Consider the following 144,179-nt stretch of genomic DNA (forward strand, 5'->3'; position numbering starts at 1 on the left):
ATACCCATGACCCTTCCTACGTTATTCAACATGAGGACATTGACATCAGGGAGGACATGACTATGAAAGAAAGACCAGTAAACATCATATACCATCAGGAACAAGTGCTTAGATTAAAGGTCATCCCACTTGTTAAAGTGAGATGGCAACACCATGGGATAGACGATTGCACCTGAGAACCCAAATCCAATATACATGAGAAATATCTTGAGCTATCACGTAGTACTCGCAACAAAATTTTGAGGATGAAATTCTTTTAAAGGGGGTAATGATGTAAGATGTATAATTTTTTAGTACAAATTATAAATAAAAATAAGAGGTATTTTATGTAAATTTATCGTATTAACTCGGAATGTGAAATGAAAGAATTTTGCAAAGCCAATTATACATAGGATGTATATATCCTGAGGGATATACACTCAAATAGTCAAGGAACCATAACACACTCCCTAGACAAAATTAGAGAATTTCGCAGAGTCAATCTGCTTTATCTCGTCAAGACGAAGAGAATGGTATACTCACTTTTTTGCAAAAAATATCGGTGAAACTCCAAAAATATTGGGCGGGTCCTAAATAAATATCTCACAAAAATATGTTGTGGGTCTCACATAAATATCTCATGAAACTATCAAGTGGGCCCCACAGGGATATGGATGGCATTATGTTACTTTGGTCTTAAGTTTGGATCTTGAATCAGATAGACTAAATGAATCAGACCCCGTCCACACACAGATGCAAGCTCCATTTATTTTTCTATAAATAGGAGAAGTCTCCCTTAGAAAATTATCCCCCTCTCTCTCTCTACTCTCTCTCTCTACTTTCTCTCTCTAGTTCCTCTCTCTAGTCCCTATCTCCTCTCTCTTGGTTCTAGACTAGACCAAGCCCAGTTGAAGTGAGTTTGGACCTGCTTGGCTTAGCTTGAGTCCAACTAGATCAAGACCACTTGACCTACCAAGTTAGCCTTTCTCCATCTTCCTTTGTTTTGGTCTTAGCCTAGGTCAAGCCCACTTGACCTAGACTCAACCTACTTCAGATGAGCTTGGACCCACCAAACCTAGACTGAACCAAGTTGGCTCAAGACTCCTTGGCCCTAGCTGTTTGATGTCCTCTACCTTTTTCTTGATGTTTTCAGTGCAAAATTTTACTTTTGCAAGTCAAACTGACCTTTGAAAAAGTTTTTTGAAAATAACTCGCCTCTGTTTTAAAATGCAGGAAAATTCCGTAGAATGTGACTCGCCTGTCGGTACAAGGTTCAACCGTTCCTGACACCGTTACCAACAGTAATTGAACCAAAGATCAATCCAATGCTTTGCTTTGCTCAACTTGTCTAAATCATGGTCTATTTCTTAAATGCACAAAGAATCAGGCATGTGCTATGAATTTCTGAAAATGCATATTTGAAAACATGATGTATGCCTTAAATATTTGAAATATTTAAAAAAGAGAACACTTTGAAAATCGTGAACCACATTGAAAAAATGCTCTTTGAAGAAAGAGAAAGTCGATTTATGAAGAAAAGTAGATCTTTTGAGAAAGTTGAATCCTGGAAAAAGACTTAGAGATTTTTGAGAAAAAATGATTTCTGAGAAAGTTCAAAATGACTTATGGAAAGTTGATTTCTCTGAATTTGTTCTTTGGAATGGAGGATATAACTTAAAAATTCATGAATTGAGATTGAGAAATACTTGAAATATCCTTGGAAGACTGAAAGGGGTTTTGAGAAAATCGATTTTGAGGAAAGTTAGGGCAAATTTGAGAAAATTGATTTTTCTAAGATGGAATTGGAAAATACATCAAAAGGATGGGCGTGTGGCCCTGTGAAATATATTCATGATGCGATCTAAACCTAGATGATGCATGAATGCAATTCATCAAAGATATTTTCTGAAGAAATTTTGAGAAATCATTGATAAAAGAATTTTTTGTGCCTTATAGAACTTAGATGAAATAAATTATTTACATATCCCTGACTATGGCCACGAATACATATTAAATATATCTCATTTGATTCTAAAAGGAGAAAAACATTTATAAAGCTTTGAAATATTCAATGGTTTTTGAAGATAGCCTAAGAGTGTAGGTTGATTGTGGCTTAAAATAATATGGTAAATCTGGATTTTGTTCGTATTCTGACTATGGCCATAAATACAAACTCGATCGAGTTCACCAACTCCCTAGAAGCTAGTGCACATGCCATTTGTGTAGACCATGGTGGAATTAAAATATGTGCATGAATAACAAACATAACAGTTATATATCGAAGTTTAAATTATATGCAATACAAACCCTAATTCTAAGTAGGAATTTAAATTCTTATTTCAAATTTATTTACAATTTACATCACTAATTGAATTTAAATAAAAAAAAAATAAAAGAAAAAATATATCTTTGAATGTCCCTGCAAAACTAGAAAACTTATTAGTGAAGATATGTTGGCTTTTCTAGATTTATCTAGTAATATCTAGAAATTACTGAATTTATCTAGATATAAGCCTTTTTCCATGATTTTCCTGATATAAACATAATAAAATATGAAATAAAATTAAAGAAAGAATAAAGATAAATAACTTTGAAATTCAGAATTTGGGGAAAATTGACAAAAATACCTCTAAAAACAAGACTATGGCCTTGAAATGAGGGTTTTCAGAAAATATTTTGGTAAAACTTTGGATTTTGAAATCAAATAAAGTCAAATAACAACAAAATTGAGTGTGAAGCACTCCTATATTATTAAAAACATGCACAAATCCTAAAAACATGAACTTCTACGAAAAAATCAGAAATATGACAAAAATTGTGATTTTGCCAATGTTTCAGGATCCTACAAGTACCCTGTTTTGCAATATAATCAGTTTGAGCATCAAATGAATTCCAAAATTAATAAAAATCTATATCTACACTGCTGATAACCCTAAAATTAAACTGGAATCATAAAAATTTATTTTTGACATAATTAAAATATAAAAATTGCACAAAAACCCTAAAATATACTATTTTTACCCGCAGACATGTACCTATCATAGTGTTAGACCCAAATCAGGGGTCAAATCACCATAAAAATTTATAATATTTTACAAAAACATAATATACAAAAAAACAAAGATTCTCCTATTTACATATCATCGATCATATCTTTCGTTAGGGAGATACGATCAACACAAGTTGACTTAGGGTTTGAATAAAGCATAACAAGTTCTAAGAAGTTGGTCCTACTTTCTGACAAAGGAAAAATAGCAGACAGTGACATAAACTTTCAAGAAAATTACAGTAAATAATAGACTCTAATACAAAGCTACTGCAATTTACGGATTATGAATCGAATCCCATATGACAGAAATATCACATCTGCAACTTACACCTGAATATCAATAGCGATTTAAGTAACAGGAATCATGATTCGACTTTGTATTTTTATGACAGGGTTCTCGAACCCCAAAACCTTTGATTTTTTTACAGGGACTTACTGACAAAGTCGTGGACTAAACATAAAAAAAATAGAATTTTCCATCGAATATTTAAATATGAAATAACATGATTTCTACAGACCTAGAATCAAAACATACGAAAATCTAATAAAACACTAAAAAAACTGATTTAAACATGAAAACTAATAAAAAATACATGAACAGCATAACGAAACTTGATTTGATGCTAGAATATATATAATAAATACTAATATAATAAGAAAATAAAAAAAATATAGGGAATCCATGGCTGAAATTGATTTACCCCTTGAAAATATGGATTTAGCCCATTTAACGGGCAAATCTCATATTTCATTGGTTAAAAACACAAAAAATGTATTTTTAATTATTTCTAACGGATTAGAATCCTGGAAAACACCCTTAAACAGTGTTAGATCATCTTCTTGGCTTTGTTTTAGGGTTCTTGATGGTGAACCATGCATAAATCCAACAAGGGAGGGGCGACAATGGTAGAAACTAAGAAAAAGAGCATAAAATATTAATGAAAACAATAAAATAAAGAATAAGAGACCTACCTTTGAAGTTGCTGCAACAATAGAGAAGAGAGAGAGAGAGTCCAAGAAAAGGGAGAGAGAGAGCATAGGGGTCGACCCCCCTATGGGTCTCTATTTATAAAAAATTTTTAGCTTTCCTTAATTAAAAGAGTTTGGAAAAATCCAAACTCTTTTCTTAATTGGATAGGGGGGGGGGGGGCGATTTTTGTAGAGGATTACTATCCTACCCCTAACCTTAGCTACATAATTAACACCTAACTAGACCTCTAATTAACCTAAAAGACTCCAAAATGTGGCGCCACCTAGTGTAGGCCCACATTGGTTTTTAAAACTTTAATTTAAAGCTTTTAAAAACCACTTGTTAAAAACCTAAATAAAATGGATTTTTGAAATTGGTTTTGACTCTTCTAAACCTCTAACCTAACTAGAACACTGACTAACCCTGACTTCTTCAGATGTGGCACCACCCAGAGTGGGCCCCACTTGAATTTTCAAAAATAATTTTAAAACTTGAAAATGAGAGGTTTTTCAAAAGAGATTCAAAAGTAAACTTGAAATTGAAAGTTTTGAAATGGTACGGAGTCTTGATTGGGTTAGAACTCTTCTAGATGTGGCACCAACTGAGTGGGCCCTACATCAGAGTTTCGAAAAATTTGAAATAAAGACTAAAAATGACTTTGAAAAGAAGTTAAAATCAACAAATGAATTTCAAAGGTTTTAAAAATAGAGTCCTAAGCGAAGTGAAACTCTGGGACAGAGTCCTGATCGGATTGAAACTCTAGATTTTTTTTGGCATTTTCTGAAAAACAGATGAAAGAATTTTCGAAAACAGTGAAAATAGCAACAAGTATTAAAATCAAAACAGAGTTCTGATCCGACTGGTACTCTGGGAACAAAGTCCTAATTTGACTAGGACTCTTAAAATTTTGGATTTTCTGAGAAAACAAATGAGAGGATTTTGAAAAACAGGTGAAAACAAGGTAAAAATTGAAGTCAGGTTAGAGTCCTGATTCAATCAGGACTCTGAGAAAGAGTCCTAATTCGATTAGAACTCTGAGAAATTTTGGTTTTCTATAAAGCAAATGATGAGATTTTAAGAACTTTTGAAAACCAGTGAAAATGAAGTGAAAAAATGAACTCAGGATAGAGTCCTGATTCGATCAGGACTCTGGGATAGAATCTCAGAATTTGAAACTCCGCGATAAAGGTGTAACAATTTTGGTTCCTTAAGAGATAAATGAAGATTTTTGAAAGATTCTCTCAAAATTGAAATCAGGGTCAAAGTTTTGATCCAACTGGGACTCATTGAATAGAGCCCTTGTTTAACTAAAACTCTGAGTTTTTTATTTCTTTTGAAAGAATTTGGTTGAAAATAGGTAAAATAGCAATAAAAGATAGAGTCCTAATCCGACCGAGACTCTGAAGAGGAGTCCTAATCCCATTGAAACTCTGACATTTTAGGCCAAAATGAAAGATTTTGAAAGGTTTTCTCAAAATAGGTAAAAATGGTAGTAAAAGGCAGAGTTCTGATCCGATTGGGACTTTGGAAAAAGAGTCCTGATCTAACTAGGACTCTGGGATTTTGGCTAAAATGACAAAAATAGATAAGGAATGTAACCATAACTGATTTAAAATCAAAATGAAGTTTTGAAAAGGCTTAAAAAGTTGAAAAGACAGAGTCCTGATCCAACTAGGACTCTGAAATTTTGAAAATTTTGAAAATTTTGAAAATTTTGATAAATGAAGGAATTCAGAAGTGACACAACCTAAATGGGTCTCATCTGAGGATTGAAATCAGTTGAAATTGAATTTAAAATGAGTCCAGATTGTTTTTCTAAAAAAAATGTTTTTGAAATAAGAAATACTAAGCCCTGTGGGTTGGCAAATGGCAAAATGTAGATTTAAAACCCAGGTATTTGAAATCGCTTTTGAAAGAAAAGTTTTAAAACTCGAATCTGGATTCAATATTTTGAAAACAAGAGTGTTGGATCTCGAAAATGAGATGCAATGTTATGAAATGCAATGAGGTGATATGCCAAATGCATGCAATGATATGCAATGACATATGAAATATAAACACTGGATGAGGGTGAAAATTTGGGGTGTTTACAGATGCCCCTCTTTGTTACTAAGCCGGTTGAAAGTCGAGCTTAGTGGCAAAGAAAAATACACCAAATTTGGGCTATAAAAATACCTCAGTTAGAAGAATCTGACGGGGTATGAAAGAATTGTATCTGATGATAATGGTAGATATGGAATGGAGAATAAAGAAGAAAATTCACCTCATTAGAATGAGGCTTAGGCTTAGCCCTTAACCTAGATGGGACGAAAAATACCTCATGGAAGAACAAGATTTAGGCTTAACCCTTCACCTGAAGAGAAAAATGAAATCCTTGAAAGAAAAAACCATGATGGGACCTTCGAATTTTGCACAATAAATCCGAGAGGGGTTTGCAAAAGGAAGAAAGGGGGTTCCCTAAAGCTTGAAAAGGGATTGATCTTGGACATCTCATTGCAAAGACTGAATGTCTTTTAAAACAAATGACCTTTTGCAGAAAAATTCAGGTTTAACCCTTACCCTAAACGGAAACTGTCTATGGTGGGACAGTCGAGAACACAAGGAAGTGTGCGAATCTGAGAGCCCAGGTGCTTAGATCAAAACAAGGGAAGGATCTTTGTAAACACTCCAAATTTTCACCCTCATCCAGTGTTTACATTTCATGTGTCATTGTATATCACTGCACGCTTTTGGCATATCATTTCATTGCATTACACAACATTGCATGTCATTTCATCTCATTATCGAGATCTAGAACTCCTATTTTCAAAATATTAAATCTAGATTCGAGCTTTTAAAACTTTTCTTTCAAAGTCAAATTCAAAACCTGGGTTTTGAATCGACATTCTACCATTTGTCAACCTCCAGGATCTTATATTTTGAAGTGTTTTTCTCATAAAACAATCTGAATTCATTTTAAACTCAATTTCAATCAATTTCAATTCTCAGATGAGACCCAATTAGGTGGTGTCACTTCTGGATTCCTTTATTTATCAAAAATCTCAAAAATTTCAGAGTCCTAGTTGGATCAGGACTCTGTATTTTCATCTTTTTGAATCTTTTCAAAACTTCATTCTAATTTTAAACCAGATGTAGTCATATCCCTTGCCCATTCTCGTCATTTTGGCCAAAATTTCAGAATCTCAGTCCAATCAAGACTCTTTTTCCAGAATCCTAGTTGGATCAGGACTCTTTTTTCAGAGTTCTAATTGGATCAGAACTCTGCCTTTTACTACCCTTTTTATCTGTTTTTGAGAAAACTTATCAAAATTTTTTGTTTTTGGCTAAAATTCTAGAGTTCCAGTCGAATTAGGACTCTTTCTCAGAGTCCTAATTGAATCAGGACTCTATCCCGATTTTGTCTGTTACTCGTGTTCTTCACTTGTTTTCAAAACCTTCTCATCTGATTTTCAAAATCTTCTATTTTAGCCAAAATTCTAGAGTTCTAACCGGATTAGGACTCTTTCTCAGAGTTCTAATCGAATCGGGACCCTATCTTTCATTGGTATTCTGCCTATTTTTAATGAAATTTTTTAAAATCTTTCAAAATGAGTCTAAAACTAAGAGTTTTAATTGAACCTGGACTCTATTCAAAGAGTCCCAGTTGGATCAGGACTCTGGCCCTGATTTAAATTTTGAGAGAATCTTTCAAAAATTCTTCTATTTATCTCTTCAGGAATCAAATTTCTTGTACCTTTATCATGGAGTTTCAAAATTCTGAGATTTTATCCAAGAGTCCTGATCGAATCAGGACTCTATCAAAAGTCTATTTTCTCACTTCATTTTTATTGGTTTTCAAAAGTTCTTTTAAAATCTCTTCATTTGCTTTTTGGGAAACCAAAAATTCTCAGAGTCCTAGTCGGATCAGGACTCTGAACTAGACTTCAATTTTATCTTATTTTCACCTATTTTTCAAAAAAACTTTTATTTGTTTTCTCAGAAAATCAAAAATTCTGAGAGTCGTAGTCCAATTATGACTCTGTTCCTAGAGTCCCAGTTGGATCAGAAGTCTATTTGATTTCAATACTCGTCATCATTTTCACTGTTTTTGCAAGTTCTTTCATCTGTTTTTCAAAAAATACAAAAAAAAAATCTAGAGTTTTAGTCCGATCAGGACTCTGTCTCAGAGTCCTAATCCAGTTAAAAGTCTATTCTGGAGTTTGTTTTTACTTCCATTTTTACCTTTTCCACTTGTTTATCCAAAAGTAGTCTATTTTGTAGAGTCCTGGTTGATTCAGAACTCTATTTTCGAGTTTCGGTTGAGTTAGGACTCTAACACTGACTGCATTTTTCGACTTGTTTTTACCAGTTCTGATAAAATCTTTCAAAAACTCCTTCATTTGGATTTTAAAATCTAAAATCTCAGAGTTCTAATTGGTTTAGGACTCTGGTCTAGAATTTCACTTCGTTTAGAACTTTGTTTTCAAAACCTTTGAATTTCACCTGTTGATTTTAACCCCTTTTCAAAGCCATTTTCAAACTTTATTTCAAAATTTTCAAAACTTCAATGTGTGGCCCACCCAGTTGGTGACATATCTGAAAGAGTTTTTACTCAGTTAGAACTTTGTGTCATTTCAAAACTTTTAATTTCAAGTTTTACTTTGAATGTCTTTTGAGAAAACCTCTTATTTTTAAGTTTTAAAATCGCTTTTTGAAAAACCAAATGGGACCCACTCTGGGTGGCGCCACATTTGCAAAAGTCAGGGTTAGACTAGGGTTAGTCGGTGTCATACTTAGTTTAGAGGTTTAGAGGAGTCAAAACCCATTTTGAAAATCCCTACTTATTTAAGGTCTTTAACCATTTGTTTTTAAATGTTTTAAAACTAAAGTTTTAAAAACCAATGTGGAAAAATGCCAAGTGGCACCACATTTGGGAGTCTTTAGGTCTAGTTAGGAGTTCAATTAGAAGCTAATTAGGTTAGTTAGGGTTAGGGGTAGTGTTATCGTCGCAAAATCTTTCCCGTCTTCCCTTCCTTGCGGAAGAGAGAGGGAAATGCTTTCGCGATTCAAACTTGACCGGATTTTGGAAATTGTTTTGAAATACTCGCCTCCGTTTTTGAAAATTGCGGGAAAATCCATGGGATGGGGCTCGACCTGTCGGTACGAGGTTCGACCGTTCCTGCTGCCTTTAACAGGGGTAATCGAACCAAGGACCAAAATTATGCTTGACTTAGTAAAATCATTGAAATTATGTTCTATCCTAAATGCACAGAGAATTCAGGCATGTGCTATGAGATTTGGTAAAATATAAGTTGGAAAACTATGATGTATGCTTAGAAAACATTTGGAGTTGAAAAGCGTTTCTCAGGAAAAAGATGGAACTCAATCTCTCAGGAAAACTCAGACGAAGAAGGTTTGAAATCTCGAGAAAGTTTATAAAGAGTTAGAAAATCTTGGAGAAGTGAGAATCGTGAGAAAATCTTGAGAAAGTTTATAGAAACTTTAAAAATCCTGAGTTAATGAGAATCTTGAGAAAATCTTGAGAAAGTTTATAAAATCCAGAAAATCATGAAGAAATGAGAATCTTAGAAAAATCTTGAGAAAGCTTAGAAAGACTTAGAAAAATCATGAAGAAATGGGAATCTCAGGAAAATCTTGAGAAAGTTGAGAAAGATTGGGAAAACCATGAGGAAATAGGAATCTCAGGAAAATTTTAAGAGAGTTTAGAAAGACTTGGAATATCATGAAGAAATGAGAATCTCAGGAAAAGATAAGGAATTCTTGAGAAAAGATGAATATTTGAAAAGGGAAGCATTTGTCAGAAAAACTTGGATTTTTGAGAATTTTCTTAAGAAAACGATAGAAAATTTTGTAGGAAAAATTCATTGGAGAAGGAAATTCAAAACTTAGGAAATTGAATTCCTGAGAATCTTGTCTTTTGAAATGTTGGAAAATCGATTTCTGATTCTTGAGAAATATGAAAATTCTTTTTGAAAATGGATCTTAATAAAATAACTTTTTAAGGAAGATCACAGGAGAACATTTGATTTGGGAAATCCAACTCCGAATATCATCATAGTTTCTTGAGAAAATCGATTCCATGAAGTGAAAATCTTTTGAGAAAATCATGAGAAAACAAATGATGCAGATGATATGAATGAATGAATGCACTTTTGAAAAGATTTCTGAAAATTTTATTGGAAAATGTGGATTAAGCCAAAGTAAATCCTTCATATATTCTGACTGTGGCCATGAATATATTCAGGGTTTATTTGAGTTAATTCACAATATTTTGAACACATTGGAAATATGAGGTGCATTTTCAAGATAGCCTAAGAGTGTAGGCTCAGTGTGACTGGTAGAAAGATGATGGATCTGGGTCTCGTCCATATTCCGACTAGGGCCGTAAATATGGACTCCACCGAGTTCATCAACTCTCTAAGAGTTGGTGCACGTGCCATTCGTGTTCATCCACGGTGAATTTAGAAAATTGAGATATATGCATCATATAATCAGGATATTACTGAAATTAAACTATATGAGATGCGGCTTAATCTAAGCAATAAAAGTAAATCTTATTCCAAGGTCTACATTGGATTGTTACATTGCTAACATAAAGTAAAAAAAAAAATTTGAAATAGAGCCAAGGAATCAGCATCTTCTAGATTTTCCTGCAAAATGAGAATTAGTACAAGATAACCAAGGAAATGGGTATATATATACTATATATACAACAAAGATATACAAGTAAATCTAGAAATACTTGAATTTATGATGAATGATATATGATAATGAAGATATATTTACAAAGAGTAAGAGAAAAGGAAAATATATGTAATGACAAGTATACATGAAGGAATGTATATATATATGTATCTAAGTATGTATACATGTATATATATATATAGACATATATATATATATATATGTATGCATACATATAGGTAGATATACAATAAATATACATATACATAGATATATATATATTTATAATGAGAAAATATATATGCTAATGGAAATTACATATAATGGGTAAAACCAGAAATTACAGGTATATACAGTTTCTGTAGGCAATTTTACACAGCCGTAATTTCCAAACTATATCATATTTTTCGATAAAATTGGGTATAGAGCTTCTCTATATATCAATAATGAAACGTGCAAAAGATGGTCAAGAGATCTTGAACGGATATTAAAATATTCATCCATGGACGTGGCCAAATATCAAGACTGCGCTCCTGCAGAAAATTTAGTAGCTAAATGCATGATATCCGAAACGTGTATAACACATGATGCAAAGGTATTGTGGAATGATTTCAAAGGTGCAGGGGATGATTACAAGATGACTAACTACTAAATTTAAGTGAAAGAAGACAAAATATACCTAACTACTTATACTTACCTAAAGAAAATATGTTAGGCCCAATTGTCATTCTCTCATACTTCTTATATTCTCAAGTTATCCTTATAATCACAATCCTGCACTGATTTCAATACTCATACCCTATGTATGGCTATAATTACAGTCTACACAAGGGACTAATGTTGTCTTTTAGATATGTTGGGGATGCCTTGTCCAAAGAAATTATCGAGACATCCGGATCCCTTGAATGAAGGCAACTAAATACAAACATCTTTATAGCTACTCCAAACAGGAATTGTGGATGTTTCTTTATTGAGCATCCCGAATTCAAGGGAACCACGTGACATCAAATAGACAAAGGGAACAACAAATCAAATAGGCAATGGAATGATACAATATGAAGATGCAAGTGTAAGGAAATTATAGGTGCATTATCAAATCAAAACAGAACACAGCCAGTTTAGAGATCCTACAGGAATAGTGAACAACAAATTTACATCATATACCCTGACAGAATAAGCACCACAGTGTATAAAATGGATGAACTAATCTGGACTTTATCTTGTTCGGTCCAATGATACTTCTGACATTGAATATTCTACATAGCATAACATAAAGAGGGTGACATATGAATACCAATTTGTTAAGCCATGCTTTTGCCCTGAGTTCCTCTATGAGATAATACCTTTCAGAACTGAGAGCCAAACGGATGTTGTCCAGCCAAATCGATTGTTCATGCTCTCTTATGAAACAGTTTTCAACGTTGTTACTTAGAAAGAAACAAAAAATAAAAAAAAATAAAAACTGAAGGTATTTTCCCCACAAAATTACAAAAAACTAAGTTGCAATTTCTTTCCATTTCATCGTTTGAATTTCTTAATAAAAATTAAGCCATAAATGCCATATCTCTGATCATAGCTGTTGTGGGCAAATCTGAACAGACATGAGTCTATTCATGCTGCTATAATCTCAAAGAAACGACCTCCATATAAGAGATGTGAGATATAAAAATATAAGAGGCCGGAATCAAATGAAGCATCAGAACTTAAACAGACCCTCCTTACAGTCATCAGCCTCAGATCTATGCTAACATTCAGAAATGCACAATGAATCATAAAATGCTCAGCTCTTTGTCATTTTGAGACATACAAACAAAATTTTCTAAAAAAAAAAAATGTAAAACCATGAAACAGAAGGCTATATGAAAAAAAATGGCTGACGCAGGGGAATATAAGAAATAATATACGAAGTTTAAATGTAGTGCTCTGGTTAAGAGCACCCTTTTTCTATAGGATGAGCCTTATCGGCTATCACAGTGTCTTTCAATCTACAGATGTCTTCAGCAAAGGAAAATAAAAAGATATCACCTAACATGGAAAAGAGGTTTGTAACCAGATTTTAAGCTAGAAAAACCATAAGAAAAAAAAATGGTCATAAGTAACACCTAAAACTTCAAATATCACATTTTGCAACGGACTTAAGGTAGTAATTTCTGATAAAACGGCCCTTTTCAATGATAAAGTACAGGTGTATGAGAGTATGAATCAGATGAACATAAGAACATTATGACTTGAAGTAAAATTATTTGGAATTGTTCATAATGCTGGATCAAATCATATGAAAACTTTAGGGAAAGCACAAAAAAAAAAATGATGAAAGAATGCAGTCATCTGCTGAAAGTTAGGACTGAGTTGAGAACATCATGGAACGATATCCTCAACTCTTGCTACCTTAGACAACCAGAATGCAAAATACGTCAATTGCTGAAACGAATTTGCAGGAAAACGTGACATAAATAAGATTTCTACTTTACATAAAACGGGTGTATAAAGTCTTTACCTTGGATTTAGCCGAGTCCACAAGGTCCTTTCCTGTTGAAGGTTCTGCAGAGGATCAATTATCTCGACTAAAGCTTCTGAAGGCCAGCTGATGGGCTGGATTGAAAATAGGGAAAACAGCGGTGGCTCTCCTGCGGCTGGGCTGGAGTGGCTGAAGATCTGCAACTGTTGGTGATGATGGAAGACCCTCCGGCTAGGGCTGAAGAAGGTAAAAAACGACCCCTTTTCCAACTTGAGAGCCCCCTGCAAAGACCCAAAACGTCTCCAATTCTTCTTGGCTCCTCCTCCCTTGACAAAACCTTCTAAAACAATTTTCCCCTCTTCTCCATCGGCTACCTCCCCCCTTCTTAAAGAATTTTGAATCCCCCCTCCAAAAAGAAAACACAGCCCCTTTCATTTATGAGGTTCCGTTACCTCATCTTAAAAAAAAATTTGAAATGGCCGTTTCAAGAGAGGCGCATTCCTTTTCTTTTTCAAATTTTGGTTTTTAATTCCCTAAGTTTTAGACAAAATCAAATCTATTGCTTTAGGAAAATTCGGCTGTGCCATTTAAGGCTGCCTCTTTCTAAAAAAAAAAAAAATTATTTAAACAAATAAAAAGAAAAAAAAAATGAGAGGCTTTTATGGAAATGCCACCTAAACTCACTTTTAAAATCTTTTTGAAAATAAAGTTTTGTTTTGTTTTTTAAAGTCTTTTATTTTCAATTGGGGTGCCACATGTGTGTGGGTCTACTAACTAAAGAAAAATAAAAATAAATAAGAAATGAAAAAGACAATTTTGCAAATTGGTACGAACTCCAGGTGGGTCCCATTTGAGAATAAGATACTTACCTGAGAGTCTGAGTATGATGCTAGTTCAAAGGCGGGTCCCGCTCCATTTATTTGAAAATACGAGATAAAACATTATTTGTTTTTCAAGAATTTGGAAAAATTGGGTTTTCAGGGCGAAAATATGGATAAATGTAGAAACAAAATTTGTAAAGAGATTTAAAATCTTTTGCAAAAAGTTTTGAGATAAAATCTTTAAAATCAATATCCAAATATCCAGATTGTTTTCTTGAGAAAATTTTTGTAATTCAAAGTCCTGGGGGTAAAATGGGAAAGATTGGCAATTTTGAAATCTCAGGGTTTTTAAAAAAAATCAATTTTGAAAAGTTTAAAAATCAAATCTGGATGGACAATTTTGAAAATTAGGAGTTCTGGATCTCAAACTGATATGCTATGCAATGAAATGATGTAAAGTGTTCATGCAATGCGATGCAAAGACATGTTTCAGTGAAATGTCACTCTGAACCAGGAAGTGGAAATTCTACTTTCTTCTCCAGGAAAAGGATTTTGAAAAATTTCAATTTGAAGATGTCTCTGAACCTAAATATAGAAATTTTGAGGCTCAAGAATGAAATTTAGGACTTTCTGCAAGGTTCAATCTTGGAAAATGACTATTTTGCCCTTCATTGCTTCTGGAGAACTGAAATGTGCCGATTAAAGGCAATGTCAAGAATGTGAGTGAAAATTTGGGGTGTTTACAGATGCCCCTCTTTGCTACTAAGCCGGCTTATGGTCGAGCTTAGTGGCAAAGAAAACACACCAAATTTGGGCTATATAAAAAAAAATGCCTCAGTTAGAAGGATCTGCCTGGGTATGAAGAAAATTAGCCCGAGGAAGATGGTAGATATGAAATGGAGAAATGAAGAGGACAGACTCACTCTGTGAGAGTGAAATTCAGGTTTATGCCCTTAACCTGGATGGGACAGAAAATGCTCCGTATGGAACGAAGCTCAGGCTTTGACCCTTAACCTGATCGGGTAGAAAATGGAATACCTCATTGAAGGAGGCTCAGGTTTATACCCTTATCCTGATCGGGTAGAAAATGGAATGGTATGATGGAACCTTCGGATTTTGCACAATAAATCCTACAGGGTTTGCAAAAGGAAGGAAAATGGGGTCCCTAAAGCTTGAAAAGGGCTAATCTTGGACGTCTCATTGCTGAGACTAAAATCAGCTTTTGAAATTGCCTCTTGCGAGAAAATGATTGGTGGTTCGACCTCGAACCAAAATGGGACTGTCTATGGTGAGACAGTGGGGACACAGGGAAGTGTGCAATCTGAGAGTTCATGCTCTCAAAGAAGGGAAGGAATCAAGTCCTTAGGAGGGATTTAAAATTGGTGTCAGGATGTATCAAAAAGGGACATCAAGCTCTCACTTCACGTCAGGATAGTTGGAAAATATTGTCAAAATGTTGGAAATTCTGCTGTTGATTCAAAATTTTTGAAAATGTTGCACATTGTTGCAAAGACATTCCTTCCTTTCTACCTAAAGCATTACCTCCAAACAAGGTTCACTTCGTAGAATCGAGACTTGAAATCCAAATTGCTTGCAATTGACCTTCTTCAAAGAAGTTATCAATTTCCTTGATATGAGCAGGAAAGAGAATTTGATATTTATGAAAGCAATTGATGAAAGAGTATTGATAATAGAATTTCACAAGATTAAAGAGGATTCTTGATAGATCTGGCAGTTTGATATCCTGAGGGCTTCTCTCATGATAATCTTTCTGCGCTCTTTTGGCTCTTTGGGTTTTTGCTACATTCTCCTTTATTTTGGAGATGTTCTGACTTTTCTCTCTTTCTCTCTTTTGGGAAGGGTACGTCACAAACTCCTTCAACTTGGAGATGTTTCGATCCTTCTTGGATGATGGGTTTGGAGATCTTTGGGCGATAGCTGAAATTAAATATCTTTTAGGGATTGTCGAGAGGTCAATCGCATCTGCCTTCATCTTGACAGTGCTTTGGACTTTCCCTGGAAGGATCTGTCATCTTGGAGATGTTTCGAATCTTCTTTGGCCCCGGGGTCTATTCGCCTAATTCGCCTTCATCTTGACGACAGGTGAGAGATCCCTTTTGTGGATATTTAATTGCAGCTTAGGTGATTTGGAGGAGACAGGGTTAGGGCGAATTCTCTCTTTTCTAGAACTCAGGATATTTCCACTGCCTCGTCCTTACAAGAATAGCCTTTAAAGATGCGCCATTTACTGCGATCAATATCGATCATCTACGGCTTTTCGATAACATTGAATCTTCTTTTCTGGCCATATTGAGGATTTATCCTTCATCCTTTTGGTTGGCCAATAGAAAGAATTTGAGTTTTGAATCTCTTCTCGCAAAAGCTTCACTCTTTTGGAAGTAATGCTAAAGGCAAACTGAAATAAAGATTTGTGCCGTAAGATTTTGAAATCAACAAATAATTGATTTGATAAATTGACAAAATTTTCTTGAAATCCTTGGTGAAAATGAGTATTTGAAATCCGGCTCAACACATCCGTGACGAAAATTCTCCTCTCTTTTTCCCCAAAAAGAGAGACTCAGGCTCAGCCCTTACCTGAATGGGAAATGGGAAATACTCCTCTCTTCCCTAAAGAGGAGGTGTTTGCAAAATGAACTTTCGAAGAGAAATTGAGCTTTCGTCAAAGCTCCCTAATATTAGGTTTCTCTTATGGAAAGGGGGCCGATAATAGTGAGGTCTGAAAATTGGGTCATGAAAGGAACGAGTCCATCACACTCTCCCTGTAAAGAGAGTCCTTCATGACGAAAATGGCATAGTATGAAATTGGGGGGTCACAAGAAAAGCGAGTCTCCGTCGAGCCTCTCCCTTTGAAAGGGTTTCTCGTGTGAAATTGGAAATTGTTTTGCAAACGGTTCACAAAGACGCGAGTCCCTTCAAACTCTCCCTGAAAAGGGGCTAAGTGAACGAATTGGATAGCATGCGAAAAGAACGAGCTCCCTCGAACTCTCCCTAAAAGGGTCTCTCGCAAGAGAAAATGATTTGAAATTGGATGTTGATATTGATTGACCCAAAGGTCGAAATTGGAAATCGGAAAATTGGTTGTTGGAAATTGAATGACTCGAAGGTCGAAATTGGATGACCTGGCGGTCGAAATTGAGAATTGATTTGACCAAAAGGTCGAAATTGTGAATTGAGTGACCCGAAGGTCGAAATTTGGAAATTGGGTGATCCGAAGGTCGAAAATTGAGATTGGTAATTGAAATTGAGAATTGAAAATTGGGTGACCCAGAGGTCGAAATTGGAGAATTGCCTGATTTGAAGATTTAAATTGAAATTTGGAAGTCAAAATATCAAATTCGAGCAATTGACAGACTTTGATGATTGAAATGACTTGGATTAATCAAAGGAAAATGATGAGTTCAAGTCAGAGCTTGAATAAAATATAGAGATCACGAGTCGGAACCCGTATCAACAAAAGAAAGTGATGTGAAATAAAGCCCGAGTTGGAACTCGGTTTTTCGAAAGTTTGGTATTTTAAAAATGTACCAGTTTAAACATTGGATTTTGAAACAATACCAGTTCGAGCACTGGGTTTTAGTTCAGTATTGGTAATTACCTTCAAATTTTGAATCATTAGAAATTGTGATGGGACTGTTTATTGAAATCCTACTACTGACTGGGCTTGTTGTTAATGTAGTTGAATGCAAATGAATATGAATTGATGCACATGAATGCACAAGTGCGTGAAATGAGGAATTTGTTCATCCTGCCTGCATACAGAACAAAATTTTAAAATGCCCCAGTGTAACTAGGAAAGTTGAATCATTATTTGAAGGAAACAGGCAGATTACAAGAGGAGACTAAATGTTTCAAGTGTAAAACTTTTTCAAGTGTCGAGCATTAATGGGATCTGGTAATTCTACTCCATCGGCGTTGATGAGCCGATATGAGTTTCGGGATAATGCTTCTTTGACGACATATGGGCCTTCCCAATTTGGCGACCATTTCCCGCCGGTATGATGCTTGAGATAAGCCGTGGATCGAAGTACTAAATCATTGACTTTGAACCTTCTTTCGATGACAGACTTCGCGTACTGCCTGGCTACTCTCTGGCGATAGGATTGAGCATGTTCTGCTGCTTTCAGCCTTCTCTCGTCGAGTAAGTCTAACTGTACCAATCGCTACTGCTGATATCGATCAAGGAGTAATTCTAGCAGCGATGCAAATTTCAAAGCGGGCTTTTGAACATGTAGCGGCAATACTACTTCTGTTCCATATACCAATTTTGAGGGAGTAGCATTCGTTGGGGTGCGAATAGTGGTCCGGTAGGCCCATAGTGCATCGTGGATCTTCTCATGCCAGTCACGGCCTGTTTCCACAGTTCGCTCCAAGATACGAATTAAAATCTTGTTAGTGGCCTCTGCCTGACCATTCCCTTGAGGATAATATGGAGCGGAAAAATGATGATAGATCTTGAATTTTGAGCAGAATGTCTTCATTCTTTCATTCTTGAAATGACTACCATTATCTGATACAATGTAATGCTGGATGCCGAAACGACAAAGGATGCTCTTGTGAATAAAAGAGACCACATGTCGGCCTTCTACTATGCGAAGAGTGATAGCTTCTACCCATTTGGTGAAATATTCTGTTGCAGCAAGGAAATATTTATGGCCATTTGAAGCTGAAGGAGTGATGGGACCTACGACATCGAAGGCCCACATGGAGAACGGCCATGGAGAAACAACCGACTGTAAATAAGTTGCTGGAGCATGGATGGAAGGTGCATGTATCTGACATTGTACACACTTCTTCACATAATGATAACAGTCTTGTTGCATAGTCTTCCAATAGTACCCTGCTCTTATGATTTGTTTGACAAGGGTTTGGTATCCGACGTGGCCACCACAAATGCCTTCGTGTGCTTCTCGCACGACTTCTTTGGCTTCGTTTTCATCTAAACATCTGGAATACTCTGAACTGAATCCACGGCGATAGAGGACATTGGCCAAAATGAAGTATCGAGTAGACATACGCTGGATTGCTCGCTGCTCTTTCTTTGAGAGTTCCGGAGGAAATTCGCCGGTTTCTATGAAATTTTTGATGTTGTAATACCAAGGTTTCTTCCTTTGCTCAGCCTGGTTTACTTGTTCCGCCGGAAGGAAAGCAGGTTGGTCAAGTTGGCCAATTTCAAAAGAGCGACAAGATTCTCCATTTCTGAATGCCATAATAGAGCCTAAACTGGCTAGACTATCGGCCACTTGATTAAAATCTCTTTTAATGTGGAATAACTGAAATTCTTCAAACTTGCTGACAAGAGCTAAAACAATTTTCTGATAGGGGAATAACTTATGATCTTTCACTTGCCATTCGGCTCGAACTTGATTGACAACGAGTAATGAGTCACCGTAGGCATGTACTCTCTTGACATTGAAATCTAGTAGAGTCTTTAGACCTTGAATCAAGGCTTCATATTCAGCCATATTATGAGTGCATTGAAAATCTAACTTGAGGGAAAATGGAATCATCTCCTTCTCAGGAGTGATTAATAAAATTCCGATGCCTATTCCGGCCATATTCTTAGAACCATCGAAAAATAAATTCCATACTGGAAATTGCTGGATATTGCAAATCTGCTCATCAGGAAAATCATCTTCGGCTTTTACTTCTTCGGCCAGAGGAAAATCCGCCAATTGGTCTGCAATTGCTTGGCCTTTGATTGATTGCTGCGAGACATATTCTAAGTCATACTGCATCAATAAGACTTCCATTTTGCGACTCGTCCGCTGAGGAAAGGCTGCTCTAAAATATACTTGAGAGGATTGAGTTTAGACAAGATTTTGACTTCTGATGCTAGCAGGTAGTGTCTTAGCTTCTGACACATCCATACCAGAGCTAGGCAGGTCTTCTCTATTTGAGAGTATTTCTTTTCATAATCTATGAAAGTCTTACTCACATAATAGATGGCACGTTCTATCAGGCTGCCTTCTTTGTATTGGGCCAAGAATCCGCCACATGCGACTTGATTGACTGAAATGTATAACAGAAGAGGTTTTCCCAACTCTGGCGGCTTCAGGATTGAAGGATTGAGAAGATACTTCTTGATCCGATAGAACGATAGCTGACACTCTAGTCCCCATTCGAACTTTACTCCTTTTCTGAGCAGGTGGTTGAAAGGTTCACATCTCATCGCCAAGTTGGAAATAAATCGCCGAATTGATTGCATGCGTCCCTGAAGGCTACGCAACTCTTTGAGATTTTTCGGGGGTGGCATATCAATGATAGCCTTGGCTTTGGCTGGGTCAACTTCAATTCCTTTTTTACTGACCAGAAAACCCAACAGTTTGCCTGATTCGACTCCAAAGACACACTTTTGTGGGTTAAGCCTTAACTTGTAAAGAATAAGTCTTTTAAAGACTTGATCAAGTGCTTCGAGGTGATCCTCTCCCTCTTTAGATTTCACAAGAATATCGTCAACATACGCATCCATGATTTTGCGCATTTGATCATGAAAGATAACGGTCATCGCCCGTTGATATGTTGCTCCAGCATTCTTGAGCCCAAAAGGCATAACTGTATAGCAAAAAGTGCCCCAAGGCGTAGTAAAGGAAGTTTTTGATTGGTCGGGGGCGGCCAACTTAATCTGGTTGTAGCCGGAATATCCATCCATGAAGGAGAACATGGCATGTCCTGCTGTGCTGTCAATCAGCAGATCAATGCTTGGCAGTGGATAGTCATCCTTCGGAGTTGCCTTGTTGAGGTCTCTGAAGTCTATGCAAATCCTGACTTTGCCACTTTTCTTTGGGACAACGACGATATTGGCTAACCAGTCTGGGTAGTCAATAGTTTGAATAAATCCTGCTTTGAGCAGATCTTCAAGTCCTTCTTTGACTTGTTGCTCTATTCTAGGATCCATTTTTCTCAGCTTTTGCTTAACTGGCTTTACATCTGGCTTCAAAACGAGTCGGTGTTCGACCAATTTGGGATCTAAACCCGGCATATCTTCATATGTCCATGCGAACACTTCTTCATGTTGCTTGAGGAACTTTGTAAGCCTTTCTTTCTCTTTCGGACTTAGACTGGTACCGATCTTGAGAATCTTGGGATCTTCCTCTGAGCCGATATTGACATCTTCAGTAGGATCTTGTACTAGAGCGGATGGTTCATCTTGCTTCTGAACTGAGGCGAACTCTGGTAATTCCTGAAGAGACGGATCAAATTCTGCATAATCATCTAACTGCTTTGCAACCTTGCTATCTCCTGTGCTTGCCTTGACTCGGTGAATTGATGCCGATTTCTGGAAGGCCTTGGGATTGATAACGAGTTTCTTGATTGCTCGGGAAGACATTTCTGAAAATTTAGATAGGAAATGGGATTCAGGAAAAATCGTCCATCATACAACAAACCATCATTTTAAAAGAATTATGCATAAAATGACATTGAGTTATAAAATGAGGATGTCGAGACAAAAAAGGCAGATGGCATCCAGATAGACAAAGAAACTTGACATTTTATTGATTTCAATTGATAAAAGACATTGAGACATTTATTTTGGAAGGAATAGAAAGGAAATGCAACAACGATTCTCAATGTGCCCCTCTAACAAAAACAGTCTTCTTTGGTGAGCTCCCGCCGAAAAACCCTAATCCTGCCCTGTGGGGACGATGCTTTTGGATCATTGGCTCGACACGACCATCTTCATTTTTGCCCAGTCCTTTAAAGGGTTGATAACCATGCTTCAGAAGTAAATCGAATCCCTTTCTTACTTTCATGAATTGTGGAAACAATGGATGATCTTTGACAGTGTCGTAGCTGACACGACCTCCAATTTTGAAGAACTTGGGACCTTTCCATCGGGTCATAGCTACAGTGTGCAGGGATAATTCTGATGTTGCCTGGAGTATCTCCTGACTTTCTTTGAGACTGATTTCTTCATTCTCTCTGATGCTAGGAATATCTGCAGTAAATGATGGTCGAGGTATCATAGGCTGTGGGAGCCTTTCTTCCGGGTCCTCTCCGAGCACTGTTGTAATCATTCCACCTTTTGACCATTTTACGCATTGATGTAAGGTGGAAGGTACTGCATTTGCATTATGAATCCATGTCCTTCCGAGCAGCAAATTGTAGGTGGGTGGCACATTGACCACATGAAAAAGCACTGAATGTACCGAATAATTAATGAATACTTCCAGGAATATCTTGCCTTTTGCCGTCTGACCATGGTTGTCAAACCCATAGATGGTGATAGGATCTGGAATGTATTCTTCTTCCTTAATGCCTAGCGCCTTTGAGGTCATTTCGGGACATATGTTGAGGCTGCTGCCTCCATCAACTAGTACATGGGGTACTGTCATTCCCCTTACCCGAACGACGATGTAAAGAGCATTATTGTGAAAGGAATGAGGCTTTGGAAGGTCCTCATCCGAGAAAGTAATCGGCGCATTAGTCATAGCTGAATTCACAATTTGTGCCATGTCTTCAGGAGTGGTACTGGGCTTAACTTTGATTTTTCTGAGCAGATCGTCCAGTACTTGCTGATGCTTGCAGGAACTTTTGGCCAAGTCAAAAATGGAAACATTGGACAGAGCGGTCAAAGGTCTCTGACTTGAATTCCCCGGCTTGGGCTTGATGATTTGATTAAGAAAATCAGGAAGTCCCTTTGACTTGGGGACTGACTTTACCGATGCTTCGGAGACTTTCATCTTACCCAATGCTGAGATTAGATCCACCTTCTTAGAATCAGGAGTCGCTTGTCGAAGCACTGATACCTGATGTTGAACTTGTAGATCTTGGGTAGAACACGGCTTGATGTGTTCGTGAGGCAGGAATGGTTGGGCAGATACTACTGCTGTAGTGTGTGCAGGAAAAGGCTGCTTAAGAATGTCCATTTTTTCTTCTTCCTCTCCTTCTACCAATAGATTTTTATCGATAAGATCCTGCACAATGTTCTTGAGAACGAAACAGTTCTCGGTGCTATGTCCCACTGTTCTGTGGAACTTGCAAAATTGATCCTTCCATTTCCCCATAGGCACAGGTGGATCGACCAGTCTAGGCAACTTGACCATTTCTTTCGACAGCATATACTCGAGCACATCTTCGAGTGATTGGTCGAGAGGAGTGAATTTTCGGTCATAACTCCATCCTTCATGTTTAACTTTTTCGCGCAGTTTCGACCCTTGGTCTTGCTGAGAGGGCTTGCTGTATTGAGGAGCAGGCTTTGTTTTCTGATCTCCTTTATTGTTGGAATTGCCTGTACCGTAGCAGTAATCTTTCTTCTGCCCTTTGTACTGATTTCGGCTATTGTTGTTGTTATTGTTGGCAGAGAAGGTGAAGTGAGCTTTCTTCTTCTGCTCACCCTGAGAGTTGTTCTTGGAAAAGGTAAAGCCTTCATAGACTCCATTTTCCACACTCAGTTCGAGCCATTCGGCTCGTTCAGTCAGCTCAATGAAGGTCCTGGATGGCGCTGTGGAGATCAATCCTCTTAACGGCTGCAAAAAATTGTTGAGGATTAGGGACAATGCATGCCTTTCCGAGATAGGATCTCTTATCTTATTACAGGCTGACCTCCATCTGTGAATGAAGTCCCGTGCTTTTTCATTCTCATTCTGCCTCAGACTGCAGAGATGACTTAATGTTGGGAGCGCTTCTGTATTGAACAAAAAGCGTTCAATAAATAAATTTACCACTTTATCGAACTCCTTGAGCTCGATGGGATTGATGTGCTCAGCATACCATTTAGCTGCAACTCCTTCCAAGCTGCGAGGGAAACACAGGAACAGTGCTCTGTTATCTCTCTTGAATCTTGAACACTCTGCGAAGAAAGTGGCAAGATGGGCTTTCGGATCGCCAGAGCCATCGAACTTGATGAATTTTTGGGGAAGGTTTTCGAGATCATCATCCCCTTCGAGGCCGTCATAGAAGTCCTCACTGGTAAAGACTTTCTTGCCCTTGTCACGGGCTTGGAGATCCTTAACAACTCGGGCCATTTCCCTGAATTGCGACTGCAGGGGTTCCTCTGTAACTTGATTTTTTGCTTTGCGGCTCCTCCTTTTTTCTCGGCCACGTTTCTGAAATGCTGGAGGCACCTCATATTCTTCCTCAGTGTCTTCAGTTGATTCTGATTCATCTGAGATTTCTTCTGATTGAATCTGCTTTTTGGGAGCCTTCTTATTCTTGTGCCCGTGGGACTTTTCTCTGAATTGATTTTTTTCTGCACTAGTCCCAGCCTGTTCACTCATCATTTTATTCATCATCTTTTGAAACATGGCGTACATTTGAGGGTCTATGCCGTCATCCTCTTGTTGCTGCTCTTGACTCTTCTCGGATCGGGGAGAGCCCATCTCTTCTTCTGAGGCTGACGAGTACTGCGATACCGTTGTTCTTTTGCCTGATCTTGTCTCTACCATCAAATGATATGGATGCTCTCAGATTTTGCTGTGGATGCTCTCTGCAGGGCAAAGACCTGATTAGATTATGAAGGAATTGACTTTTGGAAGAAATATTTATTGAAAAATATGATAGACAATTCGAAGAAGATGTCCCATTACTAGGGACTGAGTCGTTGCGAGAATCACGACAATTCTTAGCACGGGAAACAAACAACGAAAATATGCCTTGTTACCTAGGCGAGGTCATCAAGCCATAATAGAAAAAGAGAGAATTTTATTAAAATGAGAAAACATGATTTTATTGATCTTGACAAAGAGGTGGAGGACAAACAATTTGCCACCATTCACGATAATCAGCAGACACTCTAGGACCTGGGAAAATTTTAAGAGAGACAAAGGAATCCCAGCCGTAGCGGGCAGAATGGTATGCCCCGGACCATTGCGCGGAAGTGAGATCAAACTCTGCCATAACACCTGATAACAATCGGGCTTCGACGTACTGCTGTCTCTGGGAGAACTGCCGGACACATCTCTCTGGTTGGTAGTAAGTGCAGAAGAATGGGCCCAGTAACTTGAACCTCTTGCCATAAGCATAGGTGTATCTGGGAGGAGATAATTGTCGATCAAAATAGTCCCAGACTACATCATCTTCTTGAATGTTGTTGATCATAGACCGGTACTGTGCCACTGGAAGAAGTTCTTGACCATTATATCTGAAAGAGCTTGCTCGGGCTGGAACATGCTGAAAGAACCAGGATTGAAGCGCGTAGATGCATCCTTCAACTAAGATGGATTCTCCAAGTGAGAATCGAGTCAGACCTCGATATAGGAAGGCGAGTGCTGCCATGGCTATAGAGAGGCGATTAGTCTGCCGACTTCCCCATCTTCTCATGAGCTGAATTATTCTGATGTCTATGTAGCTCTGTCCATCTGGGAAAAGGGACAGTCCTACAGTGCATAGAACCATTGTATTCTAAATCTTTTCTTTGGCTGTTCTTGATAGCGAGCTGACTTCGACGAAGGTCCCGTACTGACGGTACAACTCAAGTAGGTCAACATATTCATTTTCTTCTAACTGGATTAGGGGCCAAGACCGGCGGCCTGTCATGCGAGCTAAGGAGTCTCGGGGGTCCAAACCCTTGACATTGATAAGGAATTGATGCTCTAATGGGTCGCTTGGTCGACCAGTTGGTTCTGGCAACCCCATGATTTCTGAAAATTCATCCATTAAAACAGTCATCTCTCCCCACGGGAACCAGAAGATACACGTTCGAGGATTCCATCGCTCTGCCATTGCATGGATCAGGTTGCCATTGATGGTCTGTTTTCCGACTGCTGATGCCAGCTCCAATCCGCACTCGCTCAAATGGTCCGGGAACATTCGGGAAAAGCTCTTTAGCCAGGAATAATACCACCGGGGAATGAAAGTTCCGGTGCTAAGGGCTCGATGTTCAGGACGACCTTGTCGCACCTCGAAGGAGATGTGACCTTCAGGAAAGATAGGATCGACTTGACTGGATGCCATCAAACTGAAAACATAGAAAGACTCAGAATGAAACTTAGGAAAATGTGAGAAATTTTGAAAAATTTTGCAGGCAGGATGAAAATGCAGCTAGAAAATTCGAGATCCAGTAGAAGGGTAGAATGACAAATCGCCTGGAGTTTTTGAAAGAAATTGGATATTTGTGGAAATCATCCAGGTTTTGAGAAAACATCTTGTGGAAAATAAAGATGTTTTGAAAAAGGCCTTAAGAAGTTGGAAAACATTGGGGAAATATAAGAAATTAAGGAAATCATACACATACAATCACATCCTGCACAAACATTCATGCACATTCAGCACTCCCTAAAAGGCTGACTCTAGATGCATCCATTTGAAAACAGCTGTAGGACTTTACTCCTAACTCTAGGTTCAGATCATCTTTGTCCAATCCAGTTATGCCGATATACCCGAATCGAAATCCGAGGTACGTGGCATAGAATTTCAACTCCGGTTCTAAGGTAAGGTTTTCCAACATCCTTGAGCACCTACCGATATACTTCGGACTGTGGCCCGCGGTACGTGGTAGGGGGGTGTTAACCCAAATAGTTGGCCCAGTTGTGAGGCTCTGTCCCGAACTATGGTTCTGGAAGAGAGCCCCGCAACGTGAAGACCGGGTAATGATAGGTAATTGGGGTTTGAAAAAAAAAAGATCACATACAAGAAATAGATGGCTCTAAATCCTAGAGAGATAGAATTTTGAAAATCTTTGAAGAAGCATACATTGTTTGCATTCAGATCCTAAATTGAGGAGATTTGTATTTAGACCTAAGTCTATGTGAGCATGAAAATTTCTCCTCAATCTGGTCCTACCAAACCATGCCTAGTCTATATGCAGTCAATGTCAGCTAGGTCAGAATTTAGGCTCCTAGGTTCGCATGATAGCAAAAGTAAAAGGGCTGACATTTTGTGAACATAATTTTGATAATTAAACTAAGTCAAGCACAATTTAGGTCAGACAAGGACAGGTCCCATCACGGTCGCCAAACCTGTTATCGTCGCAAAATCTTTTCCGTCTTCCCTTCCTTGCGGAAGAGAGAGGGAAATGCTTTCGCGATTCAAACTTGACCGGATTTTGGAAATTGTTTTGAAATACTCGCCTCCGTTTTTGAAAATTGCGGGAAAATCCATGGGATGGGGCTCGACCTGTCGGTACGAGGTTCGACCGTTCCTGCCGCCTTTAACAGGGGTAATCGAACCAAGGACCAAAATTATGCTTGACTTAGTAAAATCATTGAAATTATGTTCTATCCTAAATGCACAGAGAATTCAGGCATGTGCTATGAGATTTGGTAAAATATAAGTTGGAAAACTATGATGTATGCTTAGAAAACATTTGGAGTTGAAAAGCGTTTCTCAGGAAAAAGATGGAACTCAATCTCTCAGGAAAACTCAGACGAAGAAGGTTTGAAATCTCGAGAAAGTTTATAAAGAGTTAGAAAATCTTGGAGAAGTGAGAATCGCGAGAAAATCTTGAGAAAGTTTATAGAAACTTTAAAAATCCTGAGGAAATGAGAATCTTGAGAAAATCTTGAGAAAGTTTATAAAATCCAGAAAATCATGAAGAAATGAGAATCTTAGAAAAATCTTGAGAAAGCTTAGAAAGACTTAGAAAAATCATGAAGAAATGGGAATCTCAGGAAAATCTTGAGAAAGTTGAGAAAGATTGGGAAAACCATGAGGAAATAGGAATCTCAGGAAAATTTTAAGAGAGTTTAGAAAGACTTGGAATATCATGAAGAAATGAGAATCTCAGGAAAAGATAAGGAATTCTTGAGAAAAGATGAATATTTGAAAAGGGAAGCATTTGTCAGAAAAACTTGGATTTTTGAGAATTTTCTTAAGAAAACGATAGAAAATTTTATAGGAAAAATTCATTGGAGAAGGAAATTCAAAACTTAGGAAATTGAATTCCTGAGAATCTTGTCTTTTGAAATGTTGGAAAATCGATTTCTGATTCTTGAGAAATATGAAAATTCCTTTTGAAAATGGATCTTAATAAAATAACTTTTTAAGGAAGATCACAGGAGAACATTTGATTTGGGAAATCCAACTCCGAATATCATCATAGTTTCTTGAGAAAATCGATTCCATGAAGTGAAAATCTTTTGAGAAAATCATGAGAAAACAAATGATGCAGATGATATGAATGAATGAATGCACTTTTGAAAAGATTTCTGAAAATTTTATTGGAAAATGTGGATTAAGCCAAAGTAAATCCTTCATATATTTTGACTGTGGCCATGAATATATTCAGGGTTTATTTGAGTTAATTCACAATATTTTGAACACATTGGAAATATGAGGTGCATTTTCAAGATAGCCTAAGAGTGTCGGCTCAGTGTGACTGGTAGAAAGATGATGGATCTGGGTCTCGTCCATATTCTGACTAGGGCCGTAAATATGGACTCTACCGAGTTCATCAACTCTCTAAGAGTTGGTGCACGTGCCATTCGTGTTCATCCACGGTGAATTTAGAAAATTGAGATATATGCATCATATAATCAGGATATTACTGAAATCAAACTATATGAGATGCGGCTTAATCTAAGCAATAAAAGTAAATCTTATTCCAAGGTTTACATTGGATTGTTACATTGCTAACATAAAGTAAAAAAAAAAAATTGAAATAGAGCCAAGGAATCAGCATCTTCTAGATTTTTCTGCAAAATGAGAATTAGTACAAGATAACCAAGGAAATGGGTATATATATACTATATATACAACAAAGATATACAAGTAAATGTAGAAATACTTGAATTTATGATGAATGATATATGATAATGAAGATATATTTACAAAGAGTAAGAGAAAAGGAAAATATATGTAATGACAAGTACACATGAAGGAATGTATATATATATGTATCTAAGTATGTATACATGTATATATATATAGACATATATATATATATATGTATGCATACATATAGGTAGATATACAATAAATATACATATACATAGATATATATATATATTTATAATGAGAAAATATATATGCTAATGGAAATTACATATAATGGGTAAAACCAGAAATTACAGGTATATACAGTTTCTGTAGGCAATTTTACACAGCCGTAATTTCCAAACTATATCATATTTTTCGATAAAATTGGGTATAGAGCTTCTCTATATATCAATAATGAAACGTGCAAAAGATGGTCAAGAGATCTTGAACGGATATTAAAATATTCATCTATGGACGTGGCCAAATATCAAGACTGCGCTCCTGCAGAAAATTTAGTAGCTAAATGCATGATATCCGAAACGTGTATAACACATGATGCAAAGGTATTGTGGAATGATTTCAAAGGTGCAGGGGATGATTACAAGATGACTAACTACTAAATTTAAGTGAAAGAAGACAAAATATACCTAACTACTTATACTTACCTAAAGAAAATATGTTAGGCCCAATTGTCATTCTCTCATACTTCTTATATTCTCAAGTTATCCTTATAATCACAATCCTGCACTGATTTCAATACTCATACCCTATGTATGGCTATAATTACAGTCTACACAAGGGACTAATGTTGTCTTTTAGATATGTTGGGGATGCCTTGTCCAAAGAAATTATCAAGACATCCGGATCCCTTGAATGAAGGCAACTAAATACAAACATCTTTATAGCTACTCCAAACAGGAATTGTGGATGTTTCTTTATTGAGCATCCCGAATTCAAGGGAACCACGTGACATCAAATAGACAAAGGGAACAACAAATCAAATAGGCAATGGAATGAGACAATATGAAGATGCAAGTGTAAGGAAATTATAGGTGCATTATCAAATCAAAACAGAACACAGCCAGTTTAGAGATCCTACAGGAATAGTGAACACCAAATTTACATCATATACCCTGACAGAATAAGCACCACAGTGTATAAAATGGATGAACTAATCTGGACTTTATCTTGTTCGGTCCAATGATACTTCTGACATTGAATATTCTACATAGCATAACATAAAGAGGGTGACATATGAATACCAACTTGTTAAGCCATGCTTTTGCCCTGAGTTCCTCTATGAGATAATACCTTTCAGAACTGAGAGCCAAACGGATGTTGTCCAGCCAAATCGATTGTTCATGCTCTCTTATGAAACAGTTTTCAACGTTGTTACTTAGAAAGAAACAAAAAATAAAAAAAAATAAAAACTGAAGTTATTTTCCCCACAAAATTACAAAAAACTAAGTTGCAATTTCTTTCCATTTCATCGTTTGAATTTCTTAATAAGAATTAAGCCATAAATGCCATATCTCTGATCATAGCTGTTGTGGGCAAATCTGAACAGACATGAGTCTATTCATGCTGCTATAATCTCAAAGAAACGACCTCCATATAAGAGATGTGAGATATAAAAATATAAGAGGCCGGAATCAAATGAAGCATCAGAACTTAAACAGACCCTCCTTACACTCATCAGCCTCAGATCTATGCTAACATTCAGAAATGCACAATGAATCATAAAATGCTCAGCTCTTTGTCATTTTGAGACATAAAAACAAAATTTTCTAAAAAAAAAAAATGTAAAACCATGAAACAGAAGGCTATATGAAAAAAAATGGCTGACGCAGGGGAATATAAGAAATAATATACGAAGTTTAAATGTAGTGCTCTGGTTAAGAGCACCCTTTTTCTGTAGGATGAGCCTTATCGGCTATCACAGTGTCTTTCAATCTACAGATGTCTTCAGCAAAGGAAAAGAAAAAGATATCACCTGACATGGAAAAGAGGTTTGTAACCAGATTTTAAGCTAGAAAAACCATAAGAAAAAAAAATGGTCATAAGTAACACCTAAAACTTCAAATATCACATTTTGCAACGGACTTAAGGTAGTAATTTCTGATAAAACGACCCTTTTCAATGATAAAGTACAGGTGTATGAGAGTATGAATCAGATGAACATAAGAACATTATGACTTGAAGTAAAATTATTTGGAATTGTTCATAATGCTGGATCAAATCATATGAAAACTTTAGGGAAAGCACAAAAAAAAAAAATGATGAAAGAATGCAGTCATCTGCTGAAAGTTAGGACTGAGTTGAGAACATCATGGAACGATATCCTCAACTCTTGCTACCTTAGACAACCAGAATGCAAAATTCGTCAATTGCTGAAACGAATTTGCAGGAAAACGTGACATAAATAAGATTTCTACTTTACATAAAACGGGTGTATAAAGTCTTTACCTTGGATTTAGCCGAGTCCACAAGGTCCTTTCCTGTTGAAGGTTCTGCAGAGGATCAATTATCTCGACTAAAGCTTCTGAAGGCCAGCTGATGGGCTGGATTGAAAATAGGGAAAACAGCGGTGGCTCTCCTACGGCTGGGCTGGAGTGGCTGAAGATCTGCAACTGTTGGTGATGATGGAAGACCCTCTGGCTAGGGCTGAAGAAGGTGAAAAACGACCCCTTTTCCAACTTGAGAGCCCCATGCAAAGACCCAAAACGTCTCCAATTCTTCTCGGCTCCTCCTCCCTTGCCAAAACCTTCTAAAACAATTTTCCCCTCTTCTCCATCGGCTACCTCCCCCCTTCTTAAAGAATTTTGAATCCCCCCTCCAAAAAGAAAACACAGCCCCTTTCATTTATGAGGTTCTGTTACCTCATCTTAAAAAAAATTTTGAAATGGCCGTTTCAAGAGAGGCGCATTCCTTTTCTTTTTCAAATTTTGGTTTTTAATTCCCTAAGTTTTAGACAAAATCAAATCTATTGCTTTAGGAAAATTCGGCTGTGCCATTTAAGGCTGCCTCTTTCTAAAAAAAAAAAAAAATATTTAAACAAATAAAAAGAAAAAAAAAATGAGAGGCTTTTATGGAAATGCCACCTCAACTCACTTTTAAAATCCTTTTGAAAATAAAGTTTTGTTTTGTTTTTTAAAGTCTTTTATTTTCAATTGGGGTGCCACATGTGTGTGGGTCTACTAACTAAAGAAAAATAAAAATAAATAAGAAATGAAAAAGACAATTTTGCAAATTGGTACAAACTCCAGGTGGGTCCCATTTGAGAATAAGATACTTACCTGAGAGTCTGAGTATGATGCTAGTTCAAAGGCGGGTCCCGCTCCATTTATTTGAAAATACGAGATAAAACATTATTTGTTTTTCAAGAATTTGGAAAAATTGGGTTTTCAGGGCGAAAATATGGATAAATGTAGAAACAAAATTTGTAAAGTGATTTAAAATCTTTTGCAAAAAGTTTTGAGATAAAATCCTTAAAATCAATATCCAAATATCCAGATTGTTTTCTTGAGAAAATTTTTGTAATTCAAAGTCCTTGGGGTAAAATGGGAAAGATTGGCAATTTTGAAATCTCAGGGTTTTTAAAAAAAATCAATTTTGAAAAGTTTAAAAATCAAATCTGGATGGACAATTTTGAAAATTAGGAGTTCTGGATCTCAAACTGATATGCTATGCAATGAAATGATGTAAAGTGTTCATGCAATGCGATGCAAAGACATGTTTCAGTGAAATGTCACTCTGAACCAGGAAGTGGAAATTCTACTTTCTTCTCCAGGAAAAGGATTTTGAAAATTTTCAATTTGAAGATGTCTCTGAACCTAAATATAGAAATTTTGAAGCTCAAGAATGAAATTTAGGACTTTCTGCAAGGTTCAATCTTGGAAAATGACTATTTTGCCCTTCATTGCTTCTGGAGAACTGAAATGTGCCGATTAAGGGCAATGTCAAGAATGTGAGTGAAAATTTGGGGTGTTTACAGGTAGTTAGGTAACTTCACATCAAAATCGCCCCCCTCCCCCTTTTAGAAGTCCATTTTCTTTTAGAACTCTTTTAGAAAAAAACCTAAAAAAAAAATCTATTTAAAGAGAGCCCAAGGGGGGTTGACCCCCACACTCTTACCCTTTGTGAATCTTGGAGCTTCTCTCTCCTTTCTCCAGCACCTCTCCTTCCTCCATTTCAGCTGCAACCTCAAGGTAAGATTTTTATAAAAATTTTACGCTTCATTTAATATTTTTCCATGTTTTAACATGGATTTAACCATTGGCGCCCTCTCTTTCATGGTTTTAACCATGGATTCTCATCCAAGAACCTCAAGTTCAGTCCAAGAAGATGATCTGACCTTGTTTAGTGCTATATTTCAAGATTCTTATCCATTAGAATCGTTTACATTATCGTTTTTTATGTTCTTAACCAATAAAATATGAGATTTATCCGTTGAATGGATTAAATCCATATTTTCAAAGGTAAAAGTAATTTCAGCCATGGATTCCCTATGTTTTATTTATTTATTTATCATATTAATGTTCATTTTATGTGTTTCAGCATTAAAATAAATTTTGTGTTGCTGTTTAGGTTTTTTTTTTTGTCTTCCATTATTAAACCATGTTTTTTTTAGTGTTTCTTAGATTTCCATGTGTTTTGATTCTAGAACTGTAGAAATCATGTTATTCTGTGTCTAAATCTTTGTTAAAAATTGCTAAAAATTTTATATGTGGTCCATGAATATGTTATTGAGTCTCTGTAAAAAAATAAGAGGTTTTGGGATTCGGGAACTCTGTCAAAAAAATAAAAGATCGAATCGTGATTTTCAGGTGTTAAAATCGCTATCGAAATTCATAGGTAACTTGCAAGTGTGCTATTTCTGTCATCCGAAGTCCGATTCATAATCCGTAAAGTGCAGTGGATTTGTGTTAATGCCTATTAGTTACTGTGATTTTACTGTATTTTTATATTACTGTTCATTATTTTTCCTCTGTCAAAAAGTCAGACCCATGCTTTAATACTCGTCATGATTTATTAAAACCTTGGTTCAAAACGTGGCAATCATAGATCTTTAACCGTAGATCAAATCAATGATCTGTAAAAACTGAAGTTCATTATTTATATGTCTATTATTTACTTCTGAAATCTCAGAAGTTTTTGATGAAGTCTTTTATTTTTCTCTATATTTGCAACCGGAAGTGCCTATTTTGATCAATTTTATATTCGTTAAATTCAAGTACAGATTATCGGAACGATATCTCCCCAACCGAAGATGATTTTTCTGATCTGTAAAAGGATTTTTTTTGTCTATTATGGCTCTATAAAATTTTATATATTTCCATGATGAATTGACCTCTGATTCGGGTCTGACACCATGACGAGCATGTGCCCGCGAGTAAAAATAACATATTTTAGAGTTTTAATGCAATTTTTGAATTAGAATAATGTCAAAAATACCTTTTTCTGATTCCAATCCAAATTTAGGGTTATAAGAAGTTCATATGTCAATTTTTACTGATTTTGAATCTCATTTGATGCTTGGATGAGTGCAATTGCAAAACATGTCCGCAGGATCGCGAAACATTGCCAAAATAATGATTTTTGTGATATTTTTAGTTTTTTATGTTTAAGTTCATGTTTTTAGATTTTGTTCATGTTTAGAATCATGCTAGGACACCTCATGTTCGATTTAACTATTATTTGATTTTATTTACACCCTAAATTCAAAGTTTTTACCAAAATATTTTCTAAAAACCCAGATTTCAAGGCCATAGTCTTGCTATCAGGGGTAATTTGGTCATTTGACCTCAATTTTGAAATCCAAACTTTGATTTGCATATTTTCAATCATATCATCTTATGTTTGATTTATTCTCATTTGAATTCCAAAATTTGTATTTTATAAAATATCTTTCTGAAAACCCTCATTTCAAGGCCATAGTCTTGCTATCAGGGGTAATTTGGTTATTTGGACTCCAATTTCGAATTTTCAAATCTCCTTTTTATATTTTTAATTTAATTTCATCATTTATGTTTATATCAGGGAAGTATGAATTAGGTTTACATTTGGATAATATCTGATAATTTCTCAATATTTTTGGATAAATCCAGCTAAACCTACATTTTTGTGCTAACATGTTTTCTAGTTTTGCAGGAGCATTCAAGAAGAAGATTTTTTTTTATTTTCCTTTATTCAATTCAATGTAAATATCAAATGTAATATTTGGAATAAGATTTACATTTTCTGCTTAGAATAGGGAGCATTGCATATAGTTTAATTTTGCAAATTTCAATATCTGATGAATGTATAATTCATGCATATTCTTTACAAATCCACTATAGTCTACACGAATGGCACGTGCGCAAGCTCTTAGAAAGTTGACAAACTTGGTAGAATTCATATTCATGGCCATAGTCAGAATACGAATGAGACTCAGATTTGTGATCTTCGTATTAGCCACATTCAACCTACACTCTTAGGATAACTTCAAAATGCACTGCATTTCTCAAAAATACAAAAGGATTTTCTCAATTCTTCAAAACATATCTTTTAAATCCATATTCATTCATTTCATTCAATTTGCAAATTCCAATTTTAATCCAGAGAAATCGATTTTCGTAAAATTTTATAAGTCTCACTCAAAAATTGACTTTCTCAAAACTCAGAGTTTTCAAGTGGTATTTCAAATATTCCTCAAGTTCAAATCATGATTTTCCAAATCATAATATCTTCAATTTCAAAGTTTGAATTCAGAGAAATTAGGTTTTTCCCAAAGTTATTTGAAATTCCTCAGAAATTGATTTCCACAAAACACTTATATTTCTTCAGAAATCGATTTTCATTTTCCTCAAAAATGTTCTCCCACAAAGCTCACGATTTTAAAAGTATCACCTTTTCCAAGATTCTTTCTAAGTACTTCAAATCTTTAAGGCAAACATCATATTTTCAAACCTGCATTTTCAGAAAATTCATAGCACATACCTGATTCTTTGTGTATCTAGAAAATAGAACACGACTTAGACAAGTTGAGCAAAGTTAAGAACACTTTTGATCCTTGGTTCAATTACCCCTGGTAAAGGCGCCAGAAACGGTTGAACCTCGTACCGACAAGTGAGTCCCATTCTTCAGAATTATCCCGCATTTTAAAAATGGAGGCGAGTTATTTTCAATTTTTTTTTCAAAGGTCAGTTTGACTTGCAAAAGTAAAATTTTGCAATGATAACAATCTTGAACAACTCTCGTCATCCGATCCTAAAAAGAGATAAAAACAATGCCTGGATATATCAGAATAGACATCAAGCTCTCACTTCATGTCAGGATAACTTGAAAAGATTGCCAATAAGATACAAATTGTAGTTGATTCAAGAATGATTGAAATGTAAGCACATTTATATGAAAAATATTCTCTCGTCCTACCTAGAGCATTACCTCCAACTGGGCTAACTCCGTAGAATCTGGAATCAAAATCAAATTATTGTTGTTGAGTTTCTTTAAGGAAGCTATCCATTTCCTTGGTATGAAAAGAAAGGAATTTGCTCCCAGTATCATAAAAACAATTAATGAAAGGATATTGATAAAATAATTTCACATAAATAAAGATAATTCTTGGTAGTTTTGGCAGTTTGATATCTGGGGTTCACCCACGATGATTTTTTTTGCACTCTTTTGAGACATAGAGAATGAGCTTTCCTGGGATTTGACGAGAATTTCATCACATCAGCCGTCACCTCGACTATGTTCTGATTTTCTCTGGAAGGACATGTCGCAAACTCCTTCAACTCGGAGATGATCCACGTCTTCTTTGGTCCCAGGAATTATATTAATGATGTTGTCTCTTTTAATTGAAGTATCTTGATGATCGTTTATGCTCTTTTTTTAGACATGAAAAGTGAGTTTCTTGGGATTGGGCGAGAATCTCATCACATCAACCTTCAACTTAGTTGTGTTTTGATTTTTTCTGGAAGGACGCATCACAAACTCCTTCAACTCGAAGATGTTCTATATCTTCTTTGATCCCAAGAATTATATTAATAAAATTGTCTCATTGGATGAAAATATCTTTATGATAACAGTGATTAAATATCTTTTAGGGATTGGCAGGAGGTTCATCGTATCCGCCTTCAACTTGACGATGATTTGAACTTTCCCTAGAAGGACACGTCACATACTCCTTTAACTTGGAGATGTATCAAATCTTCTTTGTCCTCGGGGATCTAACTCATCCATCAGTCTTCAACTTGACGATGATTGAGAGATCCCTTTTGCAGATAGTTGATTATAGCTTGATTGATTGGAGAAATATTGAAATTGAGATTGAGTGAATTCTTTTATAGCGCCCAGGATATTTTCACTGTCTTATTACCAGAAGAATGATCTTTAAAAATGTGTCATAGCTATGATCAATATTGATTCACTTACGACTTTTCAATATTATTGATTTTTTCTTTTGCCGGTCATATCGAGGATTTTTCTTCATCCTTTTGGTTGACCCACAGAAAAACTTTGAATTTTGAATCTTTCTTCGCAAAAGCCTTGTCCTTTTGGAGGGAATACTGAAGGTAATATGAGGTAAAATTTTGTGCAATAAAGATTTTGAAATCAACAACTATTTTTTATAGCAAATTGGCAAAATATTCTTGGAATCCTTGGTGAAAGAAATTGCTCGAGGTCTAAATGATATATTCGTGGCTAGATTCTCCTCTCCTTTTCCCAAAGGAGAGACTCAGGCTTGATTCTTACCTGAACGGGTAACAAAAGATACTCCTCTCTTCTCTGAAAAGGAGATATTTGCAAAATGAACTTTCGAAGAGAAATAAAGTTTTCATCAAAACTCCCTATCTCTAGGCTTCTCTTATGGAAAGGGGGCTGCTAACAAAGGTCGGAAAGGATATCATAAAGGAGCGAGTCCATCACACTCTCCCTGGAAAAAGGGTCCTCGATGACGGGATGGCCTAACAAAAGTCATTTAGGGTTACAAGGAGGACGAGCTTCCGTCGAAACTCTCCCTGGAAAAAGGGTTCCTTGTATGACAATAAAGATTGTTTTGCAAACTATTCATGAAGCACGAGTCCCTTCAAACTCTTCCTAAAAAGGAGTTTCAACGAACGAACAATAAAGACAAGCAAAAAGAACGAGCTCCCTTGAACTCTCCCTGGAAAAAGGGTCTCTCGCAAGAGAAATGATTGATAAGTGATTTTGAGCTAATTGGCAAACGAATTTGACATAAAGGTCGAATCTTGAAAGATCATGATTGCTGAATGTGACCCAAAGGTTGAAAAAATGTGATTGACTTTGATAACCAGAAGGTTTGCTTGATGAAAATTAATGAACGGAGGTCTGACTGACCAAATAGGTGACCCGAAGGTCTGGTTAACAAAATTGTTGACCCAAAGGCCGATTAAATTTGATTGACCCGAAGGTCTGATTAACAAAATTGGTATTGATCTTGATGTGGAATTAGCATAAAGATTGATTTTAAAAGAATGACCAATACAAATACGAGATTTGGTAAAAGAACCAAGGCAAAGTTGGATTTTGTAAAATGACCAGTTTGAAATTTGGATTTAACCGGACCGGTATAAAAGTGGGTTCGGTAGGAAGATTCGAATCGGAATTCAAATCTTCAAGGGAAAACTAGATGAATTGGATTTTGAAAGAAAATTTGAATCGAAACTCAGATTTTCTAGACCAATTACTAAATTTGTAGGAAAGTTCGAGTAAAAGTTTGAATCTTTAAAGGATAGCTAGACGAATTGGATTTGAGAGAAAATTCAAGTCAGAACTTTGATTTTTCTAGACCAATTCTGGCATTTGAATTGGATTTGGAAGAAAATTCGAGTCGAAACTCAGATCTTCTAGACCAATTCTAGAAAAAGCAAATTAGATGAATTGGATTTTGAAGAAAATTCGAGTCGAAACTCAGATCTTCTTGACCAATTCTGGCATTTGAATTGGATTTGGAAGAAAATTTGAGTCAAAACTCGAATCTTCTAGACCAATTCTGGAATTTGAATAAAGTAAAAGGAATTTTGAGTTAAGACTCGAATCTTCAAAGGAAGATTAGGCTAGTTAGGACTTAAAGGAAAGAAAATTTGAGTCACAACTCGAATCCTGAAGGAAGACTAAACCGATTAGGTTTTAGAGGAAAGAAAATCCGAGTCGAAACTCGAATTGGTTCAACTAAGAACATCATTGGTTTACTTAAGAACAACGTAGGTTCACTCAAGAACAATCACAGGTTTGTTTAAGAACAACATAGGTTCACTTGGAACAACATCGATTCGATTGGGGTAACATCGGTTCGCTTAAGAACAACATTGGTTCAATTAAGAACAACTATTAGTTCCACTAAGAACGACTATAATTTCACTGAGAACACTATCAGTTCGACTAAGAACAACTATCAGTTCACTGAGAACACTATCAATTCAACTAAGAACGACTACCAGTTCATTGAGAACACAAACAACTCAACTAAGAACAACTATCAGTTCACTAGGAACACTATCAGTTCAACTAAGAACAACTATAAGTTCGTTGGGAACACTATCAGTTCAACTAAGAACACTATCAGTTCAATGGGAACATGTTATCATCGCAAAAGTTTTCCCTCCCTCTGTGAGAGAGAGAGAAATGATTCTACGAGTCAAACTCGACCAACCTTTTGAAAATTACTCGCCTCTGTTTTAAAAATTTATGGGAGAATTTCGTAGAATGGGATCCGCCTGTCGGTACGAGGTTTAATTGTTCCTGGCGCCTTTACCAGAGGTAATTGAACCAAGGATCAATAGTGTGCTTAACTAGGTTCAAATATCTGAATCATGCTCTATTTTCCTAAAATGCACAGAGAATCAGGCATGTGCTATGAAAATTAAGAAAAATGCAAGTTTGAGAAATATGATGTTTGCTTGGAATATTGGAAATATACTTGAAAAAATGCTTGAAAAATACTTGGGAAAAGTGATGATTCTAGGAAAATCATGAATTTCATTGAAAAATAACTTTTGAATGAAAAATTGATTCTCAGGAAAAGTAGAACTTTGAAAAAATCAAATTTTGGAATTTGATCTGAATGCTCTTTCAGAGAAAATCGATTTTTGAAGAAGATTTGAGAATTCTAAGAAAAACCAATTTCAAAAATAATTCAAAGATTTTGAGAAAATCGATTTCTGAAAACTTAGGACTTTGAAATTTGAGAATGTTGAAACATTGGAAAATCATGATTTGAACTTGGAAAATATTTGAAATATCATTTGAAAACTCGGAATTTTTGAGAAAATCAATTCCTGAGAAAGACTTAGAAAATCTTGAGAAAATTGATTTCTCTGAAATAGAATTAGAATTTGAGTTAGAAAAAAAATGATCTGAATTGAATGAAATGAATGAATATGGATTTGAAAGATATTTTCTGAGGAATTGAGAAAATCCTTTTGAGCTTTTTGAGAAATGCAGTATATTTTTGAAGTTAGCCTAAGAGTATAGGCTGAATGTGGCTAATACGAAGATCACAAATCTAGGTTTCATTCATATTCTGATTATGACCATAAATACGAATTTCACTGAGTTTGTCAACTCCTTAAGAGCTTGTGCACGTGCCATTCGTGTCAACCATAGTGGATTGGGAACAATGTATGAATTATACATCAGATATTGAAATTGCAAAAGCAAACTATATGCAATGCAGTCCTATTCTAAGCAAAAAATGTAATTCTTATTCCAAATATTAAAACTTGATATTTACATTAAATTGAATAAAAGAAAATTAAATAAAAGAGATAAGTCCTCCACTTGAATAATCCTGCAAAACTAAAAAACATGTTAGCACAGAAATGTAGGTTTATTTGGATTTATTCAAAAATATTAGGAAATTATCGAATATTATCCAAATGTAAATCCAATTCATACCTCCCTGATATAAACATAAATGATGAAATTAGATTGGAAATACAAAAATGAGTTTTGGAAATTCGAAATTAGGATCAAAATGACCAAAATGCGCCTCATAGCAAGACTATGGCCTTGAAATTAGGGTTTTAGAAAGATATTTTGTAAAATGCAAATTTTGAAATTCAAATAAGAATAAATCAAACACAAGATGATATGGTGTGATGAAAATATGAAAATTAAAGTTTAGAAATTCAAAATTGAGGTCAAAATCACCAAAATACCCCTGATAACAAGATTATGGCCTTGAAATCAGGGTTTTCTGAAATAATTTTTGTAAAAATACAAATTTTGAAATTTGAATAAATGCAAATGATGTGGACATCAACTATAATATCATGTGAGATGATGATAAACATATTAAAACCCCAAAACTATAAAAATATCACAAAATATTGAATTTCGCTTGAGTTTTACTTTTGATTTTAAAAATCAACTAACAGAAAAAGCAAATGAGCTTGAAATTGGCTCAAATTTGGCATGGACACCTAGACTAACCCTAAGAACAGAATGAAATCCAAAAATTAATATTTTTGGTATTTTTCAGTATGGAAATTCAAATAAAAACCCTAAATTACATGATTTTTGCCTAAAACCCTAGATTTGCCCTAATGAAAACTAAATTTGATGTACTAACTGTGATCATGCAAAAAATTTCCATTCATTCCTCTTTTTCTTCTCTTTGCCTTTCTAGCCTCTATTCCCTTTTTGAAGGAGAATAAGAGAGAGAAAAGAAGAGAGAAAAGTAAAGGAAGAAGAGAGAGGAACTCTTTTGCAAGGTCTCATATGACCAAAATTTAAAAAAATGTTTTAAAATCACTCACCTCCGTTTTGAAAATCTGTGAGAAAATGGAGAGACGAGATTCACTCGTCGGTACGAGGTTTGACTGTTCCTGGCGCCTTTACCAGAGGTAATCGAACCAAGGATCAAATTTATGCCTTTTGCTTTGCTAAAATATCATCTAAGAATTTATTCTAAAAAAATGCATAAAGAATCATGCTTGTGTGAATGCAAAGATGTATGCTCCTTTTTGAAAAAAATGATTTGAAAATTTCCAAGTTTTATGAGATGAATTGATAATGGAGTAAAGAAATGATTCAAATGATTGAATTTGATTTTAGATTTTGAGTCCAACTCAGAATTTTGAAACAGATCTGGAAAAAGAGACTTGAATTTTAGAATGATCAGGATTTGGAGAGATGAGTCTATGGATGAAGAGAAAAGGAATTTAGAATTGGCATTTTGAAATAAGAGTGATTTTTCAAAGTCATAATGGACTTTGAATTGGGATCGACTTTGAATTCGATATCTAAACAAGAATTTGAATTGGAATTTAGATTTGACAAATAAATTTGAAATTGGCTTTAAAAATTGGAAATGAAATTAGTTTTGAAAATCTAGAATGAAATTTTGATCTGAAGTCTAGTATCCAAGATGGAACTGGATCTGAGATCCGAGATGGGATTGGATCCTGATTCTGGAATTCTAAAATGAAATTGGATTCAAAGTCTAAGATCCAAGATGAAGCTGAATTCTGGAGTTTTAAATGGAATTGGATCCGAAGTCTAAGATCCAAGATAAAGTTGAATTCTGGATCATAAATAGAATTGGATCCGAAGTCTAAGATCCAAGATAAAGTTGAATTCTAGATCCTAAATGGAATTGGATCCGAAGTCTGGGATCTGAGATGGGACTGGATCCGGAATCTGGAATTTCTAAATGGAATTTGGATCCGAAATCTGAGATCTAAGATTGAGTTGGACTTGAAATCTGGAATCCTAAATGGAATTTTGGATTCAAAATCTGAACTCCTAATTGAAATTGGATCTGAATTCTGGGATCCAAATATGAGATTGGTTTTTGAAGATTTGAATCCAATATGGAATCGGGTTCTAAATTTTTTAAAATCCAAGGTGGAATTTTGGATCTCTTGGAGATCCGAAATGGGACTTTCGAAGAGAGATCTGGTTTTTGAAAACCCAGATTAAATTTAAAACGTAGGAAAAACTGAAATTTTGAGATTTAAAATCAATCTCAAAACTTTGATTGGGAATCAAGACTCAGTCTTTAGGTATAACTTTGAAGAATAAGTTTTAATTTTGAAGTTTGATTTTTAGAAGATGAATCAGGATTTTCAAAGTTAAATTGAACTTTGAAATTTGATTTGAATTTGTGAATGGAGTAAAAAAATGAATTTGAAATTTCAAAGTCAAATTGGACTTTGAAATTGAATTTTGAATAGAAGGATGAATTGAAATTGAAGATTTGATATTCAAGATCACTTGGATTTTTGGAAAGGAATTTTGAAAATATGATGCAATTCTATCCTAAATGATGAATGAATTTAAAGAATTTGAAATTGGATTGAAAAAGCATATTTTATTCTTTAAGTGAATTAAAATAAGATTGAAGATATAATACATCCTTGACTATGGTCATTGAATGTATTATATAATAATCATATTTGAATTCAGGTGAAGAATAAAATATATTTTGGTGCTTTTATAGAGTTTAAAATGAAATTAACTCTCAATATATCCTGACCATGGCCATTGATATATATTTTGAATTAATTTTAAGTTAAGCTCTGATAAAAGGGGAAAATATTTAAAATATGATGATTTTTTAGAATGAGATCCAGTGTGGATCCTGATGTTATTCCATAAAAGATGAAAATCCTAAGCATTGTCCATATTTTGACTATGGCCATTAATATGGGTCATTTGCTTAGGATTAATCACCTCCTATTAGAATGGTGCACGTGCCATTTGTGTCCCCATTCGTGAAATTTTAAAATAGAAAATGATATGAAACAAGCAATTCTTGCTCATTCATTTTATTCTAATGTAGGGAATGTAAATATTCTTATTAATTTCTAACTATTACAATTCTGAATTTGAAATTAAAAATTACAACTCTTGAGTTTATAAAGAAAGCAGTCTTCCATTGCATGATTCTGGCAAAAATCAAGTTATCATAAGACAAAAGATGTATATAAGAGAAAATTTTCACAACATTACATCGAATCTTCAATGCTGCTGACAAGAGGCTCATGCATATGCCAAAGGTTTATATAGGGGCACAAATATACACTGATGAAAGAGGATATAGATATATAAATGGTTATACTAAAGAGGGGATATACCTTTTAGGATACATGTATGTCGCAATACACCTATCTAACAGATGCATAAAGACACATATATACACGACTAATGGAAAATGTATGATGAGATTATCGGTGCACCATATATTCTAAAAAAAAAAAGAGATACGATATCATGCAAGTGTATGGAATATAAGGGTGGTTGCTGCTGGAAAATATGAAATTGAAGATGGGTGGCAGTTGGATATGACCCCAAGATCCCTTGTTTAAAGATAGTATAACTCTACCACTCCAACTATCACATTCAATGCACAGCTAAGGAAAACATCATCTACTAGAAAAGATGTTACAGCCAAGTACTCTAGAATGTCACCAAGAATCTGCTCAAGCAAAAACGACGTCAGGGAACAAGCTAGCGACAACTTTTGTGGACCAAACAAACAACTATGACAATCTTGTTGACAGGAAAGAAACTTGAAACAATAACTTCTTATCAAACAGTCTAGAATGTATTTTCCAAGGCTGAGATTTGTTCCATCAGCAGATACAACTGAAGATAAAATTTCAGGAGAAATTTGCACCATTGCAGAGTAAGCAAACATGACTGCTAGAGTAACTAAATGACTGGATAGACCTTTAAACAAAAGAAACCAAAAACCTTTTTATGAACATTGTTTGCATCGCTTCAACAAATTGGTGGTCGAGATGATTTGGTATCTTACATGCAATGTGAATGGGAAGATGCAAAGCTAATTAGTCTGATAATCTATCAACAAAATGTGTCTTGTTTTCACAGACTTACCCTCAAATGGAAATTGAAAGGTTAGTTTTTCCCACTAATTTAGTGTCGAATTTACGAGTTCTAATAACACAATCAGAATTCAACAATAACATGTATTTGTTATAATTAACAATTTAAAAAAAAATGCATGCAGATTTCAGAAGCAATCAAATTCCGTTGTACACAGGCCAAAGGTTTCTGATAAGATGTTCATCTTGTTATCAATATTTACAGTAATAGGAAATCAAATATAAATGAAGATACTAGAGACTTTAAGAGGCAACACTTCCTAAAAAAAAGAAAAGAAACACTTGGCAGTAGTAGGTTTAGAAAGTAGCCATTGCTTTCAGTAGGAAAATTTACAAAGTACACATTGCTCTCAAACCAGATTAACATACAAGTAATTATTCGATTAAGAATTAGGGCGTTGAAACTAAGAGCTTGACAACTTCAAATATTCAATATGGTGGTGATCATTCATATAACAATGTTGGTGATGATGAAAGTTACAGGTATTGATACAGTAACTAATCCAGCATTTCCAGCAATTCAAGTAACATCCAAAGTTATTCACCAAATGAGAGTTATCTGCAGTAGTATTTTTAGAAGAAAACAAAATGTGCCAGGAAAAACACCAAACCTATCACAGCTAACAATGCTACAGGTATAGGACCACTGAAAAATGGACCCTAGGACCACAAAAGGACAGACTATAACAACTCTCATTGAATGACATTTATAAATATGAAGGAATGTTAAGAAACACTTCTTAATAGCAAAACAATTAGCTGTAAAGTAAACTATTTATTGCTAAAAAAAAGGAAAATAACTAAAAGGGAAAAGCCATATTCATTGTTATCAAAAGACGCAGCGCATAGAAACATGAGGATCACCATGCAGATACATACAACAACTGTGTGCAAAAAATGATTTAATCACAAACATACAATTAGCAGGTTGCAGGTTGCAACGAGCCAGCTAGGATAGCCACAATCATCTAATGATACCTAATTTAGACAATTATTTTACACATGTTCAAACTGAGTTTTCATGATCCAAATAGAGGACAGGAAATGAGCTACCATTAAAGCAAGACTACTAATAGGTAAATAAAGAAAAAAGAAAAAAAAAAAGAACAATTATTCAGTTTATCTTACAATTGGATGTGGAAAAGCTCTCCGAAGTTATAGATGTTATTGCCCAACAATGCAGCAAGGGGGAGATCAAAAGCCAAGTCCTATTAATGCTGCTTCTGCCCTTCTAGAAATAATGCACCATGAACTTCATCTAGTGATTGAGTTCCAATCTTTGCAGCGACACTACACCCAGAGCCAAGGAATGCTTCAGGTGTCAAACAATCAGGCACGTCACCAACTGAGCACCTCTGCCACCTACCCTTCCTTTACTGCTGCCTAAACCAAAGGCTTTCTGTAGCCTATTCACGGAGTCATAAGCTGTAGAAATAAGATCATACAAAACCATCGAGAACCCATGAATCTAGTTTCAAGTTTAGATGCTAAAGTTAATGCCTTCATCTGTGGGTTTTAAAGCCACATTATGAGAGCAATGAAGTGATATTGATCATTGAGAAGGAAAATTTTCATTCCCAGTTCAGGATCAGGTTACCGCTTATACAAGTTAAGCATGGACCCATCACTACAACACACTAGTTTCATCATTTGAGAACATTGATGGCTTGACATTGAATGAATATGGAATTCCAACATATCCCAGCAGTCTTGAATTGTCGAATTGCAGGTAGTAGTGTACATAGAGGTGCTTGTTTGCAGAAACAAACTTTCCTCTTATTCTCGTTAGGCAATGGCGCTAACAGGTTCTAGAATCGACATCATAAGGGGCGATGGGATTGTATCTTTACAAGAATATAACCCATACGTGGTAAAACACAAACAGATTCAAACTGATTCTGAATGTCTTTGTGACAAACAATCCAAACGAATGGAAAACAGACACAACAAGATGAAAGGATTGCACCCCAACGAGAAAACTATAATAAACAGAGTAAATAAGCAAAATCTATTGATGAAACATATTATAGTAATGGATCAAAAATAACTATAGGTAATGAAACTCAACAACGAAAAAGAATATATGGTGGGTGATTCATTCACCTGTATGACTTTTTAGTAATTCCCAAGTTGTATTAACCAAAACAGGAAGTTGATTGCTTACATGCTGTTGAGGATATGTTAACGATAAAACAAGACACAGAAACAACAAAATATTATTGATAAGATGTTGAAGATAAAATAACCTAAAGGAAGATACAGAATGTATGAACGATAGTAATACTTAATCAAAATGCAGGGTATATTGTATTGAGAAGATTCAAAACACAGAACACAAGCATGTCCAACAAGGGAAAGAAATCCAACGTTATGACAAAAACCTCATATGAAACCCAAACTTCAAAAAAAAAAAATGAAGGCAAAGTTTAGCATGACGGTTGGACTGGGATTCGAACGAATCCTATCGGATTATTAAATCTGATAGCCTGAGCCCAACAAGAGCAAAAATGTGATATAAACAAAACCAAAATGCGAAAAGAAAGGGAAAGAAAGAAGGAGAAAAAAAGAAAAGAAAAAAAATGAACTAAGATTGGAAGATTTTAATCTGAAACAACATGAATAGGAGTCTACTCTTGTGTAAATTAAAGAAAAACCCGATGAAATAAATCGTGAAAACTGAAAACGATTGTTGGGTTTTAACGGATCCCGTTGCTGTCGCACGAGAGGGGTTGAGATTGTTATGAACAATCCAACGCCACCCATAGTGCATGAATGGGGCCAAAACAGAAAAAAAAAAAAAAGAATCGAAAGGAAATAAAAGATCATAGAGGGAAGCAGGGGTGCCTACCGTGGATTGATCGAGATTTTTGAAGGGTGGTAATCTGAATGGAGTCTATGAGAGCACCAACGATGGATAGTTGATTCCTTCAGCAACTCGGATGTCAGGAGAGGAATCCAAAGGGGAGAGGGGGGGCAGATCGAGCTCGGTGATAAAGGAGAGATGAGAGGCGATGCAAGAACGATTGATGCCCCATCCCTTTGTTGTTGCCCTGCTTATGTAGAGTTGGAGGAAGAATCGAGAAGGGGGAGAGGTTGTTAAGGATCGACGGCTAGCGATGAGCGGAAGAAGGGGGTCAGGCAGGCGATGGAGATCGATCTTGAGAGGGAAAGGTCGTTGGTGATGGAGGGCTGAAGCTGAAGACGGAGGTGGATGGGCGATGGAGGGGTCGTGATGAGGGGTTTCCAGAGGGTAGTGCGGGCTTGCGAGAGGGAGAGAGAGAACCGAGACAGAGAGAGATCATTGCCACATTTTCCATTTTTCGAAAAAGAGGATTCCTAAAAATGTTTTTTTTTTCATAAAACAGTTTTTTTCAAGATGGGTTTTTAGCAAAGCAAGCTTCAAAGAGTTTTAAACTATATATATTTTTTGTTTTTGTGGATTTTGAAAATAAAACTCTAAAACCTAAGCAATACGAGGGACAAAACTATTTTTTTGTATTTTTGAGAAATATTTATGAAAAGAGGAATTTTCTTGAGGATTCAAGACTATTCTTTGAAAAATTCTTCAGAAAATGGGTTTGGATTCAAGATTTTAGAAGATTTTTGAGCTTTTAACCTCGAATCGAGAAACATAGAGCAATGAATCCAAACGGATGTCGGATGGACTGTTCGAGCCTGTCAAAATTTATTTTTGATATTTTCATAATTTTGATTAAAAACTGGATAGCGAGGCTCAAGTTTGGGTCTTTTACCCGGATCTAGACCAAAATTTAAGTCAGATATAAGAAGATTGATTTGATTCGAGAAAATTCAAGAATAAAGTAGAGTTTTGTTTTAGAATGACTCAATTTTGTCAGAAAATGAGGGTCAGGGGCAAAAGGAGAATATTTACCACATTTTGAAAAAATTGGGGTGTTCACACTAACCTACCATAGAAATTCACCAAACTTTATGAGGTGACAAAGGACAGTTAGGCAAATATTTTTTCCTTTTACAGATTTTGGATTTGACTTATGGTCGGAGCTTTACAACTCTGGCAAGTTCGGTCGAAATCTGGTGACTCTAGAATTGAGGGCAGACTGACAAGTTTTCACACAAAATACAGGAAAAATGGTAAACAGAGACCAAAACTTCTGAAATTTTAGGAGGGTGACCCTGATACACAGAGGAAAAGATAGAGGAGTTCAATAGGAACAACTCCACTGTTGATGGTTTTGGCATTGAACATATGGATTGAAGTACCACAGAGAATTGAGGTCGGTCTAGACCCTGACAAGGATATAACCAAATTCTCTCAGGGGTCTGGAATTTCTGATTTTTGACAAAGACTAAATCTGTTTAGAAAAATCTAGAAAAATATTGGAAAATACTAGGTTCTACCAGTGATTTACAAATTTTTTTTGGGATGAATCAGATCTCCCATGGGGAAGATCTCGGACCAACAACTCTGCTAAAGGAGAATCTGTAATCTCTATAGGGTTAAAAACTCGATCTGGAGTTCTATTTGTTTAATGGGGTTCCGAAACCCAAAGTAGTTCAAATTTTCGGCAGATAAACAACAACAGATAAACCTAATTATCCTAAAAAATTCGAGATTTATGAGTAAGGATTCACATATGCAATAACGATGGGACTGAACGTCTAAAATCAAGATCTACAAATTCAGAACATAACTTTAATGAAACTAACTAGGTAAATGAAATACATATAAGATGATAAAGTAAGATAAAAAAAATGATGTTTAAAATATGGAATTTATATGTCAAATAAAATATTAAACAAAAAAATCCAAGGAGGCATGATCCATTTTTTTTTTGCTTTTGACTCTCAAAGTGAGAGATTTGATCCATCAAACGGAATGACCTCACCACTCATTTAGTCCATACATATGTGTTGTTCTATCCCCTTTTTTTTGTATTTTGCGATCATGGAAGAGACCTTGGTATCCCCTTGGATCTTATTTTGATAGGGTCACACATCTTCTTTGTGAGAATGAAGCTTGGGAATAGCATATTAAGATATGGCAAAGAGAATTTTGCCTAAAAAAAAGAAAACAATATAGGACTTCAGTTGATGCCAAAGTGTCTCACCTTGTGTCCTAGCTGCAACAAAGGAAGATGCTGCCTTGATGGATATTGCTGGGGAGGAAATCGACCACTTGGAGGTGGTGAGGTAACAAAGAGGGAAGGAAGCTGAAAGGTGGGATTGCAATGGAGGGATTACACCAAGGAAAGATGCGACTGAAGTGGTGCTGGAACAATGAAGAAGGTGCCACCTTGTATATGTTGGGTGTTGACTGAAAAGGAAGGTGTTACACCTGGTTGAAGGAAGAGCTGCAACCCAGCAAAAGCATGGAGGTGACTTGTTGTGATGGAGTCGGTTGAAGGTTAAAGATGACTGCAGCTGGATCGATTGTTGTTGGAGATACCACCGAGGCAAGGGAATTGGAGAGTGCCTTGGAGATGATGGAGGTTGCCTTGGAGTTGATGGTCAAGGGAAGATGGAGGCTGAGCAAGAGAGAGGGAAAGATAGGCGTGAATGTGAGTTCTTGGGCTGAGAGGAGGAGATGTGTGTAGCCCCACCAAAATCGTGAATGAGAATGGGATTTAGAAAGGGGAATAGGTAATAAAGTATGGGCTGGACTAAGGAAGGAAATGAAGAAATGGAGGGAAAAGAAGAAGGAAATAAAGGGAAGAGAAGAAAGGAAAGGAGGGAAGAAAAGGGAAAAGAAAAGAAAGAAGGGAGAGAGGGAAGAAAGAAGAGGGGAAGGAGAAAAAGGTTGGTCGACCAAGGGGAGGAGGAAAGAAAGAAGGAAGAAAGAAGTAAAGGAAAGAAAGAAGAAGAAGAAAAAGAAGAAAGAAAGAAAAGAAGAAGGGAAGAAAATGGGGGACAAGAAAAGAAAAGAGAGTAGAGAGCTGGTTGACCCCCTTGTGGGTCCCACCTCTCCTACATGGAATAAATAAAAAATAAAATAAAAACAAAATAAAAAAATAAAAAGAAATGGAAAAAAGATAAGATTTTTTATTTATTTTCTTTTTTTTAAAAATTAGAAGTGTGGCACCACCTGGGAAGCGGGTCCACATTTGATTTTGAAATTCATTTTGAAAGCCAGAGGGGTAAACTGGTTTCTCAGAAAATTTTCGGACGAAATGAGCTATTTTTGGCAGTTTTTGAAATGAGCTCAGAATTTGAAGTTTTGTACCCCGTTACGGAGCAAATTCAGTTTCAAATTTGAAAAACTAAGTTCGAAAAGAATGCAGATTGTTTTCTCAGGAAAATATTTTCAAATTTAGAATCCTGGGGGGTAAAAATGTCAATTTTGGAAACCCAGGATCTGAAATTGATTTTTGAAAACTTTAAAACTCAAATCTGGATTGGAATTTTCAAAACTGTAGTTCTGGATCTCGAAAATGAAATGAAATGAAATGTGATAAAATGTTATGAAATGATAGAAAATGATGAGAAATGATATGAAATGCCATGCGAAATGCTAACCCTGAATGAAGAATTTTGGATATTAAACCTCGACTGACAGTTGTACCAGTTCAGAAAGTGATAAAATTGATAAAATTGGGCAAAATAGTTCAAGAAATGGTTTTCGAGCTCTACGAGGCTAGAGTGACATTGAAAATTTAGGTTTGAGCTAGATTGAACTGAAATAAACTGGATTGAGCTGAGTTATAGAGTTTCAGAACTCAACTGGACTAACAAGACACTGACTCAACTGAACTCCTAGACTGAATTGTCAAGAAAAGCTGTCATTTTTAGAGAAATGGTGAGAAATGGTCACTGGAGTGAAGTGAATTATTGACCAGAGCTGGGTTTCAGCTGAAACAGAGATAAGTAATACTGAGATAACTAAAATTGAAGCTCAAACACTAGCTTAACTGGCTAAACTCAGTTCAATTTTAGCTGAAAGAGCTGAAATGGGCTAAAATGGGTTCTTAGACACTTGGAAGTGGATTTGAACTGAAACTGGAGCACTTGAACTCTTGGTGAGCTCGAGATAGACTTAGGGAAATATGATTGACTGAGTATGACTGACTTGGAGACAATTGGCTTGGATTTGAGTGAGAAATGAGCTCATTTCTGAAAAAATGATCCCATTTTGGCAGGAATGGTCAGAAATGAACATGGCTTGCTCATTGTGAGCTCAGGTGAGCTTGAAATGACTGATATTCTAATTTTTCTGAGCTTACAGAATGCGCTTGGTTGACTCTGACTGACTTGGGTCTAGGGTGACCTAGGTGTAAAATAGTAATTTTCCTAATGAAAATGGGTAAAATGGTAATTTCTTAAGACAGACTCAGGGTTGGACTCCTATACTGACCTACCATGGATGGCATATACACGAGAGGTGTGTCTGAGAATGGATAAGGAAAATTTGGGGTGTTTACAGATGCCCTCTTTGCTACTAAGTCAGTTTATGGCCGAGCTTAGTGGCAAAAAAAAATATACCAAATTTGGGCTATAAAAATGCCCCAGTTAAAAGGATCTGACTGGGTATAAAAAAATTAGCCCTGATGAGAATGATAGATATGAAATGGAGAATGAAGATGAAAGATTTACTTCAAAGAAGTGAGATTCAGGTTTTTCCCTTAACCTAGATGGGACGAGAAATACCTCATGTAGAAACGAGGCTCAGGTTTAACCCTTAACCTAATCGGGAATGAAAATGATGGAATCTTCGACTAAAGAATCCATGATGGGACCTTCAGACTTCCGCACAATGAATCCGATAAGGGTTTTGCAAAAAGATGAAAATGGGGGTCCCTAAAGCTTAATAAGGGGTTTGATTTTCGGTGTCTCATTGCTGAGACTAAATAACTTTTGAAATTGATGACCTTTTGCGAGAAAATGATTGGTGGCTTAACCTCGAGCCAAAATTGGACTGTCTATGGTGGTACAGTGGGGACACAGGGAAGTGTGCAAATCTGAGAGCCCAGACACTCAGATTATACCAACAGAAGGGAAGGAATCTTGAAAACTCCCGTTATCAAGTCCTAAAGAGGGATGACAAATGATGCCAGGATGTATCAAAGATGAACCTCAAGCTCTCACTTCACGCCAGGATAAATAGAAAATATTGTCAAAATATTGAAAATCGTTGTTGATTCAAAATAATTGAAAATGATGCACATTGGTGTGAAAACATTCTCTCTTTTCTACCTGAAGTATTACCTCTAATCGGGCTCAACTCCGTAGAATCAAGATTCAAATTCAAATTGCTTGCAATTGATTTTCTTTCAAGGAAGCTATCAATTTCCTTGATATGAACGAAAAAGAGAGTATTCTTGATATTATGAAAGCAATTGGTGAAAGAATATTGATAAAAGAATTTCACAACATTTAAAGAAGATTCTTTGCAGATTTGGTCGTTTGATATCCTGGGATTCTTTTCTCATGATGATCTTTTTGCACTCTTTTTTTTTTGACAAAATTGGAACTCTCTTGGGTTTTTGAGGATTACATCATCCTTCATTTTGGAGATGTCTTGACTTTTCTCTCTTTTTTTTTGAAAGGGTACGTCACAAACTTCTTCAACTTGGAGATGTTCTGATCCTTCTTTGTCTCAGGAATTATACTGATGGTATTCTTTCATTGGTTGGAAATCTCTTAATGATAGCAAAAATTAAATATCTTTTAGGGTTTGTAGGGAGGTTCGTTGCATCCGCCTTCAACTTGGTGGTGATCTGAACTTTCCCTGGAAGGATCCATCACAAACTCCTTCATCTTGGAGATGATCCAAATCTTCTTTGGCCCCGGGGGTCTAACTCATCCACCAGCCTTCAACTTGACGATGATTGAGAGATCCCTTTTACAGATATTTGATTGCAGCTTAAATGATTAAGGAGATATGAGAATTGAGTGGATTTTTCTTTATCACCCACGATATTTCAATTGCTTTGTCTTTACAAGAATGGTCTTTAAAATGTACCATAGCTTCGATCAATATCAACCACTCATGGCTTTGCAACAACATTGAATTTTCTTTGTTGGCAATATCGAGGATTTATTCTTCATCTTTTTGGTTGGCCTATAGAAAGATTTTGAATTTTGAATCTTTCTTCGCGAAAGCTTTGCTCTTTCGGAAGTAATGCTGAAGGTATTCTGAGGTAATTCTTTTGTGCAATGAAGGTTTTGAAATCAACAAATATTTAATGACAAATTGACAAAATGTTCTTGAAATCCTGTGTGAAAGCAAGTATTTGGAGTTTGACTTAACGCATCCATGACAAAAATTCTCCTCTCCTTTTCCCAAAGAAGAAGATTCAGAATAGGAAATAGGAAATAGAAAATACTCCTCTCTTCCCTGAAGATGAGGTATTTGCAAAATGAACTTTCGAAGAGAAATTAAGCTTTCGTCAAAACTTCCTAACATTAGGCTTCTCTTATGGAAAAAGGGCCGGTAATGGTGAGGTCGGTGAATTGGTCCTAAAAGAACGAGTCCATCACACTCTCCTTGAAAAGAGGGTCCTTCATGATGAAATGGCCTAGTATAGAAATTGGGGTCCACAAGGAAAGCGAGCTTCCGTCGAAGCTCTCCCTGAAAAGAGGATTTCTTGTGTGAAATTGAAAATTGTTTTGCAAACGGTTTACAAAGACACGAGTCCCTTCAAACTCTCCCTGAAAAGGGGCTAAGTGGACAAAGAATAGCATGCGAAAAGAATGAACTCCCTCGAACTCTTACTGTAAAAAGGGTCCCTCGCAAGAGAAAATGATTGAGATTGATATTGGGTGACCAAAAGGTCGAAATTGAAAATTGGATGACCTGAAGGTCGAAATTGAGAATTGAATTACCCGAAATTGGAAATTGGAAATTGGAAATTGGAAATTGAAAATTGAAAATTGGAAATTGGAAATTGGAAATTGAAAATTGGAAATTGGAAATTGGAAATTGGAAATTGGAAATTGGAAATTGGAAATTGGAAATTGGAAATTGAAAATTGGAAATTGGAAATTGAAAATTGGAAATTGGAAATTGGAAATTGGAAATTGGAAATTGGAAATTGGATAACCTGAAGGTCAAAATTGAGAATTGGAAATTGGGTGTTCCGAAAGTCGAAATTGGAATTAATATAAAGATTGAATTTGAAAGAATGACCAATACACATATAAGAGGTGGTAAAATAACCAATGTGAGGTTAGGTTTTATAAAAGGACCAACGCAAAGCTGGATTTAGATGGAAGGACCAATGTAAAAACTGGGTTTGGTTAAAGGACCAGTGTTAAGTTGGGTTTTGAAGGACCAATTCAAAGATTGGACTTTGGGAAGGACCGATGCTAAACCGGATTTTGGAAGGACTAATTTGAAGATTGGTTTTTTGGAAGGATCAATTCGAAGATTGGTTTTTGGAAAGACTAATTTGAAGATTAGTTTATGGAAGGATCGACGCTAAACCGGGTTTTGGAAGGACCAATTCGAAGATTGATTTTTGGAAGGACCGATGCTAAACGGGGTTTTGGAAGGACCAATTTGAAGATTGGTTTTTTGGAAGGACCGATGTTAAACGGGGTTTTGGAAGGACCAATTCAAAGATTGATTTTTGGGAAGGACTGATGCTAAATCGGGTTTTGAAGGACCAGTGCTAAACTGGTTTTGGAAGGACCGATGCTAAACCGGATTTTGAAGGACTAGTGCTGAACTGGTTTTGGAAGGACCGATGCTAAACCAGATTTTGGAAGGACCAATGCTAAACTGATTTTGGAAGGACCGATGCTAAACTGGATTTGGAAGGACCAGTGCTAAGCTGGGTTTTAGAAGAACCGGTGCTAAGCTGGGTTTTAGAAGAACCAGTGTTAAACTGGTTTTGGAAGGACCAGTGCTAAGCTGAGTTTGGCGGGGAAATTCGAATCAGAATTCAAATCTTCAAGGGAAAGCTAAAAGAATTGGGTTTTGAAAGAAAATTTGAGTCAGAACTCTGATTTTCTAGACCGATTCTAGACATTTGAATTGGATTTGGAAGAAAATTTGAGTCAGAATCTAGACCAATTCTAGACATTTGAATTGGATTTGGAAGAAAATTTGAGTCAGAACTCTAATTTTTTATACCAATTCTAGACATTTGAATTGGATTTGGAAGAAAATTCAAGTCGGAACACTAATTTTCTAGACCAATTCTAGACATTTGAATTGGATTTGGAAGAAAAATCGAGTCGAAACTTTAATTTTCTAGACCAATTCTAGACATCCGAAGGAAAAATTAACTTGGAGGAAAATCCGGGTCGGAACCCGAATTTGAAAGACAATGGCTGAGTAGGAACTCAATTTTAAAGAAAGATCGAGTCGAAACTTGCTTTTAAAAGAAAAAGGCCTAGTCGAAACTCAGTTTTTAAAAGAAAATCCAAGTCAGAACTTAGTTTTTAAAAGAAAATCCGAGTCGGAACTCGGTTTTAAAAGAAAATCCGAGTCAGAACTCGTTTTTGAAAAGAAAATCTGAGTCAGAACTTGATTTTCAAAGAAAATCTGAGTCGAAACTCGGTTTTTAAAAGAAAATCTAAGTCAAAACTCGTTTTTTTTAGAAGGAAATCCGAGTCGGAACTCAGGTATTCATAAGAAAGCTTTAATCAGAAGATTGAATTTTGAATAATGCTAGTGCAAGGCCTGGATTCAGAAGATGGTTTGATCTAGGATCAAATTTTTTTAGAATGACCAGTTCGAGGACTGGATTGTTTGACTTGTAATAAAGAAGACCATCATAGTTAATTGTATGTGGTCTAATTTCAGGATTATCCCCTTATCCTGAATGAGGAATTTGAATTTGATGCAAATGAATGAAAATGCATGCAAATGCAAATGAATGCAAATGTATGCAAATGAATGCAAAATGATGTAAATGAGTGCACGTGTGCAAAATGAGAGATTTGTTTGATCTTGCCTGCATACAGGATGTTTTGAAAACCAGTTCTTAAAAAAACTGCCAGTGTAATGGGGAAGAAAATTTTGAACAGAAGGATAAATGATTGATGTTTGAAGATCACTATCTGAAGGTGATAAAGCAGCTGACTTTTGGTTGATTAAGGAGGGATTCTCGAGAGTATTATTTCTTGTAAGAAGACATATTGCAAGGAAGGAGAAAAAGCAATATGATGCCAAGTTATAAGGAAAATTGATAATTTTATTGATGCATTGGAGAAGAGAAATAATAAATTTGGTAAGAGAATTGAGACTTCATTGCCCTTCAAAATGACAAAAGCAAAATGATAGAAATGACATAGTCTTGACATTGTCAATTTCTTAGAAAACTTGCTCAGGAGGGTCGACTGGTGTCTTCCTCATCATCAATAAGGAGATTCTTGTTGATGCAATCTTGGATGATGTTCTTTAGGATAAAACAATGCTCGGTGTCATGTCCTACTGCTCGATGAAATTTGCAAAACTGCTCTTTGAATCTACCCATGATTGCTGAGGGATCAGCTGCTTTAGGCAAACAGATCATATCTCTTGTAAGCATGTATTCCAGAATACTCTCCAGTGTCTGGTCTAGAGGGGTGAACTCTCAATCCGTACTCCAATGCTTGCACTTTGATTTTTTTTATCTTTCTCTTTATGCTGAGGACTAGAATGAAGAGGCTTATCATTGTTGGAGACCTTTCCCTTTTGGCCCTTGGATCCCTCCGAATCGTTATCGCAATTTTTTTTGTTACCCTTGTTATTGTTGGCAGTAAGAATAAAGTGAGACTTCAGAGGTCTGACCATATCTTCTGCGAGCATGTATTTCAAAAAACTCTTGAGTATTTGATCTAATGGGGCCATCTGGTGGTACTGGTTCCAACCGTCACATTGTACCTTTTGCCGAGTGCTTGATTTATGCTGAGATTGGCTGAGACAGTCGGTTGGTCTTTTTTTTATTAAGGAGATCTTTATCAATGTAGTCCTGAATGATGTTTTTGAGAACAAAGCAGTGCTCGGTATCATGCCCGAATGCTTAATGAAAATCGCAGAATTGATCCTTAAACCTTCCCCTGACCACTATAGGATCAGCAACTCTTGAGAATTTAATCATTTCCTTGTCCAACATATATTCAAGGATTTCTTCGCATGGTTGGGCCAGGGAAGTAAAGTTGCGGTCGTATCCCCAACTGTCATGCTTTGGTTTTCCTTGTGGCTTTGATTCTTGTTGGACTCTTGAAAGGGTGGGATTGTCATTCTGCTTGTCCATCTCGTCCTTTTGACCTATGTGGTTATCTCTGCCGAGACTTTGGTTCCCTGAGTTGCCTTTATGATTCTTTTTACCGCCCCTCTTGCTGTTGCTATTGTTGTTTTCGGTGGTATTCACGGGGAAGGTGACGGGTATCTTTTCCTTGGCAGGCACCTTGAATTTTGTGTATTTCCCGAAACCATCGTAGAAATCCTCGCCTACGCACACCTTTTTTACCTTGTCTTTTGCTCGCAGGTCTTTGACTAAGCGACTCATCTTTCTCTGTTGTAGTTGTATATGATTGATATCTAGCGGATCCTTAGATCTTTTGACGGATTCAAGCTCTAGGATCTGCCTTTTGAATATTTGGTGGGTTGGTAAGCATGCTTCTTGTTCTTCATCAGAGCTTCCATTTACAGAGTCTGTCTCTTCCGAGATATCTTCATATTGGGCTATTCTGACAAGCTTGCTCTTAGATTTCTCCTTGGAAGGCCTCTTTCCTGAACTTATCCCAGCTTGCTCTGATTGTATTTTGATCATCATTCTTTTGAATAACCGATATACAGCGGGATCGATGTCATCCATGTTGGTCTGACTTTGTCCTCTAGAAGATCTTGAAGAATTCATCTCTTCTTGCTTGCTGCTGAAATCGCTGATGCACTGATATAGTGGCGTCTTCTTGCCTGATCTGATCTGAACCACTTGGGAATACTGATACTCTCTGCAGAATGAGATGGATGATTAGAATTTGATGATGTCGATTCAGGATAAGGATAAATAGAGGAAAAATATTTGATGAGAATTTGGTAGACAATTTGGAAGAATATCTCATTACTAGGGATTGAGTCATCGCTGAAATTCTGACAACAACGCTGCTATTCTTTGCAAAAAGAATGAACAACTGAAAATATGTCTTGTTACCTAGGCGAGGTCATCAAATCATGATAGAGTAAAAATTGAAGGAATTTTATTGAAGAAAAACATGATTTTATCAATAATAAACTTGATAGAGAGGAGGGGGACAAACAATTTTTCACCACTCCTGATAATCTTTAGACACCCGAGGACCCAGAAAAAGAATCAGAGTAACAAAAGAATCCCAGTCATATCTGGCAGAATGGTATGCTCTGGACCATTGATCTGATGTGAGATCAAACTCTGGCATGATCCCTGAAAGTAGACGAGCTTCTACGCGCTTCTGCCTCTGAGAAAACTACCTGACACAATGCTCTGGATGGTAGTAAGTGCAAAAGAATGAGCCAAGTAGTCCAAACCGCTTGCCATATGCATAGGTGTATCTGGGAGGTGACTCCTGACAATCAAAATAGTCCTATACAACCTCTTTCTCTTGAAGGATGTCGATCAAGAATCAGTATTCTGCAACTGAAAGAAGCTCTTTGCCGTTGCATCTGGATGAGTTGGCTCTGGTTGGTACATGTCGCAGGAACCAGGACTGTAATGCTTAGGTGCACCCTTCGACTAGAATTGATTCTTTGAGTGTGAAACGGGTCAACCATTGATATAAGAAAGCGAGTGTGGCCATGGCTATAGAGAGACAGTTGGTCTATCAACTTCCCCACCTTCGCAGAAGCTGAACTATTCTGACATCCACATAATTTTGTCCATCCGAGAAGAAAGCAAGTCCTATAATGCATAGGACCATCGCATGCTGAATTCTCTCTCTAGTTGTTCTGGATAACGAGCTGACTTCTGCGAATGCCCCATACTGTCGATAGATCTCGAGCAAATCTACGTATTCATTTCCATTTGATTCAATCAGTGGCCAAGATTTTCATCCTGTCATGCGAGCTAAAGCGTCTTGAGGATCCAAACCCTTGGCATTGATAAAAAACTGCTGCTCCAATGAATCTCCAGGTTGACCGACTGGCTTGGGCAATCCCATAATCTCTAAAAATTTATCCATCAATAGGGTCATCTCTCCCCATGGAAACGAGAAAGTACAAGTGCGCGGGTTCCACCGCTCTGCTAGTGCATGGATCAGAGTGTCATTGACTGTCTGCTTCCCCACTACGGATGTCAGTTCTAATCCACAATCGCTAAAATGGTCCGGAAACATACGAGAGAAGATTTTAAGCCAGGAATAGTACCACCGGAGAATGAAGGGTCTGGTGTTGAGAGTTCAATGCTCAGGAAGACTTTGTCGCACCTCGTAGGAGATTTGGCCCTCAGGAAAGACATAATTGAGCTAACTGGATGCCATCAGACTGGAAAACAGGGAAAATTGGAATGAGACTCGGGAAAATACATAAATTTTGAAAAATTGCAGGTAGGATAAAAATAAAACTGGAAATTCGAGATCTAGAAGAACGAAAGGATGGAAAATCACCTGGAGTTTTAAGAAAAAGTAGATAATTTAGAAAAATCATTCAGGGTTTTGAGAAAATAGCAAGAAATGCTTCATAAATTGGAAAATAAGGTATTTTGGAAAATCATCCAGTATTTTGGAAAAATTGGAGAAAATATGAGAAAATAAAAGGAAAATGATTACAACACATCCAATTACAAACAATTATGCACATACAACATTCCCTAAGAAGCTGACTCTAAATGCATCAATTTTGAAAGAGCTCTAAGACCCTAATCCTGACTCTAGGCTCAAATCAGTTGTGTCCAATCATGTTATGCCGATATACTCGAGCCGAAACGCGAAGTACGTGGCATAAAAGTTTATCTCTGGTTCTAGACTTGTGTTTTCCCAACATCCTTGAGCGCCTGCCGATATACATTGGACTATGTCCCTTGGTACGTGGCAAGGAGGCGTTAGCCCAAATAAGTAGCCCAGTTGTGAGGCTTTATCCCTAACTATGGTTCTGGAAGAAAGCCCAGCAACGTGAAGACTGGGTAGAAATAGGTGGGGTGGTTTTTTGAAAAATAAGCAAATGTAAGCAAACAAAGGGATCTAAAACCTAGAGAGATAGGGATTTTTGAAAATTTTGAAGAAGAAAACATTGTTCTCAAGCAAATCCTAGATTGAGGGGGGTTATATTAGACCTAAGTCTATGTGAGCATTAAAATTTCCTCCTTAATATGGTCCTACCAAACCATACCTAGTCTACATGCATCCATGTCAGCTGGGTTCGAATCTAGGCTCCTAGGTTCACATGATATTAGAAAATAAAGCTGACATTTTGTAGAACACGATTTTAATAATTTGAACTAAGTCAAGCACACAATTAATCAGGTGAAGACAGGTCCCATCATATTCGCCAAACCTGTTACCATCGCAAAATTTTTTCCTCCCTCTGTGAGAGAGAAACGATTCTGCGAGTCAAACTCGACCAAAGTTTTGAAATTTGGTTTTGAAAATTAATCACCTCTGTTTTGAAAATTTGTGGGAGAATTCTGTAGAATGGGATCCGCCTGTCGGTACGAGGTTTAACCGTTCTTGGTGCCTTTACCAGGGGTAATTGAACCAAGGATCAATAGTTTGCTTAACTAGGTTCAAATATCTTAATCATGCTCTATTTTCCTAAAATGCACAGAGAATCAGGCATGTGCTATGAAAATTTGGAAAAATGCAAGTTTGAGAAATATGATGTTTGCTTGGAATATTAAAAATGTACTTCAAAAAATGCTTGAAAAATACTTGGGAAAAGCGATGATTCCGAGAAAATCATGAATTTCATTAGAAAATAACTTTTGAATGGAAAATTGATTCTCAGGAAAAGTAGAACTTTGAGAAAATCGATTTTTGGAATTTGATCTAAATGCTCTTTCTGAGAAAATCAATTTCTGAAGAAGATTTGAGAATTCTGAGAAAAACCAGTTTCAGAAATAATTCAAAGATTTTGAGAAAATCGATTTCTGAAAACTTGGGACTTTGAAATTTGAGAATGTTGAAACATTGAAAAATCATGGTTTGAACTTGGAAAATATTTGAAATATCATTTGAAAACTCGGAATTTTTGAGAAAATCAAGTCCTGAGAAAGACTTAGAAAATCTTGAGAAAATCGATTTCTCTGAAATAGAATTGAAATTTGAGTTAGGAAAAAAATGATGTGAATTGAATGAAATGAATGAATATGGATTTGAAAGATATTTTCTGAGGAATTGAGAAAATCCTTTTGAGATTTTTGAGAAATGCAGTGTGTTTTTGAAGTTAGCCTAAGAGTGTAGGCTGAATGTGGTTAATACGAAGATCACAAATCTGGGTTTCATTTGTATTCTGACTATGACCATAAATACGAATTCCACCAATTTTTTCAACTCCCTAAGAGCTTGTGCATGTGTCATTCGTGTCAACCATAGTGGATTTGGAACAATGTATGAATTATACACCAGATATTGAAATTGCAAAAGCAAACTATATGCAATGCAGTCCTATTCTAAGCAGAAAATGTAACTCTTATTCCAAATATTACAACTTGATATTTACATTGAATTGAATAAAATAAAAATAAATAAAAGAGCTAAGTCCTCTACTTGAATAATCCTGCAAAACTAGAAAACATGTTAACACAGAAATGTAGGTTTATCTGGATTTATCCAAAAATATTGGGAAATTATCAGATATTATCCAAATGCAAACCCAATTCATACCTTCCTGATATAAACATAAATGATGAAATTAGATTTAAAATACAAAAATGAGCTTTGGAAATTCGAAATTGGGGTCAAATTGACCAAAATGCCCCTGATAGCAAGACTATGACCTTGAAATCAAGGTTTTTCAGAAAGATATTTTATAAAATGCAAATTTTGAAATTCAAATAAGAATAAATCAAACACAAGATGATATGGTATGATTAAAATATGAAAATCAAAGTTTAGAAATTCAAAATTGAGGTCAAAATGACCAAAATACCCCTGATAACAAGACTATGGCCTTGAAATTAGGGTTTTCTGAAATAATTTTTGTAAAAATACAAAATTTGAAATTTGAATGAATGCAAATGATGTGAAAATCAACTATAATATGATGTGAGATGATGATAAATATACTAAAACCCTAAAAATGTAAAAATATCACAAAATATTGAATTTCGCTTGAGTTTCGCTTTTGATTTTAAAAATCAACTAACACAAATAACAAATGAGCTTGGAATTGTCTCAAATTTTTCATGGATACCTAGACTAACTCTAAGAACAGAATGAAATCCTAAAATTAATATTTTTGGTAACTTTCAATATGGAAATTCAAATAAAAACCCTAAATTACATGATTTTTGCCTAAAACCCTAGATTTTCCCTAATTAAAACCAAATTTGAGGTACTAACCTACCATGTAAATTTCCCAAATTTTATGAAGTGACAGAGGACGGTTAAGCAAAGATTTTTTCTTTTTATAGATTTAGGATTTGACCTATGGTCGAAGCTTTATAGCTCCGGCAAGTTCGGTCAGAATCTGGCGACTCTAGAATTGAGGGCAGACTAACATGTTTTCACATAAAATACAGGAAAATGATAAACAGAGGCCAAAACCTCTGAAATTTTAGGAGGGTTACCCTAACACACAGAAGAATAGTTCCTATTTTGACAGTTTCTACATTGGACATATGGATTGGATGGACACAGAGGTTTATCAGACCTCTAATTCTAATAAAATCTAACTAATAGGGATTTAGCTAATGATTTTGTAAAATATGCAAAACTAGGAATCTGAACCCTAAAAATCCTGAAATTCAAAAAAAATGATAGAGGAGTTTATTAGAAACAACTCCATTATTGATGATTTTGGCATTGGACCTATGGATTGAAGTACCAAAGAGGATTGAGGTCAGCCTAGACCCTGACAAGGATATAACCAAATTCTCTTAAAGGTCTGGAATTTCTGATTTTTTGCAGAGACTAAATCTGATTAGAAAAATCCATAAAAATACTGGAAAATACTAGGTTTTACCAGGAATTTACAATATTTTTTTGAAAATGAATCGGATCTCCCATGGGAAAGATCTCAGACCAAAAACCTTGCTAAAGAGGAATCTGGAATCTCCATAGGGTTAAAAACCTAATCTGGAGTTCTATTTGTTTAATGGGGTTCCAAAACCCAAAGTAGTTTAAATTTTTGGCAGGTAAACAATAACAGATAAACCTAATTATCCTAAAAAAATCGAGATTTATGAGTAAGGATTCACACATGCAATAATGATGGGACTGAACGTCTAAAATCAAGATCTACAAATTCACACCATAACTTTAATGAAACTAACTAGAAAAATGAAATACATATAAGCTGATAAAGTAAGATAAAAAAAATGATGTTTAAAATATGGAATCTATATGTCAAATAAAATAATAAACAAAAAAAAATCTAGGGAGGCATAATCCATTTTTTTTTTTTTGCTTTTGACTCTCAAACTGAGGGATTCGATCCATCAAATGGAATGACCTCACCACTCATTTAGTCCATACATATGTGTTGTTCTACCCCCTTTTTTTTGTATTTTACGACCATGGAAGAGACCTTGGTATCCCCTTGGATCTGATTTTGATAGGGTCGCACATCTTCCTTGTGAGAATGAAGCTTGGGAATAGCATATTAAGATATGGCAAAGAGAAAATTGCCTAAAAAAAGAAAACAATTATAGGACTTCAGTTGATGCCAAAGAGTCTCACCTTGTGTCCTAGCTGAAACAAAGGAAGATGCTGCCTTGATGGATATTGCTGGGGAGGAAATCAACCACTTGGAGGTGGTGAGGTAACCAAGGGGGAAGGAAGCTGGAAGGTGGGATTGCAATAGAGGGATTACACCAAGGGAAGATGCGGTTGAAGTGGTGTTGGAACAATGAAGAAGTTGCCTCCTTGTATATGCTGGGCACCGACTAAAAAGGAGGGTGTTACACCTGGTTGAAGGAAGGGCTGCAACCCAGCAAAAGCATGGAGGTGACTTGCTGTGATGGAGCCGGTTGAAGGTTGAAGATGACTGCAGTTGGATCGATTGTTGTTGAAGATACCACCGAGGCAAGGGAATTGGAGAGTGCCTTGGAGATGCTGAAGGTTGCCTTGGAGTTGATGGTCAAGGGAAGATGGAGGCTGAGCAAGAGAGAGGGAAAGAGAGGCTAAGGGAGAGAGAGGCGTGAATGTGAGTTCTTGGGCTGAGAGGAGGAGATGTGTGTAGCCCCACCAAAATCGTGAATGAGAATGAGATTTAGAAAGGGGAACAAGCAATAAAGTATGGGCTGGACCAAGGAAGAAAATGAAGAAATGGAGGGAAAAGAAGAAAGGAAAGGGGGGAAGAAAAGGGAAAAGGAAAGAAAGAAGGGAGAGAGGGAAGAAAGAAGTGGGGAAGGAGAAAAAGGTTGGTCGACCAAGGGGAGGAGGAAAGAAAGAAGGAAGAAAGAAGAAAAAGAAAGAAAGAAAGGCAAGAAAGAAGAAAAAGAAAGAAAGAAAGGCAAGAAAGAAGAAGAAGAAAAGGAAGAAAGAAAGAAAAGAAGAAAGAAGAAGGGAAGAAAGGAAAGAAAAAAAGGAGGGAAAAAGGAGAAAGGAAAGAAAATGGGGGAAAAGAAAAGGAAAGAGCGGAGAGGGCTGGTCGACCCCCTTGTGGGTCCCACCTCTCCTAGGTGGAATAAATAAAAAAAATAAAAATAAAAATAAATAAAAAGAAACAGGAAAAAGATAAGATTTTTTATTTATTTTCTTTTTTTTGAAAATTCAAAGTGTGGCACCACCTAGGAAGCGGGTCCACATTCAATTTTGAAATTCATTTTGAAAGTTAGAGGGGTAAACTGGTCTCTTAGAAAATTTTCAGATGAAATGAGCTATTTTTGGCAGTTTTTGAAATGAGCTCAGAATTTAAAGTTTTGTACCCCGTTGCAGAGCAAATCTAGTTTAGAATTTGAAAAACCAAGTTTGAAAAGAATCTAGATTGTTTTCTCAAGAAAATATTTCCAAATTTAGAATTCTGGGGGTAAAACTGTCAATTTTGAAAACCCAGGGTCTGAAATTGATTTTTGAAAACTTTAAAACTCAAATCTGGATTGGAATTTTCAAAACTGGAGTTCTAGATCTCGAAAATGAAATGTGATGAAATGATGAAAATGATGAGAAATGATATGAAATTCCATGCAAAATTCTAACCCTAGATGAAGAATTTTGGATATTAAACCCCGACTCACAGTTGTACCAGTTCAGAAAGTGATAAAATTGATAAAATTGGGCAAAATGGTTCAAGAAATGGTCTTTAGGCTCTGTCGGGCCAGAGTGACACTAAAAATTTAGGTTTGAGCTGGATTGAGCTTGGTTTTAGAGATTCAAAACTCAACTAGACTGACAAGACACTGACTTAACTGAACTCCCAAACTGAATTGTCAAGAAAAGCTGTCATTTTTAGAGAAATGGTGAGAAACAGTCACTGGAGTGAAGTTAATTACAGACCAGAGTTGGGTTTGAGCTGTAGCAGAGATTAGTAATACTGAGATGAACTAAAATTGAAGCTCAAACACTAGCTCAACTGGATAAACTCAGCTTAATTTCAGCTGAAAGAGCTGAAATGGGCTAAAATGGGTTCTTAGACACTTGGAAGTGGATTTGAACTGAAACTGGAGCACTTGAACTCCTAGTGAGCTCAAACTAGACTCAGGAGAATATGACAGACTGAGAATGACCGAATCAGAGACAATTGGCTTGGATTTGAGTGAGAAATGAGCTCAGTTCTGAAGAAATGATCCTATTTTGGCAGGAATGGTCAGAAATCAACATGGCCTACTCATCGTGAGCTTAGGTGAGCTTGAAATGACTGATATTCTAACTGTTCTGAGATTACAGAATAAGTTTGGTCGACTCTAACTGACATGGGTCTAGGGTGACCTATGGGTAAAATGGTAATTTTCCTAATAAAAATGGGTAAAATAGTATTTTTCTTAATAAAAATGGGTAAAATGGTAATTTCCTAAGACAGACTCAGGGTTGGACTCCTATACTAACCTACCAGGGTTGGCATACACACGAGGGGTGTGTCTGAGAATGGATGAGGAAAATTTGGGGCATTTATAGAACACTATTAGTTCAACTAAGAACAACTATCAGTTCACTGAGAACACTATCAGTTCGACTAAGAACGACTATCAGTTCACTGAAAACACTATCAGTTTGTCTAAGAACGACTATCAGTTCAACTAAGAACGACTATCAGTTCATTGGAAATACTATCAGTTCAACTAAGAACGACTATCAGTTCACTGAGAACACTATCAGTTCAATGAAGAACAACTATTCAGGAAGGAAATTGGTTCAACATGTAGGTTGAATGGACCATCATAGTTAACTGTATGTGGTCTGATTTTTAAGATTAACCCCTTATCCTAAACGGGAGTAAAATTTGATGCAAATGCGAGATGGATGCGAGTAGATGCAAATGAATGCAAATAGATGCAAATGAATGCAAATGGATGCAATTGAATGCCAATGTATGCAAATGAGAGATTTGTTTATCCTGTCTGCGTATAGGATGTTTTGAAAACAAATTTTTAGAAAAAAAAATGCCCCAGTGTAATAGGGGAAGCAAATTTTGGATAAAAGGAAGATATTTAATGTTTGAAGAACGCTCTTCAAAGGTAACAAAGCAACTGACTTTTGATTGATTTAAGGACTCTGAAGAGGGTCATTCCTCATGAGAGATATCTTGCAAGAGAAACAAGGTAAATGGATGATTTATTGATATATTGGAAAAATAAACTGATAGAAGAATTACGGCTACATCTTCTTTTCAAAAAAAAAAAAGTGAGATGGAAAGGATGAGAGCATTAGTATCATCATTCTTCTTTGTGTTCAGGTAAGATAGCTAATTGATCTTCTGACTCAACTCTTATAAGCAATCCTTTGTCGTTGCAATTTTGCACGATGTTCTTGAAGTCAAAACAATGTTCTATGTCATGCCCCAATGCTCGGTGATGTTTACAGGATTTATTCTTCCATTTCCCCAAAGTGACAAAAGGATCGACAACCTTTGGAAGTCTGACCATATTTTTGGCCAACATATACCTGAGCATGCTCTCGAGTGTCTGATCTAATTTGGTAAATTGGCAATCATATCTCCAACCTTCTTGCTTTGACTTCTTTCGAGTGCTTTCTTTCTGCTGGGAGCATGGTCGAAGGGATTTGGCTAGGACAACTGGTTGGTCTGTTGTTTTGTTTTCCCCTAGAATATTCTTATCAATGTAATCCTCTACTATGTTCTTGAGAATGAAACAATTTTCTGTGTCGTGTCCTATTGTATGGTGAAACTTACAAATTTTTTCTTTGAATCTACCCATGATTGTTGGGGGATCGATGACTTTTGGTAAACGAACCATACCTTTTGCAAGCAAATATTCTAGAACAGTCTCGAGTTTCTGGTCCAGAGGGGTGAACTTTTGATCAGTGCTCCATTCTTTGTGTTTTGGTTTTTCCTGACTGTTCCTTTTTTGTTGAAGGCTAGACTGGAGAGGTCGATCATCATGCTTGAAGGTGCTTCCATTTTTGTCTTTATTGCTACTTTTGTCAAGCATGGATCCTCCTATGCTGCTGCTGTCATTGTTACCCTTGATGTTCACAGAGAAAGTGATTGGTGTCATCTCCTTGGCTGGCTCTTTTTTGATGCTTGACTCGGGTAGCTTTAATAACATTTTTGTCATCATCTTTTGCAACATCCTATACATGACTGAATCAATGTCATCTTCGCTTGTCTGGTTCTGCTTCTTGACTGGTCTCAAGGAGCTCATCCCTTTGATACTGCTTGGTGATGTTCTCTTTCTTAACCTTGTTTGAACCATGGTGAAATGTAAGTGCTTTCTGCAGAACAAAATGGGCAACTAGCTTTGGGATAAAACAAATAGAGAAGAAAACATTTGACGAGGGTTAGGTTGATAATTTGAAGGATATCCCATTACCAGAGATTGGGTCATCGCTGAAATCACAACAATTGCGTTGATATTCTTTGTAAAAGAGATGAACAACAAAAATATGCCTTGTTACCTAGGCGAGGTCGTCGAACCCTAATAGAATGAGAATTGTTGAAGGAGAATAATTTTATTAATAATAAGCTTGAGAAAGAGGGGGTGAACAAACAATTTGCCACCACTCATGATAATTAGAAGATATTTAGGGACCAGAAAAAACAACAAGAGTTACAAAAGAATCCCAACTATATTTGGCAGAATGGTATGTCCCAGACCACTGGGCAGACTTTAGATCGAATTATGGCACAATGCTTGACAACAATCGAGCTTCAATGCACTTTTGTCTCTGCAAGAACTGTCTGACACATCGCTCTTGCTGATAATAAACTGAGAAGAAAGGTCCGAGTAACTTGAATCGCTTGCCATATGCATAGGTGTACCCAGGGAGTGTCTCATGACGATCGAAGTAATCCCACACAATTTCTTCTTCATTGAGGTTCTCGATCACGAATCTGTACCGAGCGATGGGTAATGGCTTCTTGCTGTAATATATGAATGAGCTAGCTCGAGTCAGTACATGTCGGATGAACCAAGACTGTAATGCATAGATGCATCCTTCTACTAAGATAGAATCTTTAAGCACGAAGCGGGTCCATCCGCAGTATAAGAAGACGAGCGCGACCATGGCAATTGAGAGATGGTTGGTCTGTTGACTTCTCCATCTTCGCAAAAGCTACACTATTCTGATATCAACGTAATTTTGTCCATCCTAGAAGAAGGCTAGGCCTACTGTGCATAAGATCATTACATGTTGAATCCTTTCTCTCGCTGCTCGGGATAAGAAGCTGACTTCTTCAAAAGCTCCATATTGTTGGTATAACTCAAACAGATTGACATGTTGGCTCTCATATGCCTCTATCAATGGTCAAGATCTGCGTCCAGTCATACGTGCTAAAGCATCTCGGGGGTCCAATCCCTTGACGTTGATCAAGAACTGTTGCTCTATCAGGTCATTGGGCTTACCAGCTGGCTCAGGTAGACCCATAATATCTGAGAATTTGTCTAGTAGTAGAGTCATCTCTCCCTACGGGAACCAAACGGTGCAGGTACGCGGATTCGACCGCTCCGCTAATGCTTGAATCAAACTGCCGTTGATTTGTCCCCCCACTGCTGATGCCAGTTCCAATCCGCAGTCACTCAGATGGTCCGGGAACATAAGAGAGAAGTTCTTGAACCATGAATAGTACCACCAGGGGATGAAAGGTCCGGTGTTCAGAGTTTGATGATCAGGGAGACATTGCCACACCTCATAAGAGATGTGACTCTCAGGAATTACAGAATCAAGTTGATTGAATGCCATCCGAATAGGATGGAAAATACAGAAGAAGTAAGGATAAGACTTGAGAGAAAAACTACACGATTTTTGAAAAAATTGCAGGTAAGATAAAAACCAAGTTGAAAAATCGAGATCCAGAGGGAAGGAAGGATAGAAATCACCTAGAGTTTTGAAGAAAATAAAGTATTTTTTTGAAAAATCATCCAGGGTTTGAAAAATAAGAAGGGTATATTTGGTAATATATGAAACTAGATGGAGAATGGGGGATTTTGAAAATCGTACAGTATTTTATGAAAAATTAGGAAAAATATGAGAAAATAAAGGGAAACAAATAAAGTACATTCAATCACATCCTGCACAAACAAGTATGCACACACAACATTCCCTAAAAGCTGACTCTAGATGCACAAATTTTGAAATAGTTGTAGGACCTTAATCCTTACTCTAAGGTTCAGATCATCTGTGTCCAATCATGCTATGCCTATATACTCGAGCCAAGGTCCGATGTACGTGGCATAAAATCAATTTCTCTGGTTCTAAGTTTATGTTTTCCAACATCCTTGAGCACCTGCCGATATACTTTGGACTATGGACCTCGGTACATGGCAGGGAGATCAACCCAAATAGGTGGCTCAGTTGTGAGGCTTTGTTCTGAACTATGGTTCTGGAAGAAAGCCCAGCAACATGGTCGCCAGGTAAAAGTAGGTGGGGTTGTTTTTTGAAATATGAACAACATGCAAGAAAACAAATGGCTCTAATGACCTAAAGAAGTAGAATTTTGAAAAATTTATGAGAAGCAAACATTGTTTTCAATCAAACCTTAGATTGAGGAGGATAGTATTTGACCTAAGTCTAAGTGAGCATGAATAATGTCTCCTCAATCAGTCCTACCAAACCAAGCCTAAGTCTACATGAGATCCATGTCAGCTGGGTTTGAGTCTAGGCTCTTAGGTTCACATGATATCATGAAATAAAAGCTGACATTAGTAGAACACGATTTTAACAATTTGAACAAAGCAAAGCATTAGATTGATCGGGCGAAGACAGGTCCCATCACAGCCTCCAAACCTGTTTTCATCTCAAAATTTTACTTTTGCAAGTCAAACTGACATTTGAAAAAGTTTTTTGAAAATAACTCACCTCTGTTTTAAAATGCGGAAAAATTCCGTAGAATGGGACTCGTCTGTCGGTACGAGGTTCAACCGTTCCTGGTACCTTTACCAGGGGTAATTGAACTAAGGATCAATCCAATGCTTTGCTTTGCTCAACTTGTCTAAATCATGGTCTATTTCGTAAATGCACAAAGAATCAGGCATGTGCTATGAATTTCTGAAAATGCAGATTTGAAAACATGATGTATGCCTTAAAGATTTGAAATATTTGAAAAAGAGAACACTTTAAAAATCGTGAACCACATTGAAAAAATGCTCTTTGAAGAAAGAGAAAGTCGATTTCTAAAGAAAAGTAGATCTTTTGAGAAAGTTGAATCCTGGAAAAAGACTTAGAGATTTTTGAGAAAAAATGATTTTTGAGAAAGTTCAAAATGACTTAGAGAAAGTTGATTTCTCTGAATTTGGTCTTTAAAATTGAGGATATAACTTGGAAATTCATGAATTAAGATTGGGAAATACTTGAAATATCCTTGGAAGACTGAAAGGGGTTTTGAAAAAATCGATTTTGGGAAAAGTTAGGGCAAATTTGAGAAAATCAATTTTTCTAAAATAGAATTGGAAAATACATTAAAAGGATGAGCATGTGGCCCTGTGAAATATATTCATGATGCAATCTAAACCTAGATGATGCATGAATGCAATTCATCAAAGATATTTTCTAAAGAAATTTTGAGAAATCATTGATAAAAGAATTTTTGTGCCTTATAGAACTTAGATGAAATAAATTCTTTACATATCCCCGACTATGGATACGAATACGTATTAAATATATCTCACTTGATTCTAAAAGAAGAAAAACATTTATAAAGCTTTGAAATATGCAATGATTTTTGAAGATAGCCTAAGAGTGTAGGTTGATTGTGGCTTAAAAGAAGATGGTAAATCTAGATTCTGTTCGTATTCTGACTATGGCCATAAATACAAACTCGATCGAGTTCACCAACTCCCTAGAAGCTAGTGCATGTGCCATTTGTGTAGACCATGGTGGAATTGAAATATGCGCATGAATGACAAACATAACAATTATATATCAAAGTTTAAACTATATGCAATGCAAACCCTAATTCTAAGCAGGAATTTTAATTTTTATTCCAAATTTATTTACAATTTACATCACTAATTGAATTTATATAAAGAAAAATAAAAGAAGAAATATTGCTTTGAATGCCCCTGCAAAACTAGAAAACTTTTTAGTGAAGATATGCTGGCTTTTCTAGATTTATCTAGTAATATCTGGAAATTACTGGATTTATCTAGATATAAGCATGTTTCCATGATTTCCCTGATATAAACATAATAAAATATGAAATAAAATTGAAGAAAGAATAAATATAAATAACTTTGAAATTCAGAATTTGGAGACAATTGACAAAAATACCACTAAAAACAAGACTATGGCCTTGAAATCAGGGTTTTCAGAAAACATTTTGGTAAAACTTTGGATTTTGAAATCAAATAAAGTCAAATAACCACAAAATCGAGTGTAAAGCACTCTTATATGATTAAAAACATTCAAATACCCTAAAAACATGAACTTCTATGAAAAAAACTAGAAATATCACAAAAATTGTGATTTTACCAGTGTTTCGGGATCCTGCAGGCACCTTATTTTGCAATATAATTAGTTCAAGCATCAAATGAATTCCAAAATTAATAAAAATCTACACCTGCACTGCTGATAACCCTAAAAGTAATCTAGAATCATAAAAATTTATTTTTGACATAATTTAAATATGAAAATTGCATAAAAATCCAAAAATATGCTATTTTCACTAGCGGGCAAGTACCTGTCATAGTGTCAAACCTGAATTAGGGGTCAAATCACCATGGAAATTCAAAATATTTTACAAAAACATAATAGACAAAAAAATAGAGATTTTCCTTTTTACATATTATCGATTGGATTTCCGGTTAGGAAGATATGATCAACACAAGTTGACTTAGGGTTTGAATAAAGCATAACGAGTTTTAAGAAGTTGGTCCTATTTTCTGACAGAGGAAAAATAGCAGACAGTGACAGAAAATTATAGTAAATAATAGACTTTAATATGAAGCTAATGCAATTTACGGATTATAAATCGGATCATGTATAACAGAAATATTACATCTGCAACTTATACCTGAATATCAATAGTGATTTTAAGTAACAGAAATCATGATTCGACTTTGTATTTTTATGACAGGGTTCCTGAACCCCAAAACCTCTGATTTTTTTACAGGGACTTACTAACAAATTTGTGGACTAAAAATAAAAAAATCATAATTTTCCATCGAATATTTAAGCACGAAATAGCATGATTTCTACAGACCTAGAATCAAAACATACGAAAATCTAATAAAACACTAAAAAAACTGATTTAAGCATGGAAACTAATAAAAAAATACATAAACAGCATAACGAAACTTGATTTGATGCTAGAATATATAAAATAAGCACTAATATAATAAGAAAATAAAACAAAATATCGGGAATCTATGGCAGAAATTGATGTACCCTTTGAAAATATGGATTTAGCCCATTTAACGGGCAAATCTCATATTTCATTGGTTAAAAACTCAAAAAATGTATTTTTAATTATTTCTAACGGATTAGAATCTTGGAAAACACCCTTAAACAGTGTTAGATCATCTTCTTAGCACCGTTTTAGGGTTCTTGATGATGAACCATGCATAAATCCAACAAGGGAGGGGCGACAATGGTGGAAACTAAGAAAAAAAGCATAAAATATTAATGAAAACAATAAAAAAAAGCATAAGAGACCTACCTCAGAGGTTGCTGCAACAATGGAGGAGGGAAAGATGCTGGAGAAGAGAGAGAGAGAGAGAGTCTAAGAAAAGGGAGAGAGAGAGCATAGGGGTCGACCCCCTTATGGGTCTCTATTTATAAAAAAAAATTAGGTTTCCTTAATTAAAAGAGTTTAGAAAAATCCAAACTCTTTTCTTAATTGGATAGTGGGGGCAATTTTTATAGAGAATTAATATCCTACCCCTAACCCTAACTACCTAATTAACACCTAAATAGACCTCTAATTAACCTAAAAGACTTCCAAATGTGGCGCCACCTAGTGTAGGCCCACATTGGTTTTTAAAACTTTAATTTAAAGCTTTTAAAAACCACAAGTTAAAAACCTTAATAAAATGGATTTTTGAAATTGGTTTTGACTCTTCTAAACCCCTAACCTAACCAAAACATTGTCTAACCCTAGTCTAACTCTAACTTCTTCAGATGTGAAGCCACCCAGAGTGGGCACCACTTGAATTTTTAAAAATGATTTTAAAACTTGAAAATGAGAGGTTTTTCAAAAGAGATTCAAAAGTAAACTTGAAATTGAAAGTTTTGAAATGGCACGGAGTCCTGACTGGGTCAGAACTCCTCTAGATGTGGCGCCAACTGAGTGGGTCTCACATCAGGGTTTCAAAAAAATTGAAATAAAGACTGAAAATGGCTTTGAAAAGAAGTTAAAATCAACAGATGTAATTCAAAGGTTTTGAAAATAGAGTAATAAGCGAAGTGAAACTCTGGACTAGAGTCCTGAACCAACTAGGACTCTGAGGTTTTAGATTTTTGAAATCCAAATGAGAGAGTTTTTGAAAGGTTTTATCAAAATTGATGAAAATAAGACAGAAAATACAGTCAGGGTTAGAGTCCTAACTCAACTAAAACTCCGAAATAGAGTTCTGAATCAACCGGATCTCTGCAAAATGACCTAATTCTTTTGAAAACAAGTTAAGAAGATGAAAATGGAAGTAAAAACAGACTTCAAAATAGACTCCTGACTGGATTAGGACTCTAGGACAAAGTCTTGATCAGACTGAAACTCTAGATTTTTTTTTTTTTATTTTCTAAAAAATAGATGAAAGAATTTGCGAAAACAGTGAAAATAGCAACAAGTATTAAAATCAAAACTGATTTCTGATCTGACTGGGACTCTGGGAATAGAGTCCTAATTTGACTAGAACTCTTAAAATTTTGGATTTTTTGAGAAAACAAATGAGAGGATTTTGGAAAACATGTGAAGACAAGGTAAAAATTGAAGTCAAGTTAGAGTCCTAATTCGATCAGGACTCTAAGGAAGAGTCCTAATTTGATTAGAACTCTGAGAAATTTTGGTTTTTTATAAAGCAAATGATGAGATTTTAAGAACTTTTGAAAACCAGTGAAAATGAAGTAAAAAAATGAACTCAGGATAGAGTCCTGATTCGATCAGGATTCTGGGATAGAATGTCAGAATTTGAAACTCTGTGATAAAGGTGTAACAATTTTGGTTCCTTAAGAGATAAATGAAGATTTTTTAAAGATTCTCTCAAAATTAAAATCAGGGTCAGAGTCCTGATCCAACTAGGACTCCTTGAATAGAGTTCTGGTTCAACTAAAACTCTGAGTTTTTTTATTTTTTTTTTGAAAGATTTTGAAAGAATTTGGTTGAAAATAGGTAAAATAGCAATAAAATATAGAGTCCTAATCCGATCGAGACTCTGAAGAGGAGTCCTAATCCGACTGAAACTCTGACATTTTGGGTCAAAATAAAAGATTTTGAAAGGTTTTCTAAAAATAGTAGTAAAATGTAGAGTTCTGATCCGACTGGGACTCTGGAAAAAGAGTCCTGATTTAACTAGGACTCTAGGATTTTGGCTAAAATGACAAAAATGGATAAGGAATATGACCATAACTGATTTAAAATCAAAATAGAGTTTTGAAAAGGCTTAAAAAGCTGAAAAGACAGGGTCCTGATCCAACTAGGACTCTGAAATTTTGAAAAATTTGATAAATGATGGAATCCAGAAGCGACACCACCAAAATGGGTCTCATCTGATGATTGAAATCAGTTGAGTTTGAGTTTAAAATGTATCCAGATTATTTTTCTAAAAAAAATGTTTTTGAAATAAGAAATACTAAGCTCTGGGGGTTGGCAAATATCAAAATGTCGATTTAAAACCCAAGTATTTGAAATCGCTTTTGAATAAAAGTTTTAAAACTCGAATCTGGATTCAATATTTTGAAAACAGGAGTATTGGATCTTGAAAATGAGATGCAATGCTATGAAATGCAATAAGGTGATATGCCAAACGCATGCAATGATACACAATGACATATGAAATATAAACACTAGATGAGGGTGAAAATTTGGGGTGTTTACACTTGACTAGGTCCAACCCATCTGACCTAGCCTAACCCACTTGAGGTAGGTTCAAACCCAGTTGGACCTAAACTAGGTTCAATCCGTTTTTGACCTATACCTCATCATTTCATCGCGCTGACAAGTTCTGCACAAAAGGCTCTTAGTTGTGACCGTATTGGATGTAAGGACATGGCGGCCACGACCTAGGAGCACTTCAAATGTTGCGTTGAGCCACCATTGCCAAATTTTGGTAGGTTTGCATATTGTTCCCTCTCTTTCAAGTTATTTGGTCGATTAACTATCGTGTACGGTGGGTTTTTCCTTACTGTACACCTTTCTAAAATAATATTTGGTTCTAGTCCTTTGTTTGTGCCCTCTAGGGCATCACAAACTTGCTTTGATGTTCATACGTGTACCCTTACGATTATCGCTCGATATTTATAGTGAACTAAGTGTCACAGGATCTTAGTCCTTGCTTTACGCCCTCTAAGGTACCAAAAGCTTACTTCGGTGTCCATGCACGTATCCTTGTGACTACTTCTCTATTTACTATATATGTAAAAATATACATATACTTTGTTTTATGAAATTTACTTAGCCTAAGGCATGGTTTCATTCACCGGGCCCTACTTTACGCACTTTACTTTGTTATCACATTGTTATGTGCACAAGCTCCTGCTTTATACAATTTACTTAACTCAATGCATAGTTTTATTCACCACACCTTGCTTACGCACTTTACTTAGCCTGATGCATGGTTTTATTCACTGGGCCTTGCTCTATGCACTTTACTTTGTCATCGCGTTGTTATGTGCACAGGCTCTTGCTTTTACTAAATATAGTTGTACTATAATAAGTGTACAAATGGTGACTGATCCCTATCACCAAAGCGATTCTAAATGCCTTGCCTCGTTCAAAATATTATTTGGTGAAGAAACCCCTATTGAAAAGGTTTCGAATTTATGCAAACTGCATCTAAGTAACCAGCGCATGGCCTAACTAAGGCCTTGGTTTTTAATAAACCATGAAAAATGCAAAGTATACACAACGGTGTGCATCTTCCAAAAACAAACATAGTGATTTCTTCATTAAATAGGAGAGATGTTGCCAAAATTTCTGACAAGATGCTCTCCGATCTAAAAGGAACGTAGCAATTTTTCGTTAAAGAGGGGAGATGCTGCCAAAAATTTTGACAAGATGCCCTCCATGCAAAAAGGAACGTCGTGCATTCCTTGTTAAACAGGGGAGATGCTGCCAAATTTTTTGATAAAGTATCCACCTAAACTAGTATGAATGGCATGATGATGCCCTTATTGTTGGAACCCTGCCTATATGTCTCGTTCCATTTTTGCCTTCAAGGGCACCATATTCGTAAGGACCAATGTGCCAGAGTAGCTCTTGCGCCTTGTTAGGCCAATGCTCGATGCGGCAGTTGATCCAAATTCATCATTGATTATACATGCCTCTGTGAAACACCATATAATAATAACACTCGTAAGTGTACTTGTGTCAAACTTGGTTGTCCACCTACAAGGGGTGAAGCACTCGTGACGATCATAGATGCCAAGAGCGAGGTTCTACATACATATAAACAAACATAAAGGTAGTCATTGACTACACGAGAACTAACCCATACTTTAGAAAACTGAATGGGTTGGGTTCAATTCCATTCATGCAGAATGCACTGGATTGCCTATGTGGCACTCAGTGTCCTAATAAGAAAGATTTTGCCATCCAACCCCCTCAAGATTTTATGCTCATCGAGACAAACGATAATGGCACCACCTTGAGTGTCAAACATGATATTATGAACTAAAGAGTTCAGGTGGTTTTCCATCATTTAGAGGTTAGGAGGCCAGGTTATCCTTAAGATCTAGGGATTGAACCCTGTTACTACAATAGAAGGACACATCTGAACTGGCCTAGTGGGGTTTATCCTGGCATGAAAAATGCCACCCCACTATGGACAGGGTCATTTAGGCCTCTGGGGTATACAAAAAATACATAGCATAATAAACCCCAAGATGGCTTCATTAATGCTGAAGTCAAGCTTTTCTCACGTACCAAGGGGTGAATGGTTAATATCCAAATAATGCATTAGTTATAGGTACAATGATGAATGAATGAATGTGCATTAGTGTTACTCATGCGTCACCTTGTGTAAGGTATTGATCTTGGTACAATATTGGATAGATCAATCAAAGGATCCAAAATATATCTGCATGGCTAAGGTAGGCTCGAGGAGCTCCTGCTTCGATTCATGGGATATCGATACTCTAAGTCATGGAGACTTGAGCTACGTTGTTTTCAACTGCGATCCTAAAGTGGCTTCTCATGTTTTCAAAGTATTATACTTGTTAGAATTGGAATACTTTTCTACTAGACCAGAAATGGTTCTAACCCCGTTTTATGGGGATACACGTACTTGATCATGCATAATTTTTATGCATAATTTCATATATTTTCATGCATGATCACATGCGATAAACATTTAAAAATGCTTGTTTGCAAAGGTTTTTATAGTTTTTTCATCAAATTGTAATTTAAGAAAATTGAGTCTTTTTAGAGTAATTTAGGGAAAATAATTAAGTTTTTAGAAATTACTTTTTAAAAAAGAGGTCTTTTGGAAATATGAAAAATTCATCAGACTCTTTTTGAAATAATCTCTAAAAACCTAATTAACAATTATAAAAAGGAAGTTTTGAGAAAGAGGGGGCACTTTTTTCCCTCTGGAGTTCACGCCCCCTCCTCTGCTTCTCTCTCCTCTCTCTCTTCCCTCTCTCTCCACCAGTTTTCCTCCTCTTTTCATCTTTTCTTCTTCTTCTTACCCCTATCTTTGCCGGTATCTTCTTTCTTTTTCGTCGGGGAGGTGTGTACAACAAGTAGAAAATCCATCTTCTTCTCAACCCCTTCGTCAGAGGCGAGCCGCTCGGTGAGTCTCTTCTCCCCTGATTCTTTATTCTTTTATGCATGTAGTTTAGATGTTTAGTTATTTGTTATTGAATACATAAACTCGTATAGAGCATTGCATGTAGCGTAATTTAATTTCAGCGTGCATCTAGATTAGTTTTTTTATTTATGTTCATTACATATAGGTTAGACAACATATAGGTTAGTTTTATTAACTAAAATCGAGAAAAAAAATGTAGCGTGAAATTATAGGTTTTTGGGGCCTCTCAGCAACCTGGGGTATTGTGAGTTCTGGAATCACGCACTTTGTATTTTTTTTCTATCTTATTCAATCATATTCAAGAGCCACCTGATCGTCTTGTTGAAAAGTCAGTTCAATATAACACGCAATAATCTAATTGAGTGTAGTTGGTAAGATTAAAACTCGTTCATTGTGATTACTGAATTTTTTTTTATCAAATCAATGGTTTGCACATCATTACTGTACTCGAAACGCAGATCTAAACTGGCATTTTATCAGACTCGTCAATCACACACATCTGCGTGAATCACGTTGATCGTCCTCAAGCCTGCACCTTGATGGTAACTGCTACGTTTGTTAGTTAGTTATTTTTAAAAGTATTAAATTGTCTCATGTTTTACATAGTCACCGATTAATTTAATAGTTGTTGCATCCGTTAGTCAACTTGTGTTGGTTTTAAGTAATCTTAGTTAATTAGGTTAGATCAGACCTCATGTTTCAGCATTGGTTAGGTAACGTGTTCAATGTTTTTCCTTAGTGAACTTATTAAAGTTAGTATAGATTAATTTTCCTTTTGCAAGATTTAGCTTATTAGTTCTAACCCATGCTTTTGTGATTTGTAGTTAGTAAGTTATTATAAGTTTGTTGCATGTTATCTTAAAATTGTTTCATCTGTTAGTAGCATGTTTAGGTTCACGTTCTCTCAGAATTAAGATTAACATGTTTAATTTATTGCATACTTAGTTACATTTTATTGAGTCAACTTAGATGCACGATATAATTTTTTAGCATCGTTAGTTTCTTTATCATTTGAAGTAGTTAGTTGTTACATAGGGCTGCATAGTTTGTTAATTAGTTTTGCTATTTTGTCTTTTAGTATAGTGGTTTGTTACTTGTTAAGTTAGTTTGTTCTTCATAGTTATATTTTGGTTTTTGTGATTTTTCCTCAAACTAACATTGCATTTTTGTTTAGTTTTTCTGTTCTTTATTTTCGTTTTATATTTTTGTTTTGCAGGAAAGCGTTTGATTGTGCGGTGAGCCCTCAAAAGTACCCTAAAAGAGGCCTTTGAGGTCCCCAAAAGGTCCTCTCAAAAGACCCTTCAGGCTCCTCAAGGAGCCCTCAGAAAGTAGAAACAATCTCAAAAAGACTAAAAGAAAACCCAATGCAAGGAAGGGACAAGAAGTTCAAGCACTGAAGACTTTTCCTTATTTTTTTTAGCTTAGGCTTTTGTTTTATTTTATTTCAATTCAATTAATTTGGGTCTGTTATAAAATCAATTATTTATTTGTTTAAGCCCTCTGTAGAGGGCCGCACTCTTATTTATTTAATTAATTTTTTTTCAAGGCAATAAAGAGTAGCTTAGTTTTCTGTAGAATACAAAGTATTTTTCCTGTTCCCTGAGATCGACTCAGACTCCACCACTTGTGCGAGCCGGTTTTTATTATTTGGTATCTGGCTTGCATAAATCATTTTTATCAAAAATATTGTTTTAAAAATCTATTTCATAAAACCCACACCAGTACTAAACCTGCAGTGTGATATACAGAGTAGGGCAGCATCGAGATCCAAGGTTTCTCCAGACTATGTTGGACATTTTGTTTATAAACCTAGTTTTATTTAGTATTGTTTTACCAAGCAGTGCTTTTTATAATAAATAACTCATTTTCATTTGCTTAAATAAAGTATTTTGGTGGACAATGAGTGCTTGGCCACATACTTGTGACTTGCCCGACATCTTCTAAAATAGATGACTAACTATCGTCTAATTATGTTGCTAAAATCTTTTCTAAATTCTGTTGCAAAGAAAAAACAAAGAAATCTATTAAATAAGAAATCTATGAAATTTGGACAAAGTTTTGTTTTAAAAATCTAGGGCATTCACAAAACCCTTATTGAAAAAGTTTTGGATTTGCACAAAAGCATATTTACGTAAACATCAAAGTCACCAATATAAGGCCTAGGTTTTCAAAATTCCTAGGGAGATGCAACATATGCACAACGATATGCATCTATCTAAAAATGAACGTAGCAATTTCCCCATTAAATAGGAGAGATGCTGCCGAAAGTTCTGATAAGGTGCTCTTCGAGCTAAAAAGGAACATTGTGCTTTTCTCGTTAAATAGGAGAGATGCTGCCAAATTTTTTGGCAAAATGCTCACTTACGCTAGTATGGATGGCACGATGATGCCCTTGTTGTTGGAACCTCACCTAGATGTTTGTTATCATTGCAAAATTTTACTTTTGCAAGTCGAAAAAAAATTTGAAAATAACTCACCTCCGTTTTAAAATGCAGGATAATTCCGAAGAATGAGACTTGCCTGTCGGTACGAGGCTCAACCGTTCTTGACACCATAACCAGGGGTAATCAAACCAAGGATCAATCATGTGCTTTGATTTGCTCAACTTGTCTAAATCGATGTTTTAGTCCTAAATACATAAAGAATCAGGCATGTGCTATGAAATTCTAAAAAATGCATATTAAAAATATGATGTATGCTTCAAATATTGGAAAATACTTGGAGAAAGGACACTTTGAAAATCATGAATCACATTGGAAAATATTTCTAAAGAAAAAGAAAAATTGATTTCTGAAGAAATCCTCAGCTTTTGAGAAAATCGAGTTCTGAGGAAATGCAAATGACTTTGAGAAAAGTTGATTTCTTCAAATTCTGAAATTGAGAAGTTATTGGAACTTGGAAAATCAATTTTGGGACTTATAAAAGCATTTGTAAATCCCTTGAAAATCATTTTTAATGAAAAGGAAACCTTAATGTTTTGAAAAAAATCAATTTCTGAAGACATTTCAGGATAACTTTGAGAAATCAATTTTCTTAAAATTGGATTCTTGATTTGATCAAAAGAGGGGTGTGTAGCCTTGTGAAATCCTTTTCATGATGTATTCTAACCTAGATGATGCATGAATGCCATCTTGTGAAAATATTCTTTTTTAAGAAATTTTGAGAAAATTATTTGAAAAAGAGATTTTAGGTTCTTTATAAAACTTCAACGAAGTAAATTCGCCTCATATCCCTGACTATGGCCACAGATATGGATTGAATATAACCCATTTGATTCTAAAAGGAGAAAAATATTTAGAAATCCTCGAAATATGCGATGGTTTTTTAAGATAGCCTAAGAGTGTAGGTCGATTGTGGCTTAGAAAAAGATGATAAATTTGGGTTTCGTTCGTATTCTAACTATGGCCACAAATACGAAACCCACCAAGTTTATCAACTCCTTAGAAGCTAGTGCACATGTCATTCGTGTAAATCATTGTGAGTTTGAATATGCATGAATCATCATCCATCACACATTGACATTTATATAAAAAAATAAACTATATGCAATGGAGTCTTATTCTAAGCAGAAATTTAAATTCGTATTCCAAAGTTTACATTAAATTTACATACTAATTAAATTTAAATAAAGGAAAATAAAAAAAATATAGTCTTGAATATCCCTGCAAAACTTGAAAACTTGTTAGTGAAAATATGTCGGCTTTTCTGGATTTATCCAATAATATCTGGAAATTACTGGATTTATTTGAATATAAGCCTTTTTCCATGTTTTCTTGAGATAAACAAAATAAAATATAATATAAAATTGAATAAATAATAAAAATAAATAATTTTAAAATTCAGAATTTTGAGAAAAATGACAAAAATACCCCTGAAAGCAAGACTACGACCTTAAAATCAGTGTTTTTAGAAAAAGATTTTATAAAACTTTAAATTTAGGGCTCAAATAGATTCAAATAAAAGCCAAATCGGGTATGAAATACCCTAGCATGATTGTAAACATAAAACTTTTTATAAAAAATTTGAAATACCATAAAAATAGTGATTTTCACTAGTGTTTTACTCGAACCGAGACTCTACAGGCACCCTGTTTTCATGATTTAAACAAATAATATATCAAATGGACTCAAAAATCTGTAAAAATAGACATGGATAGTTTTGATAACCCTAAAATTAAATTGAATTAAAAAAAGTATATTTTTTACATTATTTTAATATAAAAATTGAATAAAACCCTAAAATACGCGATTTTGCCCGCGAGCACGTACCTATCATAGTGATAGACCCGAGTTGGGTATAAAACCAATATGTAAATTCATAAACATTTATAAAGAGGTACTATACAAAAAAACAAATATTTCTATTTTTACAGATCGGAAAAATCATCTCCGATTAGGGAGATATTACTTTGGCAACATACGATTGATTCTGCTTATATGTAACGAGTTAAAATAAATTTATCCAGTTTTGGGTACAAGGAAATATAGTAAATCAGGTTCAAAAATTACAAAATTCTAGTAGTGAATATAAGATACACATAGAAAGGTTTTCCTATTTACGGATCATCGATCGGATCTCCGGTGAAGGAGATACGATTGACACAAGTCGATCTAGGGTTTAGACAATGCATAACAAGCTCTGTAAAACTGATTCTACTTTATGACAGGAAAAATAGCAAACAGATGCATAAAAATGTTAAACTTTTACATAAAATACTAGACATGATAATGTAGACACTTCAACTTACAGATCATCGATCAGATCTCTGATGAGAGAGATATTGCCTCGGCAAGTCATTCCCGAATCCCCATAGTGATTTCATGGTTTAAAAAATAAGGTTCGATTTTCTATTTTTTTGACAAGGTTCCAGAACCCAAAATAATCTAATTTTTTATAAGAAATCACTGACATGTTCATGGTTTAACCCTAAAAAAATCAGATTTTTTGACAGAAAAATATGCATGAAATAACATTGTTCCTTGTGTGCTTGGAATCAAAATGCGTATCATCATTAAAGCACATGAATAAACCTAATTTAAGCATGAAAAAACCATAAAAAAAATATAAATAAAGCAACAAATCAATTTTTGTTGTTTGAACATGTAAAATAAGCATTGATATGATGAATAAAAAAAAATCAGGAAAATCATGGTTGGGATTTGATGTAGCCATTAAAAGATGGATTTGACTATCGAACGATCAAATCTCGATCTTTTTCGGGCGTTTGATATAATAAACTCATAACCAACAATTTCAATGGATTAGAAACATGCAATCAGCCATGGATGATCTGTAGATCATCATATCAAACCGTTTTAGGGTTCTTTAAATGAAAAAAATAAAGAAAGGGCTCATGCATAGGGGCAGCAATAGTGAAAATACAAAAAAAAAACTAAAACGTAAAAAGAAGAAGAAGACCACTTACCTTGGGGGGCTGCAACAATGGAGGAAGGAGAAGCTTGGGAAGAGAGAGAATCATGAATTTGGGAGAGAGTGAGAGAACATGGGCTGAACCCCCTTTAGGTGCCCCTATTTATAGATTTTTTTTTGGATTTGGTTAGAGAGAGTTCTAATTGATTAGGACTCTTAGGTTAGTTAGGGTATTTAATTAAAAAATAAAAGAGGAGGAGATAAATACGAAAGAGGTTGACCCCTCTTGGAGAATCCTAAAGGAATTAAGCTTTGACTAACCTAATTAATTCTAATCTAACTAGAATTCTAATAAATCCACCCAAATGTGGTGCGATATGATTTTTCTAAAACCCTAATTTTGAAAACTTTAAAAACCAAGGTTAAAATCCAAAGTAAAAATGAAAATTTAAAATCAATTTTGACTCTTCTAGACTCCTAACCTAATTGGAACACTGACTAACTCTAAGCTAACCCTAACTCTTTCAAATATGGCCCAACTTGATTTTTCAAAAGCGATTACTAAAACTTGAAATTGAAAGTTTTCAAAAAAAGGTTTAGAATTTGGAATTGAAATTGAAAGTTTTGAACCAAATAGAGTTCTAACTGGATCAGAACTCTTCCAGATATGGTGTCAACTGAGTGGGCCCCACATCAGGGTTTTGCAAAAGTTAAAATAAAGGCTGAAAATGGTTTTAAAATAGAGTTAAAATCACCAGATGAAAATCAGAAGTTTTGAAAACAGAGTCCTAAGCAAACTGAAACTCTAGACTAGAGTCCTAAACCAACTAAAATTCTGAGATTTAGGTTTTTGAAAGCCAAATGAAGAGGTTTTTGAAAGATTTTCTCAAAATAAGTGAAAATAAGTAAAAAAAAACAGTCTGGGTTATTGTCTTATCTCAGTCTAACCTTGACTTCTTCAAATGTGGCGCCCCCCCGAGTGGGCCCCACTTGAATTTTCAAAAAAGATTTTAAAACTTGAAAATGAGAGGTTTTTCAAAAGAGATTCAAAAGTAGACTTTGAGATTGAAAGTTTTGAAATGGTACAGAGTTTTGACTGAGTCAGAACTCCTCTGGATATGGTGCCAACTGAGGGGGGGGGCCTATCGAAGTTTTGAAATTTTTGAAATAAATACTAAAAATGGCTTTAAAAAAGGGTTAAAATCAACAGTTGAAATTCAAAGTTTTGAAAATAGAGTACTAAGCAAACTGAAACTCTAGGCTAAAGTCTTGAAATTTTAGGACTCTGAGATTTTAGATTTTAAAAGCCAATTGAAGAAGTTTTTTAAATTTTTTATCAAAAATGGTAAAATAAGTCAGAAAATACAGTCAGGGTTAGAGTCCTAACTCAACCGAAGCTCCGACATAGAGTCCTGAATTAACTGGACTCTGCAAGATGACCTAATTTTTTAAAAACAAATGAAAAGGAATGAAAAAGGAAGTAAAAACAAACTTTAGAACAGACTCCTAACAGGATTAGGACTCTGGGACAGAGTCCTGATCAGACTAAAACTCTAGATTTTTTTGGTATTTTTTAAAATACATACGAAAGAACTTGTAAAAACAATGAAAATAATGACAAGTATTGAAACCAAAACAGAGTCTTGGTCCAACTGGGACTCTGGGGACAGAGTCCTAATTGAACTAGGACTCTCAGAATTTTGGATTTTCTAAAAAAATAAATGAGAGGATTTTGAAAAACAAGTGAAAACAAGATAGAATTGAAGTTCGGTTCAGAGTCCTGATCTGATTAGGACTCTGAAGAAGAGTCCTAATTCGACTAGGACTCTAAAATTTTTTGGTTTTCTGAGAAACAAATGATGAGATTTAGACAGTTTTTTAAAAACCATTGAAAATGAAGTGAAAAAACAAACTTTGGATAGAGTTCTGATTCGATCAGGACTTTGGGATAGAGTCCTGATTTGATCAGGACTCTGGGATAAAATCCCAGAATTTTGAAATTCCATGATAAAGGTATAACAATTTTGATTCCTGAAGGGATAAATAAAAGGATTTTTGAAAGATTTTCTCAAAATTGACATCAGGGTCAGAGTCTTGATCCAACTAGGACTCTCTTAATAGAATCCTGTTTGGACTATAACTCTGAGTTTTTTACTCATTTTGAATTTTTCTTTAAAAGATTTGGTTAAAAACAAGTAAGAATAACGATGAAAGATAGAATCCTGATTCGATTAGGACTCTGAGAAAGAGGCATAATTCAACTGGGACTCTAGAATTTTGGCTAAAAACAAAGGATTTTGATAGGTTTTCTTAAAAACAGGTGAAAAGGGTAGTAAAAAATAGAGTTCTGATCTGACTAGGACTCTAGAAAAAGAGTCTTGATCCAACTAGGATTCTAGAAAAAGAGTCCTGATTGTACTGAGATTTTGAAATTTTGGCCAAAAATGATGAGAATGAGCAAGGATACGACCACAGCTGGTTTAAAAGCAGAATAGAGTTTTAAAAAGATTCAAAAAGATGAAAATACAGAGTCTTGATCCAACTAGGACTCTGAAATTTTTGTGATTTTTGATAAATAAAGGGATCCAGAAGTGACACCACCTAAATGGTTCTGATCTGAGAATTGAAATCAATTGAAATTGAGTTTAAAATGAATCCATATTGTTTTCTGAGGAAAACATTTCAAAATATAGGATCCTGGGGGTTGGCAAATGGTAAAATGTCGATTCAAAACCCAGGTTTTGAAATTGATTTTGAAAGAAAAGTTTTAAAAACTCGAATCTGGATTTAATATTTTGAAAACAGGAATTCTGGATCTCGATAATGAGATGAAATGACATGCAATGCCATGATATGATATGTCAAATGCATGCAATGATCTGCAGTGACATATAAAATGTAAACATTGGATGAGGGTGAAAATTTGGGGTGTTTACAGAAGGCAAGAAGAATTTTTCAAGTAAAAACATTCATCACAAAGGGCATATTGCATAAGAGTTCAGAAAATAACATTATGAAGAAAATGATATCCAAATAAGGAAAACTGATGATTTTATTGATATCTTGGAGGAAGGATGACAAATTTAAAGAAAACAACTGGGGACTACATTTATTCAAAGAAGTAAAAGCAGAAATGATAGAAATGAGAAAGCATTGGCATTTGTCGTCTTCATGAATGATCAAGGAAAGGCTCGGTCAGAACGGTCGACTGGTCCTCCTCTTTAACAGGGAGATTCTTGTCAACACAGTCTTGAATGATATTTTTGAAGATGAAGCATCGCTCAATATCATGCCCCATAGCTCGGTAAAATTTGCAGAAGCGATCTTTTCATTTCCCTAGGGTGACCGGAGGATTAGCAATTCTTGAAAGTTTAACCATTTCTTTGCTTAGCATGTATTCGAGGACCTTTTCGAGGGGTTGATCTAGAGGAGTGAACTTGCGGTCATAACCCCAACCTTCATGCTTTGGCTTCTTTCTAGTGCTTGCTTTCTGCTGGGAGCAGGATTGAAGGGATTTGGCCAGGACAACTGGCGGGTCTGCTGTTTTGTTTTCCCCTAGAATATTCTTATCAACATGATCTTGGACAATGTTCTTAAGGACGAAACAATTTTCTATGTTGTGTCCTATTGCACGATGAAACTTGCAAAATTGTTCTTTGAATTTTCCCATAATTGTTGGGGGATCAACGACTTTTGGTAAATGAACCATGCCTTTTGTGAGCAAATTTTCTAAAATAGTCTCGAGCTTCTGATCGAGAGGGATGAACTTTCGATCAGTGTTCCAGTCTTTGTGTTTTAATTTTTCCTGCTCTTTCCTTTTATGTTGGGGACTGGACTAGAGAGGTCGGTCATTCTGCTCTGCTGAGTCCTTTCTGGTGCTTGATTCTGGTAGCTCCAATAGCATCTTTGTCATCATCCTTTGAAACATCCTGTACATGACTGGATCAATGTCATCTTCACTTGTCTGGTCCTACTTCTTGACTGGCCTCGGAGAACTCATCTCTTCGACACTGCTTGGTGTTGTTCTCTTTTCCGACCTTGTCTGAACCGTGGTGAAATACCAATGCTTTCTGCAGAATAAAGGAATAGTTTAGACTGAAGAATTTTTGAGAAAAAGGTAAATGATGAAGGAGATATTGAGGACTTGGAAAGAGATGGAGATTTTGAATAGAATTTAGAAGACATATATGAAGAAAAGAAGTTTGATAAGATTTGAAAATTTGGAAAATTGCAGGCAGGATAAAGCTGGAAATTCGAGATCCAGATAGGAAAAGAGAAATCGCCTGGACTTTTTGAGGAAAAATATGAGATTTTTGAAAACCGTCCAGGGTTTTGATAAAACTGTTGAAAAAAATAAATGATATTTGAGAAATGATGTAAAAGAGAAATAAGAAATAAAGGAGAACATATTCAATCACATCCCGCACAAACAGGTATGCACATACAACATTCCCTAAGAAGCCGACTCTAAATGCATCAATTTTGAAATAGCTCTAGAACCCTAATCCTGACTCTAGGTTCAGATCATCTATATCCAATCCAGTTTTGTCGATATACTCGAGCCGAGACTCGAAGTACGTAGCATAAAAATTCAACTCTGGTTCTAGGCTTGTGTTTTCCCAACATCTTTGAGCGCCTACCAATATACTTTGGACTATGGCCCTTAGTACGTGGCAGGGGGTGTTAGCCCAAATAAGTGGCCCAGTTGTGAGGCTTTGTCCCAAACTATGGTTCTGGAAGAAAGCCCAGCAATGTGAAGACCGGGTAGAGATAGGTGGGGTGGTTTTTGAAATATGAGCACATGCAAGCAAACAGAGGGCTCTAAAATCTAAAGAGATAGAGATTTAAATTTTTTAAAGAAGCAAACATTGTTCTCAAGCAAATCCTAGATTGAGGAGTGTTGTATTTCAGACCTAAGTCTAAGTGAGCATGCATAATTCTCCTCAATATGGTCCTACCAAACCATGCCTAGTCTACATGCAATCCATGTTAGCTGGGTTCGATTCTAGGCTCCTAGGTTCACATGATATCAGAAAATAAAGCTGACATTTTGTAGAGCACGATTTTGACAATTTGAGCTAAGTCAAGCACACAGTTGATCAGACGAAGACAGGTCCCACCACGGTCGCCAAACCTGTTATCATCACAAAAATTTTCCCTCCCTCTGTGAGAGAGAGAAACGATTCTGCGAGTCAAACTCGACCAAAGTTTTGAAAATGGTTTTGAAAATTACTCACCTCCGTTTTGAAAATTTGCGGGAAAATTCTGTGAAATGGGATCTACCTGTCGGTATGAGGTTCGACCATTCCTGACGCCTTTACCAGAGGTAATTGAAGCAAGGATCAATTATGCGTTTTAACTTGACTCAAATATCTAAATTATGTTCTATTTTCCTAGAATGCACAGAGAATCAGGCATGTGCTATAGAATTTTGAAAAGATGCAAGTTTGAGAAATATGACGTTTGCCTTGGAAAAATGAGATGTACTTGGAAAAATGACTGGAAAAGTGCTTGAAAATGGAATTCCTGAAAAAATCATTGAATTTCATTGAAAATCAGAAATTGTATTGGAAAATGACTTTTCAAGAGAAAATTGATTCTCAAAAAAACTTGGATTCTGAGAAAATCAATTTTAAGATGTGGATTACTTCTCTAAGAAAATCAATTTCTGAATAGGATTTGAGAATTATGAGAAAAATCAATTTCATAAGTAATTCAAGGACTTTGGGAAAATCGATTTTGGGATTTAAAAGTGAAATTGAGAATGTTAAAAACCTTGGGAAATCATGATTTGAACTTGGGAAATGCTTGAAATATCATTGGAAAACTCAAAGTTTTTGAGAAAATCAATTCCTGAGAAATACTTGGGAAATTTTGAGAAAATCGATTTTTCTGAATTGAAATTAGGAAATGAATTTGAAAATGATGCAAATTGAATGAATGAATATGAATTTGAATGAGAATTCTTTGGGGAATTAGGAAAATCCTTTTGAAATTTTGAGAAATGTAGTGCATTTTTGAAGTTAGACTAAGAGTGTAGGTTGAATGTGGCTAATACGAAGATCACAAATCTGGGTTTTATTCGTATTCTGACTATGGTCGTAAATATGAATTCCACCAAGTTTGCCAACTCCCTAAGAGCTTGTGCACAAGCCATTCATGTCAACCATAGTGGATTTGGAAAAATGTGCATGAATGATACATCAGATATTGAAATTTACAAAAATTAAACTATATGTAATGCAGTCCTATTCTAAGCAGAAAATGTAACTCTTATTCCAAATATTACAATTTTGATATTACATTGAATTGAATAAAGTAAATAAATGAAAGTCTTCTTCTTGAATATTCCTGCAAAACTAGAAAACATGTTAGCACAAAAATGTAGGTTTATCTGGATTTATCCGAAAATATTGGAAATTATCAGATATTATTCAATATAAACCCAATTCATACCTCTTTGATATAAACATGAGAAAAATATAATGAAAATTCAAACAATAAAACTTGAAAATTCAAAATTGAAGTAAAAATAACCAAAATACCCCCGATGACCTTGAAATCAGGGTTTTCTAAAAGTTTTTTTGGAAAATTTAGAAATTTGAAAATCAAATGAAATAAAATGAAACATAAGATGATGTAACATGATTATATGCATGAATATATGGAAAATTGAATATTGGAATTTTGAAATTGAGGTCAAAATGACCAAAATGCCTCTGATAGCAAGACTCTGGCCTTGAAACCAGGGTTTTCTGAAAGAATTTTGCAAAAAGTTGAAATATGAAATGCAAATTATATTTAAATTAACCCTAATATGGTATGATATGCTTATTAAATGGCAAAAATATCACAAAATATAGAATTTAACTTGATTTTCACTTGATTTTCGCCTTTGAATTTAAAAATGAACTAACACAAAAGGCAAATGTGCTTGGAATTGGCTCAAATTTGGTATGGACATTTAGACTAACCCTAAAAATAGAATGGAATCTGAAAAGATATCTTTTTGATATTTTTTTAATATAGAAATTAATTAAAAACCCTAAAAAACAAGATTTTTGCCTAAAATTCTAAATCTAACCACGTCCTCTCCAAGCCTACAATAAACACACTTCAAATATAAACCCCTTATACTCCATTTCATCCTCTCCGAGTCTGCAATAAACATATGCAAGTCTAATATTCACATAAATCAAAATTTATTTATAACAATTGTAGCAAAGAGTTTAGAAATCAAAATATATGCACTTCTCATATAAGCAAAGAGTTCAAAAATTGCATCGTTGCGCATCCATGAAGGTCTGCATGTCCTCTCTGAGCTTCCTAGTTGCTTCTCTCTCTTACTCCATTTTCTATCTATTTGCTTCTCTCTCGCTCAATTTTTTGTCTAGTTGCTTCTTGTTGTTGCTTTATTTTTTCTCTTAATTGTTGAACCTCCATCTATGTCACCTCCAACTAAGAAGATAGTTGCAAAATTTAGGTCTGACTGGAGTTGGATGGTTTGGATAAAGAAAAAAGCACCCATCTTCCTTACATGTCTATACTGCTCCCCGAGAACCTTGGCAAAAAAGTCCCGCAACGTCATCGACAGGCCTCTATGTAAAGAAGATGTTGAATTTTTAATCTCTACAGATTACATATGCACATCATTAATAATTGATTATATATCAGTAACCAATGATAATGTACAAAATAAAATGAATGAATGTAGCACTACAAAGTGTGAGTTACTTACTAAAGTATTGTAACACCTTGGATTTTCAAAACAAAGCTAAGTTAAAAATTTTATGAATTTCTTTTTTTTTTCTTTGCAACGGAACTTAGAAAAGGTTTTACCAACGAAAATGGATGATAATGAGTCATCGATTTTAGAAAACTCTGGGCAAGTCATAGGTATGTGGCCAAGCACTCATTGACCACCAAGGTATTCTATTTATCAAAACCACTTATTTATTACAAACATCACTGCTTGGAAAAGCAGTATTTAGTTTTATAAAGGAAGCAATACAACACTGTCTAGAGAAACCCTGGAACTCGGCCGCCTTGCTCTGCATATTGCATCGTAGGTTCAACATCTGAAATCTCCATTAAACGGGGTCAGAACCACTACCGGCCTGGTAAGCAAGCATTTAACCACACATTCAAACAAGTATCAACTCATACACAGACCACTCAGGGTCATAATTTGCAACAACGATGCTCAAGTCTCCACGACTTAGAGTATATCATGAGAGCCTCCTCAGGGCTACGAGTTGAATATTTTGCTCAAGTCTCCATGACTTGGCATGAGCCTCTTCAGGACCTCAATTGAAATCTTCTGAGTCTCAATTGGAACATCGAGCTCACGTCTCCAAGACTTGGCACATCTGTATCCCACAAACCCAAGTGCATGCTCCTCGAGCTCAGCTTAGTCATGCGGATACCACATGGGTCTTTGCTTTATCGGTCTAGTAGTATACCAATCATGACACCTTTTTCAAGGATATGCAGGACTTGACAGAACAATGTTCATTCACTCATACATTTATTCATCACTGAACCAAGAACTAATGCATTGTTTTGATATTAACCCGTTCACCCCTTGGCACACGGTAGAAGCTAGAACTCGAGCATCAATGCGATGTTCTAGAAGTTGATTATTCTATGTATTTTAGATACCCCAGAGGCTTGTTGGTTTTGTCCATGACAGGGCGATAGAACTTATATCAGGATAACCCCAATAGACTGGTTTGGATGCATCCTCTATTGTAGTAGTTGGGTTTAATCTTTAAATATTTAAGGATAACCAAGACCTCTATACCTCCTGAGTGACGGAAGGCCCCTTGAACTCTTTGGTTTATAATCAAATATGTGTCACTCGCTGTTGTACCATCACCATCTTCAACGATGAGCAATAGTCCTGAAGAGGTTTGCTGGTCTAACCATTACTTGTTAGATATTTGCATGTCATTCAAGCAAGCCAGTGTATCCCGCATTGAGGAAATATGTACTCAACCCCATTCAGTATTCCCCAGCACGGTCAAAATCGTGAGGTCCTGTGACCTTAAGTTTTATTCATATGCATGCTTGACTCTGCTCTCGGCATATACGGCCATCACGAGCACCTCACCTCTTTCGGGTGGACATAGAACTCTGACTCTTTGGCCCTTACGAGTCTAGTTGTGCAACAATAATTTTTATGAGCATGCATATGACAGGATCTCAACAGATCGATTGCTCAGCATATATCACTGCAACGAGCACTTGGCCTAGTCAAGGAACAATAACTACTCAGGCTCTTACGAGTAAAGTGCTCTTACAAGCGAACATGGGAACGAGCCATTCTGGCAGTGTCCCGACAATAGGGTATCCTCATGACATTCAACCGGTTCAGGCAATTCTTTTGCCAACCATTTCGCCAGCACTTCTCCTGCTTTGATGGCAGAAGTGTGACGACCCTTCATACTTTATAGAAAGTACTTAACAGAATTTTGGTAGCACCTCCTCTATATGACGGAGTAACATGCTACGTTCTTTTTGAGCTTGATTGAACTTTTACAAAAATTTCGACAACACTTCCTCTCTTTGATGGAGAAAGCGTGCACTTTTTAAGCTCTGTGAGTATCTTTTAGAAATTTCAACAGCATTTTTCCTCTTTGACAGAGAAATCACTATACTTAACTCGGAGATGGATACGCACCATTGTACATACTTCACATCCATTGAGGTTCGTTTGAACCTTAGGCCTTATCTAAGCCATGCGTAAGTGACTTATGTTTTTATAAAAAAGAGGTTTTGCGTAAAAGAAAAGCCTTTCCAATAGGGGCTTCATTCGTCAAGTAGAATCTTGATCAAAGAGAGGCAATAGAATCGCATTGGCAATTTGAAGTTAATCTCCATTTGAATGCTTACTATATATAATATAAACAGAAGCATGTGCTTTATAATGCGGCAGCGTAAATCAATGCATATTTAATGTTCGGTGGGAGAAACCAGATTAAATAACTTACAGAAAGTAAATGCATATATATTTGCACAAAGCAGAAGCCTTGGCATTGTTCGACGCAATGGTAATCTTAAATGCATAATTTAAATTATATAAAGTAGGAGCCTTGGCATCGTTCGATGCGACGATAATCTTAAAAGCATAAGCAAATACATATATATGTAATATGCAAAAAGCAAGAGCCTTGGCATCATTCAATGTGACGACAATCTCAAATACATATATACTGCTTTAAGCAGGAGCTTTTATCATAAAATATCCAACGATAGTCGCAAGGAGACGCGCGTGAACACTGAAGTGTCCCAAAGGGCATAAACCAAAGACTAGGGTCAGATACTACTTCAAAATGTATATGATATATAGCACAACATAAATCATCAAATATTTGAGAGAGAGTGATCGACGAATCAAACTTATATTCTGATCGGTGAAGAATAACTTTTGTTGCTTAACTTGCTTCAAACTAAGTTCAAACATTCCTTTGAGAGGTCAGACTAGGTTATATGAGTTCAACCTAGTTAAGAAAGATGAAGAGTAGGTCAAAATGATAAACCCAAGTGGTTTGGACAAAATTGGGTCTGGTCTAAGTCAACAGGGTCAAGTAGGTTCAGACTTAGCCCAAGTAGGCTAGGTCTAGGTCAAGTGAATCAAACCTGAGTTTAGAACCAAAGAGGACTTTGACTTTGACTAGACTCAGCTGGGCTCAAGTCAAGTGGGTTTGGACTAGGTTAGGCAAGCTCAGACCAGGTCAGGCAGGCTCAAAAGGGCTAGGCTAGGTAGTTGAGGTTTTAGAGAGAGAAAGAGATCAAGAGAGGGAGGGGTAGGATTTAATGAAGAGAGAGAGAGGGGTGGGCTATTTATAGCCCAAGGAAACCTCTCTTCTAAATTGTTTTTTACCCTTTTGCCCTTGGCTTTCTGGATAAAGACTAAAGGTTCCTTTGGTGTGGGGTTCACATGGAATATTTCATAGAATATTCTGTAGGTACCACAAGATATTTTTTGAGAAACATTTTTGTGAGCCCAACCAATATTTTTGTGGGTCCCACAAAAATTTTGGGATTTCGGTAATTTTTTCAAAAAATTCTAAGTACGTCATTCTCTTCACATTGATATAACTAAGAAAGTTGGCTTGTACAAATCTCTTAATTTTACTTAGAAAGAAAGTTATGGCTCTCTAACTGTTTGAGTATATATTCACGAAGATACGAAGATCCTAAGTATAACTGGTTCGTAAAAATTGATTTGATTTGCATTTCGGGTTCATATGCTATTTTCACTTAAAAATGTCTTGTGAATTTATTCAAAACTTTTGCTGAAAATTTGTGGGTCTTACATCATTACCCCTTCAAAAGAATTTTGTCTGCAAAATTCTGTTAAGAGTATTGCGTGAATAACTTAGGATATTACTCGCATATATTAGATTCATAAGGTTATTCACTTAGTTTGATATCACATTTATTCTAATCATAACTTCATATCATGATCCATGATCGATGAGAGTATGCTTCTCATATCTAAGCTCAAATTATGCTATAACAATGGCAACTTTGTTAAATAAATGTTCTGTCAATTGGCTTATTAGTTATAGCCATTCTGTGTAACTATTTTATACATAGATCATTCTCAAAAGGATTAACCATATTGGAACAAGTCCCCTATCAGATTACTTGGTCTTGAAAATGTATTTTCTCATAAATTCGCCTTTGTTGGACTTACTTGATATTGGATCAGTACACCCTCACAGAATCATACTAGCTAAGTTATTGGTTTTGAAACATGTACACTCACGTGGAGTTGTACATCCTCACAAGCTAGCCCTGGCTAGACTATCCAATCTTGAATATGTAAAACCTTGCAAGACTCTCTTCTTGGGAACAAATCCTCAATAGTTTATTTTATTAAGTGACTTTTAGCATTCTAATTATGCAAACTCAATTTCTCTCTCAAAGGGTTGATAGCCACCAATTTGGGCATAAGCACTAAAAATTCAATTTGACAAGTCCAAGATTACTTTAGAGAACAAGATACATATCGATTCAGATGATCGTACATAAGGTCATGAGCCACTTGTCTAGGCTCAAGCATTTTGATCTATCTTCTGATTGCTTTTTACCCAACACAACTCTATCTATCAAGGGCATTCAGATTTCTTTGATATGTTAATTATCTGTGAGTTGTTTGGTTGACACAGCATAAACACGACCCACTATAGGTTTCTGCTCTACCTTAGGTAGTGGCATCCATTAAGATGGAGGACATTGTTATATTTGTTGAGAGGGTCCTTTAGATCTCATATATCTCTGTTGAAGATCTGAGACCTTTTTGTGACATTCTCTTATATGATGGCCTAGTTTGCCGTAATATAGGCAACTCCCCGTATTGGGGGCCTCCAGGGTGATTTGAGCTACACCTCGGGTAATAAAAATTGGACTGTTGGTAGGGTTGATTGGCTTCCACCATCAGCGATGGCCGTTAGACTGGTGGAGTGAAGTTTCTTACTTGAAAATCTCTCTTATGGAAAGGTGGTCATGATTTCTGACCACCTGGAAACGTCCTCTTATGGTTTCCACTATCTGTGATGATGCATGAAATACATATCATTTTTATACATTATTCATGCATTTTTATGTATTTTTAAGGATAAAACCCCATGTAAATGCATATTTAGGTGTGAAGGAGCTACAGTTCGAATTTTACTTGAATCCGAGCTAAAATATAGAAATTAGAGCATTTTTTAGGGTAATTGGAGCAAACACCAAGGTAGATCAGATTCAGACCCGATCCAAAGTTAAAAGATTGAATCATGAACTAGATCCAAACTTAAAATATCCATGAACCCACATGATCCATAATGTATTCCATAAGTTTTTTTCTAAAAAAACCCCTCTTCATAATGCATTTAGGTAGTCATTTGTAAATAATAGATATTATTAACTTTAGTTAGAAATTATTTAGCTTTTAGGTGGTTTTAAAATTAGGAAGGACTTTAGGGATTTAAATAGGTCAGAAAAATTAGGGTAGACATTTTTGGCTGTTTGGAATTAACGTCTCTCTCTCTCTCTCACGCCCTTCCTTGTGTGTTCTTCTTCTTCCTCTTTTCTTTTCCTCCTTTTTCTATTTCTTGTTTTTGTCTTTCTTGGGTGTGCTATTGTGTTGTCTTTATAGGTGTTGCAGATCATGTTAGAGTCTTCCTCGATTCGGTGTGTCATCTGCATCAACGAGAATCAACTGAGCTTCTACCCCAATTGACTCTCTTCTTCTCTTCACCTTTGGTCTTCCTCTTCGCAACTCGGCTCTCATACAGGTGCATCAGCTTGAGGAACACTGCAGACCACCAAAGAACGTACAGGTGTGCCTTCCAAACAGTATTAATTGCTCTTTCTTCCCCCTCCATCGTCGGACAACCCTTGAGGTATGTCTTCTCAACCCTTTCTTTTAGTTAGCATCGAGTCAGGTCATGTTGGTGTCTAGTCGTAGTTCAGTCGTGGGTCTGTCCTTAGGGTATCGTTGTCAGTCCAAATTTCATATTTGTTAGTGTCTAAATCCTGGTTTGATTGAGTTCTTGTTTAAGCAAGAATCGAGTTTGAATATGATATTCATCCAGTTGAATCGAAACCACTAGATTGAATCTCTATGAATCCACCGGTTGAATAGAGTACATAGTTTTATTTTTTTTAAATTTGTTTATAGTTAATTAAATTTTAGTTTTTGAATATTTTTGACAGATCTGGCTGTGATCTAGCTGCAGCTAGATCCGACCATTAGTTGTTCGGTTAAGGTTAGAGATAGTCGATTTAGGGTTAATGCTGATAATTAGGTTAGGTTAATATTAATTACATAGTAGTATTAAAATTAATTTTAACCTTAGTACTTCTAATTTTTAACATTAGGTTAATGGTAAGTAATTAAGTCATTTTTTATATAGTTAAATTTTTTTTTACAATTAGATTAACTATGGATGGTAGGTAGCATATAGACAATTTGTTCAAAGTGCCGAGTAGTATAGTTTTTATTATTTTTTTTATAGTTGTGTCAATGATTTGTATGTAATCTAATTAAGTTAGGTTAAGTTGATTTAGACTTAGGTCAACATAATTTTTAGCAAGTAGCATATTAGGTATCTTTGAAATTCGTTTTCAGTGTGTTGACTTTTACTTAGGATTTTAAAACAAATTGTGTATAGTATTATTTAAAGTAATAAATGACATTTTCCTTAGACTTAATTTGATTTCCAATGTAAGTTAGGTTAGATTTTGAATTGTTAGAATACTTTCCATCTCTATTTGATTAGTTTAATTAGGTTAACATATAAAGTAGTATTTTGTTTTTAGTGTGTCTTGACTTTTTTGGCATAGGGTTTTCAAAATCGTGTGTTGTAATTTAAGTAAGTTTTTCTGGATTGCTTGTTTAGTTTTAGGTAATTTGCATATTTTGAATTACTAGGTTAACTATTAGATATTGAGTCTTTGTGTTAAATAATAAATTTTGGTAGGTTAGTATTAGTAATTCTTGTATTTCATTCATTTTTAGTAACAATTGACTTGAGTAGGAGTTTTGAAAATCGTGTGATAGGCTAGTATATTTTAGGTAGGTAAATTTGTAATTTTTTGTAGATCTTAGTTTACTTTCCAATTCTAATTCATAGGATAGATTCTTATTTTGACATACGTAGCATAGTTTCCATGTTTTATAGATTTATTGTATTTAGGTTTTGGATTTCATAAAAATCGGCCAATGTTATTTTAGGTAATTAATTTGTGTTGTCCTCAATTTTAGATTAATTTCCATTTTAATACCTTATTCTAGTTTCCATATTTTGTTGGAATTGTTTTAAGTAGGGTAAGAATTATTTTTGTCAAGTCATTTAAGAGGTAGCCTTAGTTAGACATTTTGCATTTGTTTCATTTATTCCTTGCCGTTCTCATTTGTGATTTGATTTTAGTAATATTCTTTAATTACTTTCTTAATTATTAGCCTGAATTAGTCTTGTATTTGTAGTAAGTTAAATCAGCCATAGTGGGGTCCACTAGGGGGCGTAAGCAATCAAAGTTCAAATCAATTCAAAATTGCCCTTGTGCCCTAATTAGGTTAATTAACTTAAGTTAGCTTTAAATTCATTTTTTAAATTAAATAAGTTATTTTAGTTTTAAATTCAATCTTTAATTTCAAGTAAGTAGGAAGTTTATTTTAAGTTAAATACATTAGGTTAGTTACTTTTATTGTTTTAAGTAATTTAATTCATTGCTTATTGTTAGTTAGTCACATGATTTAATATTTAATTAGTTGGTTAATTAGGACCAATTGTGTAACATTCTTTTCTTTGCTTAAGTTTTATTTTCATTTTAAGTATTGTAGTTAGATTTTAATTTTATTTCATTTACATTCCTTAGTGTTTGGACTTGTAGTATTTACTTCTTGCTTGAGTTTATTTAAGTTAATTAGTTAGTTAGAATTTATCAATTAATGCTTAGTTGTTAAGTGTAATAGTAGCTTAGCTAGTTAAATAGTTGTTGTTATTTAGTTATTAATTATTTTAATTAATTATCTATTTTAGAATAATGTTAAATTTGTGAATTTTCTGTAATTTGCAGTAGTAATTAGGTTTTAATTAATTAGTCCTTTTATTTTTATATTTCTAATAAATTAGCTAGTCAAGCAAGTGAAAATCAAATTTCTGCAGAAGCTGAATTTTAGTCAATTTCGGGTAATCATTTTATGTGTGTTTTTAATGAATTTTGATCTAAAATTTTTATACTGACTTAATCAGTATTTCTACTACACCTCTGCTAAAATTCAGAATTTTTCATGATGATTTAGTCAAGTAATTAAATCGATTTTGAAAACGGGTTCTGCAGAAATTCCTGTTTTGCTTTATTGTTGTCAAGGGGTATTTTTGTAAACTGAAAATTCATTTTTTCCAGATTTCGGTAGAATTTTTAAACTCTGTAAATTGAGTCTGGTTCTTAAGTGTGTCCAGAATATCTCTGAAAATTTTTACAACAATCGGACCCATTTACATTTTCAAAACTCCAATTTTCTGAAGTCTGCCCCTGTAATTCTTGCTTGACTAGGAATTAGGGTAGTTTAGTAAATTCATTTAGAATTAGGTTTTAATTTTAATCCTGTATTTTTATGATGATTTGTAGTTATATTAGATTCTATATTTTGTCAAAATTTAGTGAATTAGTTTTGATTAATTAAGTTAATTATTTAATTAGTGGTTTAATTTTATGATTTATGTGCTTTGTAATTTAGTTAATAGTTAGTGGATTAGTGTAGAATAGTTGTGATTTTTATTAGTTTAGAATTAGTTTAATTGCATTTTATTCATTGCATGCTACTATGTTAGTTAGTTAGATCTTTAGTGTTAGTTAGTTCATTAAATTGTTTATTATCTGATTTAATTCTTGCTTTAGAGTACTTAGAATAAATACTAACTTTGTTGTTTTAGTCACATAGCTTAGGTTATTTTGCAGATTTCAATGCATATGGAGGATGGCGGGTAGTAAATTTTGATCATTTGGCTTCTTTAGCAAGCATCAAAGTCCAGGGCTTAGTTATATTAGGATTTCATTATTTTTTTATTTGTGTTTTTGTAAACAGTGTAATTCTTTTATTTCTGAAATATTAATAAAGTGGATAATTCAAGTGAATTTCTTGTTGCCTTATTTTATTCCCTGAGTTCGACCTGGTCTTACCACTAGTGTAAGCTGATTATTTTTATTATTTGGTGTACAGTTTACATGTGAGGTTTCTTGAAAAATATTGTTTTAAAATTGCTTTTACAAAAGTTGCACTAATCTGCTATGGGCCTTTTTGCTACGATCACTTTTAATCGCTCCCAATTCATGTTAATCTTTGAAGATGTCGCCACAATGACTTGAAATGTCTAGGGCATACTAGTTATCACACGAGACCGTAGTCCTTCCCGTAATCTATTTATGTATTTATCGGCCCTCTCCTGGTTGGTATTGAATAACCTAGAGCAATACCGCTCAAGGTTCTGAAACTTGGCAGTATAAGACTGATACTACCCTGCTCTTGTTCCAAAAACTCCATCTTTTTGTTTCGGGAGTATAACAGGAAGTAATTATCCAAGAACACTCTTCAAAAGTCACCCCAAGGGATGACCTCGTGCTCTGAGAACTAAATAATTTTAGTGGTATCCCACCACTTTCATGCGTTGTCTTTCAGCCTATACGTGCCAAAATTTGTCTTTTTGTCCTCTGACACTCTCAATACTAGGAACACACATTCTATTTTCTCGATCTAGCTTTCTGTAAGTTCTAGATCAGTACTACCGGCAAAGATCAGTGGGTCAAGTTTGAGGAACTTCTCATAGGTTATTCCTCCTGAACTCTTGTTACGAGATAGGGTCAGTTTCTGTATCGTTTCATGAATGATAGACACTAGGTTGTTGGGAGTCTCTAGTAGAAATCTGTACGTGTGAAACTCCTCTCTCAATGTTGTTCTTCTTATCGTAGGAGTCATTTATCTAATTATACACAAGTAATGTGGTTTAGTTTCTCAATGTATATAGGGAAGTAAAATTTTATTTAGTTATATACATTCCATCACAATAAGCATATATGGCCATTTAATACAAGTGTCACGCCAAATTGGCAAACATTAACGATGAGAAACCATATATATGAGTCTGTCGACTCCAAACATAACTGAATTCTTAAGAACTGAGTTTCTTCTTTGATATAAACAACCTCAAATAGGCATGTCGATCGCCATATTGCCTTGGCTTAGGCGTAGTTGGAGTTGGCTTGGGCAACACTTCCACAGTCTCAGATGAGGCCGGCGATGCCCATCCATTCTGTGGTATAGCAACATCATGACTCGAAGAATCCGAAATCATGATGGGAGAATAGGAGTTGTATCCTTCATTCGGGTCGTACAAGCTAGGCGTACATGATGTTGGGTGGTAGTTTGGCGAGCGATTGAATTCTGCAAGGAAATTCAAGTCAAAGTCTCTCAAACTCAAGGATTCATCTGAACTTGATGGGGTACTGCTTCTCCCAACACTCGAGTGATGTGGTCCATTGATGTGCGAGGTCTCATCTTTAAGACCAAGCGATGCCCGTCGACCCATATTGATGGTATATTTCCTTTCGCATTCATTGGCAAAATGCCCATTTTCACCAAATATTGGTAGTCTTGGATCTCAAGTGGGTATATTCATTCATTGTGCATGAACTTGCATTGATAACAATAGTCGCACGAATCGTGAGTTACCATCTATATTTGATAAGGGTTTACCAGGTCAGAAAGTATAAAATTATATTTACAGTGCGATACCACAAATAGGATGGATCTTGAACCAAGTTTCTTAAATATAGGCTCTGATACCAATTCTATAATACCCCAGATTTTCAAAACAAAGCTAAGTTGAAAATTTCATGATTTTTTTTATTTCTTTACAGCAGAACTTAGAAAAGGTTTTAGCAGCGAAAATAGACCATAATAAGTCATTGATTTTAGAAAACTCTGGCTAAGTCACAAGTATGTGGCCAAGCACTCATTGACCACTAAGGTGTTCAATTTATCAAAACTACTTGTTTATTACAAACATCACAGATTGGAAAAGCAATATTTAGTTTTATAAAAGAAGCAGTACAATACTATCTAGAGATACCCTGGAACTCGAAGCCGCCTTGCTTCACATATCGCATCGTAGGTTTAACACCTGAAATCCTCATTAAACGGGGCAAGAACCACTGTTGGTCTGGTAAGCAAGCATTCATCCACACATTCAAACAAGTATCAAATCATACACAGACCACTCAGGGTCACAATTCTCAACAGCAACACTCAAGTCTCTACGACTTAGCATATATCGCGAGAGCCTCCTCATGGCTACGAGTTAAACATTTTGCTCAAGTCTCCATGTCTTGGCGTGAGCCTCTTTAGGGCCTCAATTAAACTCTTCTGAGTCTCAATTGGAACATCGAGCTCAAGTCTCTAAGACTTGGCACATCCGTATCTCACAAACCTAAGTGCAAGCTCCTCGAGCTTGTAAACACCCCAAATTTTCAGTCACCTCCCTGACATTTCCACCAAACATCATCATTCATCCTCTGAAATCGTTGGAGGGCAAAATGGTCATTTTCTGAGCCTGAAACTTGCAAAAGTCCCAATTTTTATCTGCAGCTCTCAAAATTTCTCTATCACAACTCAGATGTTCAAAATTTTATTCCTGACAGGAGACGAGAATCTCCAAATCCTGGTTCAAGATTACATTTCATAAGGCATGTCATTGCATATCATTGCATGAGCATTTCATATCACTGCACTGCATAGCATGTCATTTCGAGGTCCAGAACTCTCGATTTCAAAATTCCAATCCAGATTCGAATTTCAACTCTTTTCAAAATCGATTTCAAAACCCTGGGTCTTCAAAATTGTCAATTCTTCCCATGTTACCCCAGGACTCTGAATTTCAAAAGATTTTCTCAGGAAAACGATTTCGATAGTTTTCAATATGGATTTTAGTTTTGAAATTATCCATTTTAGCTCAGATTCTGCCCTTTTGTCAGCAATTTCAAATATCATTCTTTTACAAAATCACCCTACAGGGGCCACCTCTTTCCAAAGTTTTGCAATTAGGCCAAGTATTTCTTATTTGCCAGTTAGTCTAAGTTTTTATGAAAATTCCAAAAAAAGGTTTTACTGTCTTGGCTTTTATTTCAATAAAGAAGCAATGTGGGGTCCACCCTGAGGTGGTGCCACATGGGTTGTCCTTTTGAAAAACTTGAATTTTGAAAAGCCCAAAAATATAGGAGCCTTGTCCCTGAATGGGCGCCACTTTGTCATTTCCTCTCTCCTTCCATTTCTTTGCCAAGTGTCAGTGTGGGGTCCACCCAGAGGTGGCGCCACATGTCATTTTCTCTCACCTTCCATTTCTTTGTCAAGTGTCAGTGTGGGGGTCACCCTGAGGTCACGCCACATGTCTTCCTCCCTGCCCTTCCATTAGCTGCCACCTGTCCTTCCTACATCTTCTCATTTTTATCTTCTGACATGTGTCAGTGTGGGGCCTCTTTAAGATGGCGCCACATGTCTTTATCCACCTTCCTTATTCCATGCCACGTGTCAATGTCCACCACCTTCATCCCTTGCCATGTGTCATTTGGATGCCACTCTGAGTCACCACGTGTCATGTTCTGCTTTCCCTAGGAAAAGTGGAATTGTCTCCCCCTGAGGTGGCGCCATCTGAGGTGTTTCTTCTGCAAGTGACACATGTCACTCTCTGCTTTCCTCAGAAAAAGCAAGTGACACATGTCACTCTCTGCTTTCCTCAGAAAAAGCAAGGGACACATGTGACCCTCTGCTCTTCTCAGAAAAAGCAAGTGACACATGTCACTCTCTCCTTTTCTCAGAAAAAGCAAGTGACACAGGTCACTCTTTGCCTCCTTCAAAAAAAACAATAATTCAAATATTTAAGCTCCAAGCTGAGGTGGCGCAAATCCTGATTTTCTTCCTTAATTTCATTTTTTATCTAATCTGAGATGGCACCACATGTCTCTGCCCCTCCTTTTCCTTCCTCCTGCCACGTGTCATTGTGGAAGTGATGCCACATGGCCACCCTCCATCCTTCCAGAGCCAACCCATATTGAATTTCAAATTCCCCCTGAGGTGGCGTCATCTGAAGAGCTTTCTCCAGCAAGCTGACACTTGTCAGGTATGGAACCACCCTGAACTACCACATGTCCAGATCCCCTTTCATCAGAAAAAGTAGAAGTATCTCTCCTCTGAGGTGGCGCCATTTCTGAAAAAGAGCTTTCCTCAAAAATAGCTTTGCAGCCTACTTTTAGGAAAAGTAGAATTCAAACTCCCTCTAAGGAGGCGTCTTCTGCTTTCTCTGCTCCTGCCTTCTGACACATGGCAGTGTGGAGCCACCCTGAGGTGGCGCCACATGTATGTCCCTGCTTCCTCCAGAAAAAACAAAAATTCAAACATTCAAACTTCTTTCTGAGGTGGTGCCACATGGCAGTCTCTCCTTTTTCCAGGAAAACAAAGCTTTTAATTTCAAACTCCAAGATGACATCCTCTAAGGTGGCGCCATATGGGGAGCTTCTGCAGAGAAAATCAAGCAAACCTTAATTTGGAAAATTTTCAAACTCTGCTAAGGTGTCTCACTCACAAAATTTGTATTTTATTTATTTCAAAATTCCAAAATGGCTTGCTCTGAGATGGCACCACATGAAAGGCCCAGATTAACTCTGTTTGAATTTTAAAAATCTCCAAAATTGCTACAAATACCATGGCCCACGCCCAGCTGAGGGGAGGCTTCCTGGTCGATCTGAACTTCAGTCAAAATTTGCTCTAGAACTTCATTTTACTCCTCTGAGTTCACGCCCCCCCTGGGTCCATCTGAGAGAGTGTATCAAAGTGCTTACTTCGTTCACACCTCTCCAAGCTCGACCTAGGAGAAGAAGACGATTCTAGTGAACATTTTAAAACTCGATTTGAAGAGCAAGAGAAGCCATTCGTAGCCGCTCATTTCAGGAATTTTAAAACAGCAAAGGAACACAAGGTGAGTCTCTATTCTAATTGGTTTTATCTAAATAATGACCTTGTTTCGATTTGCGTATTAAAAATTATCGTTTTGAAGAAAGAGTTCATCTGAATGATGGATTGAGCTAGTCTCATAAAATGACATATATAAACAAATAATTATGCTTCCTTGATAATTTTAACATTCATGCATTAGCTAGATTTAGTTCATGTTTCATTTAGTTAATTTAGCATGTTTTAGGAATTAGTTAGTTTTTTTTAGCCTTTATTTTAATTCTGCTTAGCTTCTGTAATTCCCTGATTTGTCATTCAGTCCACTCATCATTTTATGTGTTTAATTTTTTCTAAAAATGCCAAAAAAATCATATTACGTGACTATAGCTGTCTCTGATAATCTGAAAAAAAATCGGAATCATTTGAATTCGTTTACTATGTTCAAAGTTCAAAATGTCAAGTCAAGTTTCATGACCCGGGAAACGTTTAGAACATTTGGCTCCAAGAGATCTCTCTTATAAGAGATCCGATTTTCGATACAAAAAATTCCATGAACTCAAAATGGAGTCTAGTATTTAATATGATTTTATGCGATTTTTATGATTTATTTTACTATCTTACAAAAATCTGAGAGTTCGAAACACATGTCAGAGCCTAATTTGAGTCTCTGAGACTCTGGATCGACTTAAGTTGATTGGTTCTCTCTGGATATAGCTCTAAATCTGGGTCTGTAAAATGTGAAATTTATGTTCTGAATGTCTTCTATTTGATTCTAAAATTTTTAGGATAGTCTTCATGCCAGTTTCGTATTTTTTATTTCGATCTCCTGTTTTGGTATTTGCATCTATTCTTCTGATTTATGCATATAATGTTGTATTTGTATTCCTCATACGGTTGATCAAATTCCAAATACATACAAATTAAAGTTGTCTATATGTATGTCAGTAGTCCCCCATTTAATTTTCAAAAATTTTGATGGTCAGTTGTTAAATTTTATCTTTTTTTATATCAGATCAGGTTGATTTTAGCCTCGTCAGAACCAAATCTCTATTACCGAACTCATCGTAGTTCAAATCCTGGGGATGTAAAATCCAAAGATGTTCATTTTCATGTCCTTTAGCATCCTGAAAAATATCAGAAATTTCTATGGTGGATTTTTTGCATTATTATGTTAAATGCTATATTTGGTTCGCGCCCGTATGCGAAATTTGTCTATTTTAGGATTTTATTTAAAATTTCACATCTAAGCCATGTCATTTTATGCTTTTTATCATTCTACATTGTTTCTAAGGGTAGGAGGGTGCTTCCTATCGAATTTGACATGATTTGAGTACCGTTTGATGATCGGTTTAGCCGTATCATCAAATCAGGGCCTCGCGTGACCCTAATCCAAGCGAAAAACAAGCGAAATTCATTATTTTGGACAAATTTCAAAAGATAATTCTGATTTTACAGTCCTAATGTGTTTAGCAGCATGTCATCATGTCTCATCTTGCATTTCATCATCATTTGGTTCAATTCAAATTTCAAAAGCTTAAATTTTACCAAAATCCCTTTCAAAAAAACCTGATTTTAAAGGTATAACTTCAATATTAAGGGTACTTTGGTCATTTTGACCCTAATTCCAAATTTCAAACTATTTATTCCTGAATTTTCTTGCATTTGAATTATTTCAAATATCAAGAAAGTGTGAAAATAGGGTTTATATGCAACTAAGTCCAATAATCTCATGATATTATTGGAAAATCTTGGGAAAACCCACATATTTTGAGCTAACCCCATTTCAAGTTTGGCAGTGACATTCAAAGGAAGGAGCTAAAGTCTGCAATTATCTTTATTTCATTTTATTTAGTGATGTAATAATTTAATGAAACTTTGGAATAAGAGCTTTACTCTTCTGCTTAGCTTAGGATGTATATCATATAGTTTGAATTTCTGCAATATCCTGATTATGTGATTCATGCATTTTATTTCAAAATCACTATGGATATACACGAATGGCACGTGCACCAACTCTTAGGGAGTTGATGAACTCGGTGGAGTCCATATTTACGGCCTTAGTCGGGATATGGACGAGACCCAGATTCAGCATCTTCCTACTAGTCCCACCGAGCCTACACTCTTAGGCTATCTTTCAAAATTTACTGCATATTTTAAATTTTACAAAATAATTTAGAATTAACTGAGTAAGTTACAAACATATTTACGGCCATAGTCGGAATATGTGGTAATATTATCTTAGTTTAATTCTAAAATTGCATGTTTTCTTGAAAAAGTGGTTTTCATAAAAAGACATTCATTCATTAAAGATAGTTTGCATCATAAAAGCATATGCTTTTCCTTTTGATAAAATCACAAAATTCTTATTTTCAAAGAAATCGACTCCTCAAGGATATTCTGAAAATGTTTCAAAGTTTGATTTTCCCGAGTTATATTTCCCATGATTTTCTCAGAAAGTATCCCTTAGAATTCATTTTCCATCTTTTCAAATAAGGTCTCAAGAATCAAAATCGATTTTCAAATATTTCAAGGCCAAGATTCTTAGGATTTCAATTTCCTGAATTTTGATTCTCCTTTTCTCCAAAGAGTTTTCCAATGAATTTCAATCGTTTTCCAAAGAAAGTTTTCAAAGTTGGAATTTTCTCTGACAAGCATTTTCCCTCCAAGTATTTGCCCCCTTTTCTCAAGCATTCCCTCTATTTTCCCAGAATTTTCATCCATTCATGATTTTCCCAAATCTTTATAAACTTTCTTAAGATTTCCAAATCCTTTTATCAGAGTTTTCTGAGAGATTGATTTTCATCTTTTTCCTGAGAAATATTTTCCAACTCCAAAACATTTTATGAGCATACATCATGTTTTCCAACCTACATTTTACAAAATCTCATAGCACATGCCTGAATTCTTTGTGCATCTAGGATAGAACACGATTTTGATAATTTAACTAAGTCAAGCACGCTTCTGGTCCTTGGTTCGATTACCCCTGTTAAAGGCGGCAGGAACGGTCGAACCTCATACCGACAGGTCGAGCCCCATCCCATGGATTTTCTGCTATTTTCAAAAACGGAGGCGAGTATTTCAAACAATTTTCAAAACTCTGGTCAAGTTTGACACGCGAAAATGTTTTCCCCTCTCTCCCACAGGGAAGGGAAGATGAATTTTTGCGACGATAACAGAGCTCCACTTAGTCATGCGGATACCACATGGGTCTTTACCCTATCGGTCTAGTAGTATATCGATCATGACACCTTTCTCAAGGTTATGCAGGACTTGATAGAACAACATCCATTCACTTATATAATCATTCATCGTTGAACCTAGAACTAATGCATTGTTTTGATATTAATCCTTTCACCTTCTGATACACGAGAGAAGCTAGAACTTGGGCATTAATGCGATAATCTGGGGGTTGATTATTCAATATATTTTAGATACCCCAGAGGCTTGTTGATCATGTCCATGATAGGGCGGTAGAACTCATATCGAGATAACCTTAAGAGGCCGATTTGGATGCATCGTCTACTGTTGTAGTTGGGTTCAATCCTTAGATATTTAAGGATAACCACAACCTTCATACCTTCTGAGTGAGGGGATGCCCTTTGAACTCTTTTGTTGATAATCAAATATGTGTCACTCATGGTTGTACCATCACCATTTTCCATGATGAGCAATAGTCTTAAAGGGGTCTGTCGGTCTAACCATTACTTGTCGAATATTTGCATGCCATTCGGGCATGCCAATGCATCCTACACTAAGAAAATATATACCTGACCCCATTCAGTAATCTGCAGCATGGTCAAAACCGTGGGGTCCTGCTACCTTAAGTTTTCATATGCATGCTTGACTCTGCTCTCGACAACTACGATCATCACGAGCACCTCACCTCTTTCGGTCCTTAGAAGTCTAGTTGTGTAATAATATTTTCCATAAGCATGCATATGACATGATCTCAATGGATCAATTGCTCAGCGTATATCACCACAACAAGCACTTGGCCGAGTCAAGGCGCAACTACTCCGGCTCTTCGACCCTTACGAGTAAAGTGCCCTTACAGACGAATATGGGAATGAGCCATTCTGGCAGCATCCCGACAACAGTGCATCCTTGTGCCATTCAACCGGTTCAGGCAATTCTTTTGCCAACAATATCAACTAACACTTTCTCTGCTTTGACGGTAGAAATGTGATGACCCTTTCTACTTTATAGAAAGTACTTGACAAAATTTCAGCAACACCTCTTCTATATGATAGAATAACATGCTATATTTTTTTTGAGTTTGGTTGAGCTTTTAAAGAAATTTTGGCAACAGTTATACTCTTTGACGGAGAAAGCGTACATTTCTTTTAAGCTCGGTGAGCATCTTTTCAAAAATTTTAGCAGCATTTCCCCTCTTTGATGGAAAAATCACTACACTTAATTCGGGGATGAATGTGCATCATTGTGTGTACTTTGCATCCATCGAGGTTTGTTGAAACCTTGGGCCTTAGCTAGGCCATGCGCAAGTGACTTAGGTTTTTATGAAAAAATAGTTTTGCGCAAAAACAAAGACTTGCCAATAGGGGCTTCATTAGTCAAGCAGAATCTTGATCGAGGAGCGGCAATGGAATCGCATTGGCGATTTAGAGTTGATCTTCATGTGAACGCTCATTTATGCGTACTATGTGTAATATAAGCATGTGTCTATGCTTTATAATGCAGCGGCATAAATGAGTGCATATTTAATGTTCAGCAGAAGAAACTGAACTAAATAACTTGCAGAAAGCAAATACATATATATTTACAGAAAGCAGGAGCTTTGGCATTGTTCAACGCAACAGTAATCTTCAATGCATAATTTAAATTGCAGAAAGCAGGAGCCTTGGCATCGTTCGATGCAATGACAATCTTAAAAGTATAAGCAAATACATATATATATAATATGTAGAAAGCAGAAGTCTTGGCATCATTCGATATGACAACAATCTCAAATACATATATACTGCCTTAAGCAGGAGCTTTTATCATAAAATATCCAACAATAGTCGCAAGGAGACATGCGTCAACACCGAAGTGTCCTAGAGAGCGTAAACTAAGGACTAGGATCATATACTACTTCAGAACATATACGATATATAGCACAACACAAATCATCAAATACTTGAGAGAGAGTGATCGACGAATCAAACTTATATTCCGATCGATGAAGAACGACTTATGTTGCTTAACTTGCTTCAAACTGGGTTTGAACCTTCCTTTGAGAGGTCAAACTGGGTTAGATGAGTTTGACCTAGTTGAGAAAGAGGAAGATCAGGTCAAGTTGATAAACCTAAGTGGTTTGGATAAAACTGGATTCGGTCTAAGTCAACTGGTTCAGATAGGTCTAGACTTAGCCCAAGTAGGCTAGGTCTAGGTCAAGTGAATCAAACACAGGTATAAGACCAAAGAGGACTTTGACTTTGACTAGACCCAGCTAGGCTCAAGCCAAGTCTAGTGGGTTTAGACCAGGTTAGGCAGGTCCAGACCAGGTCAGGCAGGCTCAGACTAGGTTAGGTAGGCTTAGAATAGGTTAGGCAGACTCAGAAGGGCTAGGCTAGGTAGGGGAGGTTTTAGAGAGAGAAAGAGAGAGAGGGGATGATTTTATGAGAAAAGAGAGAGAGGGGGTGGGCTATTTATAGCCGAAGGAAACCCCTATTCCATGTTTTCTTTTTACCCTTTTGTCTCTGGCTTTTCGGATAAAGACTGGAGGTTCCTTTGGTGTGGGGCCCACATAGAATATTTCATGAAATATTTTGTAGGTCCCATAAGATATTTTCTAAAGAATATTTTCGTGGGTTCCACCAATATTTTTGTGGGTCCCACAAAAAAATTGGGTTTTCGGTGATTTTTTCAAAAAAAAATTGAGTACACCATTCTCTTTACATTGACGTAACTAAGAAAGTTGGATCGTACAAATCTTCTAATTTTACTCAGGGAGGAAGTTATGGCTCCCTAACTGTTTGAGCATATATTCACGAAGATACGAATATCTTAAGTATAACTGGTTCATAAAAATTGATTTGATTAGCATTTCGGGTTCATATGCTATTTTCACATAAAAATGCCTCGTGCATTTATTCAAAACTTTTACTGAAAAATTGTAGGTCTTACAGGTATTTCTGCTTTTCTACAGGTGAATATTGTGCAATCTGAATGGGTGTGCATCGTTTTATAGAACACACTCATGGTTGGTTCTTGTCCGTCTATTTTAGTCTGCAAATAACAAATTAAGAATCTTTTACATCAAACATATTAAGCACTATAAGCATATAGAAAAAATAAACTTACACTAAAGTAACTTACCCTCGTATGATACCTCTGGTATGTTCTATTGATATGTTAAGCCATCTATTTTTTTCTATTCATTGATTTTTTCTTCGACACCCACTATTAACCAAAGAAAGATCAATTAGTGGACCAAAATCTAAAAAATTGAATATTTATTTACTTATAAATTTATATCCAATATTTACCGTTTAATAGTGTCTAGTGAAAAACATGCAAATCTCTTTTTACACTTTAGAATTAACTCCCTCTAGAGGATGTTGTTCTACTACGTCATTGTTTTGAAACTTCTAGTAATGCTTGTAGAAACCTTCTTGCACCCTTGAGTATAATAGCTAAAGCTACTTCTTTATTTACCACTAATGTTCAAGTATATCTTTATCTAAATTAAACTCTTCATGCACTAAATTATCAAAATATAGTTAGTAACACTTTTTCATGGATTAATTCGTTTATCAAAATATAGTTAGACAATATATTTACATAAACTGTCTCACACAACATCATCTTCTCATTATCTGGGACCTTCTTCCACGAGTTGTAAGTGAGTATGACCCCCTTTCTGATGATGCATGAAAGCCTTCTAGAGAATACGGAGGAGCCCTCACCCACGACACTTTGCGTACTAGACTTGATAGTTATTGATGCCTTTTATTGCTTGATTTTTCTTCGGTGGGCTACACATTTGTTCTTCCTACATTTGCTGTAAGGCCCACAAAATTTCTAGATTGTTAATAAAAAAATTTGATTAATGAGAAAGTTTTGATTTCTAGTTTGATAATTGACCTATGTGAGTGATTAGGGATTTAATTTCAAAATTTCTAGCTTGTTTTTAGTACAAATGGCAATTATAGGTCAACTGACAAATAAATTATGAATAATTGATTTAATTATCAAATTATTATTGTATGGTCAAATTAAATTGGTTAAGATGGCAAATTACTCTGCTAGAACATAATTAGATATACAATTTAATCAAAGAAAAAATATATATGCACACAAAATTCTATGCATTGATTATTTTAATCCTTAATGGGTTGGATTTGGTCCAATTGGATCTCGATCCAATTGGGAATCCAATGAGGAAGGACATGGATATCCGATAACCACATATATATATATATATATAAAGAAACAAAAAAATTAATGGATATAATATATATTAAAGAAAATATATTGGTTTGGATTTGGAGTTGGGTTTGGAGTTGGATCAGGTTTGGAACCAACCCAAACCCAAGGTGGGGGTCGACCTTCCATGTGGTCCCTCCCCTATGCCATGTGCATATAGGGAGAGGAGATGCATTGGAAAATGCATGCGAAGATCTTCTTATTATGCATATTTCAAGGGTCCTAGAAAGAAGATCCCAAGGCTTATCTAAAAGTAGATAAAGCCTTTTCTAAAACATAAAGCATATTTTTCTTTTTTGTGAAAAAATAAACATATGCTTTTTGACTTGTCTCCTACGTTAAAAAACATTTTGAGAGGAGGGCTTCACTTCATCTCAACCCTCCATCACACACTTTTAATCTCAGCCATACATCTACCTCAAACCCTAGGTTAACTCTATAAATATATGCCAAAAAGGTGAGGAGGGGTCATATTCTTCCATTTTCAAAAATCCCTTTCTCTCTCTTCCCCTTCCATGATTTTTCTTAGAGCATTTTTGAAACTTAGTTTGTCTTTCAGTCTCCTTCTCTAGTGTGTAGGGTGAGATACCATCAAGGGACTTCACTCTACACGATTTTGAGGAGGAGGTTGATCTTGTCTTATGCCTATAATCTTGTGAAGTGATCTTCAAAAAAGATAAGTAAACTTACCAATAACTTTTTGTTCATGCTTTGACTATCATCCACATGCATACATGTACTTACATTGTAATACATGTAGGTATGAGCATGGATATTCATGGGGAAAACTCATGTACATACTTCTAGATGCTCTGCTTACTCTGTAAACTATTTGTATTTTCAAATGGTTAGATCTTTTGTATTTTGATTTTTAATGGTAGTTTCCTTTTTTAACACATGTTCATGGTTAGATCTTATGCATTTTGAGTTTTAATGGTTGTTTTTCATTTTTAACTCATGTTTATGGTTAAATCTCATGTATTTTAATTTTTAATGGTATTTTTTCAATTTAACTCATGTTCATGGTTAGATCTTACGTATTTTGATGTTTAATGGTGGATTGCCATTTTTGATACATGTTCATAGTTAGATCCAATGTACTTCAATTTTTAATGGTGGATTTTTATTTTTAATACATGTTTATAATTAGATCTCATATATTTCAATTTGTAATGGTAGATTTCTATTTTTAATACATATTCATAGTTAGATCTCATGTATTTTGATTTTTAAATGGTGGGTTTTCACTTTTAATACATGTTTATAGTTAGATCCCAAGTATTTCGATTTTAATGGTAGATTTTCATTTTTAATACATGTTCATAGTTAGATCTCATGTATTTTAATTTTTTAATGGTGGTTTTCAATTTTTAATACATGTTCATAGTTACATCTCATGTATTTCAATTTTTAAATGATAGTTTTTCATTTTTAATACATGTTTATAGTTAGATCTCATGTATTTTGATTTTTAATGATAGATTTTCATTTTCAATACAAGTTATAGTTAGATCTCATGTATTTGAATTTTTAATGATTGATTTTTATTTTTAATTTCACAGTTATATCTCATGTATTTCAAATTTTAATGGTGGTTTTCTATTTTAATACATGATCATGGTTAGTTCTAATGTCTTGTGCATTTTAATGTTGGCTTTCCCATGTAGATGTATGTTGATACATGTTAATTATCTCGTATACGCATGTATGAACTTTAAAAAAAATAATAGATATATGCATTTCACATATAAGCTGGATTCAAGGATGTACCAAGTGTGGGTTCCAAATGTGGAACTACACAAGAAGTTCTAGGATCCAATTTATAAGGGATTGTCTAGTTTAAAAAGAAAAGAAAATATATTTAATATATATGTATATCTCAATGATTTTTAAATATGTTATGTTTTTAAAACAAAAAAAATATATATGTTATATATCATTTTTGCTTCCTGGCCTGGCTCAGACCAGACCTAAACCTAGTTTGGTTCAGGTCAGATCTGACCCAAGCTGGTTCAGAGCAGATCTCATCCAATTTTCGGTTCATGTCATGTCTGAAATGCAGGTTGATTCAGGTGCATACCTGAATCAGTTTTGGTCAGACCGATCTGAACCAGGCTCATTCAGACCAGATCTGGACCCAGGTGAATACAGATCTGATCTAAACCAGTGAGCCCTCTTTGGGTGTGGTGTTAACAAAAAAAAGAGAGAAGCAAAAAAAAGTAGAGGTATACCCTAGTGAGTGTTTACCCGCAGTTTGAATTGTATATGTGCAGACACTTTAGAAAAAAATAATATCTATGTAGTTTGTATATATATAACCATGATGTATGATGTAAATACACACAATGAGCTAATGTATGAAGCTAATGCATGATTAAGTATGCATTGTGATGTAAATGCATGCAATGAGCTAATGTAGAATGCAAATGCATAATTAAGTATGTAATGTAATGTAAATGCATGCAATGAACTAATGTATAAAGCAAATGCATGATTAAGTATGCATTGTGATATAAATGCATGCAATGAACCAATGTATGATGCAAATGCATGACTAGGTATGTAACATGATGTAAACACATGAAATGAACTAATGTCTGATGCAAATGAATGACTAAGTATGCATTGTGATGTAAATTCATCCAACGAAATGAAGTATAATGCAAATGCATAACCAAGTATGCATTACGATGTAAATACATGCAATGAAATGATATATGATGTAAATGTATGCAATGAAATGTTGTATGACATAAATGCATAAATTATCTATGCAATGAGATTAAATGTGAAGCATGTTATTATTATGGTTCTATGTATGTTTGAACCATGCTTGCACTATGATTTGCCAATAGTTAAGCATATGATTCAAGGAATTTTCAGAGTGTCAATGGATAAACTTGTGTGAATATTTCTATTATTGCATGTGATATTGCTATGCATATGTGCCATGTCATTCATGTGATAGCTCGAGTAAGAGCTTGGGTTTATTAAGAACCCACGAGGTGCGCAAGGGCATACCATATTACATGCATATATCAACACCTTGAATGGTTGCACTCACCTTTATTAGTGAATTGCTCATATGTGATAAAGACATTAAAGCAATGTGATTGAGTTAGGTACATAAAAGCATCATGTTATAGCTTTTGCCCTAAGAGGGTACTTGGGCTAGTGAGCCATGTTTGCCTTACGAATCAAGGTATATAGAATATTAAATGCATTAATTAAGAAAAAACCTGTAACACATTCACACTTGTGATCTACCTTAGAGAAGGTAGGAGGTATAACCTTGAGTGACACAAACACATGTAGATTCATCTACATGGTGTACTAAACGTGAGTTTCTTTGGTCTCCAGTCACTTGAACTTGGAGTTCGCCCAAACTCTTTGGTTCATCAGATATATTATGTCACTCGAGGTGGTACCATTATCATCTACCTCAAAGAGCACAAATACTGAAGGAGTTAGATGACATAATATTTTTTATTAAAACCTTGAGTGCCACATAGGAAATCCAGTGCATTCTGCACAAAGAGAATATGAGCCCAACATCAATAAGTTTTAAGAGCAAGGGTCGGTTCCAGTATCAATAGAGACTACCGTTATGTTTTGTTCATATGAATGCAAACATTACTCTTGGCATCTACGACCTTCATGAACACTTCACCCCTTGCAGGTGGATAACCAACTCTAGCACAACGATGCTTATGAGTATTATGTTTGTACAATAGTTTATAGAGGCATGCATAATCAAGGATCACTTTGATCGGTTGTGATGAAGCATGAAATATGCATCATGATAACCAAATATTCAAGTATTTCAGCATCATATTTAGGTTTAAGACTCGCACTTAGATGCATTTATACATGATTGAGCTACAATTCAAATTTCACTTGAATCAGAGTTAAAACGAGAAAATTATTGCATTTTCAGTGCATTGGTTCGGACCTCGGGGCAAACCGGGTCAAAATCGGATCCAAACGGCCAATCTGGGCCTTGAATCAATGCAAAAACCTTATGATCCAACCCACACCAGCCCCAAACACATTTTTGAAAAATATTGCTAAAGACCCCCCACCAAAAAAGGCGCCTAGCTAATAAGTTCATTTTAATCCTTTTTCTGGAATTTCCAGAAAATGTAATTTGACTATAAATCATAACACAAACCCTAGGCAATACATTTTTGCCTAGGGTTGTGCACCCCTCTTGTTTGAATCTCAGACTTATGTTCTCTCCCTCAGCTACCACGCATCCCATTTCCTTCCTCCTCTTGGTTTTTCTAGGATTTCCCTTGCAACTCCATTGAGGCTGCCCCTTCTTCCCCTCCATTCTCTTCTTCTCTTATTCCATGTCTTCTTCTTCTTCACATACTTGTTGTTGCTGATGCTTCATGTGGTGTTTTGCAGGTACTCCAGCAAGGTGCAGCAAAGTGAGCACAACACAACATCAACGAAGGCAGTTGGGTGCTATCTCTAGGCATATTCTGCTCACCACCTACCTCCCCACTCGTCGGACGGCCGGTCGCATTGTTCGTCTTCTCACCCATCCCTTCTAGTTAAAACCCAAATTGCGTGTGCCGTGTTTTTTTTTTGTTTTCTGCATTTTTTGTGTGACTGTCAGCCTTAGTATAAGTGGTTGTGCATATACCAACACTTAGTATCGAGTGTAGGTCATGTCTTTAGTATTCGTTTGTTAGTTTGTGTTTCGATTTTATGAATTTCTCATTTGCGCCTAAACCGGCTAGATTGATTCTAGCCGATTGAAGTTGTTTTGTTTTAGGACTTAGTTCATCTGATTTGCATAAGTTAGTCTCTATTTCTGAGTGTGTAGGAATAATTTTTAATACTGTAATTAGTTGCACTTCATTTAGATTTTCAGCCTTGGGCACATTCTCACCTAAGAGCCAAATATCGGGTAGAGTGATTCTACTCAATTTAGGCATCTTATAAGTAAGAATGTGCATTGTTAGTTTCAGGTTTTACAGAGTTAATTAGTGTCATTAGCTAGCTTACATTCTGCTGAGCATCTTAAATAATTTAGAGTTGTGGTTTTTGCTGTTTTACAATTTCATATAGCCAATTCTGATTTTGTACCAAAGGCCGACTCAAATGCTTCTCGCCGACCGCGACTTGCTTAAGCAATAGGTGTTCAGTTTGCTGCTCTTTCGTAGATTAGTATAATATTGTAAGTTTGTAGGTTGTTTTTAATTCTGTAAGGTATTGGATTCGGTTTAGTATCCATGATGTTGTTGGTTGAATTATTATGAGAAAGCTCGGCTAGAATGATTCTAACTGTGGTAGGCATTTTGTTTACATAAGGATACTTAGCTGAGTTTCTAGTTTAGTAATAGGTTTTCGGGTGTTTGTCTGTTAACTTGTAAGTTGAATCAGATTACAGTAGCTCTGCTTTTTGAGTTGTTTATAGAGTAGTTAGCTCGTGTGTTAGAATTGCTTAGGTTTAGTTGTATTTGCGTTGATATTAGCCTTATTTCATGATGTTTTCATTTTAGGCGATTTTAGGTGTTTTGCTTAATTATAGGTACTCGATTGAATTGCTGGTTAGTAGCAGATTTTCATTAGCCCCTCTATTAGCTCTTGAGTTAAATTAGATTACAGTAGCTTTGTTTTGATAAGTCTAGTTTTTATATAAGTTAGCTTGTGTGTTAGCATTGTTTTAATTAGGTTTCCATATAGTCGATGTTAGCATTGTATAGAGGATAGGATTTGTGCATTTTCAGGTAGTTTACTGTTTCCAGCAAGTTTTAGGTGTTAATTAGTTAGTAGATATTGTGTTAATTAGTGTAGGAAAACTTAGATTAGATGTCTTAGTGATTGTTAGTGTTTTTAGCATTTGCTTTGTACAGAAGCCCAAAATCGACTAGAATTACTCTAGCCGATTAAGTTGTTTTCTAAGTAGTTTAGTTTTTCTGTTAAGTACTGTATACAACAGGTTTTACACTTCAGTTAGTTAGTATTTAGTCTGCTAAATAGTGTAGTTATGTTAGATTAAGTTTCTTGTAGGTTTTGTAGCTTCGTCGCAACCATTTTTGCTCATATGCCTAAAACGGGCTAGGGTTTCACTTCGAGCCGGTGTGTCGGCTTATGAGAAGAGCTTTAGCATCTAGGGTTGTGATTTTCTGTAACTTTTCTATATGTTTAGAGTAGTAATCAGCAGTTGCAGGTGTTTGTGGCATAATTCGTGTTTTAGGGTTGATTTTGTAGGTATTTTGCCCCTTCGCAATTTTGATCTTTCTAGATAGGCATATTACATATTTTTCATTGAATTTGTGATGCCTATATCCGGAGCTCTCAGAGTGATATTCGGGATCTGAAAGTTGTGCCGGATTTTGGATCGAGTCAGAAATCCAACAGAATAAAAATCACTCCAATCAGACTCCATTTGAGCTATCTATTGTTCAACTTCTGAACGTCTATCAGAAATTAGGGTTTAGTGTTGTGCAGGGGCATAATTGTCATTTTTGGTTTTATGTAGTTTTTGTAAATTTGATTTTCAGTATATTAGCAAAATTATAGTATTGGTACAAAGTTAATTTAGTATTAGGATAGTTTTGTTTAATGAATTAACTCTTGTTATTTCTCGTTTTATGTATAAATTAGATTAATAGTAATTTCAGTATTAACATAGACTTAGTTGTTTTAATTTGCTAAGTAGTTTTACTAACTTTGTTTTTGTGATTGTGCAGGTAGCATTAAGTTGCAGTTTAAGAGTAATTCATCCAAGTGGTAGTTGTTTTATCAGTGAAATGATGAAAATGCCCTTGCATTCGCGGACTTAAGTCACTTTGTAGTTTCTTTTTCGTACTTGTTCAATTTAATTTTCATTGTATAATTCCTAGTAATTGAACAAGTTCAATATCAATAAAGTGCAAATTTTAGCTTTAATTAAGTATACTCTGTTCCCTGTGGATCGATCTGAACTCACCACTAACGTGGAAGATCAGTATTATTACTTGGTTGGCGATTTTCCCAAAAATACTTCGATAAAAATATGTTTTAAAATTCTGATTGCAAAAGCCACACCAGGTTGCTCCATGTATTTAGCTGCAACGAGCATTAGCCTAACAAGGTGCAACAGCTAGTCTCACGCAATAGACCTTACAAGTACAATGCCCTTTAAGGTAGAAATGGAACGAGCCATTGTAAACACCCCAAATTTTCCTCGTTCACTTCTAGACACCCCCTGCCATAGATGGCAAACCTGTAGGTCAGTGTAGGAGTCTAACCCTAGGTCAATCCCCTTTTAGGTGTCATTTTACCCCAATTTTGTCATTAAAATTTCCATTTTACCCCTAGGTCACCTTAGATCCTTGTCAGCCAGAGTTGACCAAGCTCATTTTTAAGCTCAGAACAGTTAGAATGTCAATCATTTCTAGCTCATCTAAGCTCACGATGAGCAGATAGATATGTTCATTTCTGACTATTCCTGCCAAAATGGGTTTATTTCCTAAGAAATGAGCTCATTTCTAACCTGAATCCCAGTCAATTGTTCTCGGGTCAGTCAAATCTAGTTGACCTTATTCTCTTGAGTCTAACCTGAGCTCACTAGGAGTTCAAGTAGCGTGGTTACAATTCAAATCCATTTCCCACAGTCTAGGAGTCCATTTTAGCCCATTTCAACTCATTTAAGCTGAAATTGAGCTAAGTCCAGTTAGTTGAGCTAGTGTTTGAGCTTCAATTTTAGTTCATCCCAGTATTAGTGATCTTTGTTCTAGCCCAAACCTAGTTCTTGTTTGTAACTCACTTCACTCCAGTGATCATTTCCCACTATTTCTCTAAAAAATGGTATTATTTCTCAATCGTTCAGTCTAGGAGTTTAGTTGAGTCAATGTCTTGTCAAGTCATTTGAGTTCTGAAACCCTAGAACTCAGTTCATTTCAGTTCAAACCGATTAAAACCCCAGTTTTCAGTGTCACTCTTGGCCCTGTAGGGACAAAAACCATTTCTTGAATCATTTCATTCATTTTTATCAATGCTATCACTTTTTAAACTGGTACAACTATCGATCGGGGTCCAATACCTGAAATCCTTTATCTAGAGTTTGCATTTCACATGACATTCCATGTCATATCACATCATTTCTCATTATTTCATTGCATTTCATCTCATTTTTGAGATCTAGCACTCTGGTTTTTTAAAATATTTAATCCAGATTTGATTTTAAAACTTTTCTTTAAAAATCAATTCCAAATACCGGGGCTTTTAAATCGACATTTTACCATTTGTTAACCCCCAAGATTTTATATTTTTTTATTTTAAAATATTTTCTTTACAAAATGATTTGGATTCATTTTAAAATCAATTTTTAACTAATCTCAGTTCTCAGATGAGACCCATCTAGGTGGTGTTGCTTCTGGATTCCTTCATTCCTCAAATTTCTTAAATTTTCAGAGTCCTAGTCGAATCAAGACTCTATCTTTTTACTTTTTAAACCTTTTTCAAAATTCTATTTTGGTTTTAAATCAGAGGTAGTCTTATCCCTCGTCCATTTCTGTCATTTTGGCCAAAATCTCAGAGTCCTAGTCGGATTAAGACTCTTTTCCAGAGTTTCAGTTGGATCAGGACTCTACTTTTCACTTCTATTTTTATCTTTTTTCGAGAAAACCTTTCATTTTGGCCAAAATTTTAGAGTTTTAGTTGGACTAGAACTCTGCCTCAGAGTCCTAATCGAATCAGGACTCTATCCTGATTTCATTTTTTATTTTCATTTTCACTTGTTTTCAAAAGTCCTTTTTAAAATCTCATCATCTGTTTCTCAGAAAACAAAAAGTTCTCAGACTTCTAGTCGAATTAGAACTCTTTCTCAGAGTCCTTGTCAAATCAAGATTCTAAACTTGACTTCAATTTCCATCTTATTTTCACCCATTTTCTAAAACCCTCTCATTTGTTTTCTAGAAAACCCTAAATTTTAGGAGTTTTAGTCGAATTAGGACTTTGTCCCAGAGTCCGAGTTGGATCAGAACTCTAATTCTGATTTCAACTTTCACCTTGTCTTCATCTATTTTTGCAAAAAACTTCTAAAACCTCATTGTTTGTTCAAAATTCTAAGAGTTTTAGTCAAATTAGGACTCTATCCCAGAGTCCCAGTTTGATCAGGACTCTGACCCTAACTTTGTTTTTCAGCTCATTTTATCAAATTCTGAGAAAACCTTTTAAAACTCCTTTATTTATCTTTAAAAAATGCCAAAATTCTAGAGTTTTAGTCGAATTAGGTCTTTGTCTCCAGAGTTCCAGTCGGGTCAGAACTCTATTTTGATTTCACTCCTTGTTGCTATTTTCACTTGTTTTCGAAAATCCTTTCATTTGTTTTTATAAACACCTCAAATTTTCCACATTCATTCTCAAACCACCCTCCTCGTGCAGTGCCAACCCTGTTAGGTCAGTGTATGAGTCAAACCCCGAGTCAGTTTAAGAAAATCACCACTTTACCCATTTTTTATTAGGAAAATTACCATTTTACCCCTAAGTCATCCCGGACCCCAGTCAGTTGGAGTCAACCAAGCTTATTCGTCAGTTCAGAAGAGTTAGAATGTTAGTCATTTCAAGCTCATTCGAGCTCAGAATGAACAAACCATTTTCATTTCAGACCATTCCTGCCAAAATGGGATCATTTCTTCAGAAATGAGCTCATTTCTCACTCAAATCTAAGCCAATTGTCTTCGAGTCAGTCATTCCCAGTTAGTCATATTTCCCAGAGTCTAACTTGAGCTCGCCAAAAGTTCAAGTGCTCTAGTTTCAGTTCAAAACCATTTCCAAGTGTCTAGGAGCCCATTTTAGCCCGTTTCAGCTCTTTCAGCTGAAATTGAGCTAAGTTCAGTCAGTTGAGCTAGTGTTCGAGCTTTTATTTTAATTCATGTCAGTATTACTAACCTTTATTCTAGCTCAAACCCAACTCAGATTCGTAATTCACTTCACTCCAGTGACCATTCCGTACCATTTCTCTAAAAATGGCAGTTTTTCTTGAAAATTTAGTCGAAAAGGTCAGTTGAGTCAGTGTCTGGTTAGTTCATTTGAGTTCTGAAACTCTAAAACTTAGCTCATTTCAGTTCAATTCAGCTCAAACCCTGATTTTCAGTGTCACTCTAGCTCGGTGGAGTTCAAAAACCATTTCTTGAATCATTTGGCAAATTTTATCAATTTTAACACTTTTTGAACTGGTACAAGTGCCAATCGGGGTCAAATATCCAAAATTCTTCATTCAGGGTCTGCATTTCGCATAGCATTTCATGTCATTTCTCATCATTTCATATCATTTCGCAACATTTCATAACATTACATTTCATTTCATTTTCGAAGTCCAGAACTCCAGTTTTATAAAACTCAATCCAGATCGAGTTTTAAAAGTTTTCAGAAATCAATTTCAAATCCTGGGTTTCCAAAATTGATATTTTTACCCCCGAGAGTCTAAATTGGGAAATATTTTCCTGAGAAAAACAATTTTGATTTATTTCAAACTCAGATTTTCAAATTCTACACTGGATTTGCTTTGCAACGGGGTATTGAACTTCAAAATCTTAGCTCGTTTCAAAAACTGCCAAAAATAGCTCGTTTTGTCCAGAAATTTTCTAAAAAGACCATTTTACCCCTATGATTGTCAAAATGAATTTCAAATTTGGAAAGAGAGCCCGCTCTGAGATGGCTCCTTCATTTCTATTTAAAAAAAAATTATCTTTACCTTTTCTTTCGTTTTATTTTTTTAATTTGTTTTTATTTTTTTTATTATTATTTTATTTTCTTTGAGAGGAGGTGGGACCCACAAGGTGGTCGCCCAAACCTCCATCCACCTCTCCCTTCCTTTTTTTCCTTTTTCTATTTCCCTTTCTCTTTCTCTTTCTCTTTCTCTTTCTCTTTCTTCTTCCTTTCTTTCCTTTTTTTTTTCTTCTTTCTTTCCTTTCTTTTCTTCCCTTTCTTTCCTTATTCCCTTTCTTCCTTCCTTTCCCTCTTGCCCAGCCATTCACGTAAAGGGTGCTCCCCCTTTTTTATTGTGTCATTAAGCCCTAAGTTGGGGAGGATCTTTTCCTAAGTCCAAAACCAAAAAGGAAAAAAAGAAAAAAAAGGGCTATACGACTGCCCCCTTTGGATCTCTCTCTCTCTCTCTCTCTCTCTCTCTCTCTCTCTCTCTCTCTCTCTCTCTCCCTTGGTTCCTATCACACACAACACCTCAGCCTCTCTCTTGACACCTGCTTCAGTCCACCATTGCAGCAGCTCCTCTCCGGCTTCCCCTCAACCTTGAAGGCAGCCAATCCAACCACCTTGAAGCACCTACTCCAAGGGCTCTCCCGGCATCTCCACGACGAGATTGGGTAACCTCAGCTACCCCAGCCACTTCCATCTTCCAGCCACCTCAAGCAAGCACAGTACCTCCAGCCAACCCGAGCGAATCCAAGGTAAGGCTCCCATTTATTTAATATTTGTTTGTTTTTATGATATTTCAATGAAAGCGCTATTTGGATGAGATGATCTATCCGATCTATGGATAAAATCATTCATCCCGATAGCCAACATGAATTTTGAGCATACTCCCATTTATTTTTATTTTTAATTTTGTATTTCATGTGGTTTCATGATTAAAAATGTGCATTTAGATTTGTTTTATTATTCATCTCATTCATTTTACTTAGCTTTATCAATATTCCATAGATTTTGGTTTTTTTTTATGCAGAATCTAGTCATTATTTTATGCATATGTTCTTATTCTAATATTCTATAAAATTTATTTATGAATTCCTTTGTTTGTCTATGATGTCCTATCGAAAATTTGGTTCAATTCGGGTTTTAGAACCCTATCAAATAAGTCAAATCCCAAATTGGAATTTCACATTTTCAAAATATCCAACTTCTGCTTTAGCTAGAATCACCCCCATGGGAGATCCGGATCTTCCCCTAAAAATTAGGGTGAATTCACGGTAGAATCTACTAATTATATGAAAATTTTGAGATCTGTACAAACAGATTTGACCTTTTTCAAAAATCAATTTTTCCAGACCCATGGAAAAACCTCGATTTTTCTTTGTCAGGGTATAGACAGATCTTAAGGTGCTGTGTCCGTTCAACTCGTAGCCTTTCTGCAAAAACTTTAGACACAAAAGTTGTTCCTAACTCATTTTCCTGTCATTTCCCAAAATTGGGGGATTTTTGGAATTGTCCAAGTATTTGTATCAGATTTGTCTTTTCTGTCTGACAGATTCCAATAACCAGAAATTTCAGAGATTCGGGTCTCTGATAACAGTTTGCCCTTTTCCAAACTGTAACCCGAATTCCAATGGTGTAAAAATATCAAATTTTTCTACGTTTGTCAGAGACATGCTACCACAATTTAAGCCTTTTTCCCATATGTTTGCTATTTTCCCCACATTTTATACCAAAACTTGTTTGTTTCCCTTAAATCCTAGAGTCGCCGGATTCCAATCCAACTTGCCGGGGTGGTACAGCTCCGACCATAGGTCAAAACTAAAAAGTGTAAAATAAAAAAATCCTTTCCTTACCGTTCTTTGTCACCCCATAAAATTTGGGAAATTTTTATGGAAGTTTGATATCCGAAATCCCATTTAGAATCAGCATTTTAGGCAAATTTTTTATTTTCTTAGGATTTTAGCTATTTTCTATATTAAGAAAATACCAAAAAAAATAGATTTTTGAGTTTCATTCTGTTATTAGAGTTAGTCTAGGTGTCCATGCCAAATTTGGCTCAATTCCAAGTTCATTTACTTTATATGTTAGTTTATCTTTAAATTCAGAAGCGAAAATCAAGTTAAAATTGATATTTTGTGATATTTTCGACAATTTGGGGTTTTTATCATGTACATGAGCATGTAGAATCATATTAGGGTTAATTTTAATGTCATTTGCATTTCATATTTTCCATTTTTGCAAAATTTACTTCAGAAAACCCTGGTTTCAAGGCCATAGTCTTGTTATCGGGGGTATTTTGATCATTTTGACCATAATTTCGAGATTTCAATTTCTAATTCCATAAATTTTCATGCATATCATCATATTTCATCATATTATATTTGATTTATTTCATTTGATTTTCAAAATTCCAAAATTTATAAAATTTCTTTCATAAAACCCTGATTTCAAGGTCATCAAGGGCATTTTGGTCATTTTGACCCTAATTTCGAATTTTCAAGTTTATTGTCAAAATTTATTCATTATTTATCATGTTTATATCAAAGGGGATATGAATCTGGGTTTATATCTAAATAATATCCGATAATTTCCAATGTTTTTGGATAAATTTAGAAAAACCTATATTTTTGTGCTAACATTATTTTCTAGTTTTGCAGGAACATTCAAGAAGAAGACTTAGTTATTTTATTTATTTATTCTATTCAATTTAATGTAAAAAGCAATGTAATATTTGAAATAAGAGTTACATTTCTGCTTAGAATAGGGTTGCATTGCATATAGTTTAATTTCTACAAATTCCAATATTTGATATATGATTCATGTGCATTTATTTTAAATTCACTATGGTTGACACGAATGGCACGTGCACAAGCTCTTATGGATTTTATAAACTTGGTGGAATTTGTATTTTTGGCCATAGTCAGAATACGAATGAAACCTAGATTTATGATCTTCGTATTAGCCACATTCAGCCTACACTCTTAGGCTAATTTCAAAAAAATGCACTGCATTTATCAAAGTTTTAAAAGGATTTCCCAATTCCTCAATTGAAAGTCCCTTTCAAATTCATATTCATTCATTTATATCATTCAAATTACATTATTTTCAAATTCATTTTCTAACTTCAATTTCAAAAAAATCAATTTTCTCAAGGATTTACCAAGTCTTTCTCAGGATTGAATTTTCTCATAATTCTAAGTTTTCAAATGACATTTCAAAGCATTTCCCAAGTTCAAATCAAGATTTTCCAATGTTTTAACATTCTCAAATTTCAAAATCCCAAGTTTTCAGAAATCGATTTTCTTAGAGTTCCCATTTTCCTGAGAATCCATTATCCATTTCAAAAATCATTTTCCAATGAATTTCTTGATTTTCTCAGAATTCTCAAATCCATTTTCTTAGAAAAGCAAATTCCAAATCTCAAAAAATTGATTTTCCCAAGATTCAAGTTTTCATGAGAATTCATTTTATAATCCACTTTCTGATTTTTAATGAAATTCAATGATTTTCCCAGGAATTCTAATTTCAAGCACTTTTCCTATCATTTTTCCAGCATATTTCAATTTTCCAAAGCAAACATCATATTTTCTCAAACTTGCATCTTTTCAAAATTCCATAGCACAAGCCTGATTCTTTGTGCATTCTAGGAAAAATAGAGCATAATTTAGATATTTTAGTCAAGTTAAAGCACGTAATTGATCCTTGGTTCAATTATCTCTGGTAAAGGTGCCAGGAATGGTTGAACCTCGTATCGATAGGCAGATCCCATTCCACGAAATTTTTCCGCAAATTTTCAAAACGAAGGCGAGTAATTTTTAAAACCAATTTTCAAAACTTTGGTCGAGTTTGACTCACGAAATTTGTTTCTCTCTCGCAAAAGAGGGGGAAAATGTTGTGATGATAACAGGTTTGGCGACCGAGATGAGACCTGTCTTCGTCTGATTAATTGTATGCTTGACTTAGTTCAATTATCAAAATCGTGTTCTATGGAATGTCAGCTTTATTTTCTGATATCATGTGAACCTAGGAGCCTAGACTTGAACCCAGCTGACATGGACTGCATGTAGATTAGGCATGGTTTGGTAGGACCATATGGAGGAGAATTATTTATGCTCACTTAGACTTAGGTCTGAAATACAACACTCCTTAATCTAGGATTTGTATGAAAACAATGTTTGCTTCTTCAAAAATTTTTAAACTCTATCTCTTTAGGACTTAGAGCCATCTGTTTGTCTGCATGTGATCATTTTTCAAAAACTACCCCACCTATGTCTACCCGGTCTTCACGTTGCTGGGCTCTCTTCCAGAACCATAGTTCGGGACAGAGCCTCACAACTGGGTCACTTATTTGGGCTAACGCCCCCCTGCCACGTATCAAGGCACATAGTCTAACGTATATCGGCAGGTGCTTAAGGATGTTGGGAAAACACAAGCTTAGAACCGAAGATGAATTTTTATGCCACGTACATCGAGCCTCGGTTCGAGTATATTGGCATAGCATGATTGGACACAACTGATCTGAGCCTAGAGTCAGGATTAGGGTCCTAAAGCTCTTTCAAAATTAATGCATTTATAGTCAGCTTCTTAGGGAATGTTGTATGTGCATAATTGTTTGTGATTGAATGTATGATATTCATTTCCATCTTATTTTCCCATATTTTTCTCAGTTTTTCCAAAATACTTTATTTTCCCATTTATGAAGCATTTCTTTGTAAACCCTGGACGATTTTTCCAAATTATCCACTTTTTCTTCAAAACCTTAGGTGATTTTTCATTCTTTTGTTCCTCTGGACTTCGAATTTTTAGCATTTCACTTTATCCTGCCTGTAATTTTCAAAATTCTTGTATTTTTTCAAAGTCTAATTCCAATCTTCCTATCTTTCAGTCTAATGGTATTCAGTCAGTTCGACTCTGTCTTTTCTAAGGGTCACATCTCCTACGAGGTGCGACAAAGTCTTCCCCAGCATCGAGCTCTCAGCACCGAACCCTTCTTCCCCCGATGGTACTATATTTGGTTCAAAAACTTCTCTCGTATGTTTTCGAATCATTTCAGCGACTGTGGGTTAGAACTGGCATCTGCAGTGGGAAAATTGACAGTCAATGGCAATCTGATCCATGCACTGGCAGAGCGGTGGAATCCGTGCACTTGCACATTTTGGTTCCCGTGGGGCGAGATGACCCTGTTGATGGACGAATTTTCATAGATCATGGGACTGCCTGAGCCAGTTGGTCAACCTGAAGATCCATTGAAGCAGCATTTTTTTATCAATGTCAAGGGTTTGGACCCCCAAGATGTTTTAGCTCGCATGATAGGGTGTAAGTCCTGGCCACTGATTGAGGAAAATGGAAATGAACATGTGAACCTGATTGAGATCTACCGACAGTATGGGGCATTCGCAGAAGTCAGCTCATTATCCAGAACAACTCGAGAAAGAATTCAGTATGCGATGGTCGTATGCATTGAAGGGCTCGCTTTCTTCCCAGATATACATATGTGTATGGCAAACAATTCAAGCTATTTGGCCCATTTTCCTATACCTACTACTATCTAGAGCGATGCGTTAGGCAATTTTCTCAGAGACAGAAGTGTGTAGAAGCTCGACTACTATCAGGGGTTATGCCAGAGTTCAACCTTGCATCAGCGCAGTGATCTGGAGCATACCATTCTGCAAGACATGGATGGGATTCTTTCATCATTCTCACTTTTTTCCTCAGTCCTCGTGTCTATGCTGATCATTAAGAGTGGTGGCAGACTGTATATATGCCCCCTCTTTCTCAAGTCTACTATTGATGCAATCAAATTTTTCCTTCAATAAAAAAATCCTTCAATTTTCATGATTTGACGACCTCGCCTAGGTGACAAGGCATATTTGCAGTTGTTCATTCTCCTCACAAAGAATGGCAACACAATTGTCATGACTCCAGTGGTGACCCAATCCCTAGTAATGGGATGTTCTTTCAATTATCTACCAAATTCTCATCAAATATTTTTCATATATTTATTTTTATCATGAATCTTCATTATCAAAATTTAATCATCCATCACATTCTGCAGAGAATATCAGTATTCCCAAGTGGTCCAGATCAGATAAGAAGATGCTACTATATCAAGTGCACCAGTGATTTTTAAAGCATCAAGTAAAAAGAGATGAATTCTCCAAGAACTGTTAGAAGACAGAGTCTGAATGATAGGGATGACATTGATCCTGCTGCATATCAGATGTTCAAGAAAATGATAATGTCTGAGCAAGCTGAAGACAGTCTCAGAAAGGCTTCCATCAAGGAGAAGACATATGTCTCCTTCTCTTAGAATATCACTGGTAAGAGTAACGAGCGATTTGGCGTGTGTCTGCTCGATATTTTATTCTTGCCGATGTCCTCTATCATCGTGGATTCAGTTCTAAATATTTCAGATGCCTAGACGAAGATGAAGTCAAAGAAGTTGTGCGAGAGGTACACTAAGGCATTTGCGGTGGTCACGTCGGCTACCAAACTCTTAGCAAGCAAATCATCCGGGCAGGATATTATTGGAAGACTATGCAACAAGATTGCTATCATTTTGTGAAGAAATGCGTTCAATGTCAGATGCATGCACCTTTCATTCATGCGCCAGTGACATATTTGCAAACCGCCATCTCTCCATGGCTATTTTTTTATGTGGGCCTTTAATGTTGTGGGCCCCATCACTCCTCTTGCCGCAACAAAATATTTTACTAAATTGGTCGAAGTTATCACTTTGCGTATAGTAGAAGGTCGACATATGGTCTCATTCATTCACAAGAATATCCTTTGTCGTTTCGGCATACCACACGATATCGTGTTGAACAATGGCAGTCATTTCAAGAATGAGAGAATGAAGACATTTTGCTTGAAGTTCAGAATTAAACATCATTTCTCTGCTCCCTATTATCCTCAAGGGAATGGTCAGGCAGAGGCCACCAATAAAATTCTGATTAGAATCCTGGAGCGAACTTTGGAAGCAGACCATGACTGGCATGAGAAGATCCATGATGCATTGTGAGCATACAGAACCACCATTCGAACTCTAACTAATGCTACTTCGTCAGAACTTGTCTACGAAACTGAAGTAGTATTGCCTTTACATGTTAAAAAAAACCTGCCTTGAAATTTGCATCACTTCTAGAATTACCTCTTGATCAGTATTAGCAACAACGGCTAGTATAACTTGATTTGCTCGATGAAAAGAGGCTCAGAGCAGCAGAGCACGCTCAATCATATCAGCAGAGGGTAGCCAGAAAATATGCAAAAATTTTCATTGAAAGGAAATTCTGAGTCAATGATCTAGTGCTCAGATCCATGGCTTATCTCAAGCACCGCCCAGGTGGCAAATGGTCGCCGAATTGGGAGGGGTCCTATGTTGTCGATGAAGCATTACCTCGCAATTCATATATGCTCATCAATGCCGATGGTGTAGAATTATCAGACCCCATCAATGCTCAACATTTGAAAAAATTCTATACTTAAATTCTCTATTCCATCCTTTGTAATTTCTCAATATATTTTCTTCAATAATGGTCAAATTCTTCTTTCCCAGTTACACTGGGGCATTATTTTGAAAATTGTCTTCAAAACATCCTGTATGCAGGCAGGATCAAACAAATCTCTCATTTTGCATACATGTGCATTCATTTACATTATTTTGCATACATTTGCATTCATTTGCATTTGCATGCATTCATTTGCATTCCTTTATATTTATTTGCATCAAATTCATTTCCCCTTTAGGTTAAGGGATAAACCTGAGTTACCCATTCAGGATAAGGGATAAATCCTGAGACCCCGACAGTTGTCCAAGTCATCGTGAGAGTGAAGACTGAAAATCTTCTATCAAAATCAATTAGTAATTCTTCAAAATTCAATATTCGTACTGGTAATTTTTTAAAAAACTAGTGTTCCTGCTGGTAATTTTTCAAAAATCCAGTGTTCGTGCTGGTAAATTTCCAAAACCCAGTGTTCGTGTTGATAATTTTTCAAAAATCCAGTGTTCGTGCTGGTAATTTTTCAAAAAACCAGTGTTTATGCTGGTAATTTTTCAAAAATCCAGTGTTTGTGCTGGTAAATTTCCAAAACCCAATGTTCATGCTGGTAATTTTTTAAAAATCCAGTGTTCGTGCTGGTAATTTTTCAAAAACCCAGTGTTCGTGCTGGTAATTTTTCAAAAATCCAGTGTTCGTGCTGGTAAAATTTCAAAAACTCAGTATTCGTGCTGGTAATTTTTCAAAAACCCAATGTTTGTGCTGGTAATTTTTCAAAAATCCAGTGTTCATGCTGGTAAAATTTCAAAAACTCAGTGTTTGTGCTGGTATTTTTTCAAAAACCCAGTGTTCGTGCTGGTAATTTTTCAAAACCCAGTATTCGTACTGGTAATTTTTCAAAACATATTGCTTGTACTGGTATATTTTTAAAATCCGGTGTTCACACTGGTACACTTTAAAATTCAGTGTCCACATTGATCTAGTTTTCCTTCGGGATTCGAGTTCTGACTCGAATTTCCTTTCCTTCTAACCAATCTAGTTTTCCTTCAGGATTCGAGTTCCGACTCAAATTTTCTTTCCTTCTAACCGATCTAGTTTTTCTTCAGGATTCAAGTTCCGACTTGAATTTTCTTTCCTTCTAATTAGTCTAGTTTTCTTTCGGGATTCGAGTTCCGACTCAAATTTCCTTTCCTTCTAATTAGTCTAGTTTTCCTTCGGGATTCGAGTTCTGACTCGAATTTCCTTTCCTTCTAACCGATCTAGTTTTCCTTCAGGATTCGAGTTCTGACTCGATTTTTCTTTCCTTCTAATTGATCTATTTTTCCTTCAGGATTCGAGTTCCGACTCGAATTTCTTTTCCTTCCAAATTTATCTACTTTTTCTTCAGGATTCGAGTTCCGACTCGAATTTCTTTTCCTTCCACAATGGATCTAGTTTTCCTTCGAAGATTTCAGTTCTGACCCGAGTTTTCTTTTTTTTCTGAATTGGTCTAGAAAATTAGAGTTCCGACTCGAATTTTCTTCCAAATCTAATTCAAATGTCTAGAAACGGTCTAGAAAATTAGAGTTCCGATTTAAATTTTCTCTCAAATTCGATTCACTTAGCTTTTCTTTAAAGGTTTGAATTCCTACTCAAACTTTTCTGCAATTTTGTAATTGGTCTAGAAGATCCAAGTTCCGACTCGAATTTTCATTCAAAACCCAATTCATTTAGTTTTTCCTTGAAGATTTGAATTCTGATTTGAATCTTCCTTCAAAACCCAGTTTTGCACCTGGTTCATTTAAAGCCCACAAGTTGAATCCTTCCTTCTTAAACTATGATCCCTAGGTTAAATCCCTATGGAATTGATAGTTCGTAGGTCAAACTCCAGCAGAACCGATGTAATCCCTAGGTTAAATCCCTATGGAATTGATAGTTCGTAGGTCGAACCCCTGCAGAACCGATGTAATTCCTAGGTTAAATCCCTATGGAATTGATAGTTCGTAGGTCAAACTCATGCGGAACCGATGTGATCCTTAGGTTAAATCCCTATGGAATTGATAGTTTGTAGGTCGAACCCTTGCAGAACCGATGTGATCCTTAGGTTAAATCCATATGGAACCAATAGTTTGTAGGTTGAACCCCTGCTGAACCAAATCTTTAGGTTGAACTCCTATTGATCCGCGATCTCTAAGTTGAACTCCTACGGATCCGCAGTCCTTAGGTTGAACCCCTTTAAGACCCTTTCCTTCAGTCGATCTTTAGGTTGAACCCCTACTGATCCGCGATCTTTAGGTTGAACTCCTACGGATCCACAGTCCTTAGGTTGAACCCCTTTAGGACCCTTTCCTTCAGTCGATCTTTAGGTTGAACCCCTACTGATCCGCAATCTTTAGGTTGAACTCATACGGATCCACAGTCCTTAGGTTGAACCCCTTTAGGACCCTTTCCTTCAGTCGGTCTTTGGGTTGAACCCCTACTGATCCGTGATCTTTAGGTTGAACTCTTACTGATCCGCAGTCCTTAGGTCGAACTCCTTTTGGATTGGTATTTTTCATAAATGTGATTTGTAGGTTGAAGTCCTCCTGATCCACGTTCTTAGGCTGAATCCCTATTGAACCCATGTCGTTCTCAGTGAACCAATGTCGTTATCAATTGAACCAATGTCGTTCTTAGGCTGAATTCCTATTGAACCCATGTCGATCCCAGTGAACCAATGTCGTTCTCAATTGAACAAATGTCGTTCTTAGGCTGAATTCCTATTGAACCCATGTCGTTCTCAATTGAACCAATGTCGTTCTTAGGCTGAATTCCTATTGAACCCATGTCGCTCCCAGTGAACCAATGTCGTTCTCAATTGAACCAGTGTCGTTCTTAAGCTGAATTTCTATTGAACCCATGTTGTTCCCAGTAAACTAATTTCCAATTTCGGCCTTCGGGTCAATCAATTTCAAAATTTCCAATTTCCAATTTCCAATTTCCAATTTCCAATTTCCAATTTCCAATTTCCAATTTCCAATTTCCAATTTCCAATTTCCAATTTCCAATTTCTAATTTTTAAATTCAAAATTCCAATTTCCATATTTCCAATCTCCAAAATTCCGATTTCGACCTTTTTGGTCACTCAATACCAATTTCAGTCATTTCCTCTTGCGAGAGACCCTTTTTACAGGGACAGTTCAAGGGAGCTTGTTCTTTTCGCATGCTATCCTTTGTTCACTTAGCCCCTTTTTAGGGAGAGTTTGAAGGGACTCGTGTCTTTGTGAATCGTTTGCAAAAAAAAATTCCAATTTCATACAAGGAACCCTTAGTTTAGGGAGAACTTCGACGGAAGTTCACTTTCCTTGTGACCACAATTTCATACTAGGCCATTTCATCATGAAGGACCCACTTTTCAGGGAGAGTGTGATAGACTCGTTCCTTCGTGACCAATTCACCAACCTCACCATTACCGGCCCCCTTTTCATAAGAGAAGCCTAATGTTAGGAAGTTTTGACGAAAGCTTAATTTCTCTTTGAAAGTTCGTTTTGCAAACATTTCCTATTCAGGGAAGAGAGAAGTAATTTCTATTTCCAATTTCTGAATCTTCTTCTTTGGGGAAAGGAGAAGAAAATTTTTGTCAGGGATGTGTTGTGCTTCAAATGCTCGCTTTTACAACGAATTTCAAGAAAATCTTGCCAATTTGTCATTAAATATTTGTTGAATTCAAAATCTTTATTACACAAAATTATTACCTCAGAATACCTTCAGTATTACTTCCAAAAGGACAAAGCTTTCATGAAGAAGGATTCAAAATCTTTCTATTGACCAACCAAAAGGACGAAGAATAAATCCTCGATATGGCCAGCAAAGGAAATTCAATGTTGTCGCAAAGCCATAAGTGATCGGTATTGATCACAGTCAATGGCACATTTTTAAAGATCATTCTTGGAAAATAAAGCAGTCGAAATATCCTAGGTGATACAAAAAAATCTATTTAATTGCCATATCTCCTCAATCACCTAAAACTGTAATTAAATATCTGCAAAAGGGATCTCTCAATTGTCATCAAGATGAAGACAAATTATGCGAGTTAGACCCCCAGGGACAAAGAAGATTCGGATCATCTCCGAGATGAAGGAGTTTGTGACAGATCCTTCCAGAAAAAGTTCAGATCACCGTCAAGATGAAGGCGACTGCGATGAGCCTCCTGACAAACCCTAAAGGATATTTAATTTCTGCTATCACCCAGAGATTTCCAATCAATGAGCCAATAACCATCAATATAATCCCTGAGAGAAAAAAAAGATCGAAACATCTTTAAGATGAAAGAGTTTGTGACGTACCCTTCCAAAAAAAAAAGAGAGAGAGAAAAGTCAGAACATCTCCAAAATGAAGGATGATGTAATCCCCCCAAAAAACCCAAGAGAGCTCTAATTCTACCAATAAAAAAAAAGTGGGCACAAAGATCATCATGAGAAAAGAATCCCAGGATATCAGACTGCCAAATATGCCAAGAATCCTCTTTAAAATTTATGAAATTCTATTATCAATATTCTTTCACCAATTGCTTTCACAATATAAAGAACTCTCTTTTCTGCTCATATCAAGGAAATTGATAGCTTCCTTGAAAGAAAGCCAATCACAAGCAATTTGAATTTGAATCTTGATTCTACTTAGTTAAGCCCAGTCGGAGGTAATACTTCAGATAGAAAAAAGGGAATACTTTCAAACCAATATGCATCATTTCCAATTATTTTGAATCAACAACAATTTTTCAACATTTAGACAATATTTTCTAGCTATCCTGATGCGAAGCGAGAGCTTGAGGTTCATCTTTGGTGCATCCTGACATTAGTTATTATCCCTTTTAGGACTTGATAACGGGAGTTTTCAAGATTCCTTCTCTTCTGTTGGTATAATCTGAGCGCCTGGGCTCTCAGATTCGCACACTTCCCTGTGTCCCCACTGTCCCACCATAGACAGTCCAATTTCAGCTTGAGGTTAAGCCACCAATCATTTTCTCGCAAAAGGTCATCAATTTCAAAAGTTATTTAGTCTCAACAATAAGGCACCCAAAATCAAACCCCTTTTCAAGCTTTAAGGACCCTAATTTCATCCTTTTGCAAGACCCCTATCGGATTCATTGTGTGGAAGTCTGAAGGTTCCATCATGGGTTCTTCTTTCGAGAATCCCATCATTTTCATTCTCGATCAGGTTAAGGGTTAAACCTGAGCCTCATTTTGATGAGGTATTTCATTCCCGGTCAGGTTAAGGGATTAAACCCGAGTCTCATTTTGATGAGGTATTTCATTTCCCAGTCAGGTTAAGGGATCAAACCTGAGCCTCATTTTGATGAGGTATTTCATTTCCCGGTCAGGTTAAGGGTCAAACCTGAGCTTCATTTCTACACGAGGTATTTTTCGTCCCATCCAGGTTAAGGGCAAAACCTGAATCTCACTTCTTCGAAGTAAATTTTTCTTCTTCATTATCCATTTCATATCTACCATTTTTATCAGGGATAATTTCTTCATATCCAGTCAGATCTTTCTAACTGGGGCATTTTTATAGCCCAAATTTGGTGTGTTTTTCTTTGCCACTAAGCTCGTCTTCAAACCGGCTTAGTAGCAAAGGGGGGCATCTGTAAACACCTTAAATTTTCCTCATCCATTCTCAAACAACACTCTTCGTGCAGTGCCAACCCTGTTAGGTCAGTGTAGGAGTCAAACCCCGAGTCAGTTTCAGAAAATCACCACTTTACCCATTTTTATTAGGAAAATTACCATTTTACCCCTAAGTCATCCTGGACCCCAGTTAGTCAGAGTCAACCAATCTTATTGGTTAGTTCAGAATAGTTAGAATGTCAGTCATTTCAAGCTCATTCGAGCTCACAATGAACAGACCATTTTCATTTCTGACCATTCCTGCCAAAATGGGATCATTTCTTCAGAAATGAGCTCATTTCTCACTCAAATCTAAGCCAATTGTCTCTGAGTCAGTCATTCCCAATTAGTCATATTCCTTAAAGTCTAACTTGAGCTCGCCAAAAGTTGAAGTGCTCTAGTTTCAGTTCAAAACCATTTCCAAGTGTCTAGGAGCGCATTTTAGCTCATTTCAGCTCTTTCAGCTGAAATTGAGCTAAGTTCAGTCAGTTGAGCTAGTGTTTGAGCTTTTATTTTAATTCATGTCAGTATTACTAACCTTTGTTCTAGCTCAAACCTAGCTCATATTCGTAATTCACTTCACTCCAGTAACCATTCCGTACCATTTCTCTAAAAATGGCAGTTTTTCTTGAAAATTTAATCGGAAAGGTCAGTTGAGTCATTGTCTGGTCAGTTCATTTGAGTTCTGAAACTCTAAAACTCAGCTCATTTCAATTCAATTCAGCTCAAACCCTGATTTTCAGTGTCACTCTAGCTCGGTGGAGTTCGAAAACCATTTCTTGAATCATTTGGCAAATTTTATCAATTTTAACACTTTTTGAACTGGTACAAGTGCCAATCGGGGTCAAATATCCAAAATTCTTCATTCAGGGTCTGCATTTCGCATAGCATTTCATGTCATTTTTCATCATTTCATATCATTTCTCAGCATTTCATAACATTTCATCACATTTCATTTCATTTCATTTTCGAAGTCCAGAACTCCAGTTTTATAAAATTCAATCCAGATCGAGTTTTAAAAGTTTTCAGAAATCCATTTCAAACCCGGGGTTTTTAAAATTGACATTTTTACCTCCGAGAGTCTAAATTTGGAAATATTTTTTTGAGAAAAACAATTTGGATTGATTTCAAACTCAAATTTTCAAATTCTACACTGGATTTGCTTTGCAACGGGGTATTGAACTTTAAAATCTGAGCTCGTTTCAAAAACTGTAAAAAATAGCTCGTTTCGTCCAGAAATTTTCAAAAAAGACCATTTTACCCCTATAATTATCAAAATGAATTTCAAATTTGGAAAGAGAGCCCGCTCTGAGATGGCTCCTTAATTTCTATTTAAAAAAAAAAGTTTTATCTTTTCCTTTTCTTTCGTTTTATTTTTTTAATTTGTTTGTTATTTTTTATTTTATAATTTTTTTTTTCTTTGAGAGGAGGTGGGACCCACAAGGTGGTCGCCCAAACCTCCAGTTCCCTCTCCCTTCCTTTCTTTCCTTTTTCTTTTTCCCTTTCGCTTTTCCTTTCTTCTTCCTTTCTTTTCTTCCCTATCTTTCCTTCTTCCCTTTCTTCCTTCCTTCCTTTCCCTCTTGCCCAGCCATTCACGTAAAGGGTGCTCCCCCTTTTTCATTGTGTCATTAAGCCCTAAGTTGGGGAGGATCTTTTCCTAAGTCCAAGACCAAAAAGGAAAAAAAGGAAAAAAAGGGCTATACGGCTGCCCCCTTTGGATCTCTCTCTCTCTCTCTCTCCCTTGGTTCCTATCACACACAACACCTCAGCCTCTCTCTTGACACCTGCTTCAGTCCACCATTGCAGCAGCTCCTCTCTGGCTTCCCCTCAACCTTGAAGGCAGCCAGTCCATCCACCTTGAAGCACCTACTCCAAGGGCTCTCCCGGCATCTCCACGATGAGATTGGGTAACCTCAGCTACCCCAGCCACTTCCATCTTCCAGCCACCTCAAGCAAGCACAGTACCTCCAGCCAACCAGAGCTAATCCAAGGTAAGGCTCCCATTTATTTAATATTTGTTTGTTTTTATGATATTTCAATGAAAGCGCTATTCGGATGAGATGATCTATCCGATCTATGGATAGAATCATTCATCCCGATAGCCAACATGAATTTCGAGCATACTCCCAATGATTTTTATTTTTAATTTTGTATTTCATGTGGTTTCATGATTAAAAATGTGCATTTAGATTAGTTTTATTATTCATCTCATTAATTTTACATAGCTTTATCAATATTCCATAGATTTTGGTTTTTTTTATGCATAATCTAGTCATTATTTCATGCATATGTTCTTGTTCTAAAATTCTATAAAATTGATTTATGAATCCCTTTGTTTGTCTATTATGTCCTTCCGAAAATTTGGCTCAATTTGAGTTTTGGAACCCTATCAAATAAGTCAAATTTCAAATTGGGATTTCACATTTTCAAAAATTCCAACTTCTGCTTTAGCAGACAAAAACCTCCAAAATCACCTCCATGGAAGATTCGGATCTTTCCCTAAAAATCACAGTGAATTCACGGTGGAATCTACTAATTATCTAAAAATTTTGAGATCTGTACAAATAGATTTTACCTCTGTCAAAAATTGATTTTCCAAGACCTTTGAGAAAACCTTGATTTTTCTTTGTCAGGGTATAGACAAACCCTAAGGTGTTGTGTACGTTCAACCCGTAGCCCGTCTGCAAAAACTTTCAACACAAAAGTTGTTCCTAACCCATTTTCCTGTCATTTCCCAAAATTTGGGGATTTTTGGAATTGTCCAAGTATTTTTTCGTGGATTTATCTTTTATGTCTGACAGATTCCAATATCCAGAAATTTCAGAGATTTGGGTCTCTGATAACAGTGTGCCCTTTTCCAAACCGTAATCTGAATCCCAATAATGTAAAAATATCAAATTTTTATATGTTTTTCAAAGACAGTTTCCCACAATTTAGGCCTTTTTCCCATCTGTTTGCTATTTTCCCATATTTTATACCGAAACCTGTCTGTTTCCCCTAAATCCTAGAGTCGTCGGATTCCGATCCGACTTGACGGAGTGGTATAGATCTGACCATAGGTCAAAACTAAAAAGTGTGAATAGAAAAAATCCTTGCCTTACCATCCTCTGTCACCCCATAAAATTTGGGAAATTTTTATGGAAGTTTGATATCCGAAATCCTATTTAGAATCAGCATTTTAGGCAAAATTTTGATTTTCTTAGGATTTTAGCTAATTTCTATATTAAGAAAATACAAAAAAATTATATTTTCGAGTTTCATTCTATTTTTAGGGTTAGTCTAGGTGTCCATGCCAAATTTGGCACAATTCCAAGTTCATTTGCTTTATATGTTAGTTTATCTTTAAATTCAGAAGCGAAAATCAAGTTAAAATTGATATTTTGTGATATTTTCGACATTTTAGGGTTTTTATCATGTACATGATCATGTCGAATCATATTAGGGTTAATTTCAATGTCATTTGCATTTCACGTTTTCCATTTTTGCAAAATTTACTTCAGAAAACCCTGGTTTCAAGGCCATAGTCTTCTTATTGGGGGTATTTTGGTCATTTTGCCTCATAGAGCATAAATCCTGAAGGAGTTAGATGACATAATATTTTTTATTAAAACCTTGAGTGACACATAAGAAATCCAGTGCATTCTGCACAAAGAGAATATGAACCCAACATCAATAAGTTTTAAGAGCAAGGGTCGGTTCCAGTATCAATAGAGACTACCGTTATGTTTTGTTCATATGAATGCAAACATTACTCTTGGCATCTACGACCTTCATGAACACTTCACCTCTTGCAAGTGGATAACCAACTCTAGCACAACGACGCTTATGAGTATTATGTTTGTACAATAGTTTATAGAGGCATGCATAATCATGGATCACTTTGATCGGTTGTGATGAAGCATGAAATATGCATCATGATAACCAAATATTCATGTATTTCAGCATTATATTTAGGTTTAAAACTCGCACTTAGATGCATTTATACATGATTGAGCTACAATTCAAATTTCACTCGAATCGGAGTTAAAACGAGAAAATTATTGCATTTTCAGTGCATTGGTTCGGACCTCAGGGCAAACCGGGTCAAAATCGGATCCAAACGGCCAATCTGGGCCTTGAATCAATGCAAAAACCCTAGGATCCAACCCACACCAGCCTCAAACACATTTTTGAAAAATATTGCTAAAGACACCCCACCAAAAAAGGCGCCTAGCTAATAAGTTCATTTTAATCCTTTTTCTGGAATTTCCAGAAAATGTGATTTGACTATAAATCATAACACAAACCCTAGGCAATACATTTTTGCCTAGGGTTGTGCACCCCTCTTGTTTGAATCTCAGACTTACGTTCTCTCCCTCAGCAACCATGCATCCCATTTCCTTCCTCCTCTTGGTTTTGCTAGGATTTCCCTTGCAACTCCATTGAGGCTGCCCCTTCTTCCCCTCCATTCTCTTCTTCTCTTATTCCATGTCTTCCTCTTCTTCACATACTTGTTGTTGCTGATGCTTCATGTGGTGTTTTGCAGGTACTCCAGCAAGGTGCAGCAAAGTGAGCACAACACAACATCAACGAAGGCAGTTGGGTGCATTCTCTAGGCATATTCTGCTCACCACTTACCTCCCCACTCATTGGACGGCCGGTCGCGCTGTTCGTCTTCTCACCCATCCCTTCTAGTTAAATCCCAAATTGCGTCTGTCCTGTTTTTTTTTTTGTTTTCTGCATTTTTTGTGTGACTGTCAGCCTTAGTATAAGTGGTTGTGCATATACCAGCACTTAGGATCGAGTGTAGGTCATGTCTTTAGTATTCGTTTGTTAGTTTGTGTTTTAATTTTATGAATTTCTCATTTGCGCCTAAACCGGCTAGATTGATTCTAGCCGATTGAAGTTGTTTTGTTTTAGGACTTAGTTCATCTGATTTGCATAAGTTAGTCTCTATTTCTGAGTGTGTAGGAATCATTTTTAATACTGTAATTAGTTGCACTTCATTTAGATTTTCAGCCTTGGGCACATTCTCACCTAAGAGCCAAAAATCGGCTAGAGTGATTCTACTCGATTTAGGCATCTTATAAGTAAGAATGTGCATTGTTAGTTTCAGATTTTACAGAGTTAATTAGTGTCATTAGCTAGCTTACATTCTGCTGAGCATCTTAAATAATTTAGAGTTGTGGTTTTTGCTATTTTACAATTTCGTATAGCGAATTCTGATTTTGTACCAAAGGCCGGCTCAAATGCTTCTCGCCGGCCGCGACTTGCTTAAGCAATACGTGTTCAGTTTGCTGCTCTTTCATAGATTAGTGTAATACTGTAAGTTTGTAGGTTCTTTTTAATTCTGTAAGGTATTGGATTCGGTTTAGTATCCATGATGTTGTTGGTTGAATTATTATGCGAAAGCTCAGCTAGAATGATTCTAACTAAGGTAGGCATTTTGTTTACATAAGGATACTTAGATGAGTTTCTAGTTTAGTAATAGCTTTTCGGGTGTCTGTCTGATAACTTGTAAGTTGAATCAGATTACAGTAGCTCTACTTTTTGAGTTGTTTCTAGAGTAGTTAGCTCGTGTGTTAGAATTGCTTAGGTTTAGTTGTATTTGCGTTGATATTAGCCTTATTTCAAGATGTTTTCATTTTAGGCGATTTTAGGTGTTTTGCTTAATTATAGGTACTCGATTGAATTGTTGCTTAGTAGCAGATTTTCATTAGCCCCTCTGTTAGCTCTTGAGTTAAATTAGATTACAGTAGCTTTGTTTTGCTAAGTCTAGCTTTTATATAAGTTAGCTTGTGTGTTAGCATTGTTTTAATTAGGTTTCCATATAGTCGATGTTAGCATTGTATAGAGGATAGGATTTGTGCATTTTCAGGTAGTTTACTGTTTCCAGCAAGTTTTAGATGTTAATTAGTTAGTAGATATTGTGTTAATTAGTGTAGGAAAGCTTAGATTAGATGTCTTAGTGATTGTTAGTGTTTTTAGCATTTGCTTTGTCCAAAAGCCCAAAATCGACTAGAATTACTCTAGCCGATTGAGCTGTTTTCTAAGTAGTTTAGTTTTTCTGTTAAGTACTGTATACAACAGGTTTTACACTTCAGTTAGTTAGTATTTAGTCCGCTAAATAGTGTAGTTATGTTAGATTAAGTTTCTTGTAGGTTTTGTAGCTTCGTCGCAACCATTTTTGCTCATATGCCTAAAACGGGCTAGGGTTTCACTTCGAGTCGGCGTGTCAGCTTATGAGAAGAGCTTTAGCATCTAGGGTTGTGATTTTCTGTAACTTTTCTATATGTTTAGAGTAGTAATCAGTAGGTGCAGGTGTTTGTGGCATAATTCGTGTTTTAGGGTTGATTTTGTAGGTATTTTGCCCCTTCGCAATTTTGATCTTTCTAGATAGGCATATTACGTATTTTTCATTGAATTTGTGATGCCTATATCCGGAGCTCTCAGAGTGATATTCGGGATCTGAAAGTTGTGCCGGATTTTTGATCGAGTCAGAAATCCAACAGAATAAAAATCACTCCAATCAGACTCCATTTGAGCTATCTATTGCTCAACTTCTGAACGTCTATCAAAAATTAGGGTTTAGTGTTGTGCAGGGGCATAATTGTCATTTTTGGTTTTATGCAGTTTTTGTAAATTTGATTTTCAGTATATTAGCAGAATTCTAGTATTGGTACAAAGTTAATTTAGTATTAGGATAGTTTTGTTTAATGAATTAACTCTTGTTATTTCTCGTTTTATGTATAAATTAGATTAATAGTAATTTTAGTATTAACATAGACTTAGTTGTTTTAATTAGCTAAGTAGTTTTACTAACTTTGTTTTTGTGATTGTGCAGGTAACATTAAGTTGCAGTTTAAGAGTAATTCATCCAAGTGGTAGTTGTTTTATCAGTGAAATGATGAAAATGCCCTTGCATTCGCGGACTTAAGTCACTTTGTAGTTTCTTTTTCGTACTTGTTTAATTTAATTTTCATTGTATAATTCTTTGTAATTGAACAAGTTCAATATCAATAAAGTGCAAATTTTAGTTTTAATTGAGTATACTCTGTTCCCTGTGGATCGATCTGAACTCACCACTAACGTAGAAGA

Source organism: Nuphar pumila, chromosome 1 (assembly GCF_984573655.1).
Source record: "Nuphar pumila chromosome 1, dmNupPumi1.hap1.1, whole genome shotgun sequence".
Taxonomy (NCBI): domain Eukaryota; kingdom Viridiplantae; phylum Streptophyta; class Magnoliopsida; order Nymphaeales; family Nymphaeaceae; genus Nuphar; species Nuphar pumila.